The sequence below is a fragment of the Periplaneta americana genome, chromosome 15 (genome assembly GCF_040183065.1).
Source record: "Periplaneta americana isolate PAMFEO1 chromosome 15, P.americana_PAMFEO1_priV1, whole genome shotgun sequence".
Taxonomy (NCBI): domain Eukaryota; kingdom Metazoa; phylum Arthropoda; class Insecta; order Blattodea; family Blattidae; genus Periplaneta; species Periplaneta americana.
Window position 1 is genome coordinate 17,728,521 of NC_091131.1, and position 144,179 is coordinate 17,872,699.

At 35.2% G+C, this 144,179-nt stretch overlaps 2 protein-coding genes across 2 annotated transcripts in view; one reads left to right on the plus strand and one right to left on the minus strand.

Moving 5' to 3' along the window:
- Positions 1-4,093: 4,093 nt before the first annotated feature.
- On the plus strand, positions 4,094-115,202 carry LOC138714688 (soluble guanylate cyclase 89Db-like). Its single transcript, XM_069846751.1, has 12 exons — positions 4,094-4,302; positions 63,201-63,406; positions 65,422-65,615; positions 87,193-87,569; positions 90,523-90,746; positions 95,646-95,753; positions 99,368-99,536; positions 99,623-99,766; positions 103,212-103,365; positions 106,278-106,387; positions 109,755-109,844; positions 114,902-115,202. Exons 1-12 carry the CDS (start codon positions 4,261-4,263, stop codon positions 115,031-115,033), a joined length of 1,950 nt encoding a protein of 649 aa, XP_069702852.1. The 5' UTR covers positions 4,094-4,260; the 3' UTR covers positions 115,034-115,202.
- A 7,770-nt stretch (positions 115,203-122,972) lies between these two features.
- LOC138714689 (trypsin-1-like) overlaps positions 122,973-144,179 on the minus strand; it is a 22,121-nt gene continuing 914 nt past the window's right edge. The window contains exons 2-7 of the mRNA XM_069846752.1: positions 137,294-137,426; positions 134,375-134,537; positions 132,779-132,987; positions 130,466-130,668; positions 125,982-126,036; positions 122,973-124,144 (exon numbers count right to left, since the gene is read on the minus strand). Of these exons, the coding sequence (XP_069702853.1) occupies positions 123,978-124,144; positions 125,982-126,036; positions 130,466-130,668; positions 132,779-132,987; positions 134,375-134,537; positions 137,294-137,426 (930 nt within the window). The 3' untranslated portion in view covers positions 122,973-123,977. The remainder of the gene's footprint in view (positions 124,145-125,981; positions 126,037-130,465; positions 130,669-132,778; positions 132,988-134,374; positions 134,538-137,293; positions 137,427-144,179) is intronic.

A 144,179-nucleotide genomic window follows, 5' to 3' on the forward strand; every position in this document is an offset into this window, starting at 1 on the left:
TTAAAAATAACAGAACAATAATAATGAAGAATTAAAGACTAACGATGATATTAGTGGTAAATATTCACAAGTTAAAAAAATAAGTCTTTACCGTAAAATAAACTAGTCTATACAATGAATGGATCGAATTCACAGTTAATGCATGCTGGCATTTTTAATGCATCTGGAGACAGAGGAAAGAGATTTAAAATTTCTACTACAGAAAAGTTTGTGAGCTCTCATACTTTTCATCGGAACACGAAAGCTAACGCTGCTTATGAAAAGGTCACAGGATATATCACCTTTGAGGACCTTGCATAAGAATAGCTACGTTTAATAAAATGCATGACGTCTAATACGAGGCGCGTCCATAAAGTAACTTTCCCACTCGTCCCGCAGCTAGCAAATCATAATTATGTTGCGCGAAGCGACTGCGTGTACGTGATAGAGTAATGTCCTGGCATGGCGCATGCGCTAGCGGAACTTCCCGAGTGCTCTCAGTAGCTTCGTTGCATTGGTTGAAGATGGACGTTCCTATTCCAGCTCCCGCCGCGTGTAAAGTGCGGTCAGTGATAAAGTTTTTGAATATACAGGGCATAGCGCCGATTGAAATTGATCGTCAGCTGTGCCAGACCTATGGGCCTAACGTCATGAGCAAGCAGATGGTGCGTTGCTGCTGTAGACAATTTTCAGCAGACACCAAAATGTGCAGGACGAGGAGCGCAGTGGGAGGCCAACCATCATTACAAACGACCTAGTGGAGCAAAGCACCATCTGCTTGCTCATGACGTAGGTGCCTCATATGGGGAAAAGCGGGAGAACCCCGAGAAAAATTCCAACTGCGACCTTGTCCGCCACAGTGTCACTATGGATTTTTCAATGAAAAATCCCAGACCTGACTGGGATTCGAACTCGGGACGCCTGTCTGACAGGCACGATCTACTTTGTTAATCTGAACGTTATTTTTAGGGGTCATTTCACGTCAACTGGTCTTGTAGTCTATCTAAAAAAATTAGTTTTCATAAAAAGTCTATTTCTGTATGTTAAAATACGCAACATAATGCAGGAGACAGGAATATATAGCATTTTAAAATAAAAATCTACATGTTACCATAAACAACACAGTTAAACTTTATCGATTGATAATTTCAATCGTGGTTTCGTTTCCTATGATGGCTATAGTGGGAGTTCCTGGATCTGACCCTAGATCATATATGCAACAGATAACTCATCGCTATGTTAAAATCGGCAGCACTTTGAAGAGAACAACCGCCAGGATCGCCACCCGTCCGTCGTAAACGAACACGAGATGGCAGTACAGTCGCTAATGCAATTCAACTGGGAATTATGACGTGACTCCTTATGTTACAACTAGATGGCAGCGTAGTAAACCTGACAAAAGTTGTTAACGTCAAAGCCTATAAGGCCGACCTATCTGGGTATATATGATCTAGGATCTGACCAAAGAAGGGATATGTAGACATTATATGCTATCTATGAAGTGCAAGTTTAAACAAATAATTACTGAGATTTGCGATAAATTAATTTGTTTAGGAAATTGTATATTTATTATGTATAACTACTTTTGTATATAGATCATTTTTTTAAATTATTAAGTTTGTACTTTTGTGAGCTAATATCAATAAATCTATCACAAATCTATCACAATATGCTATCTATGAAGAAAGCTTCTGTCGCAGTTAAGGAAGTGAAACATCCAAGAATTATAAATAAGCGTGGACAGTTTGTTTTTCTTTGGGGAGGAACGATTAATTTTAACAGTAAAATCAGTAAAGTTTTGTGATTGCATATGTTCCCTTTTATATTTTAATTAGTTGTATTTTAGGATGTTTGGAGAAATTAATAACAAAATAATTGAAATTTCATGCGTAAATTCAAGTTTCATAAAAGGTAATCTTGTTTTAAATATCTTACAGATAGCCTACGTCCTACTCTTTCAGGACTTACCAATTAGCAGACTTATTGAATGAACTACATGAATGCGCAAAGCCAATGAAAAAATTTGTCACACCCTTAACATTTAATTAACAATTTCTCCCCTTTTTCTTACACAAAAGATATAGATTTTATAATTATGGATCAACAACTAGGTAACTAGAGGTGTATACCATAGCTCAGCGTTTCTCAAACTATGGTCCGCGGACCACCTGTGGTTCTCGAGGTCTGCTCTTCTGGTCCTTCAAAAAAGACAGAAGAAAAAAATAACATTCAAACGAATTGCGTATTACATTATAGCTGAAAATCTCGAGATTGGAAATTACACATGGCAATCGCTTTCACTTTTGCTCCCAGTACTGACATTTTATGAAATTTATTATCCTACCCATCTATCGACTTCCCACTCTATTCTCAGCAATAAAAGAGGGATTTAAAGCACTATGAACGTGGTGTTCCTCGCCATCTTTTCCCTGCACTTCTGGTGCTGCACCTGTAACCCAGCCAGGGACCACCTGAATTCATTACAGAGGACCAAAGTACCGAACCTTTTTATGTATTTATGACTTTAAATCTTTCTTATGTGGTATACGCTAGTAGTTGTCTACCTATGTCTCTGTTAAATAGTGCCCATTATACATAATGAAAAACTGGCTTCGATCCGGATCTTTGAAAAGAAAGGAAAGTGATGATACGTTTCATTTAGGCACTGCTAATAGTTCAGAAGCTGTGTGTGAAGATATTAATATCAATGATCCTAGTACTATTAAAGAAATATATAGTCATTCAAATGTAGGTCTAGAACAACTGTAAAAGAATCGAAGGCTCTTACATCTCACTAATGTGAGTACCAACATTTATTTATTTATTTTTAGTTAATAAGTTAAAGATTATCCAAACACTAATAGCATTGAATTATTAAAAAAAAAAAAGAAAATAAATTTTCTTCTATTAACATTAACTTAATTAGCTAATACTAATATAAACTTAATAGAATTAAATTAATTTTAATTAATTAATTCTAATTTAAAATATAAGTATACTGGTATTAAAATATGCTACAATAGTACATTATGCAACGAGCCTATAATGGTAGTAATTAAGACGCGAGTATATTTATGAAACTCGCTTGCGCTCATTTAATAATTTTCATACGAGCGTCTTAATTATCATTATCGGCAAGTTTCATACCACTTTTTATGCTCGACCATATTTCTAACTTGAAATTATTCATAAGTATTCATGTTATTCTCATCTGACTAGGGAGCGAAACTGACCTTGTACAATATCTCGTAAATTGTGAGATGTGCGCAGACGCGAAAGTATTGATTTTTTCCTAGAAACAAATGTCATTGACCTTGATATAATCTAGAGAGTAAAATAAAGATTAATCTCGATATAACCTTGAAATTGATTTAGACATTGAAAAACGAGATGAGAAATTGAATTTATTTGAATATTATTTACAATTAACGCTAATTATTATAGTAACAGAACATAACCTTCTGCGACAGTATTGGATTTCCAGCCTCCATGACGTTTCGGTAGTTGTCTTTCGATTGCATATCCGAGAATAATCGATACTTGCGCTTTCATATTGCTACAATGGTGTTTTCTGATTGGTGGAACATATGAACTTTAATGAATAGGTGTACTTTAATGAGGTCCATTAAAGGGCTGCTACTAGGTGTATAATTACTACATTTCGGCATAGTCGAGCATAAAAATTATAAATTTACTTTCGAAGGGAACAAGAGTAAGGTGGTCCGCGGAACTGTTCTGACTTAAAAAAGTGGTCCCCACTTTAAAAAAGTGTGAGAAAGGCTGCCATAGCTTTTTCAACCGCCTTCAAGATAAGAAATTGACATAATCTTAAGTCTTTAAGTCAATACAATTAAATATTTGTCATATTCGTAACAATGGAATGACCCTTAGGCAATAATTGAATTTAAAAGAACAAATTTAATATTCCTCGAAAAAGTTATAGCATTTCCATAAGCAAGGTCATGTTTTGTGTGATTAAGGAAAGTATTCTTCGATTTAGAGGCGCAATTTTGCCCTCGAGAGTCCGGCTGTGGGTCTCTGCAATCGTCACCGGGGTGCGCTGGTATACGCATGACGCGGAAGATGGTCAGCACGCATGTACAACACTCGCGGTGCGTGAGGAGAGCTGCCGACAATGAACACTCGCGGACGATGATGTCGGGAGTGCGGATGTGTGAGCCCCCCTGCGAGCCGCCGGTACCCGTGGCTCTCTAGAACCCAGGCCCTTCAGCCAGCTGAACGTCTCGACTAGTTGACTGAACATCTCCACAAGCATCCGTCATGTATGGCATGTTACTGGAGAGTGTCCAGCATTTCGTACAGGTAGGCCACGACACACCTTGTCATCGTCGTCATCATCATTGTTATCATATTGCTTTGTTATCTGGACAAAACCAGAAATTTGTGCCTGAACCAAGAGACTTTATTATACTTTGATTGTTGAGAAATTGCCTAAATAATAATAATAATAATAATAATAATAATAATAATAATAATAATAATAATAATAATAATTTAATATGCTGTATAACAGCCAAGAGCCAATAACACTTCAGCACATAATTTCATAACAAGAACAATAATGATAGAAATTACAATAAAAGTACATATAAATAATTATTAAAATAATGACAATTAAAACTAACTGTAATTGAAAATGAAAGGATGGAATCATATTATAAACTAGCCGTACCCGTGCGCTCCGCTGCACTAGTTAGAAATAAATATAAAGTAATTACATAATTAAAATAGGACATTTGATCCAGGGAACATTCGTGTTTGATATAAGGATAAATCGTTTAATATGTTAGTTAATTTAAATTGTATTTAAATAATTAAAATGCGATCATTTTGGTCCAGAGACCACTCATTGGTGCAATGACAATTCCTTTAACATGTTTCTTAATTTTTATTACATGCAACCATAGCTTAATGAAGATTGACATCATTTAGCTTTAATGTGTATATTTTATTTTACTTGTTATAGGCTTCCATTGAATTATGGTCATAACTTAATTTTAACCATTGTTTTCTACGTGGCGCTTGGCCCACTATGGTTCTGAACCCTTCAAATAACTTAAATTATATTATATGATATTACATATTATATTATATTATATTATATCATATCATATCAGAAGTTACTGTAATAACATTATAGCATTATGTCCATCTAGAGAAACTACACTTTATAATGGTAAAATAATAATTAATTATGCAAATCGGTTAATTTAGCTTCCAATATTACTTCATACAAACACAGAAACATTATCTGTAGGCTGTCTTTCATAGCTTTCGATTGTTGCTGTCCAAGGCCCCTTATAGACGAAGTCATTTGTTTTTTAATTCATTACACGGCCTTAGATGGCAATTATTTTAATTTTAAAACTCATTTATCTTATTAAATATCAGTCCTATCAAACTTTTGTAAGGAATAAAACGTATCGCAAATTATTTTTAAAGAAACTTTTGTTATGTAACATTTTTCACAAAAATCAATAATAAGGGAGATATTTCGATTTATATAATTCAGGCCCCCTTATAAACCCCCTTTTAAATAATTTATTTTGAATGCCATATAGCCTAAAATCTAAGTTACAACGAACTTAATTTATATTCCAATTTTCATCGAAATCGGTTCAGCCATTATCGCGTGAAAAGGTAACAAATATATAGACAGACAGATATATAAACAGAAATTTCAAAAAAGCGATTTTCGGTTTCAGGGTGGTTAATTATACATGTTAGGACCAATTATTTTTGGAAAATCGAAAATTACCAGAAAAATTTCGCTACAGATTTATTATTAGTATAGCTGAATATAATACGAATTATATAAAAGGTAACGAGAATAATATTATAATACATATCTAAACAAAAGACATAAATTAATAACTAACATAAAACTCCAAAAGTATATACTACATATTAAATGGATCCAAGTTCATTCCATGCAAATTAGCATATTTTATACATCTGAAGACCGGAGAGAGACATTTAAAATGTCTATTGCAAAAAAATTTATGAAATATTAAACTCTTAGCAGAAATACGAAGACTGATATTGTTTAGGAAGGATTCACAATCAATATCACTCTTAATGATTTTACAAAAAAATAAATAATCAATATCTTGACGTTTGGCAAGTAAACTACAGCAATTAAAATATTTGCAATTAACCTCATATTTATAATCATCAGAATTAGGTAAAAATCTATAACGACCCAAGGAAATAAATTTTCTTTGAATATTCTCCAATTTAGCCGAGGCAGTGGAAGTAATAATAATAATAATAATAATAATAATAATAATAATAATAATAATAATAATAATAATAATAATAATAATAATAATAATAATACTGTAATAATAATATTAATAATAATAATAATAATAATAATAATAATAATAATAATAATAATATAATGATAGTAGGTAAAAATAAATTTTATCACAATTAATAATTGACAGAATAGATTGTGTTAAGTATTTGGAGTATTCTTTGACAGTAAACTTTAGTTTTACAATTATGTTTTATATTAAAGCATGAAATTAGAATCTTGGGTTCTAATACAGTCTTTCTCTAAGCCTCTTTCACTTTTTATATTTTACATTAATGATATTGAAACTCGAATATGCATGTGAAATTCTGTTACAAATGACTCAGCTAAATTAGAAATTATTAAATACAAATTTATATCGTTATGTTTACACAGATTTCTACGCAATTACTCCTAAGGATAGTTACGATACAAAAAAATTGTAATTATTTCAATTGTCACAGTTTAAACATGAAGTTTCCCAAGAATCTTTTTTTGGTTCATTACTGTTTCTAGTTTATAGGTCTATTTAGGATTTATCCCATCTTCATTGTTGGACATATACTTTCAACATTTATATAATCACTGGATTAACTTTATAACTTCTTCACTAGGCTTCGGACAACAAGAATACAAATTCGAAACTAGACATTTTCTAATGTTAACACATAAAAGAAGTTTTAATTAGTAATTTAGCCCAGGTAATCTTTTTTTGCAGATGATAAAAGTGTGATTATTTCAAATAAATAATACTGCCGCTTTATAAACACTTTCAATACATGCTGAATCTAATAAATGAATGATTTAATGCAAATAAACTAGCATTTAACGTCGATAAAACCAATGTAATCAAATTTAGTACACATATTAATGCTCAGTTTTCCTGCTAGTATATTACGTTAAATGAAACTGATCTCAAAGAATCTATAAGCACAAAGATTTTTGATAATCGCTCCAACTGGAAAACACACACAGAATCTATTACTCCTAAATATTGAGCTCTGCTTCTTATGCATTAAGATATTTATCTCTTGTTGGCGATATAAATATACACATAAAAAGATATAGGCCTACTTCGCATACTTTCACTCTATAATGAAATATGGATTAATATTCTGGGGCAACTAACCTGAAGCAAGACATATTTTAGTTCCAGAATAAAGATGTAAGGGTAATGACAGGTTTGCATAAAAGAACATCCTGTAATAGTAATATGCGTTACAAGAGCGGTATGTTGAAGTTTTCATGTTCGAGGAAAAGTTTGAAAAAGCGAAACGTAGTTGAGCTTTTTTAATTTCCGAGAATTGAAAGAAAACATACAGCTCATGTATCTTACATTATTTTGTGCGAAGATCGTTTATTACATACCTGAAAGAGGAATTTCTAATTAGTTGCAATGAAATCTCCATCTTGGTTTCTGTTCAATGACGGCAAATTTGGAAAACAAAAATATCTATCTTCAACACTGTTGCTTTAAAATGTTTTCTGTGTTTACTATACTCCAGCAGGCCGTGATATACGTCTGTCTTTTTTTTTCCCCCCAGTCTATAAATGCGAACGTGAAACAAACGGTAAGGTTATGTAATGATTTATTTTTCATTTTAATATTTTAACAATATTATTTATATAACATATTGCAGTAATAACATCGGCAAGTTTGTTGATTCTTTCACGGCTTCCTTAATGTTACTTGCATCACGAATGCAGTAACTTTAGTGGAGTTGTAGAGTTTACTTAATTTTTGCAAATATTTGAAAACAATAATTAACAGTGCAATTTAGGTGAAATTGCAGTGGTAAGTTTCCAATTTATAATTATTACTATATTGAACGTCTCTAAAAATAATATGTTAAAATCCTAAAGCAGTAAAATCAATATGTCACTTAAGCGGTAAGAGGAGGGAAATTGTTATGTGTGTTAGGTTGGGAATACTGAATGTGGAATTTTAGACTTTCCGCGGATTGGTTTTGTGCGGAAACCAAGCAAATACGCACGATCTCGCACAAAAATATCTTCCAAAATTAGAAATATTAACCTTGACTTGTGAGTACAGTTTTTCTTCATGTTGCTTTATATTAAAAATCAATATACATTTACTACTAATCAAACCAACTATAATTTTAATACAAGACACAAACCAATCTCCATCTACCCTCTGTTAATATTAGCCGTTACAAAAAGGAGTTAACAATTTATGGACCACGGTTTTCAATGCGCTTCCTAATTATCTTAAATTTCTGAAGGGCCAAGAGAAAAGGCTTAGAACAGAATTAATATCTCCATATTCATAAACTATACTCAGATGATGAATAATTATGCGAGTATATGCTTATAAATTGAATTAATCTGATTGCTATGTATTGCATATTTCAGTCTAACTCTTAAATTGTTTCACATATTAAAGCTACAATGTTGATTTAAAATCTATGGAATACATAAAAGAAATGGAATGAAAATACTCTAGATGCCAATATATTAAAGCTGTGCTTTATTCAAGATCTTTAAAAGTAGTATAATTTGTGAATCTTTTATAAACAAAAAGCTATTGATATTTCTGTTCCTACGAAAAGCATGGGAAATCACAGTCTTTGCCACAATAGAAATTTTATTCTTATCTCTTTTCTCCATCTCCCGGTGCATAAGACTGCCATTTTGTATAGCAACAAATGTGATCCATTTATTTCATAAATCCAGAATTTACAAAATTGTGAAATATTTACCATAATAATAATTTATTTATTTATTTACTTAAATTTAAATATACAGAATAAAGAATATAATTACAAAACAAACACGAGAAAATAGAAATAAAATAATACAAGCAATATAAAAAGAAGATACAGTAGTATTAACAAAATTTGAGACCGAATGAGCAGCGCTCGTGCTCGGTCGCAGTTCAGATATAATATTAAAATAAATAATAATAATAATAATAATAATAATAATAATAATAATAATAATAATAATAACATACACTTGAATTGCATCTGGTTTGTCAGATGATGTTGATGCATTGTACATTAGCGTTCAAAGATATCTGACCTAGAATTTCTGATCGTGTAAGCGAACTTTCTAGCCATGGTATAAATTCAGAATCAAAGATATAACAAAGTGACAAGCTTCGAAATAGTTCCGATAGTTCTCAAAAGATGGCATTGTTATTGAGACGGATAAAAAGTGTTGGGGGAAATGGCGACGTAGATTAAATATTGTGAATTTAATTAGTAACACAATGTAATTTATTTGTCACAACAATAATTCCTTTCTACAATTCACCTTAAACGCTCTCGTCAACAATTGGATCTTCACTCAACACAGTATTCGTTATAGCGCTCCACCGACGACAATGACAATTTACTTGGACTATTACGCACAACAATGAACTGTTAATCTTAACTAATATTTACAAAGCACTATTTACAAATCAGAACTATCAGTTCTCAGTTCACAGTTCTTCTATCTCAGTCACTCGAGTTCACAGTATCTCGAACCACAGACCTTCAGAGACAGTTCACTGTACTCGAACTCGGGTCCCTCCAACTGCGGTCCACTGCACTCGAACTCAGGTCCCTCCAACTGCGGTCCACTGCACTCTAACTCAGACCTTCGGCTGCTGACGCAGTTGCGGACGCACACTCGAGTCGAACTCCGGTACACAAGACTGGCTTCCTTGCTCTGGCTTTCTCACTGACTGAATAACTGAAAACTCTGCTCTAGTTCGCTGGCGCTTGCTCTTTTATAGCAAAATCATAGTTGCGAGAAATTTCTACAGGTGTGTAGAGAATTATCTCGATATCTCCACTTCGACGGACTTCTGGAATAGTCGGGAAGGTCGTTCCACATTCACTGCGTTAAGTAGCAGCTGCGCGCGCAGCCTCCCCTCGCGTGTAGGCTCCTTTCCCCTTTCCCCGTGAAGCCCGCGCGATATGCTCTCTCGCGGGACGCTGGTCGTGAGTTCGAATCTCACGTCGCTGTCACAATATAAATAAAATTATTCTCATAATTGACAGTATCAGCGGTTTCCCACTAAATCTAGTGCTTTTTTACAATCATTATAGGGGGATGAAATTTTGAATTTTATAATGTGTGTGTATTTATGTACTTCTGGCTACACTGACTTATGTTAGTGATCTATTCTATTCTAAATAAGCCACACTTACACGAACAAATTATAGATCACTATCGATTAGTAGGGGTCAGGTTATCTTTGAACACCGGTGTACACTGACTATAATAATAATAATAATAATAATAATAATAATAATAATAATAATAATAATAATAATAATAATATAATAATAATACAAATAAGAATAATATGGAGTCATTGTGTTATTTAATGCTTATTATGTAACTAATATACTGATAGATTCAGCTATAAGTTGGGAACGTATTTTTTGGTGAAAAAATTGTTGATTTCGGTGTTCAACCTGCCACTTTTTCGGTGAGTATTTCGAGAAATAAGTTGTAGTAAATTCAGTAGATATTTCCTGAAATAAATTGTCAATGAAATGTATTATGTGATTTTGAATATAATACTTTTTTCTGAGCATATCAGATCAGGGAAATATAAATTAAGCATTTGTTTACATTGTCCGCACGAGATTTTCTATGAGTCAGTACGGTATTTTAATTTCCGTTTACGCAGAAAAGCCCTTCTCACTGTCTACATTAGCTGTAGCGAGCAACACTGTGTGCAAACAATTCATACGAAATTCATTGTGTCCTTTATTAGTTACCCCAAAACTTCTTAGCATCAAAATATAGCCTCTGTACATAACATAACATAACATAACATAACATAACATAACATAACATAACATAACATAACATAACATAACATAACATAACATAACATAACATAACATAACATAACATAACATAACATAACAAACTGCAGAAATGATTGGTAACTTGTGTTCAATCTTTTTTCAATAGTCACAGAGACAGCAAAATTGAGAGTAAACAATATCCGTACAGAAAAATGCAGAAATAACTGGCGTTACTAAGCGATTGCAAATTGAAACAAAAGACACAAACTTTTTATAAGAATCTATATATATAATTTGAACTGGTAATAGAAATTACGGGAAAACGGCTGAACGGATTTTAATGAGTGACCCCTCATTTTCATGCCTGGCATCCAAAGTTTTCGGAAAAGTAGTAGTGTTCAGTGAAATGTCAATTTTCCTACATAATTTTCCTATTTTCCAAAATCCATCTGTTGTCAGTTTTGAGAATTGTTTTATTCAATCACGGCCGACTTGATTGAATTTCAGAACAAAACACACACTACAATAAACAATAGGCTATTACACGAAGGCCATGACCTGCAGGATTGCCGACATATTTAGAGCTCAATTCAATTTGTTATTAAAAACTGATCCTGCAGTGTATAATTTTCTGAGTACAGCTGTGTATTGGATATTCAAATCTACGAAACTTGAGGTAGTTTGATGACATTATTACCATTAGAAAGTAAATATTATTATAGTTAATATCATGATGCATCTATGTTTTCATTAATTGTACATAATATTGATGCTATATTGATGACATGAAAGTGAAACGTTTTGTGGTTATGTAAGTAAATGTAGAGAATATCTTAATTTAGATCTTCATTTCTAATACTGAGTGGCTGCTATATATAACTACAAAACTTAAGTAAGATAATAATATTGTTATTAAAAATCAAATATGTTTATACTTATTAACCCAGTGGGCTTGGGTCATTTTCATATACTTAATGGCGGTGTAGTGTAGATAATGATATGTGTCATTGTCTTCAGTATTGGCTCGAGAGAGCGCAAAAATTACAGTTCCTAAGGAAAGATCAAAAGGTATTACTTACTGATAAAATAAGAGGCCTAGAAAATTTTGTAGTCTCCAGATAATTTCAGCAGGATCTCTTAGTAGGATAAAATTATTTTACGCTCTACATTTCAAATTCTACATGCAGCAGCTATACGAAAATGCTATTGTTCGAAAGCTTAGCAAACCTGACATTTTTTTTTTAACTTTTGCCTACAATCCACAATGACCTGAAATAGCTACTGCTATCGTCCTGACATTGATACTTGCGTTTTCGCGTTGAAACTCAAAAACTGAAGTTGGATAGGTTCAAGAAAAAGTATTTGGCCTAAAAAAATCCATTCAGAGGGAGTATGTTTCATTATTATGGAAGAAAATAACTATCAAAAAGACAAGTATTCTTCATTGAAAATAAATCTGAAAAATTTTTATTTGAACGTCTAACGAACTTAGTTTGCAGCAGTATTTGCTGCACAAGCCACTAGTATTGAGTATAATCACAATTTACTATTATACAGTCACGAAGCTCAATACATAGGGAATATGCATCCATTGACAGTTAAACTTGCTAGTTGCTAGCCATTAGGGTCGCTACTATCGCCTCATCACCAGATCCCTTCCCTAGCAGACAACAAAATGTATAATACTTTCGTTATCGTGTTCTTTTGGAAAAATTAACATCTTCCTTCCATTACTGAATTATCAAATACATAAGGTTTATTTATTAGAGGACAGATAATATCTATTTAGACTTAGGCTTAGGCCTATATTGTACTTAGAATTATGTCAATATAATATTTTATTACAGCATAGGTCTACTTATGACAAAACTTTACAATATAAAATGATTTTACAGTTATAGTCGCGACGCTATTATTCCCGGCGTGACTCCTCCTCTTTGCTTACGTCTTAGGAAGTGAAGGCTCTATAAAGTCTAGGTAGGTAGTATCGTTCGCCATTTTTGTTCTTTCGTTGCCGAGCTACCAGACGAGGAACCTATTTGCCACACCGTTAAACATTATCATGTCGTAGCTCCTATGATAATGAATCAAACGCACTGTAATTCAGGAAATAATTGAGCGGGAAATAACGTACTCGTGTGCTTTCTGCGAACGCCAACGAAAGAGCGAAAATGGCGGGCGATTATACTAAGTATTTATCGAGCCTTAGGAAATGCATAACGTCATCATCAGCGAATCACAAGACGCACACGTTTAAATGTAGCCGACCTGCAATGTGATTGACTGCCGGAAATAAGAGCGACTGGACTTTAGCTACATGTATGAAAGCAACGACAATAAGAAATAGGAGCAAAGAGAGTTATTATCGTTGGCAAAGAGTATATTCCGTCGTTGCTGCTGCCACCTACAGGCAAATTACTTGAGACAGGTGTGAAATCAGATAGCCTAATTTCAAAATATCAGACATACAAGTTACGAAAAGGAGGACATTTCTTGATTTTTTAAAAATCCGCCCGGACCCCGGATAAAGACTTAAGGGGAGAGGATGGTATTTTTTAAACTTTTTTCTTATTTGGTGTAAAATATTAATTTTTTGTATGTAGAGAGCTCATAACTGTGGCAACTCAACCAAATAAAAAATATTTTGAAAAAAAAAATTATTTGGGGGCCCAAATTCGAAGAAAGTACACCCAACGCAGGATTGTACTAAAGCCGATATATCTAAACCGTTTTTAAAGATAGATTCAAACAGTTTTTTGCAATGTATTTGCAAAGGCATGTTCTACAAACTGTCTGTAACAGAATTTTGATATTGGTCCCTACGTTTGTAAAATAAACAATTAACATTTAATAACAATTTTCTGATTTCCTTTCTTGCAAACAAACGGACGTATTTTTAAAATGAAATCAATTAACAAAATTCTATTACAGAGAAAGGTTTCCTAATAGTCTAAAGAATGTGTGTTCTAAATTTCATGCGTGTATCTTTAATAGTTCAGAAATTATATCCATTTTTGTCGGGCAATGTAGCAAAAACATGAAGTTACTGGAAACCGATAAAAGCGAGCGTGTGATTTAAAAATCCATAGCGCAGGAAGTTTAAAAATGTCGTCTCAAGATCCGATAAGGGCACAAATACCCACAAAATATTATGCAATGCATTCCACATATATCAAAGGATATTTTAAAGAAAAAAAAATGACAATTTAATTTACCGGAAACAACAATAAAAGTGGGCGAGTGATTTTAAAATCCATAACGCAGGAAGTTTAAAAATGGCGACTTAACATCCGATAAGGGCACAAAGATCCACAAAATGTTATGCAATGCATTCCACACATATCAAAGTGTATTTTAAAGAAAAAAAAAATTTGAAAATTTAATTTACCGGAAACAACAATAAAAGTGGGCGAGTGATTTAAAAATCCATAACGCAGGAAGTTTAAAAATGGCGACTTAACATCCGATAAGGGCACAAATATCCACAAAATATTATGCAATGCATTCCACACATATCAAAGGATATTTTAAAGAAAACTTTTTTTTTTTTTTAATTTAATTTACCGGAAACAACAATACAAGTGGGCGAATAATTTAAAAATCCATAACGCAGGAAGTTTAAAAATGGCGACTTAACATCCGATAAGGGCACAAAGATCCACAAAATGTTATGCAATGCTTTCCACACATATCAAAGGGTATTTTAAAGAAAAAAAAAATTTGAAAATTTAATTTACCGGAAACAACAATAAAAGTGGGCGAGTGATTTAAAAATTCATAACGCAGGAAGTTTAAAAATGGCGACTTAACATCCGATAAGGGCACAAAGATCCACAAAATGTTATGCAATGCATTCCACACATATCAAAGGATATTTTAAAGAAAAAAAATTTTTGAAAATTTAATTTACCGGAAACAACAATAAAAGTGGGCGAGTGATTTAAAAATTCATAACGCAGGAAGTTTAAAAATGGCGACTTAATATCCGATAAGGGCACAAAGATCCACAAAATGTTATGCAATGCATTCCACACATATCAAAGGGTATTTTAAAGAAAAAAAAATTTTGAAAATTTAATTTACCGGAAACAACAATAAAAGTGGGCGAGTGATTTAAAAATTCATAACGCAGGAAGTTTAAAAATGGCGACTTAACATCCGATAAGGGCACAAAGATCCACAAAATGTTATGCAATGCATTCCACACATATCAAAGGATATTTTAAAGAAAAAAAATTTTTGAAAATTTAATTTACCGGAAACAACAATACAAGTGGGCGAGTAATTTAAAAATCCATAACGCAGTAAGTTTAAAAATGGCGACTTAACATCCGATAAGGGCACAAACACCCACAAAATGTTATGCTATGCTTTCCACACATATCAAAGGGTATTTTGAAGAAAAAAAATTTTTGAAAATTTAATTTACCGGAAACAACAATAAAAGTGGGCGAGTGATTTAAAAATTCATAACGCAGGAAGTTTAAAAATGGCGACTTAACATCCGATAAGGGCACAAAGATCCACAAAATGTTATGCAATGCATTCCACACATATCAAAGGATATTTTAAAGAAAAAAAAATTTTTGAAAATTTAATTTACCGGAAACAACAATAGAAGTGGGCGAGTAATTTAAAAATCCATAACGCAGGAAGTTTAAAAATGGCGACTTAACATCCGATAAGGGCACAAACACCCACAAAATGTTATGCTATGCTTTCCACACATATCAAAGGGTATTTTAAAGAAAAAAAATTTTTGAAAATTTAATTTACCGGAAACAACAATAAAAGTGGGCGAGTGATTTAAAAATTCATAACGCAGGAAGTTTAAAAATGGCGACTTAACATCCGATAAAGGCACAAAGATCCACAAAATGTTATGCAATGCATTCCACACATATCAAAGGATATTTTAAAGAAAAAAAAAATTTTGAAAATTTAATTTACCGGAAACAACAATACAAGTGGGCGAGTAATTTAAAAATCCATAACGCAGTAAGTTTAAAAATGGCGACTTAACATCCGATAAGGGCACAAACACGCACAAAATGTTATGCTATGCATTCCACACATATCACAGGGTATTTTAAAGATTTTTTTATTTTAATTTACTCATTTTTCACCAAAAAATACCATCCTCTCCCCTTAAGAAGGAGGACATGCACAAAAGAGGACGTCTGGTCGCCCTACTTATAGATATAGAAATATTAAAAAAAAAAGGTCGTAAGTTCTTGAGAGATGGTCTTAGAATGATTTTGGAGTAACTTATGCCCAACTAAACCCATTACTAGAGGCACCTTTCCTTGTCGGTCACATGCAATAAATATTCTGTCGGCGTCGCTTGTGATTCAATAGACACTCGAAATGAATCAACAACATAAACAGTCTATTAATATTATTGACGAGGTCATGTTTAGCAAATTATCGCTTGTTATTCTGTGTGAGGCTATAAAATCAGGATTTCATTGTTACTCTTCACAGTTGCAAAAGTCTTGCCAAACGTATTTGGCGAGCCATCCTGTTTCAATGTTTGCGCAATATAACTGGTGTACTTACTTACGGTGCAATCTATTGTTAGAAGTTTGAGTACGTTTGAATCGCTTAGAAATTAAAACTTGATTTTGTTTCTGATTTAAATTTTAATATAATTTACATATCGAGAGCATCGTACCAGAAGGACGTATCAACAAATGTAGAGTTATTCAAATATTTTAACAGAAACTATTTGTGTTTGAAAACAAACATTTGAGAATTACAATTGTTATGTTAACAAGCATAGAAAAATTATGCCGACATAAATGCCATAAGTATAATATTAAGATATCTTCAAGTGTAATATTTAATGATTAAAATTCACCCTGCTTGAGACATCGAAACATCATAGGTGTCACTAATTTTAATAATAATAATAATAATAATAATAATAATAATAATAATAATAATAATAATAATGATTTATTATAGCTGGCAGAGTTAAGGCCGTAAGGCCTTCTCTTCCACTCAACCAGCAAAAAGTGTATATACATATGCATTAACTTACAAAGAATCCAACAATTTGATTTAGATGAGAGTTACATGTATACAAAAGTTATTTACGAATTAAACAATAACATACTATGAACTATTAATTAAACACTGAAATAAACTGTGTAGCAGAATTAAGCTAAAATACATAGAATGTTAATATATTTCAAATAATATTAGATAATAGAAAGAGATTATTACGAGACAATTAAAATACAGCACAATCAGGATGATGTCTAAAGAAAGAAGTAACAATGTAGTCAGTGATCATATTCACATCGGAATGACCTGGAAGATTTTCACCAGAAATGGAAGACAACAGATTATTTAATACTTATGTACTTACTTACTGGCTTTTAAGGAACCCAGAGGTTCATTGCCGCCCTCACATAAGCCCGCCATTGATCCCTATCCTGAGCAAGATTAATCCATTCTCTACCATCATATCCCACCTCCCTCAAATCCATTTTAATATTATCTTCCCATCTAAGTCTCGGCCTCCCTAAAGGTCTTTTTCCCTCCGGCCTCCCAATTAACACTCCATATGCATTTCTGGATTCGTCCATACGTGCTACATGCCCTGTCCATCTCAAACGTCTGGATTTAATGTTCCTAATTATGTCAGGTGAAGAATACAATGCATGCAGTTCTGTGTTGTGTCCTAACTTTCTCCATTCTCCTGTAACTTCATCCCTCTTAGCCCCAAATATTTTCCTAAGCACCTTATTCAAACACCCTTAATCTCTGTTCCTCTCTCAAAGTGAGAGTCCAAGTTTCACAACCATAAAGAACAACCGGTAATATAACTGTTTCATAAATTCTAACTTTCAGATTTTTTGACACCAGACTGGATGATAAAAGTTTCTCAAACATTCTCGTGTAACTTCATCCCTCTTAGCCCCAAATATTTTCTAAGCACCTTATTCTCAAACACCCTTAATCTCTGTTCCTCTCTCAAAGTGAGAGTCCAAGTTTCACAACCATAAAGAACAACCGGTAATATAACTGTTTTATAAATTCTAACTTTCAGATTTTTTGACAGCAGACTGGATGATAAGAGTTTCTCAACCGAATAATAACACGCATTTCCCATATTTATTCTGCGATTAATTTCCTCCCGAGTATCATTTATATTTGTTACTGTTGCTCTCAGATATTTGAACTTCTCCACCTCTTCAAAAGATAAATTTCCAATTTTTATATTTCCATTTCGTACAATATTCTCGTCACGAGACATAATCATATACTTTGTCTTTTCGGGATGTACTTCCAAATCTATCTCTTTACTTGCATCAAGTAAAATTCGCGTGTTTTCCCTAATCGTTTGTGGATTTTCTCCTAGATTATTTATTAAAGTAAATAAAATGACAGTAGATCCCAATCATACGAGGGCTATTCATAAAGTAACGTCCGTTTATTTTTCACAAACCTGTGAATGACGTTACAGAATTGGGTTACAATACGTTTGAAAGTATATACTCTAATTTATTTTTCCACATAGTTTCCAGTCACATTGAGACACTTGTCGTAGCGTTTGACGAGCTTTGAAATTCCGCAATCGTAGAATTCGGCCGCCTGCGACTGAAGCCAACCTACGACGCTGGTTTTCAACTCTTCGTCATCGTCAAAGCGCTTCGAGCCAAGCCACGTCTTCATGTGCATGAAGAGATGGTAATCGCTAGGCGCCAAATCTGGGCTATAGGGAGGATGATCCAATACTTTCCATTGAACTCTTGCAGTTTGGTCGCAGTACGACGCGCTGTACGCGGCCGGGCGTTGTCATGAAGGAAAATCACCCCAGGGTTCAACATGTCGCGATGTTTGTTTTGAATGGCCCTTTTCAAGTTTGTTAGAGTGTTACAGTAACGCTCAGCCTTAATTGTGGTATTCCTCTCCAAGAACTCCACTAGCAAAATTCCTTTTCTGTCCCAGAAGACAGTTGCCATGAGTTTCGTCGTGGAAAGTGTTTGGCGACACTTTGTAGGTTTTTCCGGCGAGTAAGTATGGCCCCACTGCATTGATTGAAGCTTTGTTTCTGCATTCACATACCGCACCCAAGTCTCATCTCCTGTCACAATCTGATCGAGAAAAGCATCACATTTGGCGCCTAGCGATTACCATCTCTTCATGCACATGAAGACGTTGCTTGGCTCGAAGCGCTTTGACGATGACGAAGAGTTGAAAACCAGGGTCGTAGGTTGGCTTCAGTCGCAGGCGGCCGAATTCTACGATTGCGGAATTTCAAAGCTCGTCAAACGCTACGACAAGTGTCTCAATGTGACTGGAAACTATGTGGAAAAATAAATTAGTGTGTATACTTTCAAACGTATTGTAACCCAATTCTGTAACGTCATTCACAAGTTTGTAAAAATAAACGGAAGTTACTTTGTGAATAGCCCTCGTACTATTACCTTGAGAAATAAAAATTTTGAAATTTGAAAATGAGGTTAGAATTCACAAAACTACAGTAAACTCCACTATAGGACTAATATATGAGGCTGGAATAATATCGGATATAGCAACAACGAAAATATTACTGGAAACAGTAGAAATGACAACTTCGTAAAATAGTAGGAAGACTCTATGGATAGAGAAAGAACGAGATGGTAAGGAAAACATGCTATGTGGACAAGATTAATGATTGAACATATAAATAGGATGGATATAAATAAGGCAGTTAAAATCACGAGGGATAACATACCAACCGGTAGAAGGAGACAGGACCGACCCTAAAATGACGTGACAACCGAACCTGAGTGGCAGAGAATCAAATAAGAAGAGACTATGACTATAATGGAAGAATGAAGAATAAAAGAAGAAGAAATAACATAACACAGAATTGAAACAAAAGCGTACATTCCTAAGAACTGCATACACACGTGGAAAGCAAAGCCTAAAATGTTGTTTAAATATGCTGTTAGGGAATCTATTACATTAATCTTCAGTGACTATTACACTCTTACTACGTCATACTACTTTTGACCAATAAAACGGTACGAAAGGACGTATTTCAACCAATCATGGCTGCTTATCGCACAATTTTATCGCGTCCCTAGCATTTGTTTAATTTTATCGGACATCTAATCCGCCATGACGTGAACAAAGATTGATGAAATAAATAAATAAATAAATAAATAAATAAATAAATAAATAAATAAATAAATAAATAAATAAATAAATGAATAAATAAACAAGCAAGCAAGCAAAGAAACAAACAAACAAAGAAACAAACAAACAAATTAAATAAATAAATAAATAATTAAATAAATAAATAAAATAAATAAATTAAATAAATAAATTAAATAAGTAAGTAAGTAAATAAATAAATAAATAAATAAAATAAATTAATAAATTAAATAAATTAATTAAATAAATAAATAACTAAATAAATAAATAAATAAGTAAATAAATAAATAAATACATTAATACATAGGTAAGTAGGTAGGTAGGTGGGTAGGTAAGTAAGTAAGTAAGTAAATAAATAAATAAATAAATAAATAAATAAATAAATAAATAAATTTTATCGCGTCCCAAGCATTTGTTTCTTTGTTTGCCAACATTTCACACTGCGCTGGTCTGGACGTCAAAAAAAAAAAAATATATATATATATATATATATATATATATATATATAATTACAAACCACTCTAGTCGATGCACAGCAGTTTCAAATATGACTCGCATTGACATTCAAGAACAAGAATTAATCAAAATCACTGATCATACCTATGCATCTTCTGAAATCCGATTTACAAATAAATGAAGAGCACCATTCGGAAATCCTGAATAAGTTGAATACACCATGTAGGCCTAAATCAACGAGTTCCACTTCTATTACGCACACGTCCAATATAACATCAATTGAACCACCAACCACATTCAAATTTGAAAATTGTACATTCAATAATTATTCCTTTTAAAATTATTCATGTTTATTTTTTATGTCATCGTCGTTAATTAAAACTTTTCTAGCACTTGTGTATATTAGTTAGGTTATGTTATAGCTTCTGCTATATGATATTATGGATAGCCACGTATCAGAGATTGTTTAATATTAAGATTTATTGAAAATCATCTGTCAAGTGACGTTGATTACTGGGATTCGGATAATTGAAGTGGAATGCAACTGTTTTAATAATAAAAATGAAACTGAGTCAACAAAGCCTTCTTGACTAGTTTTGTTTTAACATTCTTTATTACGCAATAACCATTTTAACTCTAAATTTAATACCGTGAAACTTATTTAACATTCACAGTATCTATTGATTTCATTGTTTTTTGTGTAATTGCAAAATATTAAAGAAAGTACAGTCTTAGAAAAAAGTTTTATCGCACAGTTACTTTATAAGTCCCAGAAAGGAGTCAGTGCTAATGATCGGAGGACCAGAGGCTTGGTTCACAAGAGAACGACTAGTTGAGGTAATAAAATTAGTTAGTACTTCCGTACCATCATAGTAAAATTAGTTTTGTTTCGCTGTATTTCTGATCATGAGCAACTGTCTCATTTCCGGAACTTATAAAATATCTGTGCAACATATTTTTTTCTAAGACTGTACATTCTTATAAAACAAAACTATTTCCATTAAAGATTCCTTTACAGTTAATGTGAACTCAAAATAACATTATTACGAACACATATTCTGCAACTCAATCTTCATATAAGTTATTATATTTGAAGAAATTAAAATTAATTTATATCTCTGTAGCGTTGTGGTAAGATGAATGACTTAGATGTCTGGGAACCCAAGTTCGAACCTGAGCTCAAGTCCTCTTTTTTCATAGAAAAGGTCCAACGCAAGGCAGCAAAATATGTCAAAATGGGGAAGGGACATGGTGAGGAGATAGTAAAAGACTTAGGGTGGGAACATCTCAAGTCAAGGCGAAGAAAAACCAGACTCACCGCATTGTTCAAGGCACAAATGGGACACAAAGCATGGACCGATATCAATGCTAGGTTAGCAACACCATCATACTTAGGAAGGGCTGATCATATCAGGAAGTTTAAATGTAGAAAACAAAGAACGGACGTGGCATAATTTTCCTTTGTTAACCGAACAATAGTAGACTGGAACAGCTTACCTGCTGCGATCTTTCAGGGTGGTCCTCTTAAAATCAATACATTTAAGGAAAGGTTGAGAAGATTAGACTGAAAATTTAATTGGAGGTGCAGTGTAATTATTTAAGTTGTGTCATGTAATTAATTGAGTTGATATATATAATTAATTAAGTTGAAATGTAATTAATTAAGATGATATGTAATTTAGTTGATATGTAAATAAATTAAGGTGATATGTAATTAATTAAGATGATATGTAATTAAGTTGGTATGTAATTGATTAAGGTGATATGTAATTACTTAAATTGGTAATAGTTGGGTGAAAAGAAGTACTTATAAGTTACATTTACTTTTGCTTATCGTAGGCATTATTATAGAATAGTTTTTATTTATAGTCCTAGGTTTATTGCATCTATGTTCATTTTATTTTATTTCATTTACGTTTATTTTATTTTATTTCATGTAATTGTAATTATTGTATATTATATATCACTACCACCGGGTGTATACCCAATTGTAGTGTTAATAAATACATACATACACATACAAATAAATAATTAATTAATTAATTTTTCAGTAATTTTAAGTAATCTGTTAAGTGTTATGAACGTATCTGTCTATGGAATACTTTAATGCAGCGGAAGGAACATTCTTTATATCAACTGAAGCGAGAGGAGTTAAGTGGGGAGAATCTATCTTAAGCCCTCCCTGTCAACCCGGCTAACAGTTTTTTGCATCTCCCTCTGGTTCTCATAAGATAAATGTCTTTAAATAACGAGAGAAAGCCGTAGCTCGTCAACATGGACGTCACCACTTGCATTCTGCAGTTTTTAAACCCGGGGACGTTGAAGTTTAACTATCGAGAGGTCTCACGTGTTCAGAAAAAAATCTGTTTAATCTTTTTTCCACGGTTCAATATGTGATTCAAATATCATATAGAGCGTCCCTGTTCAACTACGGAGAATATAAGAATTTATCAGGATATGCGATTTTGTACTGATTTTTTAACTTCTTTCCTTAAAAATATTCATAGTATATAATAATATTCTAAAAATAGCATTATGAGAATACGTCACTGAGATCATGTACTTCCAGGACTGGTCCGTTTGGTCCGTTCTGATATTTTAAATATACATAGGGTAAACTGTATAGTGATTGACCACTTAAGCGAATGAATATAAAACAATGAAATAGCGGAAAACAGTGATAACTTATTGAGAGAATTTTAAAGGCATTGAATCGAGTGAAGATTCAGAAACAAATCAAAATAATAAACAAAAGAAAAAAATAAAATTTTAATGCAAAGGTAAATTAAATAAACACAAGTCCACTTTTACAGTTATTTACCTCCTACTGCACAGTTATTGACCACACAATTATTAGTGATTGACCGTCTACTGCACAGTTATTGAATACTCACTTATTAGTGATTGAACAACACATTTTCGCAGTTTTCACTTTTTTCTTGTCTGTTTCATTTCTCTTGTTCTGATCTTTCTCATTAAGAACTCTTTGCCACCGGCGTAGCTCTGTCGACTAAGGCATTTGCCTGCCGATCCGGAGTTTCGTTCAGGCGCGGGTTCAATTCTCGCTTGGGCTGATTACCTGGTTGGGTTTTTTCCGAGGGTTTGTCCAACCGTAAGGCAAATGTCAGGTAATCTATGACGAATCCTCGGCCACATCTCGCCAAATACCGTCTCGCGATCATCAATCCCGTCGACGCTAAATAACCCTGTAGTTGATACAGTGTCGTTAAATAACCAAGTTAAAAAAAAATTAATATAAAAAGAACTCTTCTCGCTGCCTTTTCTTTCATCTCTTATTCGCTTCCTTCCCTCTCTTGCCTCTTCTTCCATTTTTCTCTTTTGTGCCTTATCAGAAGCAAGTGTGTGTCATTTCTCTGATGTTATTACAAATGGCTTCACCCAGCACTGGGCGAGGACCAAAGGACACTTTTCCTTCAACGGGATACTTGTTTCTGAACGCTAAGGTTGCTTTTAGGACACCAAACTTCTTGGCAGCTTCATTTAAACCAATTCCACTGCGGACAGGTTCTATAGCGTTTCGTAAAGCTTCCCCTGTATAATGCATTTTACCTGGCTTGGGCATTATAATATAGTATCAGTCCTGTAAAAATCCACATCATTTAACCGATAACATATATAGAATTGGAGCAAATTGGTCATTATTCTAACAAATAATTTATAAACGACCAATCACTGTAGTTTGCGGACATTCACTTTATAGTGATTGACCACGGGGCATTTTTATGTCATATAAAAAATTTTTACAAAATAATATTCTATGGACGGAAACCTTACACCTTTTCCCACACTATGTAAAAACGAGCACCAGAATTTATGTATTCTTTGCAGAATAAATAATTGTGTGCATTATTCTTAGCAATTACTCTAGTCACTTAGACTTGTTTACGTTCAGTTGCATTTCCAATCGATTTCATTCCTCTCAGACAACAGACACTAACTCAATGGGATGAACAGCGACAACTAACCACAAATAAGGGTTGTTACTAGAGGTATATGCAGCAAAAAGTGAAATCCCGATCGTGGTTTATTCAAAATATACTTGAAAAAAGCAAGCGGTCAATCATCGTTTACTGGTCAATAACTACCTAGTTTACCCTACTGTAATTATTCACTAAAGCCTCGTTCACACTTTTCAAGTAACTTGAATTCAAGTCACTTGAAAAGTGCGAACTATGTTTCAAGTTGACTTGAAATCAATTAACGGATTGAATTCAAGTTTCAAATGAAGTTGGATCCCTTTCTACTTTTTACTTGACTTGAAAGGACACTTGAAAAGTGTGAACGTCACTTGATAACTTGAATTCAAGGAGAAAAGAGCGGGAATTTAAATTAACAGCTATTTTAAGAGCGTTAAATTAACAGCTGAGCGTTTTTCAGTTCTACTGGGAACGTAAAAATAATAGGAAACAGCAGTAAGTGAAATAATGACCAAATATTTGAGTTTCTGAAGTTGTATAAAATTCACGAAGGCCTGCGGATTATAGGAACTCCAAAGTTTAGTAATAGAAATGCAAAGGAAGCTGCAAAGAAAGGAAGAGTTCATTGAAGAACTGAACAGCAGAGATTTTAACGTGGACACAAATGAGATAGCCTATGAAAAATAATAAAAAAAAACATTAAACTGTAGATAGAAAAGAAGTGAGGAAGATAAGAGGGATTAAGAAGAGAAGAGCGTTGCTTGAAGGGATGACATTTATCGCCGAAACTGGCATGGTTCAATATGGTTGATAGATTTTTGTGGGGGAACTGTAACAGCTTCAAGATAATCATTTTCAATTATGGTAAATCAGACTCGCTTATATTTTACTAGCCGTACCCGTGCGCTCCGCTGCACCCGTTATAAATAAATATAAAGTAATTACATAATTAAAATAGGACATTTGATCCAGGGAACATTCGTGTTTGATAGAAGGATAAATCGTTTAATATGTTACTTAATTTAAATTGCATCCAAATAATTAAAATGCGATCATTTTGGTCCAGAGACACTCATTTGGTGCAATGACAATTCCTTTAACATGTTTCTTAATTTTTTATTACATGCAACCATAGTTTAATGAAGATTGACATCATTTAGATTTAATGTGTATATTTTATTTTACTTGTTATAGGTTTCCGTTGAATTATGGTAATAACTTAATTTTAACCATTGTTTTCTACGTATTCAGTAAATGGCGCTTGGCCCATAATCATATATTTTGTCTTTTCGGGATTTACTACCAAACCTTTCTCTTTTCTTGCTTCCAGTAAAATTCCCGTGTTTTCCCTGACGGTTTGCGGATTTTCTCCTAACATATTCACGTCATCCGCATAGACAAGCAGCTGATGTAACCCGTTTAATTCCAAACCCTCTCTGTTATCCTGGACATTCCTAATGGCATACTCTAGAGCAAAGTTAAAAAGTAAAGGTGATAGTGCATCTCCTTGCTTCAGCCCACAGTGAATTGGAAACGCATCTGACAGAAACTGACCTATACGAACTCTGCTGTACGTTACACTGAGACACATTTTAATAAATCGAACTAGTTTCTTGGGAATACCACGAGGTAGTTCACATAGGGGGACATACCTGAGTTCGTTAACCTCTTACATCTGTACTGGAGAAAAAAAAAGAGGACTGTGTTAGCGGCGATGTTGCCGGACTGCTGAAACTGCCAACTTAATTTCCTAATTAACCATGGATTTAATCACAAAACGCAATATAGATTTTCTATTAAGGGGAATTGGACGTTATCGCGTGCAAAGTAATGGTAAAAATAGCCTATATTCAAGCAGTCATAAATGTCATACTATTTATCACAGCTTTCATTTTTTCAGTGGTATATGTATAAACATTAAGCTTTAAAATTAAAAAAGAATGGTTAATCTAGTGTAAATCTTACCCTTAAATTAATTTTTGAATTTAAATATTTTTTTTATATAAATTCACTACATATCTGTGATTAGGTACACTCTATTCACTTATTATAGCACACATTGCATTAAAATTTTGCCCACTTACTACTAATAGATACTAAAACATACCCTACTAAAATTATTAAAATATCTGTAATATTATCAGCACAGGGCTTATACTAACCTTCGTCAATTTTTTTTTTAACTTATTGATGATGATGATTGCTATACGCCCTATGCCCATAATATAGACAGATACATGAATAATTTTAGTAGGGTATGTTTTAGTATCTATTAGTAGTAAGTGGTCAAATTTTCAATTCAATATGTGCTATAATAAGTGAATAGAGTGTACCTAATCACAGACATGTAGTGGATTTATAAAATAAATGTGTTTAATTTAAAAAAATAATTTAAGGATAAAGATTTACTCTAGAGTAACCATTCTTTTTCATTTTAAAGCTTAATATGTTTACACACATAGCTAACAAAAATGAAAGACCTCTGATAAATAATATTATATTTATGACTGCTTGAAGATAGGCTATTTTTACCATTATTTTGCATGCGATAACGACCAACTCCCTTTAATTTAAGTGTACCATATCGTCCCTTTCAATCTCCAGGATTATTTCACTTCCATTCTGTATATGATTGAAGCAAGCAGCAGCTGCAGTAGTAGTAGTGATGATGATGATGATGATGATGATGATGATGATGATGATGATGTGGTGACGAGAATTTGACGATGTATGGAAGCCTGTATATTGCGGACCAAGTATAGTCTCTCTTTCATAACAGAACTTGATTAAACTGAAAAGCAGTGGTGACTGAAGGCAGTGACTGAAGATTAGTAACCGCTGTCAATGAGCCGTCTGTAATTCGTACACTAACCAGAGTTCATTGGCATAACGTTTCGAGGCTTGGGTAGGCCACCGAATTAATTTCCGATAATGGCTTTTAGCTCTGTAACATCGACCGCTTGCTATTTGGTATGATTGGAGTCAAGTGGGACATGGCATACGTTGGGCACATAAGCGGGTGGCTCTCAGCAATCTTAAGTCAGGAAATGATTCAGTTACTCCGACGATCACAACAGTACAGGGACATCATTTTATTTTTACTTCAACTTTTATTGTACCTGAGTTTTTGAATGTACTTCACTCCCACCACTTCTACTAACGAAGTTCCAACTGTCCTCCACACAGAACCAAGGCCGCAGTACTGAGTTAGTGAGTATAGTACGTTTCAGAAATATATTCGCGTTTTCCAGTGACGAAAACTTCCAATATTGAATCATATTTTCGCACAGGTACTGTCGTCCGTTTGCCTACGTCGCATCCCGATTTCCCCTACCTGCTTCTGCTCGCTCCACTGTAAAGACTAGTGGCTGGGCTTTCTTAGTTCTTTTCTGAAAACATTAATTTCTGTCAGGAATTAATTGGACGTCTACGTAATATTATGCAACTGTTTCAAATAACTTAAATAAAAGGGCCTCGTTAAGTAATTAACTATCACGTGATCCCCCCCCCCTTTCTACGATCCTGTGACAGTAGATAGCATGTCTGAGATATCTGTGCCGGTCGGGCAGAAGTGAAGACTGAATTTACAGTACGTAAGGTACTTTTTTATAGAGTAGATACAGAATTATTTCAACATGAGTTACTGATACGAAGTACGAACCTGGTAATTGGAATTACGTACAATAGTCTATAGTGCGATAATATTCATATTAGAGTCCACACCTGTGGAGTAACGGTCAGCGCGTCTGGCCGCGAAACCAGGTGGCTCGGTTTCGAATCCCGGTCGGGGCAAGTTACCTGGTTGAGGTTATTTTTCCGGGGTTTTCCCTCAACCCAATATGAGCAAATGCTGGATAACTTTCGGTGCTGGACCCTGGACTCATTTCACCAGCATTATCACCTTCATTTCATTCAGACGCTAAATAATCTAGATGTTGATAAAGCGTCGTAAAATAACCTAATAAAATAAATAAATAAATCATATTAGAACTTCATTCTCTATATTGTATGCTAATGTGCTGTAGACAGTATAATGTACACTGCATAATGAATACGTCCGAATGGATAGCTCAGTTCGTAAGTAAGAATACTTATTGTTAATACAGTACTGTATTCTGATTAAACAAAAACCTAATGAAAATTGTCAAACTCAAAACCGCGATATTTCCTACTTTACGTAAATGGATGAACTACTTTTCTTCCCTCCTATACCTAGTAAAGTGATTTGTTTGTATTTTACGCCAGTACCATCGAACTCCAGTCGTGGAAGGAGGAAGCAAACTGTGTTTCCGGGTCTCAATCATTAATCCAAAGGTATAGCCAGGTTAATATTAAATATGTTAGTAAAAATAAAATGATGTCCCTGTATAAGCACTTTTAGACTGATGGAATAAGTCAGCATTGCCAGTCAAATCTTGCAAGTAGAGCGCGTGATGTTCTTGCTGTCCTTCTTACCTCAAAGTATGCAGGTTCTATTCCTGAGGATAGTGATGGATTTTTGGGCATCGATTTCGATCGGATAACAACGTAAAGCCACTAGCTGTACGTTTTCTATTAGACGTTGTGATATTATACAGAGACATCATTTTATTTTTACTTGCATTTTTGTTGTACCTGCATTTCTGAATGTACTTCACTCTCACCCCTTCACTAATGTCCTTGCTCCCATCAGACACACAAACTTACGGCCGCTGTTGCATACGAAGTCTTCAAGCAGTGAAGTAAACACTGCAGTGTATAGTGTGTTTCATAAATATGATTGCGTTTTCTATAGAAGAAAGATCCTATATTAACAATATCGTACCAAAAAATTATATTCAAGAAACAATAAATTAAATTTCAGAGAATATGCTTCAAAATGTTTTTAATAATATGCGTACTGAATTGAAGCCTGCATTGTAATGAACGGCAACCATTTTCAGCAACTTGTTTAAAAATTCAGATTACCTTTTTTTGAATTGAGGTGGCTAGAAGCAAAGGAATGCTAGTGACATTTGTAATAACATGAGCTAAGTGCATCCAGTGTAAGCAAAAGTATCTAAAATTTTAGTGGCAAAGGGATATTTTAATCGCATCATACATTAAAATTTAAATAAAAATTTCACCGATTTTACGAAAGCTTAAATATTTAAACCTCATTTTCTCAAAAGTAACTTAAGTACACTTACAGCCCTTCACTTATGATCCCCTCAATTTAAATGCATCTCTATATTGTATGTTAACATAAATAATTAATATGCTAAATAAAGTAGACATTACATAACGAACATAGCCGCCTGAAAAGTTGAGTTTTTGAAAAAAAAAAAAAAAAAGTTACTACTCTTCTGTATTTTGATAAATTTCGTAAAAGTGATGATCAAACTGAAAATCGTAATATCGTATTTCCCTACAACATAAATGGATACACTACTTTTCTCTCCTCCTATACCTAGTAAACTGATTTGTTTACATATTGCACTAGTAACATCAAACTCCTGTAATGGAAGGGGGCAACAGTGTTTCCGAGTATAGCCAGGTTAATGTTAAAAATGTTGGTAAAAATAAAGTGATGTCCCTGTATATTTCTCACTAAAGTACAGTACAACTCCAATTCTGTATAAAATACTTCACAGAAAGAGCCCACCTCTTTTGCTTCAGGTCGTTCTGGTTGGTGGAGTTGGTATAGCGCTGGCCTTCTATGCCCGAGGTTGCGGGTTCGATCCCGGGTCATGTCGATGGCATTTAAATGTGCTTAAATGCGACAGGCTCATGTCAGTAGATTTACTGGCATGTAAAAGAACTCCTGCGGGATAGAATTCCGGCACATCTGCGACGCTGATATAACCTCGGCAGTTGCGAGCGTCGTTAAATAAAATATAATATAACATCTATTTCTTCATCGAGGTTGCAGCGATGCAGGCGCAGTAGGAAAAGAGCAAAAATAATTTATAATCACCATAGTAACATAATAAATACGCAGCGTTATATAATGTACCATTTAGATGGTGTTGAATAGCAACCTCGTATGTAGAAAAAAAAATGAACACAATAGGAGTTCACTTTATTCCCAATAAAGAAATTTTGCCGAACCTTCTGCAAACACATCTTAGGTCAAGACATGGATAGAAACTACACAAGAAAAGATTTAAATACCCTTTTACGTTCAGGCATTTCTTCGTTATCAAGATCAGAAAGCAGACATTTTTCATTTGAAACACTTAAAATGTTTACAGTCATTCATTGTAACATGTGGAGACTCGTAAAGAACGCAGCCAATATAATTTGTTTTATTTGAAGTTTGTACTGAGATTATAAACTATCTATATGTGTTTTACTTATTTTAAAAGTCAGCGATGGAAAAATCCTAGGAACTAGGTAGCCATGGCGACTAAAAATTTGTCTGTAACAGCTGAATTATTTTTATCGAGTTCAACATTTTTTTAAACTCTGATTTCTTTTACGTCACTACTATTAAATACATAATGTTGAAGGAAAAAGTGGTTATGGAAAGAAATTCGAATATTTTTTAGATTAATAGGGTAAACATTGGTAATTTCGTGATAATTTCATGAACATTTATTTAAAATGCAAATGTGTAAATATATCCTTATTCCGATTTTTTCATCTAAAAGACGATAATTTGCTGTACAAATCTGGACACATAAAAGATTGGACACGTTCTTGAACAAGTGTCAAAAACCACTTTACAGCTTAAGCTAAAAGGTTGGTTATTTCGTTATAACCTTGGTAATTTCATAATATTACATTGATAATTTCGTGAGAGGTAGAACAATTGTGTAAAAATTCATTAAAGTGAAATGAAATTCTCATTTATTGTTACAAGACTTCAAACAAAATAATTCCGTCTAATATTCAAGGCAAGAAAACATAGAAATGCATATCAACACATAATAAGAATGAAATCAAAGTAAAAATTGAAATTGGAAAGGGATCTTCTTTGCTCTGAAAGGGTGAACAATTTTATTACGGACTTTACTATAGCCTATATTACTAGGGTAACTCTAAAAGTAATGCATAACATTTGTTTAAAAATTACATTTTTATCCTACAGCTTTGCTATTTTCACAGAATGTAGATGCATCCTTAAGGAATAAAATGTCACTTTTCCACATAATCCCCGTCCCTTTCAACTGCCTTACGTAACCTAGGAACGAGGGCCTGTAGACCAGCACGGTAAAAGTCTGGACCAACACGTCTGAGCCACTCTTTAGCAGCGTGCACAAGGGAGTCATCTTCTAACCTCGTTCCGCGAAGGGATCCTTCAGTTTACCAAAGAGATAGTAGTCTAATCGCACGGTGCAGTTCAGGGCTGTAAGGTGGATGTTTCAGTATTGTCTATCCGAATTTCCTGATCTGGTCTGTGGTCTTGTGACTGACATATGGCTGTGTGTTGTCGTGCAATAGCAGAACATCCTGCGTCTCCGGATGTCGTCGAACACGATTCAGTCGAGCTTGAAGTTCCTTGAGAGTTGCCACATACCCGTCAGAATTAATGGTGGTTCCGTGTGGCATACATGCCATAAGCAAGAGTCCATCTGAATCGAAAAACACAGTAGCCATAACTTTTCCTGCCGAAGGTGCACTTTTGAATTTCTATTTCTTTGGTGAATTTGCATGATACCACTCCATTGTCTGCCTCTGTCTCCGGTCCAAAGTGGTAGAGCCATATTTCATCTTCTGTCACAATTCTTGCAAGTAAGTCATCTAGCACTTATCATTGACACTTAGCTTGATAACAAATCAAACAGAAGCTACACTGAACCCATTGCGTCCCCCTTTTCTTTTTTGTTATTACATCTTATCTTCAGATTTATAAAATTCCTATTGTAATACAATTTTAAAATTGTTTAAAATGTAACGCTTAATACTCAACATAATTTCGCCTCAAACAGCTAAGATTTCTATCAGTAAAGCTAAGCCTATATGGCAACTACAGATGTATCTAAAATTCCAAAAACATTTCCTAAAATTTCATTAAGATATAATGAATCTTTGTATCAAATATCATATGCTTACCTTTAGTAATAAGCCTGTAATGTAATTACAAACATCCACAAAATTTGTACGCCTGAGAAGTCGACGCTAACTTGCTCTCTCCAAACATAAAAGCTCATTGAAGCAGCTAAAATAGTCACACAAAGCTTAGCTGCATGTTTCTGGAAACTGGACAACATATGCAATCCCTTGGCGGAAATTTGAATCTCGTAACACCATTGGTTAGTTCACGAAAGAGCAAAGAAAAAGTATCACGAAATAACCACTGCCACGAAATTACCAATGTTTACCCTACTGTTATTTTTCTTGCGCATCTCAAGAAATTCTCACTACATAGCTTCAGTGGAAAGCATAGAGCATCTCTGAGAACATGTGTTTGAACTGTATAAATATTTCACAGTGTTTAATATAATTATTTCAATAAACGTATCTTTGTCTTAATTCGAATAGTTTTCTCATTGCAAGTGTGGAAAAAATGTGCTGTTTTCTGAAGGAAAAAAAAGGGGGGCTAGCTTCTGAAAATTTTGGTTTTTTTATCTATCCCTGGTAAAAATGTTTTATTCCATAGCAAAAATTATATTTACGTTAATAAGTTTCAAATAACTAAACACACGGCATGCTGATTTCATTGCAAACCACTGCTAGATCTGTTTGCGTTTCTGTAATTTCTGTAGAAATTCCACTTCACACATCATCTCTGTATTCCTCATCTTTCACTGTTGCTACTTCTCGTCACTGGAACTCTCTGCCGCCTGAAGTCAAGGACTGCCGAACATTGAAATCTTTCAAATCCAAGTTAGAAAATTATCTTATGACGCGTTGCCAAACTAACTTACTATTATGACAAGTGTTGTATTGCATGTTTCCACGTATTCATATTCTTTTTTAATGTTCTAGTGATATTTAACTTATTTTATATTTTTGTTTTCATATTTTCCGATAATGGTATATCTATAATGTGGTAAGTTGAGCTATATATAATCATAATTTGCCTTACTGTGTGTACTTAAAAATATTGTATTCATTGTATGCTTTGTACTGCACTATTTATTATTATTATTATTATTATTATTATTATTATTATTATTATTATTATTATTATTATTATTATTATTATTATACTTTGTATGTCTCATTTATTTTGACCTGCTGTTCACATTTTATTATGCTTTTTCCTTTCTTTCTGTATGTTATATATTGTCTGATTACTACTTACTTGTTATTTACATTTTATTATTATTATCTTATTCAGTTTTCTGTGTAAAATTGTAGTGTACTTTGTGAATTTGTAGTGTTTTTTGTAACGCAGTTTTACTCCTGGTTGAGTGTTAGAGAAGGCCGTGTGGCCTTAACTCTGCCAGGTTAAATAAATCATTATTATTATTATTATTATTATTATTATTATTATTATTATTGTTTATTAAAGTTGGATTCAGATGACGAAAACAGCGACGATGTTAAAAATGATGACAAGACGATGACGATGGTAAAAAATTTACAGAACCTGTGGGACATCGAAAAAAAATGGGTAAATTTGTATAACATTTCATACATACTATTAAAAGGAAAATAAACTTTAAACTTATGGTATCAGCTTCAGAATTACTGAAGTCGCACACTTCTGTCATTGTTTTTCGGTTTTCTACATACGTATATAAAATTGAGAGAATATCGATTTTCATATAGGTAGCCTACTGAATTGATTACAGACAATTATGAAATTTTGCCATGCTGTAATGTCACACTGAATATCTCACATTTTTATGTACTTTTAACCACTCTCTGCCTGCTTTCTGAACGGGCTTCGGTTACCGGAGTGTGAGATTTCATTAGACACACTTTTCTTTCCCATTCTTCTGCCTCAACGTCTGAGCTCGTCTCCCAGCCCTGGATCAGGGAGAAAGCAGGAGCTTCTCTTCTAGGAGGAGACCTGGACCACACCCAACCCGATCTTACGCCTGCCATCAAGACAAACCCCGGGGATTCACCTTGGACTAGCCCTACAATGTCAATAGTACGCCTATTGGAATCTAAACCGCCAGCCGCTTTTAACCAAGTCACTTGTATCTGTCACTTTTAAACTGGCTTTTAAAATAACTTCCACTTGTATTTCAGTGTTAGAGCGACAGTATATAATTCTTTATACTTGGGTTCGATCCTCAGCATTGACTGGAATGTTGTTTGTGTTGCTCAAAGGGGGGAAATAGAGTTTTCCGGGGTTTAACGTTTTACCTGAATATTAAAAATTTAATTCCACTCCTTTTCATGCATCCTTTTTAACACCTTTCATTCATTAAGTCAGCCGTGGCGAAAATGTGATCGTGCGCCGAGCCACTGTTTAACCTGCAACGTGCATAGCACCTATGGAGGGAGGCGGACACCCAAAGGGGAAGTGAAGCAACTGTCTGACTTATTAACGGATTTCATTTTCCTTATGTCAAGCACTTAAATATAATTTTATACGGTATAAGATTACAAATTAATGTTTAGTACGTGTAACGAAGAAAGAAATGAACAAGAAACCATAGGACACATTATCACAACCTAAAATTAACTGTCTTCAGAATGTCTCTGCGACAGTTTCAAAATCAAGAATTATGTCACTTACTGCCAGTCGTAGTTGATCACGAAGGTATTTGTCTATCAGCCGTGATCTAAATTTGGTTTTTACTATTTTAATTGTTGAAAATAATTTTTCACAAACGTAAGTTGTAGCGAACATGGCTTCAATAGAGCAAGCGAAAGAACGAAGCTTCGGATATTTATTTTTTGGCAAAGATTTTAAAAGTTCAACATTTGTCAAGTCTTTACATCTAGCTTTCATTTAACATCACATTGTAAATCTGTGAGTTTAAATTTAAGATCTAACCGCATTATTCGTACATCTGCTGAAAAAGGATCGACGTACAGAGATAATAATAATAATAATAATAATAATAATAATAATAATAATAATAATAATAATGATAATACGTCACCTTTTAATGTTTCATGAGTGACATGTAGTATAATGCCGTTTTATGTTATACAGTGACATCATTTTATTTTTACTTGCATTTTTATTGTACCTGCATTTCTGAATGTACTTCACTCCCAAACCTTCACTAATGTCCTTGCTCCCGTCAGACACACAAACTTACGGCCGCTGTTGCATTCGAAGTCTTCAAGCACTGAAGTAAACACTGCAGTGTATAGTGTGTTTCATAAATATGATTGCGTTTTCTATAGAAGAAAGAACCTATATTAATAATATCGTACTAAAAAATTATATTCAAGAAACGATAAATTCAATTTCAGAGAATATGCTTCAAAATGTTTTTAATAATATGCATAAAAGAATTGAAGCCTGCATTGTAATGAACTGCAACCATTTTCAGCAATTTATTTAAAAATTCAGATTAGCTTATTTTGAATTGAGGTGGCTAGAAGTAAAGGAATGCTAGTGACATTTGTAATAACATGAGTTAAGTGCATCCAGTGTAAGCTAAAGTATGTAAAATTTTAGTGGCAAAGGGATATTTTAATCGCATCACATATTAAAATTTAAATAAAAATTTCACCGATTTTACGAAAGGTTAAATATTTAAACCTCATTTTCTCAAAAGTAACTTAAGTGCACTTACAGCCCTTTACTTATGACCCCCTCAATTTAAATGCACTCTCTATATTGTATGTTATCACCAATAATTAATATGCTAAATAAAGTAGACATTACATAACGAACATAGCCGCCTGAAAAGTTGAGTTTTTGAAAAAAAAATGTTACTACTCTACTGTATTTTGATAAATTCCGTAAAATGATAATCAAACTGAAAATCGTAATATTGTATTTCCCTACAACATAAATGGCTACACTACTTTTCTCTCCTCCTATACCTAGTAAACTGATTTGTTTACATATTGCACTAGTAACATCAAACTCCTGTAATGGAAGGGGGCAACAGAGTTTCAGAGTGTAGCCAGGTTAATGTTAAAAATGTTGGTAAAAATAAAGTGATGTCCCTGTACAACCGTTTTCCTCGTAATACTTGTGAACAAATAACACATTTAATATTCTCAACATATTGGCAGCAAAAAAATACGTCCTCCCATCCTACTTGGAACTTTCGTTTTTGTAGAGGTACATGGTTTCGAGAGAGACATTGCCATGATACGCCACCTGCAGGTCAGAGACAAATACAAATGGAACGGAGTTTGACTCCAGTGTGTGAGAGGGTGGGGGTTGGGAAGGTAGGAAGCAAGAGAAATGCACAGCTATCATTGCAAGCCACAATGTGCTCGTGAGTCACATTTTCTCCACGGCTAGATTAAGTGATTAATTTATACAAATAAGTCATGAAGATTCATTTCAAGATTAAGAATATAATTCAGGATCCATGTTGGAAAGATGCTGTAACAAGTGATGTAGCGGAAGATGAACTAGACATTCTGCTAAACTTCTGTCAGCAATTTCGGTGTGTAACCCTAACGTTTATATTCGACCCATTTTGTTTTACTTAACTTCTCTGAATCTATTCAAACAAAGCGTTTACAAAAGAGCATTAAACTATTTAATGTATCAATAAAACTTAAGAGTTTCATCAACCATGAACACTGTAACGCTTCAATAAAGAAAACTAAGCATGGTCACTGACTTTTTCATATTTATCTGCTGCCAGATCGTATTATTATTTATGAGTAGACCAAGGATTTTGCATGAAAATGCGTGCTTTTATTGATACGTCACATTTAAGAAATATATATCTTTGCGTTTCGAAAAATAATCGTGTTCAGCTTAAAACACCAACAAATGAAATGGCTGTAACTTGAAAAAATACGCCAAAGAGAAATAAATATACCTGGGTTTGGTGGTGCAGATCTTGCAATTTATGTAACAATGGTTGTCATGGAGATTTAGAAATGAATAAATAACAAAAAACTATAAAATGAATGTTCGTATGTCTAATGAAAAACTAATTTAATTGAAACAACATTTTATGATACATTAAATATAACATTACCCCACTACCAATATAACAATATTATTGGTGTTGAATATAACAGACAATAATAAACAACAACTGACTATAGAATATTGCATAATATTATACATGAATGTTTGATCGTATTTATTTTCATTTTTTATTAATTTAAGGTCCCCTTTGCACAATTTTAATGTAGCCTATGTTTTTCTTCTGGTTATGAAGGTTAAATGTGCAAACTTTGGCACATATCCGTCAAAGCGTGTAGATTGTATAGAGAACATACAAACATTCACGTTCATATATTATTATTATTATTATTATTATTATTATTATTATTATTATTATTATTATTATTATTATTTTGTTTTTGGAAGGTTATTTCACGACGCTTTATCAACATCTTTGGTTATTTAGTGTGTGAATGAGATGAAGGTGATAATGCCGGTGAAATGAGTCCGGGGTCCAGCACCGAAAGTTACCCAGCATTTGCTCGTATTGGGTTGAGGGAAAACCCTGGAAAAAACCTCAACCAGGTAACTTCTCCCAACCGAGAATCGAACCCGGGCCACCTAGTTTCGCAACCAGACGCGCTAACCGTTACTCCACAGGCGTGGACATTATTATTATTATTATTATTATTATTATTATTATTATTATTAATAGTATTAGTATTATTATTATTGGTTGACTTATTACATGATTTATTTCATTCCATTCATTAGACACACTTAAAACTTACAGCAAGTTGTATTTATTTATCCCAATTCCATTGCCCCTGTTCATGTTTACACATTACAAGGATTTATAGTGATTTCCTCAAGTCACCCGCTACTTTTTATTCTCCTGTGTGTTACACAAACCGCGATAGCCTCTTTAGGGGCTAACCCGCGCTACCTGAACGTGACGCGACCTGCCACACCGTAAATTGCCTCTGTCCTCGCAGTGACCCAGCCAAGTCGATTCGCAGAGCCTAAGGAAGTGGTCACTCAGGATCACGGCCACCTGCATTGTAATTCATGGTTAATTTGGTTCCTTTGACGTCATTGACACGAGTCCTGCAAGCTAATCCACAGCTCAAGCCTTATCTGGCTGTGGTGTACCAGCACGCGGATATGTGCGCGGCACAACCCTCACTTGTTTTTAATTCATTTCATGACCACGAGAAATACGAAGAAGTATCTCATACTTATAGACATTGAACTGAGATTTCTATTGTATGGTACCGTATATTCTATTATATAATGTTATTATGGGTTTCTCAATTGGCAGAACACTGGCTTCAGACGATCACAGACCCAATTTCAGGTATAGGCGGTGGCGCTGTTGTTTGTAGGACAAAGCTAAGGTTGCGAGGAGTTTTATCCGCGTTTTACTGTTCTTTTCTCGTCATTTCGTCACCATTATTCGCAATTTTCCTTTCATTATCATCTTCGAACTGAAAAATAGGGCATCACTTGTGTTTGCATGACGTTGAAGACGCCTTCCACCGCAATAGATGTTCTTCGCTGTGAAGCCGATTAATGTGAACATCAAAAAGAAAAAGGAGATCATGATGATTTTTATAAAGATGAATATTAAGTAGAAGATATGAAGTTAATAGAGATTAAGATTAAGAATAAGATGATAATGATGAGATTTATAAAGATGAAGATTAAGTAGAAGATATGAAGTTAATAGAGATGAAGATTAAGAATAAGAGGATAATGATAAGATTTATGAAGATGAAGATTAAGTAGAAGATATGAAGTTGATTCAGATGAAGATTAAGATGTTGAATTTCATGTAGAATAAGGCTGAGAAAACGATAATATAGATGACTATGACGATTAAAAAGATCATGAAGACGATGAAGATGAAGATTTAGATACTGAAGGTCCGGAAATTGAGGAGAATGAAGAGAAAGAAGATGAAGAAGTTGATGAACACGAAGATTAAGAAAATGATGTAGTTGACGAAGATTAAGATGAAACTGTTGAAGATGGAGATTAAGAAGACGAAGCTGATGAAGGTGAAGATTCAGTAAACGATCATGTTGATGAAGTTGATGAAGATTACGAAAATGATGATGATGATGAAGTTGATGAAGATTACGAAAACGATGATGTTGATATAGATAAAGATTAAGAAGACGATTAATATTAAGTTGATGAAGACGAAGATTAAGACAATGATTAAGTTGACGAAGATTAAGATGAAACTGATGAAGATGGAGATTAAGAAGACGAAGGTGATGAAGATGAATATTCAGAAAACGACCATGTTGATGAAGTTGATGAAGATAACGAAAATGATGATGTTGATATAGATGAAAATTAAGAAGACGATTAACATTAAGTTGATGAAAATGAAGATTAAGAAAATGATTAAGTTAACGAAGATTTAGATGAAACTGATGAAGATGGAGATTAAGAAGACGAAGGTGATGAAGATGAAGATTCAGAAAAATATCATGTTGATGAAGTTGATGAAGATTACGAAAATGATGATGTTGATATAGATGAGATTAAGAAGACGATTAAAATTAAGTTGATGAAAATGAAGATTAAGAAAATGATTAAGTTAACGAAGATTAAGGTGAAACTGATGAAGATGAAGATTAAAAAAACGAAGGTGATGAAGATGAAGATTCAGAAAAATATCATGTTGATGAAGTTGATGAAGATTACGAAAATGATGATGTTGATATAGATGAAGATTAAGAAGACGATTAACATTAAGTTGATGAAGATGAAGATTAAGAAAATTATTAAGTTGACGAAGATTAAGATGAAACTGATGAAGATGGAGATTAAGAAGACGAAGCTGATGAAAATGAAGATTCAGAAAAAGATCCTGTTGATGAAGTTGATGAAGATTACGAAAATGATAATGTTGATATTGATGAAGATTAAGAAGACGGTTAACATTAAGTTGATGAAGATGAAGATTAAGAAAACGATTAAGTTAACGAAGATTAAGATGAAACTGATGAAGATGGAGATTAAGAAGACGAAGCTGATGAAGATGAAGATTCAGAAAAAGATCCTATTGATGAAGTTGATGAAGATTACGAAAATGATGATGTTGATAATGATGAAGATTAAGAAGACGATTAACATTAAGTTGATGAAGACGAAGATTAAGAAGCTCATGAAGAGGAAGATTAAGATGATGAAGTTGATGAACTCGAGGATTAAGATTATGAAGACGAAAACTAAGACGATGAAGTTGATTAAGACGAACATAAGGAAATGATGACGCTGAAGAAAACGAATATTAAGAAGCGATGATGAAGATAATGAAATTGATGAAGACGATATTTAAGAAAATGTTGAAGCTGATGTAGATTAAAATTAAGAAGATGACGATAAAGATGATAAAGTTTTGTAAAGGAAGATTAAGAATATGACGAAGCTGATGAAGATGGTGATTAATGAGGTGATGACGCTGATGAACATTAAGAAGGTGAAGAAGTTGACGAAGATACAGAAAACAATGAAGTTGATGAAGACGAAGATTAAGAAGACGATGAGGATGATATAGATGAAGATTAAGAAGATTATGATAAGGTGATTAAATTAATGAAGATGAAGATTAAGAAGATGATGAAGCTGATGTAGATGAAGATTAAGAAGACGATGAAACTGATTAAAATGAAGATGAAAATTAAGAAGATGATGAAGCTGATGTAGATGAAACTTAAGAAGATTATGATAAGGTGATTAAATTAATGAAGATGAAGATTAAGATGATGATGAAGCTGATGTAGATGAAACTTAAGAAGATTATGATAAGGTGATTAAATTAATGAAGACGAAGATTAAGGAGATGATGAAGCTGATGTAGATGAAGATTAAGAAGACGATGAAACTGATTAAAATGAAGATGAAAATTAAGAAGATGGTGAAGCTGATGTAGATGAAACTTCAGAAGATTATGATAAGGTGATTAAATTAATGAAGATGAAGATTAAGAAGAGGATACTGAAGATGATTAAGTTGATGAAGACCAAGATTAAGAAGATGATGAAGCTGATGTAGATGAAGATTAGGAAGAGGATACTGAAGATGATTAAGTTGATGAAGACCAAGATTAAGAAGATGATGAAGCTGATGTAGATGAAGATTAGGAAGAGGATACTGAAGATGATTAAGTTGATGAAGACCAAGATTAAGAAGATGATGAAGCTGATGTAGATGAAGATTAGGAAGACGATGAAACTGATTAAGATGAAGATGAAAATGAAGAATACTGTGATGGAGATGATGTAGTAGAGTAAAATGGTGATGATGGTGATGATGATGATGATAATAATGATAATAATAATAATAATAATAATAATAATAATAATAATAATAATAACAATAAAATGATAAAATTTCAAGGTCTCATAAACATCGAACTGCGGTTTTGTTTCTTAAGAAGCCACCAGTAGGAGCTATCAGCTGGTGATATACAGGGTCATGGCATTTAAACCTCTCTAATAGCGTACTGTACTACCTGTATTCAACACGACTAGACGTGATGATGCTATGAACTTTTTCAAGTTGTCAGGGAACACAGTAAGCAGACGTGGGCAAATTTTGCTAGAGATTAATTTCCTCGTGACTTCGACTTCTGTCAGATAAGGGATAATTAAGCTCTTAACGGAGCGTTTAAAATGTGTGCACCGCCATACAATGATCACTTCCGTCTCGCGATGAATGAAATTTGCATGCCTGCATGTCAGGCCACCTTTTATTAATTAGGATTGACATTAACTCATTTTCTTTATTGTGCACACGAACACTGAATCACAAACGAGCACTGATACCAGATGTAGGAACTTGATCCTCGTCGTTGCAGCATCAGGGGTCATCCTCGGCAGTATCATTGAAGAGTGTGATCCCAAAACGTCCAGTCCATTTTTTGAAAGGACTGAGCTAGTTTTTTTATCCACCGGTCTATGGACTGAGCGAGTTTTCAAGTGATATGTACAAGAATACAAACTTTTACACAAGGATTGGCGTTGTTTTGAAAGAAACATGCTTAAAATATAATGATAGAAGTCTCATACATAATCATATGAGTCAATTACTTAAGAAACCGGACTTCTCCACTTTTTGGCACTTTTGAGTAATGGTTGATAAGCTATGTCGAAGGATGGAGATATCATTTTAAGCACAAATTGCACTCCTCATATTGATATAGCAACTTTACATTTTGTGTAGAAATCGGATCTCTCCAGGTGAAGTCTGCTTTCAGTGCTTATTACTAACAGCTGATGGGAGAAAGAAAAAAGTAATGCTGGAATGTTTCTGTCAGATGCGTTTCCAATTCACTGCGGGCTAAAGCGAGGAGATGCACTATCACGTTTACTTTTTAACTTTGCTCTACAGTATGCCATTAGGAAAGTCCAGTATAACAGAGAGGGTTTGGAATTGAACGGGTTACATCAGCTGCTTGTCTATGCGGATGACGTGAATATGTTAGGAGAAAATCCACAAACGATTAGGGAAAACATGGGAATTTTACTGGAAGCAAGTAAAGTGATAGGTTTGGAAGTAAATCCCGAAAAGACAACGTATATGATTATGTCTCGTGATCAGAATATTGTACGAAATGGAACTATAAAAGTTGGAGATTTATCCTTCGAAGAGGTGGAAAAATTCAAATATCTTGGAGCAACAGTAACAAATATAAATGATACTCGGGAGGAAATTAAACACAGAATAAATATGGGAAATCCCTGTTACTATTCGGTTGAAAAGCTTTTATCTTCCAGTCTGCTGTCAAAAAATCTGAAAGTCAGAATTTAGAAAACAGTTATATTACCGGTTGTTCTTTATGGTTGTGAAACTTGGACTCTCACTTTGAGAGCGGAACATAGGTTAAGGGTGTTTGAGAATAAGGTGCTTAGGAAAATATTTGGGGCTAAAAGGGATGAAGTTACAGGAGAATGGAGAAAGTTACACAACACAGAACTGCAGGCATTTTTTCTTCACCTGACATAATTAGGAACATTAAATCCAGACGTTTGAGATGGGCAGGACATGTAGCACATATGGGCGAATCCAGAAATGCATATAGAGTGTTAGTTGGCCAGGCCGGAGGGAAAAAGACCTTTAGGGAGGCCGAGACGTAGATGGCAGGATAATATTAAAATGGATTTGAGGGAGGTGGGATATGATGATAGAGAATGGATTAATCTTGCTGACGATAGGGACCGATGGCGGGCTTATGTGAGGGCGGCAATGAACCTCCGGGTTCCTTCAAAGCCAGTAAGTAAGTAAGTAAGTAAGTAAATAAATAAGTAAGGAATGTTTCAAGTTAAAATGATTGAGCCAAGTGACATTCTAAACTTTAATAGCTGGTGGCCGACATTTTACAGAAAAAATTGTCTGTCACTTCAGTTCCAAGGCAGGAAAATTTCCCGAGATCAGAAATTATCGTTCGGTATGTCAAAATTTATAGAATTTAATTATGACAATATGGACAGCACCATTGTAGTTTCCAAACAGTACATACAAAGGTGGACTTCTTTATCGTTCCTTCAAGTTGGAACTAACACCATCTACTTCACTACCTACTACAAAGACATAGAACAGGTACTCTTTTATATTCCGGAGTACAGTAATTTTTATAATGCTATATTAAAATGGTCAACTCAAAACATTGAGATAGGAGATAGTGATGATGAATGTGATGGGTAAAGCAGAAAGGATATTTCTGTATCCAAAATTTATTTCAAATCGTATAATTTGTTGAAAGTAAATAATTTTACTCTGTCTTTGTAATTGCATTTGCTGTGTTTCTTAAGTGAAAGAATGTTGAAAATCAACATAAGATAAGGCGTAATTAATATTTTTTGTGGTGATGTGTTGAAATCTTGCAGAAAACGGAATTCTCCGTAGAGATTAAGGGCCTATATATTTGGAAATATGCATTCAAATTTGTTATTTTAGTAGGTTGTAATCTAAAATAGCACAGAATAATATTGCTGTAGCTGTACTCTTTGATCAAAATTTAGCGTGGTAATCAATCAGGCCCAGTTGTAATATCGATCACAATAGCGCACACAATCGGATGCAATAGAAAATCTCAATTATTCTGTTACTTACTGGCTCTTAAGGAACCCGGAGGTTCATTGCCGCCCTCACATAAGCCTGCCATTGGTCCCTATCCTGAGCAAGATTAATCCAGTCTCTACCATCATATCCCACCTCCCTCAAATCCATTTTAATATTATCTTCCCACCTACGTCTCGGCCTCCCCAAAGGTCTTTTTCCCTCCGGCCTCCCAACTAACACTCTATATGCATTTCAGGATTCGCCCATACGTGCTACATGTCCTGCCCATCTCAAACGTCTGGATTTAAAGTTCCTAATTATGTCAGGTGAAGAATACAATGCGTGCAGCTGTGCGTTGTGTAACTTTCTCCATTCTCCTGTAACTTCATCCCTCGTAACCCCAAATATTTTCCTAAGCACCCTTAACCTATGTTCCTCTCTCAAAGTGAGAGTCCACGTTTCACAACCATAAAGAACAACCGGTAATATAACTGTTTTATAAATTCTAACGTTCAGATTTTTCGACAGCAGACTGGATGATAAAAGCTTCTCAACCGAATAACAACAGGCATTTCCCATATTTATTCTGTGTTTAATTTCCTCGCGTGTATCATTTATATTCGTTACTGTTGCTCCAAGATATTTGAACTTCTCCACCTCTTCAAAAGATAAATTTCCAATTTTGATATTTCCATTTCGTACAATATTCTCGTCACGAGACATAATCATATAAGTACTTTGTCTTTTCGGAATTTACTTCCAAACCTGTCTCTTTACTGCTTCCAGTAAAATTCCCGTGTTTTCCCTAATCGTTTGTGGATTTTCTCCTAACATATTCGCGTCATCCGCATAGACAAGCAGCTGATGTAACCCGTTCAATTCCAAAGCCTCTCTGTTATCCTGGACTTCCCTAATGGCATACTCTAGAGCGAAGTTAAAAAGTAAAGGTGATAGTGCATCTCCTTGCTTTAGCCCACAGTGAATTGGAAACGCATCTGACAGAAACTGACCTATATGAACTCTGCTATACATTTCACTGAGACACATTTTAATTAATCGAACTAGTTTCTTGGGAATACCAAATTCAATAAGAATATACTGTATAAGACAGTTAAACGTCTGTATAAGAATTTTTATTAGTAAGAATGATAAATAATAACGAAATGCCTATATTTAATGAATCAATGTGTGAAATTACATCAGTTATTTTCTGCAAAGATATGTTCAGTAGGCTGTGTCTTAAAGCAACTTAAGAATCAAACATTTTCACTGTTGTAAATTACCTTGTACAATAAAATGGGTTTGCTTCTCGCTTGCACCATTAAAACAATTCATTACTCACTACTCCCTAACGCTATAACCCATTCTCAAATGTTATAGTGCCGCTTCGGCTGACAATCGGTTTCGCGTGCATGAAATGCATGTCGTTTGAATCTTGCACAGTGCAAGAATCTGCCCTTTTTCCTTGAAATGTTTAGGAACAAAATACAAAATTAAATTATTTTTTTCTTTGCACACAATGTTTATTTGAGAGAGGAACAGAGGTTAAGGGTGTTTGAGGATGAGGTGCTTAGGAAAATATTTGGGGCTAAGAGGGATAAAGTTACAGGAGAATGGAGAAAGTTACACAACACAGAACTGCACGCATTGTATTCTTCACCTGACATAATTAAGAACTTTAAATCCAGACGTTTGAGCTGGCAGGGCATGTAGCACGTATGGGCGAATCCAGAAATGCATATAGAGTGTTAGTTGGGGGGCCAGAGGGAAAAATACCTTTGGAGAGGCCGAGATGTAGATGGGAGGATAATATTAAAATGCATTTAAGGGAGGTGGAATATGATTGTAGAGACGGATTAATTCTGCTCAGGATAGGGATCAATGGCGAGCTTATGTGAGGGCTGCAATGAACCTCCGGGTTCATTAAAAGCCTCAAGTAAGTAAGTAAGTAATTAAGTAAGTAAGTATGCACAATGTTTATATTAATAGAAGATTAATGAATTGTCGTCTTCGGCGGTTGCCATGTTTATCATCATTGCATCTCAGATTCCCAGCTTCAAATCCGGCCGAATACAATTAATTTGTAACAACAATAAAGTCTTTGTAATGGCTTCATCGAAAGGAATGTGAAGTGTGAGGTATTGTTCTTACATTTATGGAAAGTAAGAAAACTTTGCCTCTGAAAGAGGCAAAACCTTTAATTTCTCTCTCATATAAAAATCTAAAAGCAGTGCTATGTATCCATTTGGGTGGCATAAATGTGCGCAGAATTATATGAAGTGTTCAGAACCATAGTGGGCCAAGCGCCATTTACTAAAACCGTAGAAAACAAGGGTTAAAGTGAAGATATTACCATAATTCAATGGGAACATATAGCAAGTAATATAAAGTATACACATTAAAACTAAATGTATGTCAATCTTCATTAAACTATGGTATTGACTTAACTTTAATTCTTCTTTCTCTGTTTTTAATAAATGGCGCTTGGCCCACTATGGCTCTGAACCCTTCATATCATCCTTCACCGTAAGAATTTCTGTGGAAAAATCACTTAATTCATGATGCCACGTAACTGATTGATACACAAGGAGTGGTCGTCCCTCCCCAAGGTGGGGAGGAGATGCTACAGGTAACCCAACGCCGTAAATCGATTCTCTCCAATAGCGTTAAAGTGGGAGAACAGCTGGCCCGGGAAAAACGAAGTCTGTTCGGCTCCACCCGACGGAGGGTGAGATTTACGAACCGCACGGAAAACTGTCTACGTTGTGCGCGAGGTCAGGAGTATGAGTCCTGAAATTACGGAAGGCTCAAAGTACCGGGTTTGGAACCCGACTAAACATGTACACAGGGGCGACCCGTCCTTATGGGCTACAGTGCTACAGCACAATGATAATTTTTGCTCAAATAATGTGTTTGCAATACCACCATAGTATTTGATCTGCCATTTGACAATTTCCCGTTATTATGTTCATGACGCGTTATAGAGTGTTTAGTCTTCGCTCTTTGGTGCCTCAGGGGGTTCGTTGTGCTACTCAAAACTCTACATGAGAATGTAGACAATCAATGCGCATGTGCGAAGCTGAAATTACTGCTCTGATTGGCTATTTTTACGCGGGGAAGTGCTGTAGTCAGCTTCAGCACTACACAGCTTGGAGATTGCAAAAGTAAAGTGTAACGAAAGAATGCTTATTTGTGGAAGAACTCGGAACTATGTACAATGTATTTGGTAATTCAAATGCCCAACTGCTGCTGCCGTCTACCTGTGTTCTGAGGTTCCTCCTGAATCAGTCAGCAAGAGACGGAAAATGGAATCCCAGAAAATTGATGCCAAGGAGTATATGACCGTATAATTCAGGAAACTACTTATCGTTTCCAGTCTTTAAGCTAGCTAGACGCAACAAAATTGTTAGACAGCAAATTGTTTGACAATTTTTCTTATAATTTTCCTGAACGCGAACTTGAAGTTCCTGTCAACAGCTATACTGTACTGAACAAAAGAGTGTTAAAGACACAACTTTGAGTTCTATACGGAAGATCTGCCTTCCGGAATATAGATTGAGCTGTTCAATTGTTACAATACATAGTCTCCAACAATTCACAGGGTCCATTCTGTGAAGTAACGAAGTTGTTAAATATTTTGGTTACAACACTAATGACCACTGCTGAGCCAGAAAGATGTTTTTCTTGCTTGAAACGCATAAAAACGTTTTTAAGGAACACTATGTCCCAGGATCGCCTCACTGCTCTTGCAACACTGTCAATAGAAAAGAGTATGATGTCCAAGATGGAGGGGTTTAACACCGGGGTAAATGACAAGTTCTGCAGTAGGAAGGAACGTTGTATGGACTCCATATTTCGTCACTAGGCGAGTCTCAAATTAACATAAATGCATATAAGTGTATACAGTAGGCCGATATATAGATTGTAGCACACTCATTATTTTGACCACCAGCCGCTACTGCATGTACGGTGTCTAATATAAAATATGACGTCGTGCTACCTTTTTTAAACATTCCTTTCAGATTATCCTTTTCTCTCTCCATCAATTTTCTACTGATCAAATATTATCAAACTCGTCACGTCCAGTGCTATGAAGTAACGGTTAGCGGGTCTAGAACAGTTCGTAACCGGAAATTTCGTCACCGTTATAGTTTGTCACCTATTTTTCGTCATTAGTTTTTTGGTTATCGAATACATTTTATCATGCCTTTTGTCACTGAGGAGATTTTGTCACCGAAGATATTTCGTCATCATATATATTTTGTCATCACTTTTTGGATACTGAGAGGATTTCGTCACCAAAATAATACAGAAAATTACATTTAGGCTGTTTTTATTATGAGTCTAAAACCATCACTGTATAATTATTTTAATGCTCTGTATTAACATGGATTTTGAAGTTCCATACATTCATCCTGTTTTATGGAATTCCAACCAAAATTTCCACTGTAGTTGTGACCTATGGCACGTAGGAAACCAAGAATGTTATCTTCTGTTCTATAGGCTTCATACCCATTGACAATTCGTGCAATTATGTTATCTAAGGACGTGCATTTCTTCTTTTTTCTGGGTGGAGACTGATCTGCTTCTAATTTCTCAATGTCCTGATGTATCCTTGCAGTATCCTCCTTTAGCAACTGAAGGACATGGTAAAAGAAGGAATGTGCTTTGCCTATTAAAGTATTAAGACGTCAATACAATTCTTCGCAAATATTTATTACTCTGGGCAGGTTTTCTCTGGTACGAATGTAACAATTCCATGTATCTGGAGGGAACATGGGCTGCTGCCATCTCTGGCACGTAAGCAATACATGTGTTAGGGGAGGCAGAGGTGAATATTTCAAAATCCACAAAATTTATCCGATTTGTTTGAAATTGATCATGGATACTAAGTATGTTATTAGTAATGGACATACCAAGTTTCAACTTTCTAAGTACAATAGTTCTGTAAATATTAATAATTTTATAAAACTTTATATCGTTTGATATAAAATACTCCCTGCACCATATTGTAAGAAATTTTCAATATTTCTTTTTATTTATATGTTCAGAGAAGGTATATAAATAATGATAAGTATTAGTTTATTATGGGAATAATATAGTAATACAGTTATCTTGGTTTTAATTTCATACTTTTAAAGGGCACAAAATCAAAAACTAATATCGGAATATGAAAATAAAGATAATAAAAAATAAATTTTCATTTTTTATTATCCCCTTAAGTGCGTAGCAGAATCTCGGAAATAGAGAAGACTCGACTTAGTCTCGTCTTTAACTTTTTCTCGATTCTGTTATAATGCACTTACCACGCTTGTATCCTAATTGTCGTACTCATTTTTTTCTCTTGTTCATCTGTTGACTGTATTATTGTTAAGTCGTTGGGATTGCATATTTCTCCTTAATAGGAGAATAATTTAAATTCTACAGATTTTGGCCCGATTGCTCCATTGTTTTTTTTTTCGGAAAATTTCACGTGATTTTGAGTATCTATCTACATGATCTCCTTTCAATTTAAAATTTTGAAAGTTGCATTCAAAGTGGCGTTTTTTGAGATAGCTGAGAGCTAGAATCGAATGTGTCACTTGGTAGAGCATTTGGTCTTACAATTACACCTATAGTAATCAAAAATCAAGCACATGGAAGATATTTATATGGTTCCAAACTTTTGATTCACCCTATTTTATTTCGTAATATATTAAATATAGACAAAACTATTAATAACTAAAGGTTTACTTTGTAAATAATAATGCAAACCTTCTCCAAATGTTTTAGGAGCAAAGATATTTTACTATTGAAAAATTTCATATTTTCATATTTTTACAAAATAAATATAATGTTTTGGCAAAATTTTTCTCCATATTATTCCAGCCTCTACTTATAACCTTCCGTAAAGTTAGAATTCTCGTTCTCAGAATCTACTGGCAAGCATGTTACAACCTCTGTTAAATAGATAGATGGATAGATAGATGGATTTATTGAGTAATATTACACATTCAAATTTTATATTATCATAATTTTGTCTAATCCAATGCACGGGTCTTCTGACCGTACGTGCTTTGTACCCGAAACAAGTTCTCCTTTGTAGGTTCCCCCCCCCCACCTATGATTACATCCAACTACTCTCTACAGGAACACACAAATTAAAATGGAAATGACACAATAAAACACATTATATAATATATCCTAACCTAAAAGACATAAAAGTGTACAGTTGGGTGGATACTATTATCCCTTCCTCAGTTCGCGTTGCAAACTTCGACAGCTGCAGTTCTAATCTTTCTCGCCTTCAAGAGGAACAATCCAGTCTTTTGTTCCCATTCTCTATTCCCCATGAGGACAAGACATGGAAGCGAACTCCTACTCTGACTTAGCATCGAGGGTGGTAAATATTTTCTCCGTACAAGTTCCAATTCAACACACAGTAATAAAATATGCATATAGGAATCCTTTTCTTTGCAAAGCGGACAAAGACGCTTCCCTTCTTCGTTGACAATTTTATTACCCTTCCATGCCCTCCAATCTTAGCCACGCTAAACCTGCTCTGCTGTCCTTATTACAAGAATTTATGTAGTCACACCTCCCCCAGTTAAGCATGAGCTCTCTGTTAAATACATAACTACTTATCTAATGCCCAAAGACCTGGCGGTGAAACTTCAGACCTTCGGCGGACGTTGTAGTAGTTGCGGTAAGGCCCTCGCACCTGGCCGGCATGGCAGGCCCTGACAACGCGCGGGCATTGTTTTCCGCAGAGGTCGCGTTGCGACGTGCGAAACGTGAGCTTCCAAAAGCAGAGACGTCCTTGCTAGCCCCGGCTGCTTACACGTTCCAGCGTGATGGCGGGTGTGATCGAGAGACGTTGTCAATAAAGAATGCTGTGCGTAATATTAATCTGTTAGTGTTGATATACAAGGCTTAATTACGCAATAAGATATACTTTTTATTACAAAGTTTAGGAACTGAACACTTTATTTGGCTAAATTTTATTTGAGTATATTACTCAGGAGTCTGCTGCATTACATGCAACGGTCTTAAGGTAGAGATTTAGTCTTGATTGTAAGAAGACATCTCCTCCAACGCCTCAATAACACAGAAGTGGCACACTTTTCTCAACATGAATTTTAATCGTTTCGTAATAATTCAGTTTCTTGAACATACTGCGATGATGTCACAGTTTATAATTTAGGAACGACTCTACTGGGTGTTCATTTCAAAGTGTGTCATGACGTCACTGTTGTTGGGTCACCGATTTGAAGCGAGTTTCAGCTTATATGTCAGAGAAGTTGCCTATTATTTAAGGCGTTCTTCAATCTGAACTTGAGAACGTGTACTGTATAACTTGAACGTCGTAGCAACAGATGGCGGTCTGTACGGTCTGTGTGCTACCATAACCTCTTCCGAACTGTGTTTTGCGCCGGCAAGTCGTACGCAGGGTATTTGTTATCATCGGTTGCGTACGGTAACATTCCACAACACAAATCAAATGCTCCGTGTCCATGTTGACCGTCGAAGTTAATGTCAACAAATACGTAAGTAATCGTCTTAACCCTCTCCCCATATCTCGACAGTACGTATTTCCAAACAGTTCACATTCCTGCCACTACCGGCGTTACCGTACGTATCGGTACGTATTCTTCAGAATGAACGCCGTACTTGCTAGGCAATTTCTCTGCCTCATAGGTTATACACCTCTGCGGAAGTGTAGGAAGATTGAATTCTCTAGGCTCATCGGCTAGCCACATGACGGCATACAGCGAGCCATGACACACTTTGAACTGAACATCCAGTAGAATAAAGGTAAGTAGCTTAAGGGAGCTCATATACTGGGTGTTCATTTCAAAGTGTGTCATGACGTCACTGTTGTAAGTCAGCGATTTGGAGCGAGTTTCAGATTTTATGTCAGAGATGTTGCCTATTAATGAAGGCATTCAATCTGAACTTGAGAACATGTACGGTATAACTTGAACGTCGTAGCAACAGATGGCGGTCTGTACGGTCTGTGTGCTACCATAACCTCTTTTCAACTGTGTTTTGCGCGGGAAAGTCGTACGCAGGGTATTTGTTATCATCGGTTGCGTACGGCAACATTCCACATTAAAAATCAAATGCTCCGTGTCCATGTTGACCAACCAAGTTAATGTCAACAAATACGTAAGTAATCGTCTTAACCCTCTCCCCATATCCCGACAGTAAGAAAAAATTCACCTCAGTACGTGTTTCCAAACAGTACACATTCCTGCCACTACAGGCGTTACCGTACGTATCGGTAAGTAATGTACTCTTCAGAATGAACGCCGTACTTGCTAGGCAACTTCTCTGGCACATAAGTAATACGCCTCTGCGGAAGTGTAGGAAGATTGAATTCTCTAGGCTCATCGACTAGCCATATGACGGCAAATAGCAAGTCATGACACACTTTGAACTGAACACGCAATAGTAGCGGTGTAAACCTTTCACAAAATTTTAAATATCTCAGAAATAATACAGTGGATCTTCCTCATTTTTTGTACACAAAGAAGTGGTATTTGGGCCTCTCATTTGGTATCAACAAATTTATAATTATCTTACTAGTTTATTATTTTTATTTACACAATTTAAAGGAAATAATTTGCTGCTACATAAAATGAAAAAAACATAGTATCTCTCCAAAAACTTTTCAGATTCTAAGTTTGTTTTTCATTTCAGACTCCAGAAATGCAGTGTTAGAGGATGAACCACAGTCATTATCCTAGGTTATAAAGTTTATGAATTATTACATTTTTTTATTCTGTCATAAGGAAAAAAGTAATTTTTATTTTACATTATCTACTTAAAATTTATGAAATTGTGATTATATCTCTATGAAAGTAGTTCATCCTCTACAGTTTGAATGGCTACAGATTTGCTGAAAATTTGAAACAGTTTGGACAATTAGCTCAAGAGATATCATGTTTTAGTTTAAAAAGGAGCAGCAAATTATTTGCCTCAAATTGTGTAAATAAAAATAATAAACTAATACGATAATTATAAATTTGTTGATGCCAAATGAGAGGCCCAAATGCAATTTATTTCTGTACAAAAAATGAGACAAGTCCACTGAATATCTCTGAAATATTTAAAATTTTGTGAATGGTTTACAATCTACATCACAGCTACTGTATCCGGCCCCTTAAAACAGTGCCGCAATGTTGCGACAATTAATCTATAGGCCTATTAATAATAAATCTGTAGCCGAAATTTTTCTGGTAATTTTCGATTTTCCAAAAATAATTGATCCTAACATATATAATTAACCACCCTGTAACCGAAAATCGCATTTTTGAAATTTTTGTTTGTATGTCTGTCTGCATGTTTGTTACCTTTTCACGCGATAATGGCTGAACCGATTTATATGAAAATTGGAATATAAATTAAGTTCGTTGTAACTTAGATTTTAGGCTATATGGCATTCAAAATACTTTATTTAAAAGGGGGGTTATAAGGTGGTCTGAATTAAATAAATCGACATATCTCGCTTATTATTGATTTTTGTGAAAAATGTTACATAACAAAAGTTTCTTTAAAAATGATTTCCGATAAGTTTTAATCTTTACAAAATTTTGATAGGACTGATATTTAATGAGATAAATGAGTTTTAAAATTAAAATAACGCCATCTAAGACGGTGCAATGAATTAAGAACAAATGACTTCGTCTATAAGGGGCCTTGGACAACAACAATCGAAATAGGGGCCTTGGACATCAACAATCGAAAGCTGTTAAACATAGCCCACAGAGAATGTTTCTGTGTTTTTATGAAGTAATATCAGAAGCTAAATTAACCGATTTGTATAATTAATTATTATTTCACCAATGGAAAGTGTAGTTTCTCTAGATGGACATAATGCTATAATGTTATTACAGTAACGTCTGAGTAAATCGAGGACAGGTAAGATTAAAATAGCTTCTTATGCACAGAAAATCTGATAGGCTATTTTGTACATTTGTTTTCTGTATTTCTTAAAATAATATTTATGTACACCCATTTTAATCTCAGAGAATTAACGAACAACGAGAGTGTATTGATTTAGTATGCAGTAATAGTACGTTAGCTTAGCAATCCATTATTCTATAATTCAAATTTTAACTATGCTCAATTGAATCGTGTTAAAATACATAAAATATATATGCAATAAATGCAATGCAAAAAAATTGGGTAATGAGCGAAGCAGATTATCTTGCGCTGTTGTAAAAGTTGTTCCCTGGATCAAACGTCCTATTTTAATTATGTAATTATTTTATATTTATTTCTAACAGGTGCAGCGGAGCGCACGGGTACGGCTAGTGTACAACTAAAACTTAGTAGGAGGAAGAAGAATGATTGCATAAGATTTACTGATGATAATTTATGGCGTTGTTAGCAGAACAGGAGATGGTACTAAAGTATTATGGAGTTCGTGGCCAGTAATATGAAAATTGTAATAATTTAGAAAAAAAAGGTAATCAGTATACTGTATAATTGTTTGATAGACTATATTAAATTTCTACATCATCTGTTGGTACAATTAATAAACTTCATTAATATTGGAAACGTATTAATAAAACATTGTTTGCTATGGCAACCTCAGTTTATAGGACAATTAAATATCACGATATGTTACCGGAGATAAATAACAGCTCTGAGTAGTATGGGATGAAGATGAATGCAAACAAAACAAAGACGATGGTTATCGGAAGAAAAATAAAGAAGGTAAAAGTGCGAATTGGAAATGAGGTAGTGGAACAAGCGGACAGCTTAAAATACTTGGGGTGTGCTATAACCAGTAACATGAGCTGCTGCCAGGAAATCAAAAGGAGGATAGCAACAGCAAAGAGACTTTTAGTAGAAAAAGGAGCATTTTCAGCATACTTACTTACTAACTTACTTACTGGCTTTTAAGGAACTCGGAGGTTCATTACCGCCCTCACATAAGCCCGCCAGCGGTCCCTATCCTGAGCAAATTTAATCCATTCTCTATCATCATATCCCACCTCCCTCAAATCCATTTTAATATTATCTTCCCACCTACGTCTCGGCCTCCCTAAAGGTCTTTTTCCCTCCGGCCTCCCAACTAACACTGTATATGCATTTCTGGATTCACCCATACGTGCTACATGCCCTGCCCATCTCAAACGTCTGGATTTTATGTTCCTAATTATGTCAGGTGAAGAATACAATGCGTGCAGTTCTGCGTTGTGTAACTTTCTCCAGTCTCCTGTAACTTCATCCCTCTTAGCCCCAAATATTTTCCTAAGCACCTTATTCTCAAACACCCTTAATCTCTGTTCCTCTCTCAAAGTGAGAGTCCAAGTTTCACAACCATACAGAACAACCGGTAATATAACTGTTTTATAAATTCTAACTTTCAAATTTTTCGACAGCAGACTGGATGATAAAAGTTTCTCAACCGAATAATAACAATTTTCAGCATATCTCTGGAAAAATAACTAAGTATGAAGTACTTTGTGTAGAGTATGGTACTGAATGGAGTAGACCTTGGACATTACGATGAAGTAAAGAGAAACGACTGGAAGCATTTGAAATGTGGATATGCAGAAGAATCGGGAGTGTGAAATGGACAGACAAAATAAGAAGTGAAGCTGTGTTGGAAAGAGTGGTTGAAGAAAGAATGATGCTGAAACTGATCAGGAATAGAAAAAGGAATTGACTGAGTCACTGGCCGAGAAGAAACTGCCTACTGGAGGATGCACTGAAAGGAGTAGTGAACGGAAGAAAAGTTTAAGGCAGAAGATAAAGTATGACAGACTACATTAATATACATGGATCATATGCGGAGACTAAGAGGAAGGCAGAAAATTGGGAAGATAGGAGAATGCTGGGTTTGCAGTGAAAAACCTGTTCTTGGGCAGAAAACTATGAATAAATGAATGAATGAATGAATGAATGAATGAATGAATGAATGAATGAATGAATGAATGAATGAATGAATGAATGAATGAATGAATGAATGAATTAGACAATCAAAATATTATCAGCAAAGAATAATAAAACCTATCAAGTAAAAATTTATGATCAACACATCATCAGCGTTAACCTGAGTTAACTGTAAGCCATTATCGTTCCTTTGTAAAATGCAGTCGTAAACTTCGGGGACTCCTACAAATACTGCATTCAACCTAAGGTAGCATACCACTTACTTACTTACTGGCTTTTAAGGAACCCGAAGGTTCATTGCCGCCCTCACATAAGCCCGCCATTGGTCCCTATCCTGAGCAAGATTAATCCAGTCTCTATCATCACTTCCCACCTCCCTCAAATCCATTTTAATATTATCTTCCCATCTACGTCTCGGCCTTCCCAAAGGTCTTTTCCCCTCTGGCCTCCCAACTAACACTCTATATGCATTTCTGGATTCGCCCATACGTGCTGCCCATCTCAAACGTCTGGATTTAATGTTCCTAATTATGTCAGGTGAAGGATATAATGCGTGCAGCTCTGCGTTGTGTAACTTTCTCCATTCTCCTGTAACTTCATCCCTTTTAGCCCCTAATATTTTCCTAAGAACCTTATTCTCAAAAACCCTCAATCTTTGTTCCTCTCTCAAATTGAGAGTCCAAGTTTCACAGCCATATAGAACAACCGCTAATATAACTATTTTATAAATTCTAACTTTCAGATTTTTTGACAGCAGACTAGATGACAAAAGTTTCTCAACCGAATAATAACACGCATTTCCCATATTTATTCTGTGTTTAATTTCCTCCCGAGCATCATTTATATTTGTTACTGTTACTCCAAGATATTTGAATTTTTCCACCTCTTCGAAGGATAAATCTCCAACTTTTATAGTTCCATTTCGTACAATATTCTGAACACGAGACATAATCATATACTTAGTCTCTTCGGGATTTACTTCCAAACCTATCGCTTTACTTGCTTCAAGTGGAATTTCCGCATTTTCCCTTATCATTTGTGGATTTTCTCCTAACATATTCACGTCATCCGCATAGACAAGCAGCTGATGTAACCCGTTCAATTCCAAACCCTGTCAGTTATCCTGAACTTTCCTAATGGCATATTCTAGAGCGAAGTTAAATAGTAAAAGTGATAGTGCATCTCCCTGCTTTAGTCCGCAGTGAATTGGAAAAATATCAGATAAAAACTGGCCTATACGGACTCTCCTATAAGTTTCACTAAGACACATTTTAATTAATCGAACTAGTTTCTTGGGAATACCAAATTCAATAAGAATACCTAAGGTAGCATAGTTTGCATATGTTTTTATTAAAATTTCTTTCTTTGCTCTCTTCCAAAATTAAAGTGTAGCCAGCAATTCCTTATTTGAAGTGGTTCTTTTTGTTTAATAGGCGAAAGTTAATTAGTTATATTTTTTTAAGGTTGGAAGCATATAGCCTATTCAGAATTTTTGGAGACGTGATTGACGGCAAAAAGCTTTCCCTGGTTTTTACATATAGGAACACAACAAAAATGATATATTTCGAGTTGTTTTAAGAGTATTTAATATACTAATACACTACGTAAATCCTCAATGTTTATATACCGGGAAACAAATGCACACGCAAAGCGCATCCCTCAAAGTACACGCGCGTGATCTGTTGGTGTTAGTTCAGGATATCCCTATAGGGATATCTTATGCGAAGTTTTACTGTTAGATGGCAGGAGCGTTCCATGCGGCACAACATGTTATAGGGCTATGTTATGTCATATGCTACAGTTGATTACGTTCTCCCGCTTGTTGGTTTTCTGTGCGTGTCAAAATTATATTTATAATTACTTTGTATAACCTAGTATAATTTAATATAATTCAGTATTTTCTTACCTTATAATTTAATTTAATTTACAATAAATAATAGCGTAAACTTGTACTGATCGATTCCACTTAAGAGATGGATGGGGAAATCTGCAGTATGCAGAATATAGATACGAATGAATTGAATATTCATTAACCTAAACGAGAAATTTGAGAACATGGTGCAGGAATAAAAAAATAAAATAAAAATAGGAACTTTGTCGAAGGTGAATATTACTGTACCTCTTTAATCATTAAGGCTGGTTCACAATAAACCGGGAACGGAAACGACAACGAGAACGAGAACGGAAATATTGTGAAAATAAATGTATTTAAATGTGAGCATTCAGAATTAACTACTGTGAACGATCACATTTAAATACATTTATTTTAACATTATTTCCGTTCTCGTTCTCGTTTCCGTTCCCGGTTTATTGTGAACCAGCCTTTACTATTGTAAGTACCGTACGCTAAAAACCGAATATGTAGCCATCAATGTGTTTTTTCTCAGGGAAGGGACTATAGAGATTGAATTCCTCGTATTTTTTTCTCTAATTGCAGAAAGATCAAATGCAATGTTTGATAAGATGATATAATATGATGCAATAGTATCACGATTATTCCTGTGTTTTGTAGGTTAAGGATATGCAGTTTTGAATATTATGTAGGATGATTTTGAAAATTTGAAGTAAAAACATGGCTTTAATAATTCGTGTACAGCACATTAAAAACTTTATTCACGAAATGGATTTCACTATGGATTATCCTGAATAATAAACATCCCAGTTAATCGAGAGTTTACTGCAGGCGTAAAATGCTGGCGTAAACTTCGAAGACTCCTAGAAGTATGAATATAATCTAAGCTAACACAGCTTGCTGTCGAGGTTGCATATGTTTTATCAAGTTTTCTATCCCCTCTTCCAAAATGAAACTGTAGCCGGAAATTTCTTACTTGAAGTAGTTATTTTTGTTTAATAGCTAGGACTTTCGAGGCGCAATTTAATTGGTTACATTTTTTTTAAGGTTTAAAGCATATATTCAAAATATTTCGGGACCTGAATGAAGACAAAAGGCTTTCCCTGGTTTTTACATATAGGAACACAACAACAGTACGTAAATCCTCAATGTTTATATACCGGAAAGCGCAAAGCGCATCCCTCAAAGTACACGTGCGCTATCTGTTGATGCTAGTTCTGGATATCCCTATTGGAGCGAGTACCCTAGCGGCCGTTTACGCAACTATCACCACCGAAGCGGTGGAAAACAGAACTATGGAACTTCCTCTTTCGTTCGGTAGACTGTTCATGTCCAAGTTGTATGTCGTGAAATACAAATTAATGAAATTGGGTAGGCCTACATCTTTTAGAATAACCCTGTACTATAAGCAAATAACGACTGTGCTTTATGGATCAAAATGTTACAGTATCAATACAGCAGCGTATGATACAGACCCGGGGTCGACTCTGCAGTTAAGCCTTAGTGTGCAAACCAAAGTGAAGGAGACAGCTAGACGCTCATTGAGTGGAACCTCTCAGAGGGCTAATCAATCATCTCTCAGATCTCCGTGAGACGAAGCGAGTGTTAACAGCACTTAGCGGGTTAGATCAATCTTGTTCCTTGTCTCAAGATGCATTCATCCACAGTGTTCTGCCCAAGGGCAGGTCTTTTTTTGCGAACCTATCATACTCCAATCTTTCCTATTTACTACCTTGCTCTTAGTCTCCGCATATGATCCATTTTCTTAATATCGGCTCTCATATGATATCTTCTTCTGCTCCGAACTCTTCTCCCGTTCACCATTCCTTCCAGTGCATCCTTCAGAAGGCAGGTTTTTTTCTCATCCAGTGACCCAGCCAATTCCTTTTTTCTCTTCCTGATCAGTTTTAGCATCATTCTTTCCTCACCCACTCTTTCCAACACAGCTTCTTTTCTTATTTCGTTTGTACACTTCACACGCTCCATTCTTCTCCATATTCAAATTACAAATGCTTCTAGTCGCTTCTTTCAATTCGTCATAATGTCCATGTTTCTTCTCCATAAAGAACTTCACTAGTCTCTTCCTTAGTTCTTTCTCCAGAGGTCAGCAGAAGATGCTCCTTTTTCTATTAAAATCTACCTTTATCATTGCTATTCTCCTTTTGACTTCCTGGCAGCAGCTCATGTTACTGCTTATAGTACACACCAAGCATTTGAAGTTGTCCACTTGCTCTACTGCCTCATTTAGAAGTCGCAAGTTTATCTTCTTTACTTTTCTTCCGATAACCATGGTCTTCGTCTATCCAAAAATTATTATTGTTTTATTGTATTGTAGACCTATTTTCATTTGCATTATTTTAAAACTTTACAACAGTGTGACTTTTGACGGCCTTCCAAATTTTACATATGCCCAGCTTAGAAATGTTTGCAAAAACAAATGTAACCATTCGCGAGAAATGAAGTAAAGTTTTTTTTTTCTCGTTTTCATAAATTTTACACAAATCTAGTCTTTCAGGTGAAGTTCCCTGTAAAGCAGATTTGAATAATTTCAAGGGAAAAATTGTTCCGGGGCCGGGTATCGATCCCGGGACCTCTGGTTGAACGTACCAGCGCTCTCCCAACTGCGCTACCCGGGAACTCCACCCGACACCATCTCATCTTTTCCCTTCATATCCACACAACTCGCGTGGGCTGACGAAACGCCAGAGACCCACATCGAGTGCACACAAACTCTGTGTGACTTGGAATTGTGGTTTTTCTGATAACGTATACAGTGATGTATATATTATGCAAATCTAGTCTTTCAGGTGAAGCTCCCTGTAAAGCAGATTTGAATAATTTCAAGGGAAAAATTGTTCCGGGGCCGGGTATCGATCACGGGACCTCTGGTTGAACGTACTAGCGCTCTCCCAACTGCGCTACCCGGGAACTCCACCCGACACCATCTCATCTTTTCCCTTCATATCCACACAACTCGCGTGGGCTGACGAAACGCCAGAGACCCACATCGAGTGCACACAAACTGTGTGTGACTTGGAATTGTGGTTTTTCTGATAACGTATACAGTGATGTATATATTATGCAAATCTAGTCTTTCAGGTGAAGCTCCCTGTAAAGCAGATTTGAATAATTTCAAGGGAAAAATTGTTCCGGGGCCGGGTATCGATCCCGGGACCTCTGGTTGAACGTACCAGCGCTCTCCCAACTGCGCTACCCGGGAACTACACCCGACACCATCTCATCTTTTCCCTTCATATCCACACAACTCGCGTGGGCTGACGAAACGCCAGAGACCCACATCGAGTGCACACAAACTCTGTGTGACTTGGAATTGTGGTTTTTCTGTTAACGTATACAGTGATGTATATATTATGCAAATCTAGTCTTTCAGGTGAAGCTCCCTGTAAAGCAGATTTGAATAATTTCGCCGGGTATCGGTCCCGGGACCTCTGGTTGAACGTACCAGCGCTCTTCCAACTGAGCTACCCGGGAACTCCACCCGAAACCGTCTCAACCATTCCCTTTATATCCACACAACTCGCGTGGGCTGACGAAATGCCAGAGACCCACATCAAGTGCACACAAACTCTGTGTGACTTGGAATTGTGGTTTTTCTGTTAACGTACACAGTGACATATATATTATGCAAATCTAGTCTTTCAGGTGAAGCTTCCTGTAAAACAGATTTGAATAATTTCGCCGGGTATCGGTCCCGGGACCTTTGGTTGAACCTACCAGCGCTCTGCCAACTGAGCTACCCTGGAACTCCACACGACACCGTCTCAACTTTTCCCTTTATATCCACACAACTCGCGTGGGCTGACGAAACGCCAGAGACCCATATCGAGTGCACACAAACTCTGTGTGACTTGGAATTGTGGTTTTTCTGTTAACGTACACAGTGACGTATATATTATGCAAATCTAGTCTTTCAGGTGAAGCTCCCTGTAAAGCAGATTTGAATAATTTCGCCGGGTATCGGTCCCGGGACCTCTGGTTGAACGTACCAGCGCTCTCCCAACTGAGCTACCCGGGAACTCCACCCAACACCGTCTCAACTTTTCCCTTTATATCCACACAACACGCGTGGGCTGACGAAACGCCAGAGACCCACATCGAGTGCACACAAACTCTGTGTGACTTGGAATTGTGGTTTTTCTGTTAGCGTACACAGTGACGTATATATTATGCAAATCTAGTCTTTCAGGTGAAGCTCCCTGTAAAGCAGATTTGAATAATTTCGCCGGGTATCGGTCCCGGGACCTCTGGTTGAACGTACCAGCGCTCTCCCAACTGAGCTACCCAGGAACTCCGCCCGACACCGTCTCAACCATTCCCTTTATATCCACACAACTCGCGTGGGCTGACGAAATGCCAGAGACCCACATCGAGTGCACACAAACTCTGTGTGACTTGGAATTGTGGTTTTTCTGTTAGCGTACACAGTGACGTATATATTATACAAATCTAGTCTTTCAGGTGAAGCTCCCTGTAAAGCAGATTTGAATAATTTCAAGGGAAAAATTGAGACGGTGACGGGTGGAGTTCCCGGGTAGCTCAGTTGGGAGAGCGATGGTACTTTAAACCAGAGGTCCCGGGATCGATACCCGGCCCCGGAACAATTTTTTGCCTTGAAATTATATAAATTTTACAGTTTGTAGAGTTTTTCTAGCAAAAGTGTATTAAAAGCATTCAGTATTAAACATTTTGATACATTATGAGCAGTGAATTTTTAAAGAATTAAGCGAGTTATCCGTACATCATATTTCAATCAAAGTGAAGTATTACGATCAGAGTTTATGAACAAGTTAGCATCGTCTGTGAAATACGCGAATCAAAGCATGGATTGTTGCAGCTGGAGTACGGGGAGGAGATGTGGCAACAAGTGCTGGAGCACGCTGGCTGCAAGTTCGCCGTGTTCAACACGCACCACATCTACCCCGACCATCTGATGACCAGTCTGGCCGCCGCCTGCGCAGAACTCACGGGGGAGGGCGCCACCATGGACGACTTCATGCAGTTCTTCGGCCGCTGTTTTGTGCGATTCTTCAGCAATTTCGGGTACGTATCAAGTATACTCTCGTTGTTCAAGGAAAGTGCAGCCTGTTTTCCTTCATTACTTGTTTTTTTCACAGAACAGAGTAAAAATAAAAAAATTCCAGTTTCACTTTTGTTCGTTCCTGCAATGTTAAAAGCCGAATGAACATGTCAACAGGAATGTCGCACCAACTCGTTCGTCTATCGGTCTATCAAACAACCAATCTACTAAATAAAATCACAAATCTCGGTACAATCAATCAATCTACTAAATAAAATAACAAATCTCGGTTCAATCAATCAATCTACTAAATAAAATCACAAATCTCGGTTCATTCAATCAATCTACTAAATAACATCATACATTTCGATCCATTCAATCAATCTACTAAATAAAATCACAAATCTCGGTTCAATCAATCAATCTACTAAATAAAATCACAAATCTCGATTCATTCAATCGATCTGCTAAATAATATCATACATTTCGATCCATTCAATCAATCTACTAAATAAAATCACAAATCTTGGTTCAATCAACCAATCTACTAAATAAAATCACAAATCTCGATTCATTCAATCGATCTACTAAATAACATCATACATTTCGATCCATTCAATCAATCTACCAAATAAAATCACAAATCTCGGTTCAATCAATCAATCTACTAAATAAAATAAAAAATCTCGATTAATTCAATCAATCTACTAAATAAAATCACAAATCTCGATTCATTCAATCAATCTACTAAATAAAATAACAAATTTCGATTCATTCAATCAATCTACTAAATAAAATCACAAATCTCGATTCATTCAATCAATCTACTAAATAAATTACAAATCTCGGTTCAACCAATCAATTTACTATATAAAACCATAAAACTGAGTTCAATCAAACAACCAATCATAGATCAACCAATCTATTAAAGAAAACCACAAATCTCGGTTCAATAAATCAATCAACTAATCTACTGAATAACACAACAAATCTCGGTTGAATCAATCAATCAATCAATCTACTAATTAAAACCACCAATCTCGGTTCAACAAATCAATCAACCAATCTACTAAATAAAAACATAAATCTGGGTTAAATCAATCAACCAACCAACAATCAGTCAACCAATCTACTAAATAAAACCACAAATCTCGGATCAATTAAACAACCAATCACCAATCAACTAATCTATCAAATAAGAGCACAAATCTCGGTTCAATAAATAAATCAATCAGCCAACCAATCTACTAATTAAGACCACAAATCCGGGTTCAGTAATCAATGAACCAATGTACTAAATAAATCCACAAATCTCGGTTCAATCAATTATTCAACCAATCATCAATCAACAATCTACCAAATAAAACCATGAATCTCGGTTCAATCAACCAACCAATCATCAATCAACAATCTACCAAATAAAACCAGAAATCTCGGTTCAATAAATAGATAGATAGATAGATAGATAGATAGATAGATAGATAGATAGATAGATAGATAGATAGATAGATAGATAGATAGATAGATAGATAGATAGGTAGGTAGGTAGGTAGGTAGGTAGGTAGGTAGGTAGGTAGGTAGGTAGGTAGGTAGGTAGGTAGGTAGGTAGGTAGGTAGGTAGGTAGGTAGGTAGGTAGGTAGGTAGATAGATAGATAGATAGATAGATAGATAGATAGATAGATAGATAGATAGATAGATAGATAGATAGATAGATAGATAGATAGATAGATAGATAGATAGATAGATAGATAGATAGATAGATAGATATATTAATTAATTAACCGATTTACTATATAAAAACACAAATCTCGGTTCTATCAATCAACCAATCTACCAAATAAACCCACAAATCTTTGTTCAATCAATCAAGCAACCAATCATGAATAAAGCAATCTACCAAATAAAACCACAAATCTCGCTTCAATGAATGAATGAATTAATTAATCAATCAATTCATCGATCAGGCAATGACTGACAGCAAAAAGTAACACTCCCGACTCTCTCCCGCATAGTTCAAAAAGGCCGTTCGTATTGCAGGTACGACCTGACGATTCGAGCGACGGGCCGCTACTTCTCCGACTTCCTGCAGAACGTGGACAACATCCACATGCAGATGCGGTTCACGTACCCAAAAATGAAGAGCCCGTCCATGTACATCACGCATGTGGATCCGCAGGGCGTGGTGCTGGTGTACAGAAGCACTCGTCAAGGCCTCATCCACTACTTCATGGGCAAGTACAGCAAAACAGTGAGCACGGTGCAATTTGCTACTTCCTGAGAGATTGCATTCAATTCTACGGAAAGAAAAACACTTTTCATAGCCTCAGTCAATGTTTTTTTGCCTGGGCGAAGACAACTTGCAAATCGTGCTTTATTAGTTTTGGTAGAATATAGAACAATGGAGGCCTATTCATTACTTCATGCGCAAAAAAATATCTCGTAAAGTTGCATTGACTACGACGAGGATAACGCTCAACGATGAAGTGGACTTCTCTGCACAGAGCGTTCGCTAGAAAACAGGTTTCGCTCAGGTAAAGAGATCGAAGACAACTGCGAAGGAAATGGTATGTACATTTCCTTTGAACCGAACGTGAAAAGGATTTATGTTGTGTAATATGGACAGATAACACAGGTTGAAGTGGTGTCAAAGAGCATCTATATATATAATTTGAACTGGTAATGGAAATTACGGGAAAACGGCTGAACGTATTTTAATGAGTGACCCCTCATTTTCATACCTGGCATCCAAACTTTTTCGGAAAAGTAGTAGTTTTCAGTGAAATTTCAATTTTCCTACATAATTTTCCTATTTTCCAAAATCCATCTGTTGTCAGTTTTGAGAACTAATTTTATAGAATCACGGCCGACTTGATTAAATTTCAGAATAAAACACACACTACAATAAACAACAGGCTCTTACACGAAGGCCATGACCTGCAGGATTGCCGACATATTTAGAGCTCAATTCAATTTGTTATTAAAAACTGATTCTGCAGTGTATAATTTTCTGAGTACAGCTGTGTATTGGATATTCAAATCTACGAAACTTGAGGTGGTTTGATGACATTATTACCATTAGAAATTAAATATTATTATAGTTAATATCATGATGCATCTATTTTTTCATTAATTGTACATAATATTGATGCTATATTGATGACATGAAAGTGAAACGTTTTGTGGTTATGTAAGTAAATGTAGAGAATATCTTAATTTAGATCTTCATTTCTATAATTTACTGACTGGCTGCTATATATAACTACAAAACTTAAGTGAGGTAATAATATTGTTATTAAAAATCAAATATTTTTATACTTATTAACCCAGTGGGGTTGGGTCATTTTCATATACTTAATGGCGGTGTAGTGTAGATATTGATCTGTGTCATTGTCTTCAGTATTGGCTCGAGAGAGCGCAAAAATTAAAGTTCCTAAGGAAAGATCAAAAGGTATTACTTACTGATAGGATAAGAGGCCTAGAAAATTTTGTAGTCTCCAGATAATTTCAGCAAGATCTCTTAGTAGGATAAAATGATTTTAGGCTCTACATTTCAAGTTCTACATGCAGCAGCTACACGAAAATGCTATTGTTCGAAAGCTTAGCAAACCTGACATTTTTTTTTAACTTTTGCCTACAATCCACAATAACCTGAAATAGCTACTGCTATCGTCCTGACATTGATACTTGCGTTTTCGCGTTTAAACTCAAAAACTGAAGTTGGATAGGTTCAAGAAAAAGTATTTGGCCTAAAAAAAATCCATTCAGAGGGAGTATGTTTCATTATTATGGAAGCAAATAACTATCAAAAAGACAAGTATTCTTCATTGAAAATAAATCTGAAAAATTTTTATTTCAACGTCTAACGAACTTAGTTTGCAGCAGTATTTGCTGCACAAGCCACTAGTATTAATATACAGACGAATTCCATTCAGTGCAGTTCCATTTAGTTCGTGGCAATGCAATACATATTAGAAGAGAAAATATTCATTTGTGCGAGATCGTGCGTATTTGCTTAGTTTCCGCACGAAACCAATCCGCGGAAAGTCTAAAATACCACATTCAGTATTCCCAACCTAACACACGTAACAATTTCCCTCTTCTTACCGCTTAAGTGACATATTGATTTTACTGCTTTAGGCTTTTAACATATTATTTTTAGAGACGTTCAATATAGTAATAATTATAAATTGGCAACTTACCACTGCAATTTCACCTAAATTGCACTGTTAATTATTGTATTTAAATATTTGCAAAAATTAAGTAAACTCTACAACTCCACTAAAGTTAATGCATTCGTGATGCAAGTAACATTAAGGAAGCTGTGAAAAAATCAACAAGATTCCAGACTCATCATAGACGGGGGGAAAAAAGACAGACGTATATCACGGCCTGCTGGAGTATAGTAAACACAGAAAATATTTTAAAGCAACAATGTTGAAGATAGATATTTTTGTTTTGCAAATTTGCCGTCATTGAACAGAAACCAAGATGGAGATTTCATTGCAACTAATTAGAAATTCCTCTTTCAGGTATGTAATAAACGATCTTCGCACAAAATAATGTACGATACACGAGCGGTATGTTTTCTTTCAATTCTCGGAAATTAAAAAAGCTCAACTACGTTTCGCTTTTTCAAACTTTTCCTCGAACATGAAAACTTCAACATACAGTACCGCTCCTGTAACGCATATTACTATTTTGATACGTGGATATTAAGAATAAATATAACAAGTGTCGTGCTATATTTGTTTGCAAGTTAATCGATAATTAAAAATAAGAATGAAGACTTTATATAAAAAAGCCTTTATCTATAATATCAAACTATTAACAAAATTGTATATAAAATTTTCACTAAGTTTCGACAAATAGTTTTTGAGTAAATGGTGCCAAAAATAGAAAAAAAATTACAAAGGAAATTTTTATTATTTTCAACTGAAAAAAAAAATCCTAGTTATGTACAGTAGTGGCAAAAAGACCGGACCGACCCTTGTAGCTGATTTCAGAGCCTTGTTCTCTCCAGACCACGAAAGACTCGTAACTAAGACTTTCGTGGTTCGAATCCTGCCTAGGAAGGAAACTTTTTTTTTGTTTCTTATTCAAATTTATTCCCAATACTTTTAGATTGTTGGTAAAATTCATGTTGTGGGAATAATAAGTTAATTAAGTAGTAAAATATCGCTGCAATTGAAAAGTATTGGGAATAAATTTCAATAAGGAACAAAAAAAAAAGTTTCCTTCTCAGGCAGGATTCGAACCACGAAAGTCTTAGTTACCAGTCTATCGTGATCTGAGTGAACAAGGCTCTGAAATCAGCTACAAGAGTCGGTCCGGTTTTTTTGCTACTACTGTACTTATTGTAGGTATTAATCAACTCAGAAAGGTCTGTTTTGTAATCAGTGAAAATTTTGCTTTTCTACCTGGTATGGTTCTGAAGAAAATTCAATTCATTCGGAGGTTAGGTATAGCATACGACACAGCTGACAAACCCTACCAAGTTCCTTAAAGTACAGGTTCTACCAAAATTTAAGGACACCCTTTCAAAAGTGATTTTCACTCTTGACTCTTATATTTAAGTGAAACCCTCTGATGTTTATACAGGGACCTAATGCCTGTGAAAAATGAAGTTTTTACTTTAAACCCAATCTCTCTATCTTTCAAACTATGGATTTTATAACAATTTTTCTGTTATGAAAACTTATTGACAAATTACATTTTTTGTAGGAAATAAATTAATTACTCCAGAATGAATGTACTTATGGTCAAGGAATTTTGGGATAGAGTTAGATATATCTCAAAGGCTTCCTGTGCAAATATTACTTTTTGTTTAAACAAATTGTGACACCTCGTTCAAGCATTAAAGTCCAGATTTTTGTCTTCATTTTGTTTAGGAAAAATTGTCATTTTCTAAGATTCTCTTGAGTTTGAAATTCGCACCAAATTGATCCGGGGCCGCCAGTGTCACTTACGTCATAACATTGGGACTTGTTGATGTTGGTCAATTAGCTTATTCCCTCCATTTTAGTAAACAGTTGTGGAGTTTGTTACAAGTGTGGAAAGGTTAGCTTTCTCTCTTAAAAAAAGTGAAAATGGTTCAAAATTCAGGAGTGTGGACGTGAAGTGGCACATTATTTGGATGTGGGAGAATGACTTGAGATAATATTTAACTTCATTCCAAAATTCTGGAGTAATTAATTTTTTCCTACAAAAAATGTAATTTTTCAGCACGTTTTCATAACAGAAAAATTGTTATATAATCACAGTTTGAAAGATGGGGAGATTGGGAAAAAGAAAAAAAAAAAAACAAAGGAGAAAGATTCGATCCAGTGCTGTGGATTGAGCCTCGGAGTGCCTCAGTGGTGAAACACCCAGTGCATAGAACTAGGGGTCCCGGGTTCGATCCTCAGCGCCGCGGTGAATTTTTCTCCGTCATCAACATCTGCAATTGTGCTAATCCAACAGTTACAAAATGACTATCGTGATATCTGTACCATGCGTGTATTCAAGAAGTGTTGTCAGTTGTAAAATGAACCGAACAGCTAGAAAATCACAAAATTTAAGCAAGTGATGAAGCAAAGAAGTGAAGTAAAGAACCAAAAAGTGTATTTAAAAATAGCCTTAAGAACTTTAGTAATAGACGGTAATACATTATGCAGACTTTTTGTGGTTTTACAAGTATAGTGAGTAAGCAGAGAAACATAGTGAATCTCCAGTGATTTATATTGGGTGTGCAGTGTGTTGTAGTGAAAGTGCAGTGAGCTTATAAGTAAATTCTGAGAGTTATAGTGGCAGAAAAGTAGAGTTATAGTGAACGGGTGTGAGTTATAGTGAACGTCCTAAATTGCTTGTAACAGGGTCTAGGCTAGCGATTTGAGGTTAATATAGTAAGTACAATTCTACGGAATAATGAGGTAATTGATGTTCTGTTATTTGAAATGTTATATCAGTGAAGAAGTGTGTTGTGTCTGTGAAATGTGTTGTGACAGTGAAGTGTGTTTGTGTCAGTGAAGTTCTATAGTTTACAGTGGCAGTGCAAAGTGTTTGAACAGAGAAATGTTTTTGAAGTGTTAGTGAAATCAGGATAGTGTCAGTAAAATGTGACTTAGTTCCAGTGCAGTGAGTGAACTGATAGCGAAATGAGTGTAGTGCTGAAAGGTACTTACGCAAGTTTGATCATATATCATATATACTCGTGGTTTTAAGTTCTAACTTAGGGTTAAGATATAAATCAGATTTACTTTAATTAATTAAGTTATATTAAGTGATTCATTTAATTTAGGATGCTCCTTGTTAATATTATTATATATTGCTATTATTATTTTATTATTAATATTATGACTGTATTTTATTATTATTGTAATTATTGAGTGTAATTAGTTACCACTGCCACCGGGTACTTACCCATTTGCAGTGTGAATAAATACGCATACATACATGAATCAATGGGAGATAAATTTAGTATCTCAAGATATATTGAACCGACTATAGCAGGCCTGCACAAGGTTTGCGCTCTCCGAGCCGGCTCACAGCTCATGAGCGGAATGCAGATATTAGCTGCGCTCTGTATAAGGGTGGACTGGAAGAAGGGGTGATCTCGTACAAAATATACACAAAAGGAAGTACTATTACGAGTGCTTATGAAATGAATTCCCGTTCAGTGTTTGCAAAACTATCTTGGACTATTATTAATTAATAAATAAATATTTATTTTACAGAAGTAATAGAAATTCTATAGCTATTAGCTAAAATATTTATTTTACAGAAGTAATAGAAATTCTATAGCTATTTAAATGTACAATATCATTTTGTTATATTTTTATTTATCAGTACATCAAAACGAGGTTTTATGCTGTTGGCAGCTGAAAGGAACAGTAGCCTACTGATCGTAATGAAACATCAGTTACAGATGTTCGATGTCTGTCTTTATTAAAGTTGATTATAGAAAACAATTGCTCACAAATATAAATGTTGAGCCAAACAGAGCAATCATTTTCACAGCCAGCCTGTGTAGTCGTGGATATTATTGCTAATGTTTAGTCTTGTAAAACTCAACCACGCTAGTACTATTATTCAAACGATCTTTAGCCCTTAAGTCACATTGAAGATCAATAAGTTCGAGCTGTAAATTGTTAAATGTTATGTTCCGTCTTTTAGATTCCTCCATACTGTACTGTAGCAGTAGGTAAGCAACGTGAAACAGTTACTGAGAATAGGCCTACACACTGCACTCCACTAGATAGCTGAGTGGTCGTTTCCCTCTCCTCTACCTACAGCAAGTCTGTCATTCTGACGTATCTTCCTCTCCGTTTCGGCGAGCGGTAAACACAGCTCTCCCGCTCCGAAGGAGCGCGCGCGCTCGTTGAGCGCTGTTTGTGCAGGCCTGGACTATAGTAAGTGGTAGGGCCTACTTCTTTTTCTAAGTTAGCGATCATTTCTCTTCCTCAATAAATAGTCAATCTAATTCAAACTTTTCTTCCCAATCATAGTGAAAGTAATATCAGCAGCTTTTACTTTATTCTTAACTTATTCATCTTCTAAACACGACATCCTAAGACTTCTGCAAAGGCAAAGCATTTCATTTCCAGTTCATGTGAAATTCAACCGACTCTACAGAACTTTTGACTGAAAACGTCATTATCTAAACAAGAAGTAATTAATCCCTGAAGTTTGTAATTACACACACGGGGTTTTGACCCGGCCGACACTTGAACAACAGTGTTGACTCATCTTATCGCATCGGCTCTGGTTTAGTAAACGTTATCGTGTATATTTGCCAATGCTGATAGGGTTGTGAGAGGGTCCTGCGGAACACACCTTCACAACATCGATCACATCCTAGCGACTTAATTGGCATTAATTATACACACTTATAAAAATAATAAATGAAGTTTCCTTCTGTCAGTTTTACTACCATTAAGGTAGGCGCTCATTTACTGCAAAGGATTCGTTCGGCGAGTTCGGATTTTATTACAGTATCACTCAGTTTGTAATTCCGAATTGATAGTCTAATAGCACTGATGAATTTAGGGGGTGGTCCTGGGTGGGGAATTTGCCCCTCAGGATAGCAGGATGTGTCCCCCGGAGATCAGAGACTTTTTTTAAACTAAGAAGTATTATTTATACAATATTACACTTTAATTTGATACTACTTTTCAGTACCTAAATTAAATTACTTTATGTATATTTTAGGTAGTTGTTTCCTTGAATCCACGATAACAGAGAGGGTTTGAAATTGAACGGGTTACATCAGCAGCTTGTCTATGCGGATGACGTGAATATGAGGAGAAAATCCACAAGATATTAGGGAAACCACGGGAATTTTACTGGAAGCAAGTAATGAGATAGGTTTGGAAGTAAATCCCGAAAAGACAAAGTATATGATTATGTCTCGTGGCGAGAATATTGTACGAAATGGAAATATAAGAATTGGAAATTTATCTTTTGAAGAGGTGGAGAAGTTCAAATATCTTGGAGCAACAGTAACAAATATAAATGATACTCTGGAGGAAATTAAACACAGAATAAATATGGGAAATGCCTGTTATTATTCGGTTGAGAAGCTTTTATCATCCAGTCTGCTGTCAAAAAATCTGAAAGTTAGAATTTATAAAACAGTTATATTACCGGTTGTTCTGTATGGTTGTGAAACTTGGACTCTCACTTTGAGAGAGGAACATAGGTTAAGGATGTTTGAGAATAAGGTGCTTGGGAAAATATTTGGGGCTAAGAGGAATGAAGTTACAGGAGAATGGAGAAAGTTACACAACACAGAACTGCACGCATTGTATTGTTCACATGACATAATTAGGAACATTAAATCCAGACGTTTGAGATGGGCAGGGCATGTAGCACGTATGGGTGAATCCAGAAATGCATATAGAGTGTTAGTTGGGAGGCCGGAGAGAAAAAGACCTTCAGGGAGACCGAGACGTAGATGGGAGGATAATATTAAAATGGATTTGAGGGAGGTGGGATATAACGATAGAGAATGAATTAATATTGCTCAGGATAGGGACCGATGGCGGGCTTATGTGAGGGCGGCAATGAACCTCCGGGTTCCTTAAAAGTCAGTAAGTAAGTAAGTAAGTAAGTAAGTAAGTAAGTAAGTAAGTAAGTAAGTAAGTAAGTAAGTAATTTGTTTCTTTGAAGGTTGGTGATCTGCCGGTCGATCTTGATTGGTTACATTTTAAACCATCTGAATTTTCAGTCTTGTTTATTACAGTTACGAAGTCAGTGTACTGTGTTATTATTGGCGTAGTTTTTAGTGTTAGGATAGCTATTGTGTTTATTAAACATGCATACCTATATACAGGTGAACCTTAATTAGTGCCATTAATTTCAGGGGAATATTCTTTGAGATATTTCTAATAAAAGAGTTTAATACAATTTTGCTCGGTTTTGCTTCCTTTTCGAAACGAAATTATTCTATATGAAATATTTCATAGCGTGTTTTGGTAAAACCATTGATTAAATATGCTCAGTCGATTTAAAACATCACTAGGGAGCGGATTTTTATGTGCTAAAAATGTAAATATATTTATTTTTATGTGCTAAAAAGTACGAAAGTATTTGCTAAAAATAAAGAAATATTATTTTTTTAAATATGACAATAGTAATATACGTTACGAGAGCGGTATGTTGACGTTTTCATGGTCGAGGAAAAGATTGAAAAAGCGAAACGTAGTTTAGCTTTTTTAATTTCCGAGAACATGAAAACAAACATACCGCTCGTGTGTCGTACATTATTTTGTGCGAAGATCGTTTATTACATACCTGAAAGACGAATTTCTAATTAGTTGCAATGAAATCTCCATGTTGATTTCTGTTTAATGACGCCAACTTCGAAAAACCAAAATATCTTTCTTCACATTGTTGCTATAAAATGTTTTCTGTGTTTACTATACTCCAGCAGGCCGTGATATACGTCTGTCTTTTTTCTCCCCCAGTCTATAAATGCGAACTTAAAACAAACAGTAAGGTTATGTAATGATTTATTTTTCATTTTAATATTTTAACAATATTATTTATATAACATATTGCAGTAATAACATCGGCATCGGAATCTTGTTGATTTTTTCACGGCTTCCTTAATATTACTTGTATCAGGAATTGCAATAAGTTTCGTGGAGTAGTAGACTTTACTTAATTTTTGCAAATATTTAAAAACAATAATTAACATTGCAATTTAGGTGAAATTGCAGTGGTAAGTTTCCAATTTATAATTATTACTATGTTAAACGTCTCTAAAAATAATATGTTAAGCCTAAAGCAGTAAAATGAATGTCGCGCTTAAGCGGTAAGAAGAGGGAAATTGTTATGTGTGTTACGTTGGGAATGCTGAATGTGGTATTTCACACTTACCGCGTATTGGTTTTGTGCGGAAAACAAGCAAATACGCACGATCTCGCACAAAAATACCTTACTTAGTTTGGGGAAAAAAATATTACTACGTACTCATCAACCACACTTGAGTGCTAGTAGTTGGCCGAGAATTGCAGTGAACAACAAAGGTCATCTCCAAATTCTCCATCACAAATGCATGCCGATTATCTCTGAAAACGACTTATACTGTGAAAACGATCTTTCCATATCACAGGACGTCAGACGTGCATATTTAACGAGAGGAATGTCACAAACACAAACACCGTCAATTTCACCTACAGGCACAGCCTCCAATACTTGAGCAACTTTACACATTTTTTTTATATCCACTGTTTTTCCCAAACACATTCTGGAATTTGTCCCATAGTACTTGTACTTCTGAACCTGGTAGCGAGTCTAGTGTAATTTCCACGGCACGCACCTCCCTGTTTCAGACAACAGGTTTTTGGATGTTTCGAGTTTTTTTATGGTGTCACACAAAAAACTTAGATTTGCTAATAGGAAAGCCAAATCGTTTTTAAACAACCATCTTTCAGTATATCTTGAAGGATATCGATTGACGAAGCCCGATAATAGGGAATCACAACAAGATGTATTGCCTTGCGAGAGGCGAGAGATTTGTTTAAATTAATTAATGTTTATACCCGAGCTCTTATCTGTTGTGTTTCACAAACAAAGCATGGAATGAAATCATCTTCAGCAACAATAAACATTCCTAATTATGTGTCCATGTTAATTTATTCTCTAATAATAACATTGATATGCTGCCTAGCAGTTCTCAGAACTTGAGGCGATACTATTACGAAAATGGATCACGGATACACCACACAGCGCTTAGAAACACGAAGCAACCAAGAATTCTTAAAAAAGATAACGTACTTCTGAGTGATATAATTGGTTTAGTTTTAAAATATTTAAAAGTTCTTGTAAAAAATTATTTAAGTAAAAAACTCCAAGATTTATGTGTTTATAATAGATTTACTGAAAATATGTGTTTTTATGTGAAATAAAATTCGGGTTTTAAATTTGAAACTTCATTGTTCGGAATTTTTAATTTCGTTAACTGTGTTTTATCACACGCAAAAAGAATATTTAATTACTTAGGAATCCGCTCCTTAAACATCACTGTATTATGATAATAAATGATCGAAAGAATTTTAGTTTTGTTCTTTAAATGTGCAGAAATTTGATCCGAACAAATGTAACTTTTCGTTCTGCAAAGGAATTTTAAAATGTTGCATTTGTTCGGATCAAATTTCTGCACATTTAAAGGACAAAACTAAAATTCTTTCAATCATTTATCATCATAATACAATGCTCACTTAAATTGACTGACAGGATATAAACGAATCAAAGATTTCGTTACCCAAGCTACAATTGCTGTACTTGGATTGCGTATCACAGCACAACCGCGGATAGCGTGCAGTGCAGGTTCCTTTCTCCTCTTTGGAAATCCAATCACGCGGAGTGATAGGATGAAGCCCATTGGGGGAGGCGGCTGTAATTGAAGCACTGACCTTCCTCGTACTCCCACGGGAACTTTGAGTAGATTGCAACAATCTAGGTCACAGTGACGCAGGTCGCCGAATCCGTCCCCAACCCCTAACTGCTTGCCGTCCAAACAAAATACTGACAATCACAAATACTGCCTAAAGTTTTTATTTCTTCCTGTGTCAGTACACAAGTGTAACAGCTTAGAGGAATCGCGAGGCAAATCAGGAGAAATCTATTGCAAAGCCACACCACATGACAGCAAACGTTAACATTTCATAATAGGCTATCTATCTTTTAGTTCCTCTTTCAGAGGAGGGCACCGATTGGGGCTGTCCTCGCACGTAGGCCGCTTGGGTAGGTCCATTGCACTACACTGCTCCGCCGATTTAGTAGAATGAGTTCCAGTCTAAAGAAAGCAGCCATACAGTACAACGTGGTCTGTTGTGACGAGAATTCAAGCCCCCGCATACCGGTAAGGTATCATGTCACAAACACGTTCACGTCTGACTTCAACGCCTTGAAAACGGCACAAATAAAGTATTAAGAATATTGCTGGAGCGTTTAAGGTAATATTTATTTAATTGTTTATATTATTGTTATTATTATTATTACTAGCCGTACCCGTGCGCTCCGCTGCACCCGTTAGAAATAAATATAAAGTAATTACATAATTAAAATAGGACATTTGATCCAGGGAACATTCGTGTTTGATAGAAGGATAAATCGTTTAATATGTTACTTAATTTAAATTGCATCCAAATAATTAAAATGCGATCATTTTGGTCCAGAGACACTCATTTGGTGCAATGACAATTCCTTTAACATGTTTCTTAATTTTTATTATATGCAACCATAGTTTAATGAAGATTGACATCATTTAGATTTAATGTGTATATTTTATTTTACTTCTTATAGGTTTCCATTGAATTATGATAATAACTTGATTTTAACCCTTGTTTTCTACGTATTCAGTAAATGGCTGTGAACCCTTCAAATAACTGAAATTATATTATATAATATTACATATTATATTATATCAGAAATTACTGTAATAACATTATAGCATTATGTCCATCTAGAGAAACTACACTTTCCAATGGTGAAATAATAATTTATTATACAAATCGGTTAGATTAGCTTCCGATATTACTTCATACAAACACAGAAACATTCTCTTTAGGCTATCTTTCATAGCTTTCGATTGTTGTGTCCAAGGCCCCTTATAGACGAAGTAATTTGTTTTTTAATTCATTACACGGCCTTAGATGGCAGTTATTTTAATTTTAAAACTTATTTATCTCATTAAATATCAGTCCTATCAAACTTTTTGAAGGAATAAATCTTATCGCAAATTATTTTTAAAAAAACTTTTGTAATGTAACATTTTTCACAAAAATCAATAATAAGCGAGATATTTCGATTTATTTAATTCAGGCCCCCTTTTAAATAATGTATTTTGAATGCCATATAGCCTAAAATCTAAGTTACAACGAACTTAATTTATATTCCAATTTTCATCGAAATCCGTTCATCCATTATCGCGTGAAAAGGTAACAAACATACATACAGACAGACAGACAGACTGACAGACATAGGTCTACAAACAAAAATAAAAAAAAAGCGATTTTCGGTTTCAGGGTGTTTAATTATATATGTTAGGATCAATTATTTTTGGAAAATCGAAAATTACCAGAAAAATTTCGGCTACAGATTTATTATTAGTATAGATTATTATTATTATTATTATTATTATTATTATTATTATTATTATCATTATTACCACTACTATTATTATTATTGTTGTTATTTTCTTTTTGCACTTTTAATTCTGTATTTCTCTCTCTTTTCATTTCCTATTTCGTAACTTTTATACAATTTCTCTATTACTGAAAAGAGTAATTAAAATGATATAAAATAGATTTCGACATTTTCGCTTAGAGACACATTTTCAGCATACTTAATACTTGAGAAGTTTATAAGGATGCTGTCTACCTTTCTGAATCTGTACAGCTATTTCTCCTACAATACTAGTGGGATTTTGTTCATAGGCCTACTCAGTAATCTAGGAGTCAATTTATTTGGACATATGATGAAATAATATAACTTGCGTACAAATACCAATATTTTTTTTTGTGTAATAGCGGAGATATTAACTTGCAGTTATTACCTCTGACATTTTAATAAATGTCACTAGTTTATTATCAGACACTATCCATAGTGCACCACAGGTTTTGGATCCACATTATACTTGGAATGAATAATCATGATGGAGAATTGCTGGGATTGCCGTTCATTATTCTGACGAACATTTAAGGGAACTGGGTAGTGATGCCTGTGTGATTAAAAAATTTCAACACCAAAGTTTAGTGCAATATTTCTGGGCTTCTAGTGTTCCGAATGGAATAAATATTTCCAGGCTTATACAATCAATCATTCTCAATCCAGTGGTATAAAAGACAACTAATTTGTTTCATATCCAAGTGAAAAAGAAAGTCCCTAAGTAATAACATGTTTTCCCATTTTGCTAACTGTACCTCATTTTTCAGGTGCACATTACTTACTAAAATCTTCACTCTTATACCTTTCATTTTTTTTTAAGTTATCTAGTAATGTGTATTGTAAATTCTAAAGCAAAATTTAGTTAAATATTTCACCCCTAGTGAAACTAAAAAAATATTGATCTTCGTTTAATATTTTTTTTACAGTTTCTCAATGCATAAATACACTGTGTCCGGGACAAAATTTACCAATAAGAAAGTTTAATAACTCGCATAATAATGTAGATAGGAAAATGAAATTTGCGGCAAATGAAAGAGGGACATTTTAAGTTTTATGTGTGATGTTGGCAACATTTGGTCATTGTTGTTGACATAGCTGTAATTAAAATGGCGTTCACAGTGCAACAAAACGTTCAATGCTGCTATTGGCTTGCCGAATTCAAGTATCCGAAGATAGTGGAGAGAAGATTTAGACAACAGTGGCCTGAGAAGCAACCACCAGATAGGCACACAATAACAACTTGGCATAGAAAGCTTCTTGAGAGAAAACACCACGCGGGAAGAAAGTGACAGAAGCGCAAGTCGGTAGAATTCCAACGGAGCCCGTGTAAGTCTGTTCGCCGTGCCAGCAGGGAACTTGCAATTCCAAAGTCAACTATCCACGATGTTCTGCACAAGAGGTTACGTCTGCATGCATACAAGATTCAATTGGTTCAAAAGTTGAAACCAAACGACTTGCCTGCACGATATGATTTCGCTAGTGACATGCTGTTGAAAATTGATATTGAAAATGGATATCTGCAGAAGGTCGTGTTTAGTGATGAGTCCACCTTTCACGTCTGTAGGATCGTCAACAGGCATAATTGTCGCATCTGGGGATCAGAAAATCCGCATGTAGTGAGGGAATTGGAAAGAGACAGCCCTAAGATTCATGTTTGGTGCGGACTTACACATGAAACTGTGATTGGACCGTTCTTTTTTGTGGAAAACACTATCAATGGAAATGTGTATCTTGATATGCTGCAAAATTACGCCATTCCTCAAATTCCACAGGGATATGTTTTCCAACAAGACGGAGCTCCGCCTCATTATGCATTACATGTTACAGATCACTTGAATGAATGCTTTCCTCAGCGACGGATTGGTCGAGGTAGAACTACAGCATGGCCTCCCAGATCCCCAGACCTAACCCCACTGGACTTCTTTTTTTGGGGATACATAAAAGACATTATGTACAAGACTGTAGTGGCAGATTTGGAGGATCTGCGTCGGAGAATTGTCGCCGCTTGTTCTACTGTCACTCCAGAGATGTTACGAAACACATGGCAAGAACTTGAATATCGCCTGGACATCTGTCGCGCTACAAGAGGTGCACACATAGAAGTTTATTAGTGGTCATTCGAAACTTTGGAAGTCCCTTTGTCAATTCCCGCAAACAGCATTTTCATCCATCAATTATTTGGTGAGTTATTAAACTTTCTTATAGGTAAATTTTGTCCCGGACACCCTGTATTTTTTCTCATGTTATGTGTGTAATATTCTTAAACCCGTAGGTCTGCTATGTAGAACACTGGCTGCAGAAAACACTGTAAAAATTTAATTTAAATTTATTCAGCAGTTTCAGAGAAAAGTGCACTTAAGTTTGAAAAATGTCAACAAATGGAAAACTGCATTGAAAAAAAGGAATAATGTATAAGTTATGTGCACCGCCAAATTTAAAGATGTCATTTAAAAGGCTTATCTGCAGAAATACCCCCCACACAATGTTTACATTGTTTCAAAGAGCAAGTTTTGTACTTTATTTTATAACGCCAAACAAAAAATTGGATTTTTGGCCCTCCTCTAATCACTACCTGGCTCCCTTAAGTAAAATTTGTGGTAGTAACATGTAATTATCAGACTTTAAATTGACTGAGTACACATTCTGAGTGTTGCAGGGTTGTGTAACATAAATAGTTCGTTATCATGTTCACACGACAACAATTTATGGGGAAGAACTGCGACCTGATGCTGGGTACTCTTACTAACAAGCTCTTGCGGATCTATACATCACCGCCTATACAGGCGTCGAATTGCACCACCCCATCTCTATGGACATTCAAAACACACCCCTGTACTGGGAACATGGCATGAATCGGATGCAACCCCAATCGCATGTTAAGAACTTGTTATTCAGGGATTTCAGAAATTGCATAACGAGATTTCATTAACACCTTTATTTCAACTACAGTCAAACCTGTTCAAGACGGAAGTGACATGGTACTAATTTTTTTCCGCTGTGGACAGGTTTCCGTATTATTTAAGTGTGACATTAAATGGAATATTTTGTCATTCATATACATGGAAAACAAAATGGCATGTCACAAACTACAAGAAGTACAAAATATTCCATTTAACACTCATCACAATAAATCAGCTTTCTGTCGCTTATTACGTTGGTGAATCATCTTGATTAAAATCTCATTTTCTGTATAAATATTATCATAACTCACTCATTAGTCATTAAACATTACTGAAGTTTATTAATCTCATTATATTTAATATCTAACACTATACTCTAATACAGTACTGCATATCACTGTACATTATTAATTAATTAGACTAGGAGCCATCTATTAGAAGGCTTGAATTCTGGTTTATTTAATTTCTTTCCCAGTTCAATAGCTTGGTTTGCAGAACAGATCCAGAAATTGACTTGTTCTTTGAAAGGTCATGAAGAACCCACTCCCACAACAGTTCATTTATTTGCACATAAACAGTTGCTTTCTGGTTACTTTTGTGTCGTACCCTCTAGAATTTTGCAAAGAAAACTTGTTTTTATCTTAGTGACCTACATATTTCGTATATTCCTGTTTAAAAATATAGTTACAAAATATTATAATGTGTCCAAAATATTGTTTCCGTTTTGAACAGTAGCAGACAGTTTCCGTTTCCGCGTTGGACAGTTTCCGTTTTATTCGGGAAAAATTACACATAATACATACAAATTTCGCCGGGACCAATAAATTGTTCCGAAATAGACAGGATTCCGGATTATCCAGGTTCCGATTTGAACAGGTTTCACTGTACTAATACTGTTCAATGAATATGACGTAAAACTCTATTATTAATGGAGCAATAATGGAATAAAAATGGCATGAAGAAACTAAATCAATTCCAAAAAAATATCCTCCACAACAGTTTTCCCCAGCAAAAATATCACTGAATCAACTTATGATTAATTCTGGCTGTCTGTTGAAAAATCATTACATAAATGACTTCCTACTGCTGGATACTGGAAACTGGCAAACAAAGGCCTAATTTTATGATTGTTATATGAGTACAGCTGCTCTAATTCAGTACATGCCAATAAATGAACCGTTCAGAGCAGAAGTGTGTAAGTCAAAATTGGGTAATGAGGTTTAAAGTAAAAATTCTGTAAAATACAGGGCAAAGTAGCAATTAATATGTCATTCATGCTATCCACTGACTACTAATAGTTTAAATAAATTGAATATTAATTGCTACTTTGCGCTGTATTTTCCAGAATGTTTACTTTAACCCTCATTACCCATTTTTGACTTACACCACTTCTGCTCTCAACGGCTCAAATAAATAACAAATAAATATAATCCCGCATAATTAGACATACAAGTGAATAAATTAAACCATTTCTGTATCATTATTTTTCTTATAATATATTCTCCGTTGTTACATTCAATTATGTTTCTTATTGTCTTCTTTTATTTAATTTTCTTAATAAACATCAAAGTCGTGAAAATAAATTTTCTTTTTAATCATTACAATCGTTTCCTTCAAATTCATTTCCATATTCACCTTCTTCATTACTGACATTTCCGTCGTCAATTTTATCACTTTAGATTTCTTCATAGTATCATTCTTCGTTAAGGCTGTTTTCATCGTTTGCTTCATTGTCGTTGACTTTATTTCCAATATCATCGTAGACTTTGTTTTCATTATCGTCGTTAACTTCGCTTCCATTATCATCGTTGACTTTATTTCCAATATCATCGTTGATTTCACTTCCATTATCATCGATGACTTTGTTTTAATTATCAACGTTGACTTCATTTCCATTATCGTCGTTGACTTTGATTTTATTACTATCGTTGACTTTTTTTTCATTATCATCGACTTCATTTCCATTATCATCGTTGACTTCGTTTCAATTATCGTTGACTCTGTTTCCTTTATCGTCGTGTTCGTTTCCATTACATTGTCGACTTCGTTCACATTTTTATCTTCGTTTTCGTTTTCATTATCATCCTATCCTATATTTATAAGCATAATTTATTTATTTAAATATTTCTTTAGTTAATTATTTAAATATGTACTTATTTACTTTCTTAAATATTTACTCATTCATTTAGTCACTCATTTTATTTATTTATATCTTAATTAATTTATTTACATATTCATTCAATTATTTGTATATTCATTCATTTATTTACTTATATTTTCACTTTTCATAGTTTATATATTTATTGATTCATTTGATTTATTGTCTTAATTAATTAATTTATTTATTTACTTATTCAAATATTCAGTTATTCACTTATTCACTCATTCATTTATTTATTCATTCATTTATTCACTCATTCAATTATTCATTTATTCACTTATTCAATTATTCACTTATTCATTCATTTATTTATTTATTCGTTTATTCACTTTTTCAATTATTCACTTTTCACTCATTAATTTATTTATTCATTTAATCACTTATTTGTTTATTTATTCATTAATTTCATAGAGACTATATATATTTCATTAATAATCTTCGGTATCACAAAATTCTATCTGCAGATTACGTGGAATTGTGACATTCTGGAATGTGGATGCTACAGATAACACAATTAGGGAATTGGAGACACGAAACACCCTGTGTCTTTCCCTCGCTCAAATGACGTAGATTGCACTTCAGAGCCAGACAAACCAACAGACCGAGTAATGAAGGCAGCGAAGAACCTTCTCCACTGCACATCACTTACAAAAAGCGACACACACTAGAGCTGAACGCTTCGTTTCATTCTATTTCTTTAGTTGAAATGCAATGCTACGAATGCTTCTCTGCTACACGAGCGACATCCACGAAAGTGGTGACAATTTGAATGGGTGGATAGCAATTCGAGAGAAATTTACATAATACCATACACGTACCTTCAGTTACTTGCATATACAGGGTGTTAGCAAAGAGCTGCAACAGATTCTTGCTTCCACGACAAACTAGCATTTCTGAGAATAATTGAATATTTTTCATAGTTTTTTTTTACTGTAGAGTAGGTTATAATAACACTACAATTTGATAATTGAAGGAATGAATGATACAGTCCTAAGCCACAAAGGCTAAACTTTACAGGGGATCGTATTGAAAGCTGAGAGTCCAATGCTATTAGGTGCAGCAACATAACTTCTTCAGCGTGTATTTCTGTTATTTGTTGAGTAAATTATATAATATTTTACTAGTAACTCCTCTATTTTTGTGAGAAATGAACTCGTACATAAAACCTTTCTTGATAAAAGTATGGCTTTGGATCATTTCATTCTTATCCCTTCATTTATTCCATCGCCATATAGCTCAACTAATGGGGCTCTAACTACAATTCCGTTGACCCGATTTCAATTCGAACTAGGGACGTGAAAACTAATTACTTTTCTGTATTGATTTTTTAGCTCTGGTTCTAATTGACAAGAGAGCCTACATAATAGAAAATTCAATTTGTCCAGAAGTTCTAGAATTCAATGTATAAGAAAGTACAAAATTCAAAGCATATTTAAATATGTTTATTTATATTTATATTTTTTTTGTTGATACAATATGAAACGTAACTGGCCGTATACGGTATATCGATTGTAACAATGACAGTATCCATGGGTAATAAAGAAGGCCGTGGAATATCATATAAACTGCAGTTTCACTATTTTCGTGCAGTATTCTTATTAATGTTGTAAAATAAAAGTATATGGCTATTTTAAAATCAATTCATATGAAATACGAGTAATAACGTGAACATGTTATAAAAGTCGCATTTACATGTTTTTAAAAACTAATCTCAAGAAAATAGCTTTCCACCTCGCCATGTTTGCTAAAGTCCTCGGAAAGCGGTATAATTCCGTATAGGCATTTCTGTTGCAGCCCAGTGTACAACTTTTATCTACTTCGATAAAAAATTAATTGTTTAATGAAAGTAATTGTATTATTTTTATTAGTTTTGAACATTCTTTTGTGGAGAGACGATTGTATCATTATTAGTTTCTTCCTTCGAGAAGCGATTCGTTTATGTTTGTTCTATTAGTTTTGAATACGATAGGTTTTTGTTTACAACAGAAGAACAGCAGTATTAGGAGAAACAAACAAACATTGTTAAAATGAGTTCAAACGAGGATTCAGATATTGAAAATGCTGCAAATTCTGCAATTGAATGTTTAATGTCATCGAAATCCCACATAAGATATGAAGTGGAATATAACAAATTTGAAGACCGGTATTCCAAGAAAACTGTATGGTTCACATTATGCAATCAGTAAGAAGTCGAAATTGCGATAGAAAATCTGAAAAAGTACAAGTCTCCAGGTATCGATCAAATTCCAGCAGAATTAATACAAGAGGGTGGAAGTGCATTATATAGCGAAATTTATAAACTTGTACTTGCTATTTGGGAAAAGGAAATTGTACCAGAACAATGGAAGGAGTCCATAATTGTACCTATTTTTAAGAAGGGGGACAAAACCAACTGTGGTAACTTTCGAGGAATATCACTTTTGTTGACGTCGTACAAAATTTTGTCCAATATTCTTTTGAGAAGATTAACTCCGTACGTAGATGAAATTATTGGGGATCATCAGTGCGGTTTTCGGCGTAATAGATCGACTATTGATCAGATTTTTTGTATTCGACAGATAATGGAGAAAAATGGGAGTATAAGGGTACAGTACATCAGTTATTTATAGATTTCAAAAAGGCATATGACTCGGTTAAGAGGGAAGTATTATATGATATTCTTATTGAATTTGGTATTCCCAAGAAACTAGTTCGATTAATTAAAATGTGTCTCAGTGAAACATACAGCAGAGTCCGTATAGGTCAGTTTCTATCTGATGCTTTTCCAATTCACTGCGAGCTAAAGCAGGGAGATGCACTATCACCTTTACTTTTTAACTTCGCGCTTGAATATGCCATTAGGAAAGTTCAGGATAACAGGCAGGGTTTGGAATTGAACGGGTTACATCAGCTTCTTGTCTATGCGGATGACGTGAATATGTTAGGAGGAAATACACAAACGATTAGGGAAAACACGGAAATTTTACTTGAAGCAAGTAGAGCGATCGGTTTGGAAGTAAATCCCGAAAAGACAAAGTATATGATTATGTCTCGTGACCAGAATATTGTACGAAATGGAAATATAAAAATTGGAGATTTATCCTTCGAAGAGGTGGAAAAATTAAAATATCTTGGAGCAACAGCAACAAATATAAATGACACTCGGGAGGAAATTAAACGCAGAATAAATATGGGAAATGCGTGTTATTATTCGGTTGAGAAGTTCTTATCATCCAGTCTTCTGTCCAAAAATCTGAAAGTTAGAATTTATAAAACAGTTATATTACCGGTTCTTCTGTATGGTTGTGAAACTTGGACTCTCACTCTGAGAGAGGAACATAGGTTCAGGATGTTTGAGAATAAGGTGCTTAGGAAAATATTTGGGGCTAAGCGGGATGAAGTTACAGGAGAATGGAGAAAGTTACACAACACAGAACTGCACGCATTGTATTCTTCACCTGACAAAATTAGGAACATTAAATCCAGACGTTTGAGATGGGCAGGACATGTAGCACGTATGGGCGAATCCAGAAATGCATATAGAGTGTTAGTTGGGAGACCGGAGGAAAAAAGACCTTTAGGGAGGCCGAGACGTAGATGGGAGGATAATATTAAAATGGATTTGAGGGAGGTGAGGTATGATGATAGAGACTGGATTAATCTTGCACAGGATAGGGACCGCTGGCGGGCTTATGTGAGGGCGGCAATGAACCTTCGGGTTCCTTAAAAGCCATTTGTAAGTAAGTAAGGTAGTAGCAGTATCATGACCTAAGTAGTTGCGTAATAGAAGTATCATTACCTACCTAGTTGCATAATGAATGTGTTTACGACATTTTTATTAGTGATGAAAAGCCCACATTACATAATCAAAGTGGATAAAATATATTTAATCGGTTAATTGAATTTTTTAATTAGTCCGCTAATCGGTTCGATTAATCGATTAAATGGACAGCTCTAATTCCCATATAGGCCTATATTTACATAAATATACTCAACTTCTCTAAATACATCTGCAAAGTGACACAAAAATGAGAGAAATTTAAATATTATCTTGCTTACCTGAATTGAATCTACAGGGCGGTTGAAAAGAGTTGCGACAGTTATGAATCATTCCAGGCCAGCTGTACCAGATCGCCGAGGAGCTGTACAACACGCAGCTGAGTATCAAGGTGCTGGATGAAGTGACATCAGCGCCGGGCGCGAGGAAGGTGCAGGTGAGGTTCCGGCTGGACTTCGACAACCGCGAGTTCGTGCTGTCGCGCACGGGGAAGCACACGCACATGGAGCGGCTGACGCTGCCCGCGGTGCCGTGTTCGATGCTCATGCGGCTCTTCCCGTTTGGCTTCGCGTTCGGCGAGGACATGCGCATCCTGGCGGCGGGAGAGAAGCTGCTGCAGGTGTGTGGGACGAGCCCAGACGCGCTGCTCGGCCAGTCCGTCATCGACAACTTCAAGCTGCGCCGACCGCGAGGCATACCTTTCTCCTGGAAGAACGTAAGAGACTTTTAAGTACACCCTGTAGATTCGCGTGTAAAACACACAAAAAAATATAAGTACTAAATAGACAGGCAAAGCTACTTCAACACGATCAAATTTTCGTCAAATTCAACGCTTCAAAAGACTTTTCAGAACTTGCCAATACTTTGCAAATTTTATTGCCAAATCACTTGCAATATTTTATGACTATTTTGAAGCTTTAGAGTAAATATGAACTAAAAATTTGGAAAGCTTTGTCACAAGTGCTTGTTAGTTACATCAATATGAAATATATTTAAAAAAGGTAGCTTCTAAACCAGCGTTTCTCAAACTATGGTCCTCGAGATCTGCCCTTTTGGTCCTTCAAAAAAGATATAAGAAAAAATAAAATTCAAACGAATTCCGTATCACACTATAGCTGAAAATCTCAGAGTTTGTAAATGATACATGGCAATCGCCTTTCACTTTTTCTCCCAATACTGACATTTTATGAAATTTATTTACCCTACCCGTCTATTGACTTCCCCACTCTACTGTCAGCAACAAAAGAAGTATTTAAAGCACTGTGAACGTGGTGTTTCTCGCCCGCTATCTTTTCCGTACACATCTGGCGTCGTGCGTGTAATCCAGCAGGGGCTATCCGAATTCATAACAGAGGACCAAAGTACCGAATCTTTTCATGTATTTATGACTTTCTTAATAGTTTTGCCGACTCTCAATCTGCACATTGAAATGGTCACGTACATGCAAAATTGCATCTTTACTCGGTCATGTTTCTGCATTAACTTTTATTTTTTCTGTTTTTACAGGTGGTGATATAAGAAATTTTCTTCTGTTAACATTAACTTAATTAATACTAATATAAAATTAATCGAATTAAATTAATTTTAATTAATTATTTCTACATTAAAATCTAAGTAAAAGGTAAAGGTAAAGGTATCCCCGTAACATGCCATGAAGGCATTTGGGGGGCATGGAGGTAGAGCCCCATGCTTTCCATGACCTGGGCACTAGAATGAGGTGGTGTGGTCGGCACCACGCTCTGGCCGCCTTTTACCCCCGGGAAAGACCCGGTACTCAATTTTATAGGAGGCTGAGTGAACCTCGGGGCCGTTCTGAAAGTTTGGCAACGAGAAAAAATCCTGTCACCACCTGGGATTGAACCCCGGACCTTCCAGTCCTTCCAGTCCAGTCTACCAACTGAGCTACCCGGCCGCCCTTAAAATCTAAGTATAATGTATTAAAATATGCTGCATAAGTGATAAATTTGCTTTCGAAGGGAACAAGAGTAAGGTGGTCCGGGGAACTGTTCTGACTTTAAAAAGTGGTCCGCACTTCAGAAAAGTTTGAGAAACGCTGTTCTAAACTATTAGCCCTAATGACGCTAAATTTTGTCCAGACGATATTATTGTTGATATGTTTATATAGCCTAGTTTAAAATATATTTTGAATGAAAATTAAAGAAGTTTTAAAAATCACATAAGCACCGCCTTAAACAAAACAAGTCTATTCTGTTCGCGAACCGTAGATTAATTCCTGATGTCAACGACCTGAATATTCCACCTGTGAAACTGAATAAAACAATCATCCCGTTTAGCTCTACCGTAAAAAATCTCGGAGTACATTTCGAATCTAATCTCAATTGGGATACGCATATTAAATATACATGTAAGAAGGCATTCTCTATTCTCCATTCACTGAAAAGATTGTATCATTATCCATCTAAATTAAAACAGACGCTGGTACAGACACTCATTCTACCTCACTTCGATTATTGCGACGTTTTGTTCAGTGATCTCAGGATTGATTCCGCTCAGAAACTACAGCGTGTTCATAACGCGTGCGTCCGCTTCATTTGTAATGTTCGATATTATGATCATATCTCACATTCTTTCAAGAAGTTATCATGGCTTAGGTTACATGAGAGGAGAAATCTGCACTCACTTTCTCTCTTATATCGAATTATGCACTCTTCATCCCCCTATTATTTATTCGCTCGTTTTCATACTCTCTCTCGCTATCATAACATTAATACTAGATCACAACGCGATAACACGCTAGAAATTCCACTCCACACATCATCTCTGTATTCCTCATCCTTCACTGTTGCTACCTCTCGTCACTGGAACTCTCTGCCGCCTGAAGTCAAGGGCTGCCGAACATTGAATTCTTTCAAATCCAAGTTAGAAAATTATCTTATGACGAGTTGCCAAACTAACTTACTATTATGACAAGTGTTGTATTGCATGTTTCCACGTATTCACACTTTTTTTATGTTCTAATGATATTCAACTTATTTTATATTTTTGTTTTCATATTTTCCGATAATGTTATATCTCTAATGTGATAAGTTGAGCTATATATAATCTTAATTTTCCTTATTGTGTGTACTTAGAAATATTGTATTCACTGTATACTTTGTACTGCACTATTTTATTACTATTATTATTATTATTATTATTATTATTATTATTATTATTATCATTATTATCATTATTATTATGAATAATTGTCTTTTTTTGTATGCCTCATTTATTTTGACCTGCTGTTCACATATTATTATGCTTTTTTCTTTCTTTCTGTATGTTATATATTATGTCTGATTTCTTCTTATTTGTTGTTTATTTTTTATTATTATTATTACCTTATTCAGTTTTGTGTGTAAATTTGTAGTGTAATTTGTTAATTTGTAGTGTTTTTGTAACGCAGTCTTTACTCCTGGTTGAGTGTTAGAGAAGGCCGTATGGCCTTAACTCTGCCAGGTTAAATAAATTATTATTATTATTATTATTATTATTATTATTATTATTATTATTATTATTATTATTATTATTATTATTAAAAGTAACTTCTTTGTCGATCCGAAAGTTTGTCGATATACCTAATCAAGATAAACGCCGTATATTAGTGCCAGAAATCTCGAATCTAGTAAAAGCAACAGTAATTTAATATCATTAACCGGGTGTTGCAGACCATGTACCTGCATTCAGTACTCTTCGAGCTGGAGGTGATCCGCACGCTGAAGGTCGAAGAGGACAAGGGTGCGGCGAACGTAGTGGACGACAAGCACAACCCCATGCTGCCCCTGCTGTTAGACCGCCGGCGAGGCAGCCAGGGTACGCGCAGCATCCTGCTCAAGGGGCAGATGAAGTACGTGGACGACATCAAGGCTATCATCTTCCTCTGCAGTCCTCTGTAAGTAATGTAAAGTTAATTAATCAATAGCCGCCTTCACATAAGCCCGCCATCGGTTCCTATTCTGATATTCGGTTCCTAATAGGTTGCAACCGCCAAATTACTCTTCAAGGAACGACCACTCATATAAATTGAGGGAAAGAAGGCTGAGGACGGACACTGGAAAGTTTCCTTTTCTCAATCGTACTATCAGGGACTGGAATGATTTACCTGCAGACTTACTAAAGGCTTTACCAACAACCAAAAACGTATTTAAAAATAGGCTTAAGGACTTTACTAATAGACGGTAATTATACCTATACTGTTTTTGCTGTAAGAAAAATCCTAATGTAAACATAAGCACGTGGCTGTCATACCCGTGATTGGCTCCCAGTCGAAACACTCACATGACGCAGGAAAATATAGTTCGTATTTGGAAACCACAATCTTGTATTATTTGAAAATAAAAAATTGAATTCTAGTTGTTAAATACGATGAAACATTTAACTTCACTCATATGTAAAATGCTATGTAAAAGAAAAGCTACTTTTATATTTTGTTATGTAGTATGAACGCGGATGAATACCAACAGTAATACCGAGGTAGTCTGTTCTTGTAACAAGCTGGCGTCACTTGAGCTCGTATTTTGTTGTTCACGTAAGCTAGTATCGAAGTATGGTTTCTGTATCCTCAAATATCCATTGTGAAGACATAAGACTTAAAATAATTTAATTGTAGTAATTATAAAGTAAATGTTTCCTAAACAAATGAATGCATAGTAGTGAGGTTAGGCCTACTTGACGAGTAACGTGAATTGTTTAACATGAAACAGAATGTACAACAGTAGGCGGGAACACGTACTGAGAATCTATGGCGCTAAACAGCGGCCAGTGAAGCCTCACTTCAGTCACGTGCTATTGTTTACATCAGAATTTTTCTTACAGCGAAAAGATTATAGTATGTAAAGGATGTAAATGATATTTTGTTATTGAAGTGTTGTATCAGTGAAGAATTATGTTGTGTCAGTGAAGTGTGTCGTGTCAGTGAAGTGTGTTGTGTCAGTAAAACGTGTTCCTGTCAGGGAAGCTTTATAGTTTATAGTGGCAGTGCAAAGTATTTGAACAGTGAAATGTTTTTGAAGTGTTAGTGAAATCAGGATAGAATCAGTGAAATGTGTCGTAGTTCCAGTGCAGTGAGTTGACAGCGAAATGAGTGTAATGTGGAAAGGTACTTGTGCAGATATGAACATATCATACTCGTGGGTTTTAGTTCGAACTTAGGTTTAAGATACAAATTAGATTTATTTTAAATGTTATTTTAAGTGATCGTGCTTCATTTAATTTAGGATATTCCATATTATTATTATTATTATTATTATTATTATTATTATTATTATTATTATTATTATTATTATAATAAATTATTGTTAGTATTAATTATTTGTATTAATTATTGGTATTATTATTAACTGTATTTTTAATTAATAAGTTTATTATTGTCATTATTGAGTGTAATTAGTTACACACTGCCACCGGGTATATACCTATTGCAGTGTGAATAAATACATACATACAAGATTAATCCAGTCCCTAGCATCATATCCCACCTCCCACAAATCCATTTTAATATTATTCTCCCATCTACGTCTCCGCCTCCCTAATGGTCTTTTTCCCCCAGGTTTTCCAGCTAACACTCCATATGCTCTGGATTCATTCATACGTGCTACATGCCCTGCCCATCTCAAACGTCTGGATTTAATGTCCGTAATTATGTTCTGCAGTAACATAACTTTCTCCATTCTCCTGTACCTTCATCCCTCTTAGCCCCAAATATTTTCCTAAGCACCTCATTTTCGAACAGTCTTAACCTCTATTCCTCTCTCAAAGTGAGAGTCCAAGTTTCACAACGATACAGAACAACCGGTAATATAACGTTTTTATAAATTAATTCTAACTTCCAGTTTTTTTTAGAACAGACTGGATAACAGAAGCTCTCAACCGAATAATAACAGGTATTTCACATATTCAATTTATTCTGCGTTTAATTTCTTCCCGAGAGTCATTTATATTTGTTATTGTTGCTCCAAGGTATTTGAATTTTTCCACCTCTTTGAAGGATAAATCTCCAAATTTTATATTTTCATTTCGTACAATATTCTGGTCACGAGACACAATCATATACTTTGTCTTTTCGGGATTTACTTCCAAAACTATCGCTTTACTTGCTTCAAGTAAAATTTCCGTGTCTTCCCTAATAGTTTGTGGATTTTCTCCTAACATATTCACGTCATCCGCAAAGACAAGCAGCTGATGTAGCCCGTTCAATTCCAAACGCTACCTGTTTTCCTGGTCTTTACTAATTGCATATTCTAGAGCGAAGTTAAAAAGCAAAGATGATAGTGCATCTCCTTGCTTTAGCCCGCAGTGAATTGGAAAAGCATTCGACAGAAACTATACGGACTCTGCTGTACGTTACACTGAGACATCTAAATACCTGGATTAAATGACATGATAAATTTTATGACCTCAATCCTTGATAACGACTAGAAAATTATTAGCCGGAGTGAAAATAAATTTAAATTTCGTGTTTCAAGGGGACTTGTACGCGAATGCATTGAAAAAAAAAAAACATTATAAATTTTTAATTGGCTTTAATTTGACAAAATGACTTAATTTTTAGATAATAATAATATAATTATTAATAATAATATTAATAATAATACTAATAATAATAAAAATAATAATAATAAAAATAATAATAATAAATAATATAATATATAATAATCTGTGACGCTACAGCCCGTGAAGGGCCTAGACCGACCAGCACAGTGCTGGCTTCACGCCCACATGCCGAAGCAGAGGTGGACGATCATCCACTCAGAATGGAGGTATCGTGTGGTTAACACGATGACTCCCCCAGCCGTTATAGCTGGTATTCGCAACCGGATTTCGCTACCTATCGTAGCTCCCCAAGTGCATCACGATGCTGGGTGGGCACCGGTCCCATACACTGGCCGAAATTTCATGAGAAAATTTCTTCCCCCATGAGGACTCGAACCAGCGCGCATTCTGTAACGGGAGTCCTAGGCGGGATGCCTTAGACCACGACCCCACGGCGCGGGACAATAATAATAATAATAATAATAATAATAATAATAATAATAATAATGGCAATAATAATAATAATAATAATAATAATAATAATAATAATAATAATAATAATGGTAATAATAATAATAAAAGGTAAAGGTATCCCCGTAACATGCCATGAAGGCACTTGGGGGCATGGAGGTAGAGCCCCATGCTTTCCATGACCTCGGCACTAGAATGAGGTGGTGTGGTCGGCACCACGCTCTGACCGCCTTTTACCCCCGGGAAAGACCCGGTACTCAATTTTATAGAAGGCTGAGTGAACCTCGGGGCCGTTCTGAAAGTTTGGCAACGAGAAAAAATCCTGTCACCACCTGGGATCGAACCCCGGACATTCCAGTCCGTAACCAGTTGCTCTACCAACTGGGCTACCCGGCCGCCAATAATAATGATGATGATGATAATAATAATAATAATAATAATAATAATAATAATAATAATAATAATAATAATAATGAGTCGTAAAGGAAAACATAGAAATAAATTAATTGCAACATTTGACTTTCAACATTTTTCCACAGATTTATAGACCTAAAATATTACTTTCCTGTGCCTGAAAATAATACATGCGACAAAAGAGCAGATTTCGATTGCAATTTATCCAAGCTTAAATTTTACAAACTTAGTTAGTCTGGGCAGCCATATACGGCATTTAGGCCTATATCTGTGACTTTGTTGTGGAGATAAAACTGTGCACACAGTTTGAGGTGAGATTTTGGCTTTATATCATTAACAGTCCACTGTACAATTTTATTTTTCTATGTTTACTGATAAACTGTATTACAAAAATAATTCTATTCCTATATAAATTAATCACAACTTAAAAAATCTTTAACATCATTACATTACACAACAGATGAATGTATTACTGATAAGCTTACCTACTAAAATATTTTATGCTCGATCATGCCGAAATGTAGTAATTATACGCCTGGTAGCAGCCCTTTAATGCATGTCATTAAAGTACAACTACTCATTAAAGTACAGGTGTTTTCAGCCAATGACAACTCAGCTTACAGGTGTTCAGCCAATGACAAGTCAGCTTTGTACCGTTATAAAACCGCAAGTATCGATTATTCTCGGATATGCAATCGAAAGAGAATTAGCGAAAAGTCACGGAGGCTGGAAATCCAATACTGTCGCAGAAGGTTATGTTCTGTTACTATAATAATTAGCGTTAATTGTAAATAATATTCAAATAAATTCAATTTGTCATCTCGTTTTTCAATGTCGAATTCAATAATCAAGGTTATACCAAGTTTAACGGGATTACATCAAGGTCAATGACATTATTGTTCCTCGGAAAAAATCAATACTTTCGCGTCTGCGCACATCTCACAATTCACGACCTAGAACAAGGTCACTTCCGATCTTGTCAGATACAAATAAAATGTATACATGTGAATAATTTCAAGTTAGAAATATGGTCGAGCATAAAAAGTCGTATGAAACTCGCCTATAATGGTAATTAAGAAGCTCGTATGAAAATTATGAAACTCGCTTGCGCTCGTTTCATAAACATCCATACTCGCTTCTTAATTACTATCATTATAGGCTCGTTGCATAATGTACTATTCTCTAATTCACTGGAAACGTAAAGGTGGAATTACTGTGCACTGGGAAACCAAAATCCTAACAGAAAATATATTAATTAAACGTTTTACCAGTTACAGATCCAAATGGACATAGTACCAAAGAAGCTACAACCTCTATTACGAGATACCGACAGTTGGCTGAGCTAAGGTTGGGTCAAATTTTTCATTACTTTCAGGATCAACAATATGGACGAGCTTCCCAACATGGGACTGTACCTCAATGATCTCAACTTACACGGCCTCAGCCGAGAAATGGTCTTGGCTGGTTGGCAACACTGTTCCAGGTGAGTTCACTGAACACGTTTTAAATAATAATAATAATAATAATAATAATAATAATAATAATAATAATAATAATAATAATAATAATAATAAAAGTAATAATAATAATAATAATAATCATCATCATCCTTCACGAATTAGGCCTCTGTAGACCTGTTTCGGCCCCATCTAGCAGTCTTCTTAAAGGTCTTCCTGGTCGACGATGTCCTCTAGGTTTATACTGCATCATAATTTTTGGGATTCTTGAATTTTCCATTCTTCTTACATGATCTAGCCAATTTAATTTGTATCTGCTTATTTTTTCTTCTACTGACTCTACTTCTAATTGTTCTAAAATTTCTTCATTCCTTTTTCGGTCTAAAAGAGTATATCCTGCTGTCCTCCTGAAAAATTTCATTTCCGTTGCTTTGATTCTGTTCATGTCTTTTTTCTTTAATGTCCAAATCTCGCTTCCGTATAAAAGGGAGGGTAATGCTAGTGTATTATATATTTTTATTCTTGTAGATTTTTGTACTAATTTTGCTTTTAATGTATTGTTTATTATTCCTAGAATTTGTGTAAATTTGGTAATTTTCTTGTTCACATCTTTTTCATTTTGATAAGATATTTCACAACCAGATAATTGAAATTTTGCACTTGTTCGAGGATTGGTTATTGTGTATTATCTTACTTCTGACTGGGTCTTGTCCTAAAAATGCCATTACCTTTGATTTTTGTGCTGAAATTTCCATCCCAAAATCTTTTAATATTTTATTTAATGTATATAATCCTCTTTGTAAATTATCCTCTGAATTGGAAATTATGACTTGATCATCGGCATAGAGTAAGGTATTTAATGTTAGAGCACTGGTTATTTTGATTCCTGATGTGTAGATTTGGTTCCATTTTAAAATAATTTAATAAATAATACGCTAAACTGGAGAATTCCCACGGTGTCTTTGAACCGTGCCGTTACGTTTAGCACCAAATTTAAGTAAATACACAATCTCACCAACATAAGAACACGACGTTGGTGTGTGGCGTCATTGGAGGGAGAAATTTGTTTCTTTTCTCTCTCTATCTCCTTCGTTCTGAACATTACTGAGAGATAGCACCACTGTTAGCTACAAGATATATTTGCGCAAATATATTGAAGTAGATTACGTAACCTATTACGTAACTTAGATGAGAGTCTCGAGACAAAACAGTTTTGCTACATTTCTTTTTTTATTAAATGTTAAGCACAGGAACGCCATTTCGTAATTTCATTTAAGAAACAAGCCAAACAAATTATCTTTGCATCAAAAACGGATGCTCCCTGGACCAAATTATCGTATTTTATAATTGTTTGAATGCAACAGAAGCCAGAAGTCTTGCACTTGACTAATGCAGTGAATTATTTAAGAATGTAGTCGCGAATTTTACTACCACCATTTCGATTGTGTTTTGTTTGGCACGGCTCGGTACGGCCTGGTGACTAGTGGCCAGGGAGTAACGTCGACTATCGACATTGCTCTGCCGTGGGTATTATCCAGTTGTTCCTAATAATAATATTAAATATAATAATGTTTGTAGCAAGATTTGTCTTACGGCCGTTTGGTACTGTATTAATTCATCCGGTGACGATTATCAAGTAACAATGGACAACCACTAGTAACAGAAAATTCATTGGCATATTATGACCACAGTGATGCAAGAATGTAACAATCTAATTTCCTATTTGGGTGAATTTGATGTTTGATAGTCCAACAGAATGTAAAAAGGTGTTTATCTTCATTTACTAGATGAATGTGAATTTTCTTTTACAGCAGAATGTAACAGGCTGTTTATCTTCTTTTACTGGATATTATTTATTTTTGACAGTTCTGCTGGATATAACAAGATGTTTATCTTATTATAGATGTATTTGAATTTTGATAGTCGAACAGAAATTTGTTATTTAACAGTCCAACAGAATGTAACACGCTGCTTCCTATTTCTAAATTAATTTGATGTTTGATAGTCCGGCAGGATATAATATGCTGTGAGTCTTCTTTTATACTACATCGATTTGTGGTAGAACAATCCGACAGGATTTTACAGGCCGTTTATCTTTTTCTCTAGATGAATATGATGTTTGATAATTGAGAAGTATGTAACATGGTATTTTCCTTCTTTTTGTAGATGAGTTTCAACAGTCCAACAAGATGTTACAGGCAGTTTATCTTATTTCTCCAGATGAATTTTGAAGTTTGACGGTCCAACAAGATGTAACAGGCTATTTGTTTTCTTTAGATGGATTTCATTTTTCATTTCGGGCGGATTTAATCTTCGATAAGATTACTCTGTTTTTAACTGATTTTCTTACTGCAAATTCTTTTGCATATGACTGTGAATGAATCGTTAATGTTTTATAGAAATAAAAAAATAATTTCTTATTAATTCTGAAAGTTAATTAAATCTGCAATAGGTTTATACAGGGTCATCATTTTATTTTTACTAACATTTTAAATATTAACTTGGCTGTACCTCTAGATCAACGCCGTTTGCTACCCCCTTCCACGACTGGAGTTCGATGATACTGGCGTAATATACAAACAAATCACTTTATTAGGTATAGGAGGGAAGAAACGTAGTTCATCCATTTACGTAACCTAGGAAATATCGCGATTTTGAGTTTTATAATTTTGATTAGGTTTTTGTTTAATCAAAATACAGTACAGTATTAACAATGAGTGTTTTTACTCACGACCTGAACTGTCCATGTGGACGTATTCATTTTGCAGTGTATATTATACTGTCTACAGCACATTAACGTACAATACAAGGAATGAAGTTAAATTGAAAAATAATCATAACATGGATATTTAAACACATGGTGGCCGTTCATTTCGATACAGGCTTCAGTTCTAATGTGCATATTATCGCACTATAGACTATTGTACATAATCCCAATTACCAGTTTCGTTCTTCGTACTAGTAACTCAAGTCGAAATAATTCTGTACCTACTCTATATAAGAGTACCTTACGTACTGTAAATTCAATCTTCACTTCTGCTCGATCCGAAATGAAAAAAATTACTGAGACATGCTATTTACTGTCCGTCTAAGTGGTTATGTCGTAGGGTCGTAGAAAGGGAGGAAATCACGTGACAGTTAATTACTTAACGAGGTCCTTTTATTTAAGTTATTTTAAACAGTTGTACAATATTACGTAGACGTCCAAATCCTAACAGAAATTAATGTTCTCAGAAAAGAGCTAAGTCAGCCCAGCCACTAGCTGGCGAATAAAAGCTGGTGGGGGAAACCGGGATACGACGTAGGCAAATGGACGACAGTACCTGTGCGAAAATGATTCAATATTGAAAGCTCTTTCGTCACTAGAAAACGCGAACATATTTTTGGAACGTACTGTTTACCATGACCGTAAGGCTACTATGACTGTATATGCGGTCTTGGATCTGTGTGGAGAACGGTTGAACTTCATTAGTAGAAGTGGTGGGAGTGAAGTACATTCAAAAACTCAGGTACAATAAAAATTGGAGTATAAATAAAATGATGTCACTGTATTAAGGCTAAATAAAATCAATACAATATAAAATTATGTATGTGTAATTGCTATGTGAGGACAGTGACTGGAGTGTCGCACATTTCGCAGGCTGGAGCTCATGTTCGAGCGGGCGGAGCAGCGTTCGATGGAGCTGGAGAGGAGTTACACGCTTCTGGACTGCTGGAAGCGGAGGGGCGACGAACTGCTGTACTCCATGATACCGCGCCCCGTTGCCGACCGACTCAGGACTGAGAAGAATTCCTTAAGCACCTGCCAGGTACGCAAGCCCTCAACTGCCTAACCTAGGCCGCCACGAGTTCTTCTATTCTGCTCCTTTTTTGATGGCCTGTTTTCTATCCACAGTCCTTCGACTCGGTGTCCGTCCTGTTCTGCGAACTCGTGGACTTCAGTTCCTCCACGGTGCAGGACGCCATGGACGTCGTCATGAGCATGAACGCAGTCTTTACGTGCTTCGATGCCCTCATGGACCGCTACCATGTGTACAAGGTGCGATTCCATTGAGCGGTTGGCAAGAAAACATTTTTCATTCACTATTACACTTTTACTCGACTGGGGGGATCATAGTGCTAACCACACGATACCTCCATTCTGGTTGGATGATCGTCCACCTCTGCTTCGGCATGTGGGCGTGAGGCCAGCAACCGGCTGGTCGGTCTAGGCCCTTCACGGGTTGTAGCGCCACGGATTATTATTATTATTATTATTATTATTATTATTATTATTATTATTATTATTATTATTATTATTATTATTATGTTCGATACCCGGCTCCGGAACAATTTTTCCCTCGAAATTATTCAAATCAACTTTACAGGGAGTTATACCTGAAATCTTGATTTGCATAATACACGTCACTGTTCGTTAACAGAAAACCACAATTTAAGTCACACGGAGTTAGTGTGCACTCGAAGTTGGTTGCTTGACGGTTGTCAGCCCACTTTGAGGTCTGTGGATATAGAGGGAAAAATTGGATCGGTGTCGGGTAGAGTTCCCGGGTAGCTCAGTGGTAGAGCGTTGGTACGTTAAACCAAAGGTCCCGGGTTCGATACCCGGCTCCGGAACAATTTTTCCCTCGAAATTATTCAAATCAACTTTACAGGGAGTTATACCTGAAATCTTGATTTGTATTATTATTATTACACTTTTACTTCGTCACATTACTTTTGACCAATAAAACGGTACGAAAGGACGACTTTCAACCAATCATGGCTACTTATCGCACAATTTTATCGCGTCTCTAGCATTTGTTTAATTTTATCGCTTCCCTAGCATTTATTTATTTTTATCACTACCATAGCATTTGTTTCTTTGTTTGCCAACATTTTCAATTGCACTGGTCTGGACGTCAAAAAAAAAAAAAAAAAAAAAAATTACAAATCACTCCAGTCGATGCACAGCAGTTTCAAATATGACTCGCATTGGCATTCAAGAACAAGAATTCATAAAGATCACTGGCCATAGCTATGCATCTTCCCTGAAATCCTATTTACAAATAAATGAAGAGCACCACTCGCAAATCCTAATAAGATGAGGAATACACCATGTACATCAACGAGTTCCACTTCTTTCACGCACACGTCCAATATAACATCAACTGAACCACCAACCACTAAAACATTAAAATTTGAAAACTGTACTTTCACTAATTGTTCCTTTTAAAATTATTCACGTTAATTTTTTATTTCATCATCCCTAATTAAAACTTTCTAACTCTTGTTTGTATTATTTAGGTTATGTTATAGCTTCTGCTTTATGATATTATGGATAGTCACGTATCAGAGATTGTTTAATGCTGAGATTTAATGAAAATCATCTGTCAAGTGACTTTGATTACTGGGATCCGGATGATTGAAGTGGTATGCAAATGTTTTAATAAAAATGAAACTGAATCAACAAACCTTTCTTGACTAGTAACCGTCCACATAGTTCAATGAAGATTCCATAGTTGGCACAACTGATAACAAGAAAACAGCTACTGCCATCTAGCGTAATGTTGAGATGGTACAATAATACATTTGAAGACAGTTGTATTTTCGTAAGTCAATTAATATTTTATTGTATTGCAGTATTTCGTTACTTCTAATCTTTATATACTTTATTCTAATCATGTAATAGATGATTAAATCCCACTCGAGTTTTGATTTTCTCTAGATAAATCAAAACCTCTAGTGAGATTACTGTTGATAACATTTTTTGCATTAAGAATTACGGTACCACAATATTTTTGCTGAAGATAGGTCTAAAAGCTTACAATTAGACGAAATAAAATCATATTATCAACAGTAATCTCACTAGAGGTTTTGATTTTATCGATAAATCAAAACTCGAGTGGGATTTAATTGACTATTACACGATTAGAAGAAAGTACATACAGATTATAAGTAACAAAGTACTCCAATACAATAAAATATTAATTGGCTTACGAAAATAAACCTGTCTTCAAATGTATTATTGCACCATTACGCAAGATGGCAGTTGGGCCAACTATGGAATCTTCATGGAACTCTGTAGACGGTTACTAGTCAAGAAGGGTTTGTTGATTCAGTTTCGTTTTTATTAAAACATTTGCATTCCATTTCAATCATCCGGATCCCAGTAATCAACGTCACTTGACAGATGATTTTCAATAAATCTCAGTATTAAACAATCTCTGATACGTGACTATCCATAATATCATATAGCAGAAGCTATAACATAACCTAAATAATATACACAAGTGTTAGAAAAGTTTTAATTAACGACGATGACATAAAAAATAAACGTGAATAATTTTGAAAGGAATAATTATTGAATGTACAATTTTCAAATTTGAATGCGGTTGGTGGTTCAATTGATGTTATATTGGACGTGTGCGTAATAGAAGTGGAACTCGTTGATTTAGGCCTACATGGTGTATTCAACTTATTCAGGATTTCCGAATGAATAATTTTAAAAGGAATAATTATTGAATGTACAATTTTCAAATTTGAATGTGGTTGGTGGTTCAATTGATGTTATATTGGACGTGTGCGTAATAGAAGTGGAACTCGTTGATTTAGGCCTACATGGTGCATTCAACCTATTCAGGATTTCCGAATGGTGCTCTTCATTTATTTGTAAATAGGATTTCAGAAGATGCATAGGTATGATCAGTGATTTTTATTAATTCTTGTTCTTGAATGCCAATGCGAGTCATATTTGAAACTGCTGTGCATCGACTGGAGTGGTTTGTAATTTTATATATATATATATATATCATCATCATCCTTCACGAATTAGGCCTCTGCTGCATTACAAGCCTGTCCAGAGGCTAAAAGTGGCAGCCCCACTACTGGACTACCTAACGATAAGGCTAGTAACCTATCTTAGGGAAAACTACATTACTTTCAAGCCTCAAACAAGCAGTATAAGGATAGATAATATATATATATATATATATATATATATATATATATATTTTGACATCCAGAACAGCGCAGTTTCAAATTTTGGCAAACAAAGAAACAAATTCTAGGGACGCGATAAAATTAAACAAATGCTAGGGATGCGATAAAATTGTGCGATAAGCAGCCATGATTGGTTGAAATACGTCCTTTCGTACCGTTTTATTGGTCAAAAGTAGTGTGACGTAATAGGAGTGTAATAGTCTAGATAAATCAAACCTCTAGTGAGATTACCGTTGATAACATATTTTACATTAAGAATTACTACAATATTTTTGCTGAAGATAGGTCTAAAAGCTGACAATTAGACGAAATAAAATCATATTATCATTTTAAACATATTAAACTACCGAAGAACTATAAAAACCAAAACTTCATTTTTTGTCGAAATTCGGTGTACAGACTCCCCTTAAATTAAGCAACATTATGGAAGTTGTGTTACTCCTCTCACCTATGAAAAACCTGTATACTTCAAATGGTGAAATTAATTTTAAAAAATGTACTCACAGGTAGAGACTGTGGGGCAGGTGTACATGGCAGTGAGTGGCGCTCCAGACTTCGACCCCGAGCATGCGCAAAACGTCGCAGATGTCGCTCTAAGTCTCATCCGGCATGTGAAGCAACTCCAACTGCCCTCAGGGATCAGCATACAGATCAGAATTGGTGAGCGTCCTGTACAAAAGTAGTTTTTATGCTTCGTTAATCAATTTAACAAACAAATTTAATTACACAGAATTATATTTTAAAACCGAATATTTGTTATTTCGGCCAGGAACATCTAGAAATAGTAAACATAAGGGCTAGTATTTAGCATCATTTCTTTGCTAAGGAAAATTAAATAGTAGTCACTTAAGGTTCAAGTGAATCACGAGGTATTTTATCCACAAGGCGCTTGCGTGCCGACCCGGAGTTGCGCTTGGCGCAGGTTCGAACCCCGCTTGGGCTGATTACCTAGTTGGGCTTTTTCCGAGGTTTTCCCCAACCGTAAGGTGAATGTCAGGTAATCTATGACGAATCCTCGGCCTCATCTCGCCAAATACCATTTCGTTATTACCAATTCCATCGGCGTTAAATAACTCATTAACTGAAACAGCGTCGTTAAATAGCCAACTAAAAATATGTCTGGCACGTCACGCGTGTTAATTTCCGCGACTGGGCTTAATAGTAATTTATAGCACAAGGGTGTGAAATTAGATTTTATCTGCGAGTGGAAAGTTTAGCACCCGAGGTGAAGCCGAGCGTGATAATTTTCACAATTTTTACTCTCGTGTTCTATACATTATTTCATACATTATTTGGTATCTTGTTGGTCTTTTATGTGTAATGTGTTGTTTGTGACGAAGCTATAAATGTTTGAATGTATGGATTTTATTTTTGCCAATGTGTTGGTTGTCATGGAGAGAATTATTTAATATTACATTATGCAACGAGCCTATAATGGTAGTAATTAAGACGCGAGTATGTTTATGAAACGAGCGCAAGCGAGTTTCATAATTTTCATACGGGCATCTTAATTACCATATAGGCAAGTTTCATACGACATTTTATGCTCGACCATATTTCTAACTTGAAATTATTCATAAGTATTCATGTTATTCTTACTGACTAAGGAGCGGAACTGACCTTGTGCAATACCTCGTAAATTGTGAGATGTGCGCAGACGCGAAAGTATTGATTTTTTCCGAGAAACAAATGTCGATATTGACCTTGATATAATCTAGAGAGTAAAATAAACATTAATCTTGATATAACCTTGAAACTGAATTAGCCATTGAAAAACGAGATGACAAATTAAATTTATTTGTATATTATCTACAATTAACGCTAATTATTATAGTAACAGAACTGACTTTATTTCAAATATAGGTGATTTATTGATTTATTGTTGTCTTTCAATTGCATATCCGAGAATAATCGAATAGGTGTACTTTAATTAGGTCCATTAAAGCGCTGTTACCAGGTGTATAATTACTATATTTCGGCATGGTGGAGCATAATCATGTAGCACGTATGGGCGAATCCAGAAATGCATATAGAGTGTTAGTTGGGAGGCCGGAGGGAAAAAGACCTTTGGGGAGGCCGAGACGTAGATGGGAAGATAATATTAAAATGGATTTGATGAAGGTGGGATATGATGGTAGAGACTGGATTAATCTTGCACAGGATAGGGACCGATGGCGGGCTTGTGTGAGGGCCGCAATGAACCTCCGGGTTCCTTAAAAGCCAGTAAGTAAGTAAGTAAGTAAGGTGGAGCATAATAGTACATTATGCAACGAGCCTATAATGATGGTAATTAAGAAGCGAGTATGGATGTTTATGAAACGAGCGCAAGCGAGTTTCATAATTTTCATACGAGCTTCTTAATTACCATTATAGGCGAGTTTCATACGACTTTTTATGCTCGATCATATTTCTAACTTGAAATTATTCACATTTTATTTTATTATTTTATTTGTATCTGACAAGATCGGAAGTGACCTTGTTCTAGGTCGTGAATTGTGAGATGTGCGCAGACGCGAAAGTATTGATTTTTTCCGAGGAACAATAATTTCATTGACTTTGTGTAATCCCGTTAAACTTGGTATAACCTTGATTATTGAACTCGACATTGTAAAACGAGATGACAAATTGAATTTGTTTGAATATTATTTACAATTAACGCTAATTATTATACTGTAGTAACAGAACATAATCTTCTGCGACAGTATTGGATTTCCAGCCTCCGTGACTTTTCGCTAATTCTCTTTCGATTGCATATCCGAGAACAATCGATACTTGCGGTTTTATAACGGTACAAAGCTGACTCGTTATTGGCTGAACACCTGTAAGCTGAGTTGTCATTGGCTGAAAACACCTGTATTTTAATGAGTAGGTGTACTTTAATGACATGCATTAAAGGACTGCTACCAGGTGTATAATTACTACATTTCGGCATGGTCGAGCATAAAATATTTTACGTATTACTGCTATCTTTTAAGTCTTTTATGTGTTATATGTTGTTTGTGACGAAGTTATAAATGTGTGAATGTATGGATTTTATTTTTGCTAATGTGTTGAATGTCATGGAGAGAATTGTTAAAAAAAATTAACTCACTTAAAATTTAAGTTAAAAATACTTTTAATTCACTATTGTGTATAAAGCCATTGTTTAGGTTGCTAATGACGGTGTAATAAAAACCAGTATAGACATCAGACTTGGATAAAAGTCTTTATTCACTTGTGCCGTCCATACAATTTTTTAACGCAAAGAAAACAAAGAGTTTTCCTAATTTTTAGTCAAAACAAAAAATTTGCCAACTTATTCACCAGTCATTCAAGTAAAACTGCATCCATCCTTAATGTTAAAGCGCTCAGTAATATTAACTTATACCTTCGAAAGTCGAAGAAGTAATTGTGGTTAGCATCATTCTTGTTGAAATAAAGAAAGAAATGTATTAGTTTACACAAATCACTCTGTACAAGAAATACGTTGGTACAGAGATGGAGCGCTTCCCTGGGAATATCGTCTCGAAGATGAATCCCACAAGTTTACAAAGCTTCTTAATTACTTGGTTCGCTTCCCTGTTTAATTGCAGGCATTCATTCCGGCCCTGTAGTGGCGGGAGTGGTTGGTCTGAAGGTTCCTCGATACTGCCTCTTCGGGGACACCGTAAACACGGCGGCGAGAATGCAGACCACGAGCTTCGTGAGTAAAAGCATGCCATTCTTCCTCTATAGGGTGTATCGAATCTAGTGTCACAAAATTATGAAATGTACTTACTTACTTACTTACTTACTTACTGGCTTTTAAGGAACCCGGAGGTTCATTGCCGCCCTCACATAAGCCCGCCATTGGTCCCTATCCTTAGCAAGATTAATCCAGTCTCTACCATCATATCCCACCTCTCTCAAATCCATTTTAATATTATCTTCCCATCCACGTCTCGGCCTCCCCAAAGATCTTTTCCCCTCTGGCCTCCCAACTAACACTCTATATGCGTTTCTGGATTCGCCCATACGTACTACATGCCCTGCCCATCTCAAACGTCTGGATTTAATGTTCCTAATTATGTCAGATGAAGGATAAAATGCGTGCAGCTCTGCGTTGTGTAACTTTCTCCATTCTCCTTTAACTTCATCCCTCTTAGCCTCAAATATTTTCCTAAGAACCTTATTCTCAAAAACCCTCAATCTCTCTTCCTCTCTCAAAGTGAGAGTCCAAGTTTCACAACCATACAGAACAACCGGTAATATAACTGTTTTATAAATTCTAACTTTCAGATTTTTTGACAGCAGACTAGATGATGAAAGTTTCTCAGCCGAATAATAACAGGCATTTCCCATATTTATTCTGCGTTTAATTTCCTCCCGAGTGTCATTTATATTTGTTACTGTTGCTCCAAGATATTTGAATTTTTCCACCTCTTCAAAGGATAAATCTCCACCTTTTATAGTTCCATTTCGTACAAATGTAGCGTTACAAAATTTCATTAAGCATTTTACGTTCGATTTAGCGCTGCGACACTGTATTTCGTATACGAAGCTATTTAAGTGATCTCAGAAAAATAAATGCAATGGCGTTAAAAAAAAAAAAAAACTCCGAGCATTTTAAAAAAGTGATACCTTTTCTGCGAAGACACCTTAAGTTTATGTTATACTGAAGATGAAATACAAGGACCAACACGCTGTTAAACCATACAATTGACGTTGACAATGGATGGCCGTTTAAGTTAGCCTCCAGTCCTGTCATTCACAGACAGGGTTCTTTGGAAGTCATAATTTTATAACAAAGGACTTGTAGCTTCATGTACGTCTGAATGCAAGCCATATTATGAGTGTTTTAACGACCTTAAAAGTTACTATTGATCGAACGAGTTGGCTCTGACGGTAACGTGTGAGACTCGCATTGGAGAGGTCCCGGATTCAAACCTCGTGGCCTACCAATCTGATTGGGATTTTTCATGGTTTCCCTAAGTCACAAGGGTAAATTCCGGATTGTAAATTTACATACAGTAGAACCTCTATTATCCGTGATAATGAAGGGGGTGAAGTGAACGGTTAATCGAAAAATCGGATACTCCGCACCACAAAAGTTTTCATAAACTAAGTACATAATATTTTCGTAATTTCCTCCATGGTCTTTTCTTTTAATACGCTAGGTAGTGGATTAGAAGTTCACTAATTTAAGTCTTTTTTTTTATAACTCATGTTTGATTTTCCGATAAGTCAGTTATTAAAACATTATTTATTGTACTTAAGCCTGATTTTCAACAACGGGTTTTTAATGGCCAAGGGAACTCCTTTTGATGACTGTGGAAAGATAGGAATAGTACAGGTCTCATGTTGTAGATTTACAAATTTTATACAGTTTATATTTTATTTTTTATTAGCCTAAATCGAGTACACTTGTAAGTCATATCTCGTATTGTGATGTGAGATGAACCACTTTTTCTCTTTTCCCAAACCACTCAATTACTTGCACTTTTCCCGTATTACATGTTTTTTTTTTTTTACACTTGTAGAATACATTTTGCCTATAAGTTAAACAGCACGGCCACTTGAAGAGTAGGCCATAATGCGTAAGGGTAAAGGTTCATAAAATATACTCTGTAGAAAAAATTCGTACTAATATAATATACAGTACTTCATATTTTTTTCTTCGAGAGAGAAAGACAGTCGGATAATTCACCAATCGGTTAATAGGGTGACGGATAATCGGGGTTTTACTGTTCCATAATTCATCAACGCCTCAATCACCAATATCATAAACATTAAAAAAAATCTAAAATCAATTACATGAATAAAGACAATCTACAACACACAATAGAAACAATAACTCAACAATAGCAAACAAAAATCAAAGCAAAGATTGTCTCAGCTTTCAGAAAAATTCCCTTTAGATGTTACATCACACATGGCAGAAGTAAGCCTCACGATGTGAATTGTGTTGTGTACGTAATACTGGTGACAGACTACAGTCACTAATCGCGATTATCGACCTAATCGCGATCGGGTTTGTAGTGTGTCACCGTCCCGATCAGGAGCTAAATCCTGTTTCCAGAACAAGATAATAGCGCTGAGGCACGGCCTAGTGGACGAAAGTAACATTTTAGTAATCTTTGGTTTCGAATCACCTCGATTTATATTATTTAGGAAGTCGTGATAACTTCTGCTGTGGAATTTTGTTACCCCTTCCATTGTATTATATGAAACAGAAACGAAAATGAATGGCTAGAAAATGAATTTGGCTACTATTAGACGTAGTGGAGAAATTTAATTCAGATGTGAGAAAAGTAATAAAGAAATATATTAACAAATGACAGACGAACTATTCATATATATATATATATATATATATATATATATATATATATATATATATATATATATATGCTGAAAGATGTTTCATTTCAATAAATAATGGATTACAAACTGAAACTGGTTTCTTTTTCTGATTTTCAATTTCAGTCTCCATTACGAAGCTATCGTTGAGGTTAGGGTTGATTTTAAAAATATATTTTATTACAAAATAATATAAATTTTTGGCATGATGATATAAATTTTATAGCTTATAAAATCTCTTTTCAAAATAATGTAAATAGTAATTATATAAATTGTATTAGTTTACATTGTAAAGCATATAATTATTTTAACAAATAAATTCCCATACCAAGCTGCAAGAAACAACAAAAAAAAGGGGAAGAAAACAATAAACAAACATCAAAAGAAGTATGAACTTAGGTGTTGTCCAGGAGGGAAACTAACATATACGTATGTACATAGAGAAAATTGTTTCCTCTATGGTAATTCAGTTGTTGACCTGACGGGACCTAGTGTGTCATTACATTTTCGGTAAATGCGATCGGACCTGTAGTCTGTCACCAGTATAATGGTGGGCATGTTGAGGTTTCATGTGGGAAAACTCCCACTTATCTGGAATGTATTTACAGATTACTGAAAAATAAATAGCAACAGTTCTCATGTTATGGAGTTTTTATTTTGTCTTCTTAAACGGATCATCCTGTATTCCAGAACTCGAAGAGTGGACTCAAATTGTTGTGGTCTATTTTCAGCCCGGGAAGATTCACGTGTCCACCGTAACCAGAAAGCTGCTGCCAACGGACCGCTACGTTATCGAACCACGTGGACTCGTGTCAGTAAAGGCAAGTTACAGTCCATTACTCCATTTATGGGATTCCTTGTTTTAAGTTTGAGTGTAAACATTAATTTTTATTTCATAGAATTAAGTTCTAAAGTAGCCTATGTAGGCCTACGTATAATTTCCGTCGTTTTTATCTTGGTGTTATTCCAAACTGCACATTTACATCTAGGCCTATTCATTCAAAAAATATAATCCTTCGAAACCCCACCATGATTGTCGGACCATCGGATCTGTGCCCCCGTAAGATATGCGAACTGAACCCTAATTCCTTCTCAGCCTCGGTAATTCATTTCTCTCCCTGCATTCCTATCTCTCTCTTTTCTATCTCTCTCCCTTTCTCTCCACCACTATTCACAATTTTGAGCCTTCTTGCAGGACAGTTTATTTGCACTTGCAGTCCAGTGTTGCTAATTCAACATGAACAGTGTAGCAAGGAGTTGCGAAAGAAATATTATTAAGCAATTACGTAATAGCATTTTGCGATGAAGAGAAACGAACTGGTCAATATCTCTTTCCTATAAATAAGGCAACGAAAAGAGCAGCTGCGATCACAGATGAGACTTATTTTATTTCAATTGATTATGTATTAAAATTACTTACTTAACTAATACTAATACAACATGTTATGTAATTTATATAGGCAGGTAAGAGCGCCTGATAAAGAAAATCAGGAGAGAGGGAGTCTGTGCAGGAAATGAAAAGGTAGAATCACCAGGGAGGAACAGACCAAGGGAACCTTTAATTCTTGTAAATTATATGAACCGATGTATATTTTAAAAAGAAAGATACAAGAATTTTATACTTTGCAGAAAGAAGTTCCGACATTGAAGAAATTACTGAAGGTTGCGAGAGAGGCAATAATTTCCAAGGTTGGAGAGAAACGCTACGGAAAGTGATTCGAGACATGGGATTCAAGTTTTAAAAATGTAGAAATACAGGATGTATTTTGATTGAAATAATAATAATAATAATAATAATAATAATAATAATAATAATGATAATAATAATTTATTTAATACTTTACACTTGAGCTACATTAGGCATTGCAGCCCGAAAGAGCAGAAGCTCGTGCTCGGGCGCAGTTCAGATCAGTTATACAAAATATATCACAAAATTACGAGAGTTCATTGAGCACAATAAGATTAATAAATGGTAAAATAATACAGCATGTAATAATAGGGTCTATATACAAATAGAAAATACAAAAGTACATGAATATTAGAGTAACAATTTTTAACTCAATCAGCTTAAACAATTAAATGATTAATCTGATTTGTTTCTTAAATCTATGTGAGTCAAGTGTACTTAGCTCAGGGTAAGCTCTAATTAATTCATTATATATTTTGGGTCCAAAACTTCTGCTGTGTTTTAATCCGGCAGTTGTGTGGCATTTCGGAATATTTAGAAAGAAACTGTAATTTTGTCTGGTATGGTATTCGTGAGGATCAAATTTAAATTTATTGTGGTTTTTATGGAAGTAAATCAGCAAGAAATGATATTGTAGCATGGAGGACCAGTTATTTATGACACCGTTTAACGGAAGTTTGGCAACATCTCTATTCGGCAAGGTTCGTGGTCTGCTGTTTGACGTGGTGGGAGGAAAGCGGGTGAAATGGAGTGAGTACAGGCGTTAACTTTTTCAAGAACGACGATAGAGCTGATGGGGCACAGATCCGATGGTCCGACAATATATGGTGCTTATTCTGTATTGTTATAAGCTACATTGTCAGTTAACAATTAACATTTAAAGACGATTTCTTTGTGCCGCATTTTGGGAACATTATTATATCCTGATTTAGAACTATAACAATTGACTTCGGTAATTGTATTGCATTATAATATTGTCAACTAAGTATTTTCAATTACAGATTTACATTTCTCGCATAAATTATTATTTTGTGAAATTTGAACCGAATTATAGGCCTACACAGGCGGGTCAATAATTAATTTACAAATTACTGAAGTAGCGACCAACAATTTTCTATAAATACCAGAAGCATCCCTGCTAGATGGCATTATTATCAAGGTGTCAACATAGTAGATATGCACACAAACGACACAAGTGAAACAAAGAAGCAGCAGTTGCAAGATGGCGGCACATTTGTACGGGTGTACCATAGTTGAGCAGCGCTCCGTTGTGAGAATTTTCTGGGCAAAAGTTCTGGCAGTAAAAGATATTCATAAAAAAATGCTGCCCGTGTATGGAGAGTATAGCCTGTCACGTCAAACTATCTACAGTTGGGCGCAGAAGTTCTCTGAAGGGCGGACAAGTATCGAACACCGATTCGGTCGGCCAGTGGAGATTGTTACGAGGGCAAAAGTGCAACTTTATTCGCGCAGACAGGATGGAGGGAATGATACGCTAGCTCGGATCGTAACAGGTGATGAATCTTGGGTGCATCATTACCAGTCCGAGACAAAAGTGCGTCAATGCTCGAATCAAATCATCAATGGTATACTAGAGGTGCCGCAACTGCTGCTTTTCTATTTCGCTTGTGAGCATGTTAATAACTAGGGACCGGATTTTTATGCAATTACATATTATATTCCTTTCAACCTAACCGTATATAAATAACAAATCTATGCGAATCTTGTAATTACCATTAATATATTAAAATTTGATACTACATATTTTTACATATTTACCCCATATTACATATTATGGCTTGATATTACATAAATCTACATATTTAGGGGTTTTTATTCATTTTTACTTCTCTAAAAGGAAAAGAAACTTCTGCTGGAGAAGTTTACTATTTGAAATAAACAGATTTAAAAAGCCTTTTTACCTACCCAAGAAAGGATATATTTCAGGATGAAACATAACGTCCCTAGTTCCAGGAAGTAATAGAGACACTCACCCCATACCGCTCACTGTAAACATGAGTGAACAAAAGGCAACCTTTCTCATACAACTATCTTGTATTGTAAAAATCACTCAGAAAGTAGCGTTGCCTTCATGCGATGGATGGGACGAGGACGACATGATTTACCTCGAACTATAATTTGTTCTGCACACGTCTTAACAAGCCGTTCTCATGCAATTTGCAACCTTACCCACCCTCTTCCTAATCCTTCCAGGGAAAATCCGTGTCAAGTTTGACATGAGCCGTAATAAAGTAGCCGACTTCTGAAAAGAAGCTGGAGTAAAGGAACAAACTGGAAACATGTTGAAAGATTAAAATAAATAGCTTTTCAAGTTATTGCTTGACCTCGTTACTTTAAATTTAGTAGCTCTTGACGGTGGGTGGTTATTGAGGCCCCACGTTGGGCGCCATTTGAGGGTGGGGGGCGTCTCGGTGTTGCGTGAGATTCACTCAGGGTAGCCGAGTTACTGTTGTGGTATAGGATGATGTCGGGAATAATACCAAGCCGGCTACTTATATAAAAGGCAGTGTAAACTCCAAAACTATAAGTTTATTGTCGTATTCACTTGGTAAACCCTAGAGTATGTATTTCCGGCTGACTTATAATTCAATCGTTGGTCGCACTTCTGTATCGACTCTATGGCGGCTCTGAATAAGCTCTATCCGATACTATAAATTCAATACTCTGTCCAGTACACTATGATCGAAGCTCCTAAACGTTGACGAGTGGTCTCGCCGATGACAAAGTTCTATCTATCGAGTCTTCGCCGGAAGAAAGACTATTAAGTTGGGCCGCCGACACGAAAAAAAGATGTCGAGCCGTCTACACGAAGAAAAGTAGTTATCCTGTCGACACGAACCGAAGTAGTTATTCTGCCCTGTATGTAGGGCCGTCGACACGAAAAGGAGTAGTGATTGTGCCCTGTATGTAGGGCCGCCGACACGATGAGACGTTGTAATTCTCTCCGCTCCCCGTCACCCTTATTTATAAAAACCTATCCTACGCTAAAACTAACTACCCTATTGGTTAAAAACTACGTCACTTAACCGGCCTAAAATCTATTCTCTATTGGTCCAAAGTGACCTCATAAGCTAAACCAAGATCTCTCCTTATTGGGCGCAAAATATGTCATCTCCAAATTTAGACTTTGGATTTCCCCTAACATCTAATTAGTTTGTAGATCTTGGAGAACCCCGTTGTTTGGAAAACCCAAGCTTGCAATTGCTTTCCCACGGGTCCAGTCTAACTCCGGCTTTTACGCATCGCCGAGTGTCTATATACAATCACGCACAAGGTGGCCCTAAATCTGTCCGATGCTGACAAGTGACGAAACACCTGTGTGGGAAGTTAATTCTAACGAAGTCGCCAGAACATCCCCGCGAATACATGTAATAAAAATATGGAGATATCACTTCGCTAATAAATCGGTCTCTCCCTCTCCTAATTACTGCTTCACTCTATACGTAAATGGAATATTGCGAACAATTAGAAAGTATGGTTCTCGGCTGGAATAACCCTACCCTTCTGAATGAGACAGGAATGCCGCCTTTTAAACAACAGTTTGTAAATGCCTATAGTTTGAGGTTTTAGTAGTACTTTGTGTCTTACAGGGAGCAGCTAAAATGCATGTGTCCCACATCTCCTCTTATTTTCTCTTAATCCAGTAAAGCGAAACAGTGCTTGCAGTACTGTTGTGTCATTCATTTCACTCAGTTCTCTAGTTTTAGTACTTACAGTATAAAGTGCACGTGAGTTTATCTACTGCTTTTAAGTAAATAAAATGGCCCCGGTATCTTCAACACTAACGACAAAAAATAAAATCATGGATTGCGATGGACGAAACTTTCACTACAGATGGAAAAATATTAACGTGTCAAGTGTGCGGTAAAAAAGTCGGGTGCTCTATGAAATCACAATTGGAGAGTCTTACCTATCCTATACCTGAAAGATATTGATATTAAATATTTTCATGATTTTACATATTTTGGTACATATTCAGTTTTTTTTCTTACATAAATATGTAAATATTTCACACCTTGATATTACATAAAAATCCGGTCCCTAATAGAACTACCATCTAGCTGTGAAGCTTCAGGCTGCTCATTCAAAAATGTAGGTCGCTATCTGAATCTATAACTTCCTCATTAACTTTTATAACTGAAGTGACATTTTCAAATCCAATACTTTCAGGGCAAAGGCAAGATGGAAACATACTGGGTAGAGCATAATCCAGCTGCAGTGGAAGAGCCAGAAACGAGCGAAGTAGTTAAGAACGTCCGAGACACCGACTCAAAATCGTTGGAGTCGTCTAGTCAGAAATGACTCTAATATCTCTTGCAGTTGGAGATCTCTATTTATTGCGGCAGCAGTACGAGGGGAAGTTTTCTCTTAAAAAATATACAGTGATGTAAAGTTTTAAGACTTCTGATTAATGTAAGTGACAGATTTATTCCTTCAGTACCTGAAATAAAGACATTATATATTGGCGTTATTCTGTTGGTAGAATATATGGTGACAGAACAAGAGAGTTCTTATGTCTTCATTTAATGCCTCTACTGAAAAATAACGAAGTCCTATACATATCCATCCATCCATCCATCCATCCATCCATCCATCCATCCATCCATCCAACCATCCATCCATCCATCCATACATCCATCTATCCATCCATCCATCCATCCAACCATCCATCCATCCAACCATCCATCCATCCATCCAACCATACATCCATCCATCCATCCATCCATCCATCCAACCATCCATCCATCCATCCAACCATCCATCCATCCATCCATCCATCCATCCATCCATCCAACCATCCATCCATCCATCCAACCATACATCCATCCATCCATCCATCCAACCATCCATCCATCCATCCAACCATCCATCCATCCATCCATCCATCCATCCATCCATCCATCCATCCATCCATCCATCCATCCATCTACCCTAATGATCAGAAATGGCGGGAAAACGTAAACAGATCACTTGCGTTGCAAGTAGAGATGAGCTTAAACGATATTTTCAAGTATCTGTGACAACTGTGACTGTGACAATTAAATATCTGTGACTTTTATAGGTGATTTAGTCACATTGATATTTTATATCGATACGTAAGCACAATATGCATGAATTACACCGATATTTTGTCACACCGATAAAAATTAACAGAAAATATTGAAGAGCAGTGAAATATGAATACGATTTCTCTATACACACCACACATCAGTGATTTATATGGGAAAATCCAACAAATAAATTATGTACATGTACTATTAACAAATAAATACCTACCTAACTGAACAGTAACATGTCAAAAGTTAGCCTCATGTACCATGAGGATGTATTATTGATATTGAACGAGTTGATCATTTTTAAATGTAGTTGGGTATGGAGAAATTGAGGTTATATGATTATCCTAATCGTTTTAAAAATTGATCCTTTTTATTGTATATAATATAATGGATAAATTATTTTAAGTCGTGCATTAACATTATAATACTGAGACATAGAATAAAAATTAATGAAACATAAGTATTCGGAAAAACATTGGAAAATAATTACAAAACAAAACAGTTGTTCAGACAGGATTTTACACAAGATTAAGTACTGGTAACCAATGGTGTTATTATTTAAATCGTGTAATAACTACATCATGGCTTAGTGCACACATGTGGTAAGTGCTAATTTCTTACTTTTGAGAAAAACAGGTTTTTATTTTCCTTAATTCACTTCAATGAATATCTATTCTCAAAAAGTGACAATAACATAGGAAAATCTTGTTATTCACTTCCCACATTTGTGCACAGTAAAGATACATCTCACAGGAGTTCGATTTTTTACTTAACTCAATTTGGCCAAAAAAATGTACTTAACACATGTTTTAGATTTTAGATTTTAGATTTATTTATTTAACCTGGTAGAGATAAGGCCGTCAGGCCTTCTCTGCCCCTCTACCAGAGGATTACAACTATAACATGAACAATAAGATTACAATTAATATTAAATTTACAATTACAATTACAATAAAAATTAAAGTACGACAAGATTACCTGATTAATGAAAGCTAGACATTTTATCATAGAAGTTAAGAACAAAGAATATTTTTGTATTTACTAAATTACAAATTAAACCTACAATAACAAAATTCTATAGTGATGAAATTACCGGATATTGAGATATTTTGTGGTAGATTAAAAGAACTATTTACAAGAAACCATGTCTGAACGAGTCTCCCATGTCTGAACGAGTGTGCACTAAGCCATCGGTTATAATAAGATGGAGAAACTACCGCCCCATTGCTGTTATTGTATCATGCGCACGTGCAAACCTACGACGTAGAGGAGAAAATATCAGTCACAGAGTACTGAATACGGAGCAGATTTCGATAGTGATATTTTGTCACAGATATTTCGCGTCATCAGTCACAGGTTTATCTGTGACAAAAAAATACCTGTGACAAAATATCGGTTTGTGAAATATCGGCCATCTCTAGTTCCAAGCCTACTATTTGAGATAGAACACGTTCGCCTTTATGCTGATAAGTAAACACGGCAGACTCAGTGGCGGACAGTAAGAAAGGAGTTAGTCTTTGCGTATTACCTCTTCAAAGACTAACTCATTTCCTATTATCCGCCACTGAGTCTGCCGTATTTACCCATTGAGCATAACCGCGGACGTGTTCTGTCAGTAAGCTTGGAGAGCAACTGACCTGTTTACATTTTCCAGCCCTGAGTAAAAGTGTACATACTGTACATACGAATGTAGGTTATATATTTATCGAGGGCGGTAATTTTTTTTAGGACATCACGTAAGTCTTCAGCTCTGCTTCTTTCTGTAGAGAATTGCAACCAGAAATCTGTATCATGGAGTCATTCCCTACGTATTGAGCTTCGTGACTGAGGGTACTATACCTGGTAAGGTTTATCTTGTCTCAATAGCAATAAAACCAAGTCCCTTCAAGTGAGGGTGGAAATTATAGGAGGGTAGTATATTTTCAGGATTCCTTTCAAACCTTGTTATTGTTCAGGCTACCGGAACTCAATTTCTTGAAAGACAAGCTCAGTGACGGAACTACACAGTACGAAGAGAGATATTTTGTTATTTTATTTTGCACTACAGAATATATCAACTGGTCCCTTCCGCCACTGGATGGAGGGACAGCACCGCTCCACTCCCCCATCGCCATAGCAATAGAGACGAAGTAAGACATATCTTTCTCTCTCTTTTCACAGTGAGACAAGATACATCACACAGACTTTAGAAACAATAGACTGTGCCGGTACTATTTCACATTGTGTGATGAGGCGATCAGCGTATTCCGAATCTCACCGGTCCGGTGGCATCAATGACGTCACGTTGCAGCAAAATAAGGAACAAAACTGCTGGAAGGATCGATGCTGTCATGGCGACTGTACAAGTTGTTGTCTGTGCTACGCTAGCAAAATTTTGCGAAATTTTCGTACTCCCATCTCGTTCAAAGAAAAGATAGCATAAATAATTTATTTCTTGAACCGGTAGTAATAACTGGTCCGTTGACATGTTCGCTCATAAGCCATTAACATATTGTTTTTACGTTGTGCTCATTACAAACAATACAGCAGAACAAACCAACAGTTCACGATGTTATTCGTCTGCTAATTCCCGCACTATACGACAACCAATCAGATTCACTGATGGCGGCTGATGGAGACTGCCACCACCTCTGCAAGTTGATGACACCGGTGGAGCATCAATGACGTCATCGGTGGAATTCGGAACACCGTGATGCCATCGGATTGCTCACCGGTGAGATTCGGAATACGCTCGATAGTAGCGATCCTAGTGGTTAGCAACTATCTATGGATGCATATTCCCTATGTACTGAGCTTCGTGACTGTATATATTAGACTGTGCCTATACCATGGTTGATTATGATGGTGATGGAAGATCTTGTCTATACCATTAATCGAACTCACTCTTAGATCTTTGCAAGCCTGTAGTGACGCACAAAAGTCCATCTCTGCACCAATTATAAACTTTACATCTCTTAAATATATTTTATACCACAAAATTGAGAATAATTCGGGTGTAGTAAATACTCTGCTGCATATATAGCCTATCATCCGTGTGCAGACGGAGCACTAGTTCTATTTACTCGAATTACAGTGAACTTAGTCGATAACAGCTGAGAGTTAGGCCCGAAATTATTTCAGCAACTATTTAACTGTATTTGTGACTGTACTACAGAAGTTTCGATCTATTTCAACATCGGAACTAAAATGGGGTAAAGGTCCTTTGTAGCATCATTACGAGAATTATAAACCACTAGAGTGTGTACGATCGCGTAACTTCCGCCACAGATGTATTGTTATCAAGAATTCCGTTTTAGTTATTATTTCTACAGAATTACGCAAACTGGAGCAATGCATTACATTTCATTCATACGTAAATCTAGATCAAAGTTTTTTTCTTTTAACAAAATGTACACCGTGGGTTTAGATGTTTATTTTCTGTTTTGATTTCATTTCTTGTTTTTCGTTTTGGTATTTATGATTTATGTGCTTTTATGGATCTCCATTAAAAGTTTGTGTGAAACCGAAAATGATAAAATACTTGAGCCTCATTTTATTAACAACTTATACAGCAATACATATATTCCTATCCGCAAAGTTCATTCAACTACAGAAATTCAGGGCTCACTTTCCTAAAGCAAATCATACCGTTTTTCTTATCACTGATTTTTAAAGCTAATTTGAATGCTGGATCATATGCTGTTACGAGACCCTGGGAAAAATTAAAGTAATATTTTCAGTAAATACTTGAGATAGGTACGATTCAACATAAATTTTATTGACAATTAATATTTGAGAAGAAAAATTCGCTCCGGTGCCGGGGATCGAACCCGGGTCTTTGGTTCTACGTACCAAGCGCTCTGACCACTGAGCTACGCCGAATTCAATCCACAGCACCGGACCGAACTCTCCTCCTTTGATGTTTCCCTTTGTGGCCTGACTCCAAGTTAGGCATATACGTTGACGTTTTATGTCCAAGTCAACTGCCATTATACACGGGGCGCACTCAACTGAGTGACTGTTGGCCGGGATTCCGCAGTTAAGTGCACAGTAATCTGTACAGAAATATGCACTACTAGCTATAAGAATATTAAAGATTTTTTTTTATGAATTTGTCCGACAGAATAATGTCTGTAATATTGACAATTAATATTTGAGGAGAAAAGTTCGCTCCGGTGCCGGGGATCGAACCCGGGCCCTTGGTTCTACGTACCAAGCGCTCTGCTGTGGATTTAATTTGGCGTAGCTCAGTGGTCAGAGCGCTTGGTACATAGAACCAAGGACCCAGGTTCGATCCCCGGTATCGGAGCGAATTTTTCTCCTCAAATGTTAATTGTCAATATTACAGATATTATTCTGTAGGACAAGTAAATAATAAAAAAATCTTTAATATACATTTTATTACTTTTTATTTACGCAACGGAAGTTGTTCATCTCGTTCAAAAATAAGGAAATAGGACGACGTAATTTTTTTAATTTTCTTAAGACATACTGAAATCATTTCCACGTAGAATATGTAACAACCCTGTCATATCTCGATTTGATTGATGATGAAGAAAAAGGTTAGTAATTTTAATTTGAATTTTAATTAAACGACACCTTACAGCTTAAAATTTATTCATTCTGGATGGTGGTGGTAGAAATCAGTATAAGTTATTCATGTCATGTACAAATAAAATTATAACTAGGGATAATCTTTACAATGAAAATGTCACAATACCACTTTACATTACAAATACTGATGGTTGTAAAAAAGATATATCCTACACATAGCCTGCGACTAGGTTATTAAACTAAAGATTTTATTACAGAGTAACACTCGTTTATAACAAGATATCTGTCCACCGCTGTTTAGTAACGGTTAGGATTCCGGACCGTGAAGGGTTTGAATCCTGGTTGGAACAAGTTACCTGGTTGAGGTTTTTCCGGGGATTTCCCTCAACCCATTAAAAGAAACCCTGGACTCATTTCGCTGACATTATCACTTTCATCTCATTCAGACGCTATTTATAACCATAGCAGTTGAAAAAGAGTCGTAAAATAACCAATTAAAAAGTACACAATATTAAGATCCCCTTGGATGACGTTATAACTAAGTCCTACTGAATGTGAAAGTTATTAGAAAGCGAAAAGTTCAAGAATCTTTATACTCACTCGATGTTTTCTAATCTGTTCCAAATAAAAATTACATACTGTAACCTAACTTAATTACATTACACTTCATGTGCAATTAAGTGTCCTCAAAATATTCCAACGTCTTTCTGCAGGGGTTTTTTTTTTCTGGTTTCGTCAAGTAAAAATAGCTTTAATAAAATAGGCTTATACTTTTCTCACATTTATTATTACATGACATTTAAAATTGAATATCAAATACTGTAGATTATTTCTTGCTGTTGTAATGTCTACCAACTCGTGAGTCTGTCCATGGACATAAGCCATAACCAACTCGTTGATTAAAAAATGGAGGTAAGCTATATTGGAAAGTTTTATGCGTCAATACGTTCCTGATATAATAAAATTCACGTTAAGGTAAACGTCAGCAGTGACAATCAACATCTCTTCTTTCCATATACCCTGAAAACCCAGTACATATTTTGTGCGAGATCGTGCGTATTTGCTTGGTTTCCGCACAGAACCAATACGCTGTAAGTGTGAAATACCACATTCAGTATTCCCAACGTAACACACATAACAATTTCCCGCTTCTTACCGCTTAAGCGCGACATTCATTTTACTGCTTTAGGCTTTTAACATATTATTTTTAGAGACGTTTAACATAGTAGTAATTATAAATTGGAAACTTACCACTGAAATTTCACCTAAATTGCAATGTTAATTATTGTTTTTAAATATTTGCAAAAATTAAGTAAAGTCTACTACTACACGAAACTTATTGCATTCCTGATACAAGTAACATTAAGGAAGCCGTGAAAAAATCAACAAGATTCCAGATGCCGATGTTATTACTGCAATATGTTATATAAATAATATTGTTAAAATATTAAAATGAAAAATAAATCATTACATAACCTTACCGTTTGTTTTAAGTTCGCATTTATAGACTGGGGGGAAAAAAAAGACAGACGTATATCACGGCCTGCTAGAGTATAGTAAACACAGAAAACATTTTATAGCAACAATGTTAAAGAAAGATATTTTGTTTTCCGAAGTTGGCGTCATTAAACAGAAACCAACATGGAGATTTCATTGCAACTAATTATAAATTCGTCTTTCAGGTATGTAATAACTAATCTTCGCACAAAATAATGTACGATACACGAGCGGTATGTTTGTTTCCATGTTCTCATGCTCTTGTAACGTATATTAAGTTACTATTCTGTGCTGGGACTCCTTGGAGTAGTCATCTTGTATGCACTGAGAGCAAACATGTCGGTTGCTATAGCAACCACTCTTAATAAACGCTGCATATGCCCGGACATTGTGAAGTTTATGTCTTCACTCAAATTTATACCATTCGCGAATTTTTCTACTTAAATTTGTCGTCTACCGATTTTTTCTGAATTGAGTTTGTAGCCTGGTTCGTTATGAATCATGTGACAGTACTACGAACGTTCTATCGCTTCGAATTCTCGAGTTGCACTGCTTCGACTACCGCGTGACCCGCAAATCCTACCGCATATCGCTAGATGACGTCACCCTCTTCAACTCAAAGTCATGTTGGATGCGTTGATGCTTCGTCTGTCGATCCCCTTTTACTTCATTGGAATATGTCGTGTAGTTTAGAAATTATAGGCGCGGCAAAACTGGTCTGAAAATGTATCGGTCGACTTTCTAGGATGGTGGACGGAACTTATAGATGAATTCACGTAAAACAAATGGAAAACATTACAATAAGTGAGAGAACTAATAAACAGCTGTAACAGGTAACATTGAAGCAATTTCTAAAGTGTTAATTAGAAAATTACACGAGGCAAATTGTAATGATTCTGCTGGTAGAATAATATGGGATGACTCTGAGGAATACGGGCTCCAAGGTTGAAGAAATTGATCCCGTCACGACAACAGGTTGTGCAAAGTCGTCGTGTGTAATTCTGCTATGGTGTTCAATGCCATACACATCACAATAAAGTAATAATTTGAGCCGTTGTGGTTGCTGGGTTGTTCGCAATTAAATGTCCTCAAAATAATCCAACGTCTTTCTGCAGAGTTGATTTTTTTCTGGTTTCGTCAAGTAAAAAAACAGCTTTAATAAAATAGGCTTATATTTTTCTCACATTTATCATTACATGACATTTAAAATTGAATATCAAATACTGTAGATTATTTCTTGCTGTTGTGATGTCTACCAACTCGTGAGTCTGTCCATGGACATAAGCTATAACCACCTCGTTGATTAAAAAATGGAGGTAAGCTACATCGGAAAGTTTTATGCGTCAGTACGTCCCTGATATAATACAAGTCACATCAAGGTAAGCATCAGCAGTGACAATCAACATCTCTTCTTTCCATAAACCCGGTACATATTTTCTGTACTGGGATTCCTTGGAGTATCCATCTTGTATGCATTGAGAGCAAACATGTCGGTTGCTATAGCAACCACTCTTAATAGACGCTGCATATGCCTGTCATTGTGAATTTTCTCTCTTCACTCAAATTTAATTCACTCGCGAATTTTTCTACTTAAATTTGTCGTCTGCCGATTGTTGCCGAATTGAGTTTCTAGCCTGGTTCGTTATGATCATTTGACAATACTGCGAACGTTCTATCGCTTCGAATTCTCGAGTTGCACTGCTTTGACTGCCGCGTATCGCTAGATGACGTCATCCTCTTCAACTCAAGGTCATGTTGGATACGTTGATCCTTCATCTGTCGATCCCCATTTACTTCATTGGAATATGTCGTGTAGTTTAGAAATTATAGGCGCGGCAAAACTGGTCTGAAAATGTATCGGTCGACTTTCTAGGATGGTGGACCGAACTTATAGATGAATTCACGTAAAAAAAGATGGAAAACATTACAATAAGTAGCAGAACTAATAAACAGCTGTAACATTGAAGCAATTTCTAAAGTTTTAATTAGTAAAATTACACGGGACAAATTGTAATGATTCTGCTGGTAGAATAATATGGGAATGGCTCTGAGGAATACGGGCTCCAAGGTTGAAGAAATTGATTCCGTCACGACAGGTTGTGCAAAGTCGTTGTGTGTAATTCTGCTATGGTGTTCAATGCCACACACATCACAATAACTTAATAATTTGAGCCACTGTGGTTGCTGGGTTGATCGCTAGTCTGCTCTCCGTCGCAGAAACAAGAGTCCTGAGTGTGTTTCTTGATCCAGGTGATGTAGCGGTTGACACGCGTGTACACTCCGGGGTGGTTGGCCTGAGCACATCCCTCACCCCACGATACCACCCCTGGAAAAGTAAGATCGAGTATTTTTCTATCTGGGTAATTTTTCATTAAAGATGCACCAATCCGTGAGGCCGAAGACGTCACTCGACGTTTATCTTACTACTGGAGTTTAAAGAGAAGTTTTATATGATATCCTTATTGAATCGGGTATTCCCAAGAAACTAGTTCGATTAATTAAAATATCTCAGTGAAACGTACAGGAGAGTTCGTATAGGTCAGTTTCTGTCGGATGCATTTCCAATTCACTGTGGGCTAAAGCAAGGAGATGCACTATCACCTTTACTTTTTAACTTTGCTCTAGAATATGCCATTAGGAAATTCCAGGATAACAGAGAGGGTTCGGAATTGAACGGGTTACATCAGCTGCTTGTCTATGCGGATGACGTGAATATGTTAGGAGAAAATCCACAAACGATTAGGGAAAACACGGGAATTTTACTTGAAGCAAGTAATGAGATAAGTTTGGAAGTAATTCCCGAAAAGACAAAGTATATGATTATGTGTCGTGACGGGAATAGTGTACGAAATGGAAATATAAAAATTGGAAATTTATCTTTTGAAGAGGTGGAGAAGTTCAAATATCTTGGAGCAACATTAATATAAGTGATACTCGGGAGGAAATTAAACACAGAATAAATATGGGAAATGCCTGTTATTATTCGGTTGAGAAGCTTTTATCATCCAGTCTGCTGTCAAAAAATCTGAAAGTTAGAATTTATAAAACAGTTATATTACCGGTTGTTCTGTAGGGTTGTGAAACTTGGACTCTCACTTTGAGAGAGGAACATAAGTTAAGGGTGCTTGAGAATAAGGTGCTTAGGAAAATATTTGGGGCTAAAAGGGATGAAGTTACAGGAGAATGGAGAAAGTTACACAACACAGAACTGCACGCATTGTATTCTTCATCTGACATAATTAGGGACGTTAAATCCAGACGTTTGAGATGGGCAAGGCATGTAGCATGTATGGGCGAATCCAGAAATGCATATAGAGTGTTAGTTGGGATGCCGAGACGTAGATGGTAAGATAATATTAAAATGGATCTGAGGGAGGTGGGATATGATGATAGAGACTGGATTAATCTTGCTCAGGATAGGGACCAATGGCAGGCTTATGTGAGGGCGGCAATGAAACTCCGGTTTCCTTAAAAGCCAGTAAGTAAGTAAGTAAGTAAGTCAGTAAGTAAGTAAGTAAGTAAGTAAGTAAGTAAGTAAGTAAGTAAGTAAGTACTGGAGTTAGAATGCGCTTGTGCGAATGTTTTGTCCCCGCGAAAAGCAATAGCAGCCACATTATTTGTTTGGACGTGCAACATCTATATTTGACAATAAATCGAGAACGAGAAGCAGAAAGAGTAGCTACGGGAAGTGACAGACGTGAAAGTGAAGATTTTTTATTCACAATTGAATAAACCAAGAACGGAAACGACTATGAATATCGATATGTAAAGTCGATATTACGCATTGTAATGTTATTTGTGTATAAATGACCAATGGCGTTCTCTCATGTCTACAAGCAAGTCAACATAAACACAGGTTAATCAACTTCAAAATTTATGACATAGAATATTTCTGTAGTGCGCGGGAAAAGTGACACAAGTCAGTTTCCACAAACCTTTTTTGATAATTTATTGGCAACTTACGGAACATCTGCTCGCTTGGGAAAAAATGCATAAGTATTCCAATAATTCATACAGAAAAAAATCAAATCGACATAAACCAGTGTAAGTTGTCAATAAATTATCAAAAAAGCTTTGTGGAAACTGACTTGTGTCACTTTTCCCGAGCACTGCAGATTTACGAATTCAATTCGCGTGGTAGTCTGGTCACATGATATACTCACCGGCAACATCGTATTCAGTCCCGTTCACAATGTGCAGAGGCCCACCGCTGTCACCCTGCGAACAAAAAATTCAGACAATATACAGAATTATCTACCTATCGTGACTGGAATCTGGAATGAAGCCCACTCACAGATTGGATATTATATTGGTTATAATGGAAAAGTTACCAACTATTCAATGAGACTATTGTGATTCCGTGTGTTCTATTTGTTCCTTAATCTATTCTCTTGTGATGCCAACGCGGTCGATAAAATTTGATCCTCCATATTTAAAAATATAAGCGTTACGTTAGCTTTAAAACTATACGAAAAAGGAGCATGGCAACTGCGAAGCCGGTGAGGTAGAGACGCAAGGGGGGACGGTAGTTGTTACAGAAATATGAAGCGATGTTGCCATATTTAACTTGAATCATAATTACTAAAATAAGAGTTCATTGTTGACTAGTGTTAAAAACATGATTTTATTAGATCACAGCTCTGGAAAAGAATTAAATATATCATATATTGAGAATATTAACGAGACCGGGTAGATTAAACCATAACCTACTGACTTTCGTAAAATGAAGTCAACCCCATGACAGGCCAAATCGGCCCAGAAGGTGCGAGAAGTTACTTGATCATATTTCATAACGCAGCATGTGCATTCTATTAATCTCTTACATATAATTGAATGGCTGCCTAGAATAACGTTGTCCGTTATTGGCCAAACTGAGTTTTAGGCTGTTAAATGTTGTATCGCACATCTTGCATCATGTGCTGTCATCGTCTTGCTGATATTCACACTACTTCGAGAGCTCTAGTAATTTGATTGTGTTGCTGAGCTGAATAACGTTGTAACGCAAATAAAATGGCGGACAATCATACTTGTAGCGTGTCACATGGTCTCATAAAAAACGTAAATAGGAAGAGAAAACGTAAGATTAATATCATGCAATGGAAGGACAATGTACGTAAGACACTAAAGGATCAGGGGAAAGAATATACTTCGAAAAAAGGGGACATTAAACCAGCTGTGAAACGACCTGAACTGATGAGTAGAATGATGTTGTAAGTCAATGTAGGCCTATAGAGTGCTAAAGGAGAATAGTTAAAGGTAATAAGGTCATGGTTACTCTGAATTCTACCTTGGCCTAATAACAGGATAAAGAAAAAGAAAGATTCTTGTCTGTGTGATATTGATATTGTATGCCTAAACACATGATCTAAGTTGAGTAATTCGTTTCAAGTTCTTATGATATAAATTTGTCTATAACAGTCTTACTAATAAACAGTGTATAGTTTTTATACGAGACTTATGCAGAGTTGAGACAGAAAACGTTACTAATAAACTGTGAATAAGCTATGGACGTATAAACAGGCTGTAACTATACAATGGGAATTGCTTTGCATTAGCTATATACACGAAACCCCTTGTTTAAGCGTTGTATATAGCGAAAAAATGGCCGCCCCTCTAACAGCTGTTCGTATCGACTGTCATTTTATGATGATGGTTACCTTGTAGCCACAGAAGAACAAACCAAAGATCATAGAATTATTAGAATAATATTGCTGTAGCTTGTACTCTTTGACCAAAATGTAGTGTGGTAATCGATTAGAGCCAGTTGTACTGTCGATATTTAACACGCCACACTACAGCGCTCTACCGGATGCAATAGAGAACCTCAGATATTCTATTACCTTTCGTAACGAAGTAATGACGAAACTATGACGTAGCTGTGTAACAGTTATACTGTTGTACACGACGTATGTAGTGATTATTAGTAAGGAATTTACACACGACTTATAAACGAGCTACTCATTGTATAAGTGTAAGACAGTTAAACGTCTGTATATAGGGTTTTTATTAGTAAGACCGTATCATTATTATTATTATTATTATTATTATTATTATTATTATTATTATTATTATTATTATCATCATTTAATGTACTCAAATGTAATAACCATAAAGAATGTACCAGGAAATATGGAGAGTATTTAAGTTTCTTTGCTTTACAACGTTGTTCTTCTGGATTGACATGCAACGTTTTTCTACTGTAACGGTCTTACTAATAAACCGTGTATAGTTTTTATACGAGACTTATGCAGCGTTGAGACAGAAAACGTTATTAATAAACCATGCATAAGCGATGGATGTATAAACAGGCTGTAACTATACAATGGGAATTGCTTTGCAGTAGTTATATATACGAAACCCCTTGTTTAAGCGTTGTATACAGAGAAAAAATGGCCGCCTCTCTAACAGCTGTTCGTATCGACTGTCATTTCATGATGATGGATGCCTTGTAACCACAGAAGAACACACCAAAGAGCACAGAATAAGTAGAATAATATTGCTGTAGCTTGTACTCTTTGACCAAAATATAATGTGGTAATCGGTTAGAGCTAGTTGTACTATCGATATTTCACACGCCACAGTAGAGCGCTCTACCGGGTGCAATAGAGAACCGCAGATATTCTATTACCTTTCGTAACGAAGTAATGACGAAACTATGACGTAGCTGTGTAACAGTTGTACTGTTATACACGACGTATGTAGTGATTATTAGTAAGAAATTTACACACGACGTATAAACGAGCTACTCATTGTATAAGTATAAGATAGTTAAACATCTGTATATAGAGTTTTTATTAGTAAGACCGTAAATGTTCAAAATGTTGTGTCAATAGGAAGATGAAGACAATACATATACAGGGTGGGTGGGAAGTAACTCCTTATTGCAATGTGCTTATAATTTTTGTATATATTAATATTTTTATGAAACTTAATACATACTTTCTTTATAGAGGTAGAACGTGATCTGTAATGGCTGACTGCATCACAGTGTAGGAGAGAGCTCAGGTTGCCACCCGCTATGAAGTCTGGCGTTCTGTTGTGCAGGTGCAGAGCATGGGCCTCGCGCTACACTGGATCCAAAGACAATCAAGAACTGCCATGCTAAACTGATGACCACAAGATCTGTGGCGGATATTCGTAGAAGTGGCCGTCCCTCAACATCCAGGTCAGACGAAAATGTGCGAAGGGTTGAGGAAATGTTCACCAGAAGTCCACAAAAATCAACACGACAAGCCAGTCGTGAAAGTGGTCTCTCCCGACACACAATCACAACTGTGCTGGAAAAAGAATTAAATTTCCGGCCGTGGAAGCCACATTACTGTCAACAGCTATCGCTGGAAGATTGTGACCATCGAATGGAATATGGTGAACTTATGCTAGGTTGGTATGGAGACTGGCCCCAGTTGTTCGAGAATATCATTTGGAGCGACGAAGCAATTTTTCATATTGGAGGGTTTGTGAACCGTCACAATTGTCACTACTGGCCACAGCATGATCCAGGGGCAACAGTTGAAAAGTCTCAAAGCCGCCCTAAGGTCACAGTTTGGTGTGGCATTACATCCAACAAACTTGTGGGTCCGTTCATTCTTCGAGACACCATGAACTCTGAACGGTACCTAGCCATGTTGGAAGATGAAGTTTGGCCAATTGTTTCCACCTGGGATAATATCAACGACCTAATTTGGATGCAAGATGGAGCCCCACCACATTTTGCACTCAACGTCCGTGACTGGTTAGACCGACATTCCCCAGGACGTTGGTTGGGTCGCCGTGGTCCGCATGAGTGGCCAGCACGGAGTCCCGACCTCACCCCGTGCGACTTCTTTTTGTGGGGTTGGGCGAAGGAAGAAGTTTGTCGCACCAAACCACGAACTTTGGATGAACTGGAAGATCGTCTACGCCAAGTCCTCAATAACATACCACAGGAATTCCTGCACGTCAATTGAAAGTATCCCTTGCCGGTTACGAACATTAGTGAAAAATGCTGGAGCATATGTGGAGTTTTAAGTTAATCCATAGACTCCTACCATGTTAAACTAAAAAGCAAAATTTGTTCCAGTCAAATAGAATAAATATTAACAGATTTATAACCATATTACAATAGGGAGTTACTTCCCACCCATTCTGTATATAAATGGTGTACATACTTACTGAAGTATTAATACAGACCTAACACAGTCATATTTTATAATATTTAACAATGTTAGTATGGAATAAACATATTTTTAATTTCCTGACAAACTGTAAAAATTGACTTACAACGTTATTCTAGGCAGCCATTCAATTGTAAGAGAATAAAAATAATATTAAGGATACAATTTTTGTTTTAAATTTATATTAGCTATATATGGTTAAAATTAATATGAAAAAATATATATTTAAAAATCTTACCACATAAATACCCATTTTTGTCACAAACTACAAGAATTTCAGAATCAAATTTTTTTATACATATTAGGCCTATCCTATTGCTCCCATCTCTAATAACAAGATATGATATATTAAATGCAATGAATGTGTTTTGTTTATGTTGCTTGTATCTGCCCATGACAGACATAGATTATATCACAAGATTAACTTACTCGTCTTTCACACGCACTCAATATTGGCAGACTTCGTTTATATGTAACTGAATGATAACCCTTACCTGGCATGAGTCCTTCTTGCCCTCGGGGTATCCTGCACACATCATGTTGTCCGTTATCCTCTTGTTGCCATACGCGGTGCTCTTGCACTCCTTGTTGGACATGATGGGGACTGTCACCTCGTTCAGGACGTCGGAAGGAGCTCCGTTCTGGGCAGTTACACCCCACCCCGTCACCAAACCGTTCACCCCAGTGAAACTTTTGCCTATATACAGGATGAACCGTAAATAACGTCATTAATTTCAGGGGGTTATTCTTTGAGAAATTTCATTAAAAAATTTTTAATACAATTTTGCTCGTTTTTGGTTCCTTTCCGAGGTAAAAATTGTTTTATATGAAACATTTTATAGCGTGTTTTGGGAAAGCCATTGATTGAATTTCCAACATGCTCAGTCAATTTAAGAGAACGGTGAATATGAAAATAAGTGATTGAAAGAATTTTAGTTTTGTCCTTTAAATGTGCAGAAATTTGATCAGAATAAAATATATAACATTGACTAGGCTATTACACTTTCATTACATCATACTATTTTTGACCAATAAAACGATACGGAACGTGTTCCAACCAAACATGGCTGCTTATCCTAAAAGTTTTACCACTTCCCTAGCATTTTTGTTTGTTTTTATAACCTCCCTAGTATTTGTTTCTTTGTTTGCCAACAGTGTACATTCAATAATTGTACTTTATAAAATGGTTAATGTTTATTTCATCATCCTTAATTAAAACGTGCTTGGACAATGCCCCAAAGGCGAGCTGCTGATCAATGCTAGACATCATCGTGTACGACATGCTTTGGCGACATCGTTAAAAACTTTAAATTGGGAGATTCATGAGGAAGTACATTGTGTATCATCAGATGGTTCTTTTAGATGGGCAGACATTATTGCTATCAACGGACGCTTAAAACGGGCTCTTGTTCTTGACCCTACTATCCGTTTCGAAAGAAACCTAAATCAGGCCACCGAAGTTGATATTGAGAAGTCTATATATGAACCTTGTCTGCCTTATCTTTCTCAAAGGTACAACGTCCCTCTTAAACAATGGTCCGTCATTGGTTTGCTGTTTGGCAGTAGAGGTTCAATCACAAAATTCACTTGGAATTATCTTAAGGAACTTCACATTCCTTTCGATTATGTAATGTCTGTCCTTATAAATATTATCAAGGATTCTCTTCAAATACTACATCATCATCTCTATTTAAATTAATCCATTTATTTTGCCTTCAACAATTAACTTTTTTTTTCTTTAATGTATCACATCACATTATTGTACATGTTTATTGTATTCAGGACCCTTGTGGTCACTCAAATTCTTTGAGCTGATGTCTATAATTTAGAATTTATATATTTATCTTGTTTGTATTATTTAGGTTATGTTACAGCTTCTGCTGTATAAGATTATGGATAGTCACGTATCAGAGATTGTTTAATTATATTGATAATTGAAGTGGAATGCAACTGTTGAAATAAAAATTAAACCGAATCAGCAAAACCTTCTTGACTAGTAAACGTCCATAGAATTCAATGAAGATTGTATATTTAGCACAACGGCTAACAAGAGAACAGCTCATCATAACATACTACTGCCATCTAGCGGAATATTTGTAACGATGACATGGTACAATAATACATTTTCAAGGCAATTAGTAAGTCAATTAATGTTTTATTGTATTAGAATACGTACTTTATTTCTTCTAGTCTGTATATAATTTCTTGTAATCGGGTCAATTAAATCCTACTCGAGTTTTGATTTTCTCTAGATAAATCAAAACCTCTAGTGACATTACTGTAGAAAAATTTCCTTTGAATAAATAAATAAATAAATAAATAAATAAATAAATAAATAAATAAATAAATAAATAAATAAATAAATAAATGCAATTATATTTTTTCGCGGGTGATATATTTCGTCTATTTTTTTTATTTTATTGGTTTATTTTACGACGCTATATCAACATCTAGGTTATTTAACGTCAGAATGAAACGAAGGTGCTAATGCCGGTGAAATGAGTCCGGGGTCCAGCACCGAAAGTTACCCAGCATTTGCTCGTATTGGGTTGAGGGAAAACCCCGGAAAAAACCTCAACCATGTAACTTGCCCCGACCGGGATTCGAACCCGGGCCACCTGGTTTCGCGGCCAGACGCGCTGATCGTTACTCCACAGGTGTGGACTATTTCGTCTACATCAGTACAGTTCTGGAACTAGTTAATCTCACCAAGTGAACATTTCATAAACTCTGTTTAAACTTACTAACTGCCCACACGATAAGGTTGATTCATACTCTGCTATACCGCGCTTCTGATCATAACTCACCCAGGGTGGGCAGGCATACGGGTCTCAGCTTTCCTTCCAGCTTGAGCTCACGATCCAGCTTCAGCAGCGCGATGTCGTTGTTGAAGGTGGAGTCGTCGTAGCGGCCGTGAATCACGGCGCGTTGCACCCTGCGGTCGATGGTTTCCGCCTCTGAGTTCGAGCCCCGCTTGTGGTCCAGCAACCGCACTGTGATTCTGTTCTTGTTGAATCTGTAAGAACCAAAGCATCTCGTTTTCTAGAACGCTAACAGTCCCAAATAATAAAGCTTACATTACAATAGACACGCCTTACATCATTATCATTCTTCTCAAAATATGTCATTGGTCCTCAGACAATATATTAATATTAAATTGTAATAAAACTAACATAATACAATGTAATTTATGCGTCATTTTCGTGATATATATGAGGCATATGACTCGGTTAAGAGAGGTTTTATATACTATTCTTATTGAATTTGGTATTCCCAAGAAACTAGTTCGATTAATTAAAATGTGTCTCAGTAAAACATACAGCAGAGTTCGTATAGGCCAGTTTCTGTCAGATGCGTTTCCAATTCACTATGGGCTAAAGCAAGGAAATGCACTAACACCTTTACTTTTTAACTTCGCTCTAGAGTATGCCATTAGGAAAGTCCAGCATAACAGAGAGGGTTTGGAATTGAACGGGTTACATCAGCTGCTTGTCTATACGGATGACGTGAATATGTTAGGAGAAAAGCCACAAACGATTAGGGAAAACACGGGAATTTTACTGGAAGCAAGTAAAGAGATAGGTTTGGAAGTAAATCCCGAAAAGACTAAGTATATGATTATGTGTCGTGACGGGAATATGGTACGAAATGGAAATATAGAAGTTGGAAATTTATCTTTTGAAGAGGTGGATAAGTTCAAATATCTTGGAGCAACAGTAACAAATATAAATGATACTCAGGAGGAAATTAAACACAGAATAAATATGGGAAATGCCTGTTATTATTCGGTTGAGAAGGTTTTAACATCCAGTCTGCTGTCAAAAAATCTGAAAGTTAGAATTTATAAAACAGTTATATTACCGGTTGTTCTGTATGGTTGTGAAACTCGCACTCTCACTTTGAGGAAGGAACATAGGTTAAGGGTGTTTGAGAATAAGGTGCTTAGGAAAATATTTGGGGCTAAGAGGAATGAAGTTACAGGAGAATGGAGAAAGTTACACAACACAGAAGTGCACGCATTGTATTCTTTACCTGACATAATTAGGAACATTAAATCCAGACGTTTGAGATGGGTAGGGCATATAGCACGTATGGGTGAATCCAGAAATGCATATAGAGTGTTAATGGGGAAGCCGGAGGAAAAAAGATCTTCAGGGTGACCGAGACGTGGATGGGAGGATAATATTAAAATGGATTTGAGGGAGGTGGGATATGATGATAGAGAATGGATTAATCTTGCTCAGGATAGGAACCAATGGCGGGCTTATGTGAGGGCGGTAATGAACCTCCGGGTTCCTTAAAAGCCAGTAAGTAAGTTATTTTTGTGATACTCTTATTTTAGACTGGGATTACACAACAAATCCATGCTAATTATTACAGTTGAAAGTGGACGTATTACGTACCCTTTGACGCAATGTGAGGCCGTGAGGACGTACATGGAATTGATAAGGGAGGCACCGCAGTAGAACCTGTTGTTGTACAGGAGCTGAGCCATCCAGGGGTACTGGTTCACTTGAGTTTCCTGCCCTCCGATGATGCGGACTCTCTTGTTCACAATGCCACATTCTGCGACACAGTCCGGACACTTAATTTACTTTCAATTTATTTCTAATACAATTTCACAGCTAGCATAGTTTTGTAGCATTTCTGTTTTCCATCGCAATAAGACCTTTGTTAAGACATTTGTTTGGGATTTGTCATTTTAATAATACGGTCTGATCCGTTTGGGTGTGGATAATATTAGTTTATTATTATAAAATAAAATAAAATAAAATAAGGTGAAAATGTTTGTATGGTATTTGATAAATTTTATTATTATTTTTTTAAGTGTTAGTAGCATTATATGGCACTAATTTTTATTGTATTTATCTGATGCATGTAACCTATAAGATAAAGCATTGTAATAAATATAAATAGATCATTTTCTTAATTAAAAACAGTGTATATCTCCAATAAATGATTTCTTAGCATCGCCACAGATATACTTGATTGTACCTGTCACTATCTCTTGTCACTAGAGAGTTTTTGAAATTTATATTTTCCCCGCCATTCATAAAATATTTTGATATGATACCTCTTGCACAAAAGAGGAGATCTACAGTATAACTGAAACTTGATTAATATATTTCAGTATTATTTGTATTTATCCGGGTAATAATGAACAGTTTGACTCGTAGACATTTTGTTTTTGCAGCATTAACTTCCCATGATTGTACGAGAAGATTCGAAGAGAACGGCAGTTACGTAGACTTTCGGCTCCCCCCTACTACCAATAATGCACAACACAATGTCAATACGGCGGTTGCTGTCGTCTGCGATACAACGAGCTTTTCTGTTGATTTTCGAGTTCGTCATTTTTTTCCGGTTATTATATACTTACTTATTTAAGTTGTGTTAACTCTCGCTAGTGGTTTTATATTTTATTTTATCCGTCTTAGTATTTATTTTATTATTGTAAATATTTTTGTTTTATCACTAATATTATTATTATTATTATTATTATTATTATTATTATTATTATTATTATTATTATTATTACTATTGTTGTTGCTGTTACTATTTTTTCTATCATCAGCATTATTATTGATCTCTGTAAAATTTATGTAGACTAGTGGACTGTACCCGAGCACGAGCATATGCTCATTTCGGGTATCTACTCATATGTATTCATTTCAAATGTAAATTGTAAATAAATTTGAATTTGAATTTATTTGAATTTGAATAAAGCTATTATGATAGTAGGACAAATTTTTTTGCTGGTTATATTATGATTAAAAGATGGGAGTTTCCATATATGACAAATCAACAACCCATAATCTGAAAGTACAAATGAAAATCGTAGTTGATTAAAATGGCTGCTATAAATCAACAACAGGCACAATGTGTTCTTTGGTATGCTAAATTTCAGAATATTAAAAGAGTTCAAAGGGAATTTCGATGTGAGTATGGTGTGCATGATGTACCTAAATACGATTCTATAATGTTATTGTATCGAACATTTGTAGAAACAGGTTCTGTGTTAAAAAAAAAAAAAACATGCAGGAAGTCGCAGGCGAAACCCAGTACGAGAAGCAGCTATCTCTTGGGCTTGTCCCCAAACTCCCCAGATCTAACCCTTCCTAACTTCTTCGTGTAGGGTTTTGTTAAAGATATTGTCTATTCACAGAAATCCAAAACATTGATGATCTAAGAGTAAAAAATTACTCAAGCTTTTCAACAAATCATCCCTCTTATGTTACAACTGGCATGGGCTGAATTGCATCACCGTTATGAGTTGTGCAGGGTGCACAATGGAAGCCATGTTTAGCTCTGACGAATCTCCCATCTTTCAGTGTTGCATGCACAAAGATTCAACAAATAAAGTTCAGTAGTAAATGTTTTACGGTGTTTTTATTTTATCCATACCCAAACGGATCACCCTGTATAATAATATTGTATTACTGGATACGTTTTAAATTGATCAATTTTTATGAAAGTTTGTGTTAATTATACGCTAAAGAAAATGGAAAACTTAAAAGCAAAAGAAGATTTTGAAAACCATTATTTATGCAGAGATGAAAATATACTGTAGAGAGGCCTCTTTAAATTATATGAAATAACAGAAGGGTTAAATCAAAAAATCTCCAAACAGAAAACAAAAGTGATAACTTTTTCCAGCAACTAGGCAGTGAGAATTCTAAGATAGTATTGGAGAACCAAATAATCGAACAAGTACATCTGTTTAATTTCCTAGGATGTTTTTAATTGCTTATCCTATGACGCTTTATCAACTATTAAGCTTATCTAACGTCTAAATGGAATGAAGATGATAATGATAGCGAAATGAACCCCGGGTTCAGCGCCGAAAGTTACCCAGCATTTGCTCTTAATGGGTTGAAAAATTCAACCAGGTAACTTGGCCCAACCAGAATCTGAACACGTGTTCTCCAATTGTGCAATTAAAAATTCTTACAACGAAATTTTGCCACTGGCATTTTCGTCTCCATTTTCATTCAGGAATCACACGATCTAGCCCGTGTATGCGAATTTCGAGACACACTGTATATTTCTTTGAAATTTAGATTGCGCTCAAAGCGTCTAAATTATACATTAATTATCTGTGTAATTATTTAGAGCATAATATAAATTGCTTAAATGTGTAAATTACAAATGACAAATATAGATATTTACAAAATTGTCTGATAATTTTAGCTGCTCGATTCTAAACTTCTAGATGTGTGATTTACTAATATGTTTATACTGAGCCCTTCAAAGCCCCAGACACATAAGTTTTCAGAATACCCACTGAGTCAAGATATATACAGGAAGTATAAATGACTCACTGCAAGGCTGGCACTTGGACGGGTCGATGGGCTCCGGTACTGGTTCCTCAGAGATGGAACCCCCCGGGGAGATGAAGCTCAACACCCACTCCAGAAAAGACAGCCGTTCCTCAAGAGCCTCCTGGTCGCTCGGCTGAAAGACAATGTTCATTATCAATTGGAGTTACACATCGTACTGTATTCATGGAAAATGTCGTATTTAAGAAATATATGTATCTTTATTACCCTGGTCATTGTCACTAACGTCTCAATTCGTGAACAAATAAAACAGTAGAATGATGGGTAAGTTCGTAGTGGTTTTATTCGTCATCAAACACTGTGTTGTTAGGAGATTGTTCATCGTTTGGCATTTGTTATTTGGAGTGTTGCCTTGTAAATACGCCTAGTATTTTGATCATTTGGAGAAAGTTTGTAGTATTTGTGGACTAAAGAAAATGGAAGATGGAGTGTTAAGTGGGGGGGGGAAACATTTTTGGCATATTCTTCTGTATTAGCTTAATAGAGGAGCAAAGGCAGCGGAGGCAACTGGAAACATTTGTGCCGCGTACTGGGAGAATGCCATCGGAGAAAACACTGCAAGAAAATGGTTCTGTCGTTTCAACACACAGCACCCCGTAAAAAAGTTAGCGTCCATCCGCCATAGTGGAAAATTGTAACAAAATTTGAATATATTCCTCAAGATTTTCCTCCGAAAGCTGTTCGTCCCACACAAGGGACACTACTCATGTTGGAGGAGGGAAACGGGACCATATCTAAATGTTTTGCAATTGGTTTATAACTCAATGAACCCGATTAGTTTATGAACAAAACTGTGTAATTATTTCTCTATAAACTTACTTCTTAACGACGTTAGAAAATTTAAAAATACATTATTAGTTCCAAATGAATGAGAAAAAGCAATCATTTGGAACTTATATGGTATTTTAATTATTATTTTTGTTGTAGCCTACTCTATTCAAGCAATAAGCTATTACAAACTGAACAGTTATATCAGGGGCGAATGCTAGTCACGAAAGTTAGGCTTGCTCTTTTATTCATAGAGGAAGATGGGAGGATGTAATAATTCATAATAAATAAAAATAATCAGACTCACATAAATAATTTATTTTATATTTATGAAATCATTATGAGTCTTGGATCATATTTGCTTATCAGATGTAGAAGTTCGATATAATATAACAAACATGGCCAACAAAACAGTTTATTTAGTTTTTTCGACCCTGCCAACCAATGCACATTGTTGTATTGAGCTGCATTAAACGAGCGCACATATTCTCTATAATGTCTGTCTTCTCTTGAACAGTCCTTCGAGAAAATGGATTTAATAATAAGGTTTCAATGACACACAATTCCGAATTCATTGCAATACTTCAAATTAATGTTTAAGAATTAATAATACGGGTACATGCAGCAGCTAACACATGCATTCCGCTCATACAATTGCATTGCACTCGCAAATCACAGCACATTCCCACTGTCAATACTACTCTGTGTAACGTTAAATAGTCGTTGGTGTAGCTCTCGGACCAGGGCTTCAAACAACACATAACAGAAGCATGTGCGCCTAGGACGGACTAAGGAGGAAGGCACTTGCGCGCGCATCATATTCTCGCTATTTCTACGTCTTCCCTGTAGCTCCGAGAAACGAGCAAGCGTTGCGATACTTGCGGAGTGCAACCTGCGGATGGTATTACGCCTATACAGTATTCCAAAAATCAAAATAATTTTTAATGTACGTAACGCCATTTTGAGAAATACACATCCTACGAAAATATTGAGTTCCGCAGCAAGCATAGCATGCCCTGAGAAATCGCCCCTGAGTTATATTACTCCAACTCAATATATATATATATATATATATATATATATATATATATGTATGTATGTATGTATGTATGTATGTATGTATGTATATCATAGAGTTATGATGATGTAATAATAATAATAATGATAATAATAATAATAATAAAGTAGGGGTGTGCGTTTTTGGTATTAACGATATACGCGAAATTTCTTAAAAACTTAATTTTATACAAGGAAAATGCAAATCCCTTAATGAAAGTCCAAAATTAAGTGAAATATATCCGCGAATTTTTTTAGAAATTGATATAAATTCACAAAATTACTTCATAATCAAGATATTTTCAACAAAAAAGAAGTTTCATGGACAATTCGCACGAAAAATTACTCGTTTTCAAATAAAAAGTGAGCATTTTCTTCATTATAAAATATAGCTTACATGAACATTTGCATATTATCTGATCGTTCAGCATTACATGAGTGTGATCCACAGGCCAGAGGCCTTCGGAAGCAAACCCGTAGTCCTCGCTATAAACATCTTCATTCCGCCCTTGATACTTAAATAACTATTTTAAGTTTCTTTAGGGTGCAAAATATGCACGAAATTGCCTGTTTTTATAATAAATCTATATAATATATAATTTGAACTGGTAATGGAATTTACGGGGAAACGGCTGAACGGATTTTAATAAATGAACCTTCATTTTGAAGCTTGAAATCCAAAGTTTTCCAGAAAAATTGTAGTTTTCAGTGAAGCGTTAGTTTTCCTACATAATTTTCCTATTTTCCAAAATCTAACTTTCGTCAGTTTTGAGAACTAATTGCATTACAGGATAAAACAAAACACACACTACAATAAACAATAGGCTCTTACACGAAGGCCATGCCCTGCAAGATTGCTGACATATTTAGAGCTCAAATTTAATTGGTTATTAAATATTTCAACTCTTACTAAAAATAATTTACAGGTCTGATTCTGTGGTGTGTAATTTTCTGAGTATAACTGTGTATTGGATATTAAAATCTACAAAATTTGAGGTGGTTTGATGACATTATTACCATTAGAAATGAAATATTATTATAGTTAATGCCATGATGTGACCATTTTTCATTAATTATACATATTAATGCTATGTTCGTGATATGAAAGTGGGGTTATGTAAGTGGATGTAGAGAATATCTTAAATTAGATCTTCATTTCCATAATTTACTGAGTGGCGGCTATATAGTGTATATAACTACAAAACTATAACTAAGATAATAATATTGTTATTAAAAATCGAATATTTCTATAGTTATTAATCAAGTGGGTTTGGGTATTTTTCATATACTTAATGGCGGTGTGGTGTAGATATTTATATGCGTCATTCTCTTCAGTATTGGCTCGAGAGAGCGCAAAAATTACAGTTCCTAAGGAAAGACCAAAATGTATTACTTGCTGATAAAATAAGAGGCCTAGAAAATGTTGTAGTCTCCCGATCATTTCAGCAAGATCTCTTAGCAGGATAAAATGATTTTATCCTCTACATTTCAAGCTCTAAAGTCCATCCACTCTTAAAGTGATCCTAACATAAATAAACCCCAATTGTATCCTTCCGCCATTCGCGCCGCAATTATGTCACATTGTCAGGGAGCACGTGAGAAGTACATAATGATGGCATATGAGATAAGTAGGCTACCATACGCAGTATATTAGTGTAATAAACGAAGTAAAATACAAATACATACTCTATATAGAATTAGTTACTATTAATAATATTAATAATAAGTTAGTAAGTTTTAGCAGAACAAATAGTAGTTTAAGCATCAATTATACAGCATATTATATACAGGGACATCATTTTATTTTTACTTGCATTTTTATTGTACCTGCATTTCTGAATGTACTTCACTCTCACCCCTTCACTAATGTCCTTGCTCCCGTCAGACACACAAACTTACGGCCGCTGTTGCATTCGAAGTCTTCAAGCACTGAAGTAAACACTGCAGTGTATAGTGTGTTTCATAAATATGATTGCGTTTTCTATAGAAGAAAGAACCTATATTAATAATATCGTACTAAAAATTATATTCAAGAAACGATAAATTCAATTTCAGAGAATATGCTTCAAAATGTTTTTAATAATATGCGTACTGAATTGAAGCCTGCATTGTAATGAACGGCAACCATTTTCAGCAACTTGTTTAAAAATTCAGATTAGCTTTTTTTGAATTGAGTTGGCTAGAAGCAAAGGAATGCTAGTGACATTTGTAATAACATGAGTTAAGTGCATCCAGTGTAAGCAAAAGTATCTAAAATTTTAGTGGCAAAGGGATATTTTAATCGCATCACACATTAAAATTTAAATAAAAAATTTCACCGATTTTACGAAAGCTTAAATATTTAAACCCCATTTTCTCAAAAGTAACTTAAGTGCACTTACAGCCCTTTAATTATGACCCCCTCAATTTAAATGCACTCTCTATATTGTATGATAACATCAATAATTAATATGCTAAATAAAGTAGACATTACATAACGAACATAGCCGCCTGAAAAGTTGAGTTTTTCAAAAAAAAATGTTACTACTCTACTGTATTTTGATAAATACCGTAAAAGTGATGGTCAAACTGAAAATTGTAATATCGTATTTTCCTGTAACATAAATGGATACACTACTTTTCTCTCATCCTATATCTAGTAAAATGATTTGTTTACATGTTGCACTAGTAACATCAAACTCCTGTAATGGAAGGGGGAAACAGTGTTTCCGAGTATAGCCAGGTTAATGTTAAAAATGTTGGTAAAAATAAAGTGATATCCCTGTACAAGGTGAGGGGGCATAACACAGCAACAGAAGAATCAGCACCTCAGCCATTTGGTTGCATCAGAAGCGACTGAAGTGCTACCGCCCTCAAATGCGTCATGCATATGTAATAAACTATTTTAAATTGTAATTATTGATCTCAGAGTGGTTAGGTACATTTTATAATCATTTCTATGTTTTGTATATTATTATTTCAATTACGGAAGAATAACAAGTATATTCAGAGAACATATTTTTAATTAAATGAAGGGATCTACTTTTTTTGCGCGCTTATTGCTTATACATTGTGCTTCGGTGTCATAACCAATGAAACGCGAGCTGGTCACATGGGTTTGTTTTGACGCGGATCATTTTAAGAGTGGATACGGTTTACATGCAGCAGCTATACCTAGATGCTATGTCTATTGTTCGAAAGCATAGCAAACCTGACATTTTTTTAACTTTCACCTGCAATCCACAATGACCTGAAATAGCTATTGCTTTACTCCCACATAAAAATCCCACTGATCGTCCTGACACTGTTACTTGCGTTTTCGCGTTGAAACTCAAAAACTGAAGGTGGATAGGTTCAAGAAAAAATATTTGGCATAAAAAAAAACATTCAGCGGGAGTACATTTCATTATTATGAAAGCAAATAAGTTTCAAAATGTCTGGTATTCTTCACTGAAAATAAATCTGAAACAAATTTATTTGAACGTCTAATGAACTTAGTTTGCAGCATTTGCTGCACAAGCCACTAGTATTAATCGAAATCAAACCATATTAATCACCGAAATCAGGGTAAAATAATCACCATAAAATAACACTCCTGATAATATCATAATGATAATTTATTTATTTATTATTTATTTATTATTAATATTTATTATATAAAAATAATAATAATAATAATAATAATAATAATAATAACAACAATAATGTCTAATGCCTACCCATTTCACTTGCGTGATTTGAGTTATAATAATAATAATAATAATAATAATAATAATAATAATAATAATAATAATAACAACAATAATGTCTAATGCCTACCCATTTCACTTGCGTGATTTGAGTTATAATTTATTTATTTTATTTATTTATTTATTTATTTAGAATATTAATGTGCAAAACAACAGCACAAGGCCAATTACAGTTTAGCACAGGTACAAACGAAACAAAACAACAAATGATGATGAGAATGAATGATAGAAAATGGCAATGAGATGAAATACAATCAATATAATAGTAATAAAATAAAATGTATTACAAATGAATTAATGAAATCATATAAATGAAGACAGGAATGATATACCGTAATTAATATTGTAAAGTTATGCAAATGACGAGAATAGTATGATACATATCTAACAATGGCATAAATAATACAACTGACATAAAACTCGAAAAGTATTACTACACATTAAATGGATCCAAGTTGAATCCATGCAAATTAGCATATTTAATACATCTGCAGACCGGAGAGAGAGATTTAGAATTCCTATTATAAAACATTTTATGAAATCTTAAACCATTAGCAGGAATATGAAGACTGATATTGCTTATGAATGATTCACAATCAATATCACCCTTAATGACTTTACAAAAAAATAAATAATCAAGATCCTGACGTCTGGTAAACAAACTACAGCAATTAAAATATTTGCATTTAGTCTCATAGTTATAATCGGAATTTGGTAAAAATCTATAAGAACACAAGGAAATAAATTTTCTTTGAATATTCTCCAATTTAGCCGAGTCAGTGGAAGTAATGGAGTTCCATACAACAGATGCATATTCAAGCTTGGATCTAACCAATGTATAGTATAAAATTAATAAACACATAGGAGTGGAAAAAGAATAAGTTACAGACCTAATTAGACCAAGCATTCTTAACGAATGGGTTTAAATATATTGCACATGATCATGGAAATATAATTTTGAATCAAGTAGGACACCAAGATCTCTAATACAATCTTTCCTAGTAATTACGACATTACTGAGAGAATAGTTAAATTTTAGGGAGATAGTTTTCCGTGAAAAAAAATAACAAAAGTTTTGGATTGATTAATTTTCATTCCATTTTCAACAGACAATTGTGAAATTGAATTAATGTCATTTTGAAGAATTTGACAATCAACCAAACTATTAATTTTGCGAAAGATTTTGAGATCATCCGCAAACAAAAGGCAGCTAGAACTTATTCTTTTACTTATATCATTTATAAATAATAAAAATAAGAAAGGTCCCAAAGTAGACCCTTGAGGAACACCGCATAAACTATTAAATGGAACCGAGA

Excerpts from the sequence above, each read along its gene's own strand:
- LOC138714688 (XM_069846751.1), top strand. The coding sequence starts at position 4,261 with ATGTATGGCATGTTACTGGAGAGTGTCCAGCATTTCGTACAG. Across the intron at positions 65,616-87,192 it reads CCTCATCCACTACTTCATGG|GCCAGCTGTACCAGATCGCC; the intron begins GCAAGTACAGCA and ends GAATCATTCCAG. Across the intron at positions 103,366-106,277 it reads CAGCATACAGATCAGAATTG|GCATTCATTCCGGCCCTGTA; the intron begins GTGAGCGTCCTG and ends GTTTAATTGCAG.